This window comes from Eptesicus fuscus, chromosome 22 (genome assembly GCF_027574615.1).
Source record: "Eptesicus fuscus isolate TK198812 chromosome 22, DD_ASM_mEF_20220401, whole genome shotgun sequence".
NCBI lineage: Eukaryota > Metazoa > Chordata > Mammalia > Chiroptera > Vespertilionidae > Eptesicus > Eptesicus fuscus.
This window is the reverse complement of record NC_072494.1, coordinates 32257231-32401409: the sequence shown is the minus strand read 5'-3', so window position 1 is coordinate 32401409 and position 144179 is coordinate 32257231.

Below are 144179 nucleotides of genomic sequence, written 5' to 3'. Positions count from 1 at the left end.
GGAGCCTGCGCTGTGGGGGCAAGATGGTGACTGCTCCTTACCATCACCCTAAGAAGGCCATGTAGTGGTCACACCTTGATCACCTGGGCATGGGGGTCAGTAGTTTAAGCAGGCAGTTAGAAGGGAGATAACATCAGCTACCTCTGAGCTTCTGAGTAGGGAGTGGAGGGGTGGTGATATTTTTGCGCTCCAGTGGTCCTTCGGGCCACCTGGCTGGTTTTCTTGGGGGTCTGGGCCTGGATCCCTCAAAGAAATTACAGCGGAAGTTCAACAACAGCTCAGAATATATTTGGCCAGAATGACCAAGAGACTGTAGTTAATAGGAAACCAGGCCGCAAGTGAGGGAAACAGCATGTCTCTAGTAATGGTGTCTTTGCCTAAAACGGGTGAAGAACCTTTTTTCTGCCAAGGACCTTTTGGTTATTTATAACATTATTCACGGGCCATACAAAATTATCAACTTAAAAATTATGTTGCTATGAACAAAGCTCCTAGATTTATTTTGAGTCCCACCTGTGGTTTCCTTAGCCCAGCCAGACCAAATGATACAGCCTACGGCCAGACATTCCCCGCCTCTGGCCTGAGAGATGCTTCCTTCACCCATTTGCAAAGCTTGCTTCCTCCCTTCCTTCAGCTTCCTTCTTTAATCAGCATTTCAGCATATTAGTGAGGCCTGTCTGACATGTAATCGAAACAGTAACCCCACACCCACTCCAACACACCAATCACTATTACCCTTCTCCAGCACGCAACACCACCTACCATATTATACATCTACTTGGCTCTCCATTAACTATCACTCTGATAGGTAGAACAATGGCTCCCAGCATATAGTCGCATCCTGGCCCCTGGAATCTGCAAATGTACCTTATATGGAGAAAAAAATGTCTTTGCAGGTGTGATGAAGTTAAGGACTTTGATTTGGGGAGATTTTCCTGGATCCTCAGAATGAATCTGCATTGCAATGCCATGTATACAAGGGAGGTAGAGGGAGATTTGGCACATATAGAAGAAACCAGGAGAAGACAGTGCAGGAACAGACTTGAAGATGGTGGCCTGAAGGTTAGAATGACATGGCCACAAAGCAAGGAATGCCAGCAGCCACTGGAAATTCAAAGAGGCCAGAAAAAAGGGAGTGTGACCTTGCCAACACCTTGACTTTGGACTTCTGGTCTCCAGAACTATGAGAAAATACATTTCTGTTGTTTTAAACAGTCAGTTTGTGATAATTTACTATAGCAACCACAGGAGATTAATATACTATCCTTCATTGAAATGTAATCCCAAGAGGAAAAGGACTTTTTCCATTTATGTTCTCTATGCTATCCTCAGTGCCTGAAACTGTGGGCTGGTACATATTAAATGTTCAGTGTTTACATTTGATGAATGAATGAGAACCCTAAATTTCAGTCTATTTTTCCATCTAAAATAAAATAATTGTGAGCCTAGCATTTACCAACACGATTCACCAATTCACACATGGCATAACTGGGCCTACTAAAAGAATGATTTCAGTGAGTCTTTAACAGGCAGATCTTGCCCAATTAGTAAGTGGTACAGCTGGGTCTAGGAAGCAGGACTTTGGCCCTCAGGCCTACTATTTTGTTCAGTGTGACTCGGCTAGAATTGAGACACAGATTCTTTTGGAGGAATTCACAGTGCTGGGACAGAACCAAGACTAGTTTCCACAGGTAACACATACTAACCCGTCTCATTTCCTTTCAGCCATACTTCATCTGTCATATCTCCAACAGATTTCCATGGTAATTGTCAAGGCCAGCTGCTACCACCCAAGGCTGATTCTGCCAATAATAGATTATTATAATGTATGTAGCTAATAGGGCTTAGGCTGTCATAATGTGGCAGGATTAGATGGATCTTTGTAATAAAAACTAAGAATCTCTTAACATTTATGTATGGCTTTTACATTCTAAGTGCATTCACATCTGTTATGTCGTTTCCTCATTCCAATACCCCTGGGAGAGATGGATCCATTTGGGATAATGCTCCTTTTATCCAGATGGAAAAGCTGGCAGGAGGACTGAAGAGTGCCCCCAACGGTGCCCTCCTTGCAAGTGGACATAGTCATTGCCCGTCTAAGTCACAGGACCATGTAAGGATCCAATATATCCGTTGGTGTCTACAAAAGTAAAGAGGATTACCCCTATGATGGGTTACTCTTATGAACCAGTCCTTGCTTTGGAAGGAAACATGAACTTCTGGCACTGAATGTCTGATAAATTGTAATTGCCTTTCCCACCTCTCCCTAAGCTCTGTGCCCATCACTCTTCTCTCCTTTCCTTGGCATGTAAACTTAGTGCCCCCCCCCACCCCCCCAAACAAGTCAACCAGAATCAGAACGCTAATTTATTAAGCAAATGTGAAAGAATGCCAGGGTTCTGTAGCTGTTAATCCACCATTAAAACAAAAACAGCCACAAAATGTTGTTTTTATAAGCTGAAGCCATCATAAAGAGAAAAAAAAAAGAACACATCTGCAGCCATTAGCTCTTTCTCCAGTCCTTCCATGATCTGCACAGAAGAAGAAAAAAAGCTACTCTGCGGATGATAATAACCCAAAGTGGGCCAGGATAATCAAACCCAGACTTGAGGGAGATGGTTCATCCCATGCCTACATAGTTCCTAAAACATGCTGAATGTTGTTCGGGAAATATGCGAACCACGCCAATGGGAAATCTTAGTCACCAAACTTATTAAATGCAATTATTCCAGAATTATATTTCTTGCTTCTTTTTTAGTGCAAATTAGGCACTTTTAAAAAGGGATACAGAACACTTACACCTTTTTAGAACAAAATAAGATATCACTTTGGAAGCCATTTATTCCTAATTACACAATTACTTTATCCTGTAGCACTTGCTGAGGAGGGGGCGGGGGAAGGCTATAAGGCAAAAAACAGGCTAATTTAAGGTATCTTATTTCTTTTTATTGAAAAAAAAAGTTAACATCCAATTTCTTTTCCCTCTGGAATTCAAAAATGTTACAGCATAACAAGTGTTTCTCACTTCTGTATAATAAAATAATGATGTAATTAACAATTAAATAGCATAGCATCACAAGAAATTGCTAAATCTGCTTGTGAATAGAAGTAAAAGCCATGCTATTTTAAGGAAGTTTAGAAGTGGAGATAACTACTACCCGGCCTGAAAGTGGGAATCAAATTCTTCCAAATGCTGCTCTGAATGGGCTGGTTGGCACCTGGAGAAAGTTGCTCTGACTCTGCAACCACCCAGGTGTGGATGTCGCCGGTTACAGTTTCAGAAACACTCTCCTTCCAGAGAATCATGTCTGCTCTCGTTACCTGCTCCTCCTGGGACACTGTCCGCTGGCCAGGTACAGGCCAGGGAGTGCCAAGTGAGCTGGGAGGCATAGGCTCCATCTCTCCTGCAGAGTATGGCACCATCCCTCACCTGGTCTCCTGATGGGCCCCTGTCTTCAGTCTTGCCTCTGTTCACCTGGTCATCCACCCAGCACCTGACAAGACCCTTCTAAAAAGCTAATCCGATTGCCTCATAATTAAAACCCTTCAAGAATTCACTTTTCCTCTGCCCAGTCAGCAGCCATGGCTCAATGATTGAGCATTTACCTATGAACCAGGAGGTCACGGTTTGATTCCCGGTCAGGGCATATACCTGGGTTGTGGGCTCGGTCCCCAGTGGAGGGCATACAGGAGGCAGCTGATCAATGATTCTTTCTCATTATTGATGTTTCTATTCTCTCTCTCTCTCCCTCTCCCTTCATCCCTGAAGGCAATAAAAAAATATATTTTTTAAAAATTCACTTTTCCTCTAAGATCACATCCCAAAGCCACAGGATGGTATTCAGGGGTCCTCTCCATTTTGCCCAAACCTGTTTTTCTAGGTCCCATCTTGCCATTCCTCACTAAATATCTTGTGCCCAAGTCACAGGATGGCTAAGATTTGCGTGCCTCTCTACTCTGCCTGGGAACAGCTTTTTCCACGCTCTGTCATGGCAAACGACTCATCCTTCAATTCTAATGTCATCTTGGATTCCAAGTCCCCCAGAGGGCAGGCACTGCATGGTCTACCTTTGGGTATTTCACAGTATGTAAATTACTTGGCTCCAGATACTTTTTAACTAATCATGGGGAGAAAAGAACTAGCATATTTCACAAGACTATTCTTTCTCTGTTAATTTACTTGTCCTGTTTTTTGCTCATTTCTTTGGCCTTCCCCCCTCTTTCCTTTCTCTTTCCTTTCTATTTCTTTTTAGCAGGAGGCCAGAGGATGGGAAGAGAGTTGCAGTGGGGGAGCCTGTGGTGAAACCAGTTGCTGTCTCTGCCTCTACTGGAATTTGCCTTCACACCCTATTGAGTGCATCTGCCTCAGGGGCCTGGATTGTGACAGCTGTTTAATAAACCACATCAGCAGTGCCTGAGGCTTAAGACAGAATGAAAGTGAGAACCTCATATTTCATTTCAACTCTGGTGATAACCTCTGAATGCCGTTATTCACCATTTTAATACAGCCTTTATTATCTCCCTCCCCCCTGCCCATTCTCCCCCTCCTCGCCTTTCCTTCTTCCCTTTGGTGTAGTCAAATGGCCTTTTGCTCTGGGCTTGGTGGCTTCATACAGGCATTCTCTATTCACATGCATAAGCTTACAGCTGCTCAAACACTTCAGAAATCTGAAGGCCTCCCCTTCTCCTGCCCGCTTCTCAATGCTTTGTAAAAATCTTTGCTTGGCAGAGAAAAAGGTCACATCTTCTAGTTGCTTCTGCCCCGCCGGTCCCCGTTCAATTGCGGAGATACAATATAGTACATTATAGTCGAGTGTGGTGGTGGTTATCCATTCCAGGGCCTTACACATTCCCACTCATGGGAAAGGGAGCTGGGGGGGTGGACGGAAGAATGGGGTGGTGCCTGCCAGGGCTGAGCACTGTGGAAGCCGAGCGTCAGCAGCAGAGCTCACCCACAACTGCAGTGAGAAACTCCTGCTCACAGTTTACAATAGAAAAGACGGGAAGCTAGTTTCAAGGCAGAGTATTACCCCAAGAAGTGTTTCACTTTGAGTGCATGAAGGCAACTGTGCTGTCTCTCTTGGGGAGGGGCTGACAAAGCCGAATCTCCCCCAGCAAAGAATTTGTGTACTAGTAGGAGCAACGTGCAGCTTTAGCAAACACCTGTTTCCCGGTGCAGACCCTCCGTTATTTATTTATTTTATTTTTTTTGCAGATCACAGCTGAGCTGGCAGGACAGAATGCCAGATTGCTCGTGCAGGCCTGGCTCCAGTCAAGGGCTGGCATCTCATCCAAACAGTTTGAAATTAGGTTTCAAAACTACCTGTGAGAAAGAAAGATGTGGCGGAAAATCGCTGATGCAAGCAAAAATACTGCAGTGATAGCTGCTTGGGGAGGGGAGTGAGGGTAGACTGGGCTACTTAACATATTTAAAACCTGCTTCTCTTGAAGCGGTGGCTCCCTTGTCTTCCCTCCCTTCCTCTCCCTCCCTCCCCCCGCCCCAACTCTCTCCTTTATTAACGTAGCCTCCTTTATGTGTACTTTAATAAAACAATTTTCTACCCTGTGCAGGGAAGACCATAAACACTCCTGCTTTAGAAAAAGAATAACTTAAGATTCCTAGGGTCCCCAGAATAAAGAAGGGGGCAGGGGAGGACAGGCATGATATTGTACCCCCTAAGGGCTCCTGTTACCTGGAGTCATACGCAAACTGGGCATGAGGGTTTCTTCTGATAATACAACCAACAGCACATGAAAAAGTCATACTTTTTTAGGCCCAGGAAGGAGGATAATCCTTTATGACTTTTAATTTAATGTGTTTCTATCCAGTGACTTATCACCTAACCCCTGGGCTTTGCCTGGGGCCACAAGAGTCCTGTCTTACTCCGTGTGTAGGATGAGGCTTGGAGGGGAGAGGGCACCTCATCTGCAAGCTCATGATCTGTTCTAACCTGGCCAGAGACCCCAAGACTCCGAGGGAGGGTAAGCAACGAGGTTGTTCTGTCTTTCTGATACTCCTCATCCAGTCCAGCAGCAAATCCTGTTGGCTCACTTTTAAAATATATTTAAAATCAATCCACTTTTATCATCTCTTCTATTATCACCCCACGTGTGGTCCAAACCACCCTCATCTTTCACCCATATTACTCCAATAGTCCTGACCTAGTCTCTCTGTCCCTACTCTTGCCTCCAGCCTCCACTCCATCCTTCTGTTCATTCTTCACAGCAGATCCCAAGATAACTCATGTGGTCTCCCACTGCCACCACCGCCCTGCCCAGATCTCCCCTTGCACTTCCTGCACGTGCAACACGCACCTACGTGCACTGGGATTCAGGCACCCTGTCCTCCTGCAGCTGTTGCCGGGGAATGGAAGGGCTGTCTCCACCTCTGGCCTTTTGCTATCACTCATCCCTATGCCTAGAACACTCTCCAGATACCCTCATCACTCACCTCCTTCACGTCTACCCAACATCACCTCCTGAGCAATACTTTCTAGATTATCCTGCTTAACTCTTCAATGACCATGTCAGCATTCTCTGTCCACTTTACATACTTTATTTTTCTCCATAGCTCTGATCACAGTCTAGCATTCTATACACTTAACTCATTCTGTCTTCCCTGACCTGCATGTTTTCAGAAGGCAGAATTTTTGTCTGTTTTGTTCATTAATTTATTCTTAATTTCTAGAACAGTGTCTATCGCACAATACATGCTCAATATATATTTTTGGAAAGGATAAATATTATGTCTATTCCTAGGTCAAAATTTTGAAAGATTGGGAGTAAAGGCTGCTTCAGCATGGGTAGGGGGCAGGTTCCTGGTGGCCCACAGAAACTGGCTCCTCCTGGGACATGGGCGTGTGATGGCTGGGATTCCCCTGGCTTTAACAAGAGGGATCAGGAGTCAAGGACATTGTATTAAACACCCTGCCTTGGCCACTTTCCCTTAATGCTCATGTCTCACCTCCACATTCTATCATCTGGGTCCAGTGATGATCATCAGACCTTGAACAAAGTGGGTGAAGTAGAAATGTCTACATCCTGAACTCGCCCTTGACTTAGGGTACATAGTGGAGCTTCTCTACCTACTACTCTTGGACACTGGAACAGAAGAGTGGAATTGTGCCAAGTCTGTTTCCATGCCAATACACCACCTCAGCCTCTGATTCAGTCTGGGGTTCCAGGGTCTATAGTGGACACAGAAGTGATATGGTATAGACCCTTAAGAGCAGAGCTTAAAACTAAAGACAGTGTCCATGGGTGGGTATGGTAACCAAAGAGAAGGCCCAGATACCCATGATCTAGAGGTGGCAAAGAGCAATAAGAAGCAAGCAGGGTTTGAAGGGTGAGTGAAGAAGACAGAAACCTAGTCCCTAGGCCTCCTGCGTACCCTCTCTTGGGAAGGTTTGATCCCTATGAAAGGAACTAAGAATATTCAGACAGAAATAGACAACTCTTAAGTTTGGAACAGATTCAATGGGAACTATAAGGTCTGCATTATTTTAAAAAATGGGCTAAAGTGGGTGTCCATAAAAATAACTCATCTTGAACCTACCTCAAACCCTCTGTTTTTATTTTTTTAAGTAAATAGACAAATTGGTGTATGTTTGGAGCATAATCTACTTGATTCTCTCTGCCAGGCCAGACACACTGGTGGACACCAAAGCCATAGCCACCGGCCCTGTTTGTAGGGACAGAGTTGGAATGAATGCATTTGGAGATGAGTTAACTGGATTTTAAAACTACCCAAATCTTGGCATATCGTCCTTACTTTTAAAATTGATTATTCTGCCACCCTCAGCAGGTTTCAGCCTACTTTCTGAGAGCTTTAGAGTCTACAAAACATTTCCACATGCATCATTTCATTTCATCCCTGTCCCTCTGATAAGCAGTGGGTTAAAAGAAAGGGATTACTTCAGATAAATCCCCAAACATGACCTATTTCGTCCCCATTCCATTGTTATTTGATTGAACTAAGCACTTTTAGCTCAAATAAACAGATTCACTGATTTTCAAAACTAGGTATATCCTAAAATATTCATCCCTACCTCTGGCCATAGGATAGAAGTCTTCTATTAAACAGCAAAGTCGTGGGGGCAGGAGGTGGAAGAGAGTCTGACAAGAACCTACTGCCGTCCGTGTTCATTCCTGCAAATTCAATCTCTTTCTTCTCTCCTCCCTCCTGCCCTAAACAACCAGCTGATCCTCAAGAGGCACATTCTGGTAGGTTCTTATCTTTTCTCTTTATGCACCAGACAGAAGCTAATGGATGCTCCCCTGATTGAATTTTGTGCTTATAGTTCCCTGGTGATATTATAAGAAAAACATGAGTAGGTTGAAATACTACTACTTCAGGTGCACTTAAAGGTCTTTCAGGCTTAAGTCTGCAGTCATGTGATGCCTCCAATTCTTGCACCCCTCCTCCCTTTCTCACCCCACACCAAGACTTCCATGAAAACCACCCCAGGCACCACCATTCCCCACAGGAGGGTGTGACTCCCATCTCCCCAGGCCTCACGGTCATGTAGACACACATGTGGGCATCTGCTTTCCTGCAGTGCCCTCCAGGTTTGTCAGGCCATGCAGGCTCCCTGATAGCTCCAGCCACCACACAGTGGCCTCAATGCTCTTCCTCTCTTGCACCTGTGCCCCTGGTCAAGGTCCTCAGCTCTGCGGGCTGCTTCACTGCTGTTGCAGATGCAGGTGCACACTGTGGAATGCCAGCATCTGTGCCAGAGGCTGTCTCCCTAAGCAAGGCTGAGCCTTGCAGGTATTGGCACAATGCCTTTTTCCTCCATTTACTGTCATCCCTTCTTAGCTGAGGACGCTGAGAATGCTTCTTGTCCTCCTGCCCCTCTCCCCACTACTATTCTCAGAGCCCACATCAAATCGTCTCTCTGGACTTACACAAAATCCATGGTATTGAGTGGAGGGAAGACACTACCAACAACTACCACATGGCCAGTGCCTCTTAGCTCTGACGCCTAGACCGCTTTCTCCTTAATAGGCCTCCGCCTTTCTCATCAAATCACTCATCAGAACTGCTGCCTGCAGAGTGACTGGCCCCACACACCTCGTCGAGGTGCCAGCTTGCTGCATTGCCACCTCAGGGTTCCAGCAGTGACTCCCAGGCTGCAGTGTTCTTTTCTCCCTAAGATGATCAACAAGACTACTAAGCACCTGGCTTCAGGCAAGTGATGGACAAAAGGGGACTCCAGGTCATCAGAACGTCCCCACCTCTATGCCCCACAAATGATTCATATATTAGTGAACGTTCAGAAGTGGGCATCAGAGCTCCCCCCAATCCATGACTTCTCTTAGGCATTTTCAGAGCTTTGTTGATAACCTGAGTCACCCTGGCCTCAAGCTGGTCCCCTTCTGAAAGGATCAACGCAAGGCCTGAGTTTGGATTTACTTAAAGTAGAACGTTCCATCTTCTGGAACTAAAGACTCTGAACAAAAAGTTGAGTTCATGTACTTTCAGTCCTTATTTGTGGCCTGAAGTTTTGCTTAACTTTCTCTTGAAAATCTTCCATAAATCCTGCCCCTATCTCCAATTGTAGGACAGTTGTTCATCTTCAAATTTTGCAAGACTGCAAATTTATTATTTTTTATGTGCAAAGGTACACAGGAAACGCTAGGAACAAACTAGACAAGTAAAAGGTTCTGGTATTGCCAAAATGGAGATTTATGAAAATGATCTCATCAATGCACTTGCTTCTTCTGACAAAGCATACCCTCCCATTCACAAGGAGCCGTGGGGACAAGATAAGGTCCAACAGTGATATTGCTCATTAGAGGCCAAGAGGAAAGTAGATGGGCCAACAGTGAACTGAATAACTAAGAAAGGCTCCTTCCTGCAGGTCCTTCAGAGGGATGCATTCCTGCTTGGCTGCGGCCTATCTACATAGAGTCATTGTTACACAGAAAAAAGGTCAGTGAGTAGAATATTATCATTTCTATGAAGAAGAAGAAAAATCTTTGTTTTCCTATTGCATCTTTTCCCTCTGCTGCTCTACAAAATCAACAGAAAAATGGCGTTCTTTATTCTTCCAGGCGGGTCCTGTCCTTGAGTCCAATGTGAAAGTCACTTAAGAAAGCTGTGCCCTTGATTCTGATCATGTCTCCTGTCAATGTGATGGTGACACTAACAAGTGTGCACAGAGGGGGGCTTGGTGCCAATTAACAATTTCTCATTAGCTTAATGAGGGGACACGTGTTTTTAATCACAGCTAAGAAAGTGGAATGATTGAAGAATTGACTCTGAGCTTCTGAAAGCATCCCTGTCAGTGCATAAAATTTAATTCTGTGGCTGTGCTTCCAAAGAGACAGAGGAAGAAAGAAGCAGCCATAAATGGCATGGCCTCACTGAACAAAATAGGAGGATACCAGATAAACAGAAAAAATGTTTCCAGTTTGGACCCATCACAATCTTTTTCAAGCTATCCAAGGTCTTGCCCTTGCTGTTATGTTATATGAGTTATCCGAGTGGGACAATTTTCTTTTCCTTTCCACTAACCCTTCATCCCTAGGTTCTGAGTAAACAGATCTGATGGTTGTAGAGATGTTCAGATAATGTGGGTACTTTAGATGCAGCTTGGGGGTGCTGATGGCTGTTCTAGTTGAACGGGCTGTAAAATGTGGACTTTCTGGATGACTTGGGAAGTCTGAATTGGTGGAACCTGTTCACATCAGAAAATGGTTTGACTTCCGGTTTTGTGTGCTTGTAACTTGATGATGGGTAATTGCCACAGTCCAAAAATCACCCCAAAAGCCTCTCTCACTCAGATCATGCCAATCCATGGTGACTGTTGAAAGAATCTGTACTAAAAATGACAGTGATTTCAGTGTCTGTAAAGTTTTTAAAGTTTTGCAGTGAAGTCATGACCCCTAGCATTTAAAAAAATACCTATAGATATGTTACAAGAATAACATTTTTTCTCTCCCTCAGATAAATAAATAAATGCAAAAATGAAATAAAATCTTATTAGGCTAATGCTTCACTAGTTTTGATATTTTAATAAGGCATGCCCACACATTTCTTCTTTGTAAAATGCAATCTTTGCTAGTATAATCCTTTTGAAATTAAAATTTTCTTGACTGCAAAAAGCAATGCGTTTTAATTGCAGAAATATTGGAAAATACAGTAAACATTTGCACATAACTCTACCTATTCAGATAGAACCACTATTTACATTTGAGTGTATTCTTTACATATTTTCTAATAAATTGGGATTATGTTGCACTTCTGTCCTTAAAACATGCTTCTTCACTTCCTATATCATTATTATTTACCGACATCATTACATATTCTTGTACAGCATAATTTTTAATCACTGCATAATATTCCAGCTCATGAATTTGTCATATTTATTATAGTACATTAAGGGTATACCCATTTTTGTGATTATAAGCAATAATAAAGTGGCTATGCTTGAATATAAATCTTTTCAAGCATCTGTGATCATTTTTTTTTAGAATAAATTACTAAAGGTGGAATTGCTGAGTCAAAAATTATAAACATTTTAAAGAATTTTGAACATGTTGTCAAGTTGCTTCCTAGAAAAGTTACACTCAACAGTTTATATTTTCAGAACCAATAATATGGAAAAGATGAGTGAAGTTTTCTTTTTTAGTTTAAAAAAATTATCTAACTATTATTTTTGCTTGTAATTTTAACTATCAAAGAGATCAGATATTATCATTTTAATTTACTTTTTAAATTTTTTTCTTTTGTTCATTTCATTTGCTGTTTATTATTTTTATGTTCAGTTATTGTCTCTTACAGTTATTGATATTTCTTTCTGTGAACTGTCAAATCATATCCTTCTCTCATTTTACTCCTGAGATATTCATCTTTTAATTGTTTACTAGTGAGAGTTATTACATATTAAACCATTTTCACATATTCTAAAAAATATTTTTTACAGCTTGCTACTTGCTTCCCCCCCCCTCCCCCCCATTTATGGTAAGTGTTCTTTCTTTGCTATACTATTTGGAAAATGTTTCCTGTTCTGAGATCTCATATTCACAAACATTTTATTTTTTTATTTCTTACTTTGAAAAAATTATCTGTAATTTAGTTTCATATATGCTTCATAGGGAGTAATTACTTTCTATTTTGTTTTTTCTTTGCAAACTGCCAATTGACCCAACACTATCTATGGATTTATTCAGCATTCCCTATTCCATGAAACACTAAAACTTCAAGATTCTGGAAGGAAAAAAATTCAGAAATACATATTTGTGAAATGCTGAAAACTCTGTTTTCTCATTAAGATCCACAGAGCATAGTTCCATTTAAAGGCTTTGAAATTTCTGCAGTAAAGATACCTTTTTTTTATCTTGCCTTACCTAGAATTAAGCATTTAACCACATAATCCTTTTACAAACAGCATCTGTTAGCATCAAAGAAACTAATGCTGCACAGAACACACAGTGGGTTTCTAGCTTGGAAGATCAAGAAGCCTCCTTTATCAAATACTGCTGTTGGAGTGTCTGAAGCGGCCACTATGTGTGTAGTACCCTCTTGCCTACTTCTGTTCTAAATAAATTGAAACATGAGAATAACTAGGGGTCAAAATATTACCTTTTCTATTGTTGATAGGTGTGTTAGAGAATGTAACTTAGTTGGAGAGCCAAATGGGCCAAACAGGTCCTGCTAACTGAATCCCACAATCCAATGCAGCTGCTCAGTCCCAGGCAATTTCTCTCTCAAAAGGCTGCCTTCCCAGCTAATACTTGCAGACTGTGAGGCTCAGAGGAAAATCCTGGCTCCTATAGGTAGCAGTACCCAAGAGGGGGGGTGGGGGGGGGGGGAAGATAGTGCTGAGTCTAACAAATTTGTTTTGTTCTTTTAAAATCTGCTAAGCAGGTAAGTTATTCCCTCTTCTCTGGGTGTAATAAGTGAGAGGGCAGGAATGGGAAAATCCCAGGAGGGGGGACAAGGCATTCCTCTGTCCTATTGCTCAGGTTTACTCTTCTAAATCCATGGGCTTGTCCTTAGGAGCAACGGGTGTGGCTATCCTCTCAGGAAGGAGGTCTATCAAGAGAACTCTGCTTCCACCTTGTTAGAGCTGCTTTCCCCCACACTGGCCGCTGCTCTTTTGGGTATCCTCTCTGAATGGAATTTAGATTTTGATTCCAGAAAGCTCTGAAATGGATCAAAGTAGCACATTAATGAAAACCAATCCAAGGCTCCCCTACTGGGTTCGAAAACTATTCTATTTTGCATCCTAAATTATGTCTAGCTCCATTGTCCAACATATGTTATCAGAGCTTCTGTCAGGAGATTAAATATAATATTGAGACTCCAATAATAAAACAAATGAAAGGCTCCAATAATAAAATATCAACAACATTTAGATGGCCCAAATTTGATTGTAAACCTTCTCCCATTTTCAAATTTGCCAGTTAAATCTCATTGTAAATGAAAATCCAAAAGTAATAAAGTCTAAAATAAAGTCAGAAATAGAGTAATCTTCCATTGATCTTTTTATTCCATGCCATTATCACACTGTTTACTTATTACCTTTTAAAATATGTTTAGATATCAGCTAGTATAAACCTTGTTTTTCTTCCAAAGAATCTCAGCTGCAATTCTGTTGATTCTCCTAGAAGAAAGTTGGGGTAATTTTATCTAGTCAAATAATTCAATTTTGATTGTATTATTTTCATAAAGTATTTTGGGAAGTATTCATAACTATATTGGGCCATTCTATACAGGAACATGTATAAACTTTCAGTTGAAAAATGTTCAACTACCATTAGATGGATGGAAGGCATTAATTCAAATAAATGTATTAATCACAAAATTACATTCTCAAGACTAGTTTCTTGTTAAGGATAAGCAAGTGTAAAAGAAAGCCAGTAGGTAGATTGGCAGCAAGCAAAACTTAAATCTGAAGCAATGTAGAACCAAGGGTAGTGTTAACTTAGCAGCACAAGGCAAAAATCAAATCACGGAAGTGACTGAATAGTCCCCTTATAAGATGAAAAATATTATATAAGCTTGATTCCACTTATATGTGAGGAATGAGCTAACTGAATGAAATCAAAGCACTAACATAGATGGCATATAACCTAGTCTCTGGCTAAAGAGACATGTTATGGGTTCCTTGATTTGCTTATCTGCTTTGCTGCTTGGTGGCTAAACATTACAATAACCTACTTGACAGATCTGCCAGTCATGACCCCTCTTCGGCATCTAGATACAGTAGGAAGAGTTGGACCAGATGACGTCCAATGATTTTTCACTCTCTTCTGATGACACCAAACTGGATACATTTTGGGGGGTAATAAGGGGGATGGGGAGAGAGGCAGTAAGAGCATGATTTCTAAACTATGGCATCCTAAATTTTAATCCCAGCACTGCCACTTGTTAGTTCTAAGATCCTGTGAAATTCACTCAACCTGTTTCCACATCTGTATAACTGGAAGGAGAGAGGAAGTAGCATCTACTTCATAAGATTGTTGTGACAAATAAATGGATTAATCAATGTGATGTTCTTGCTTAGCATTCTATCAGACATGAAGTATATGCTCAATAAATGTTAGTTGTTATTTTAATTTTTATAATTATTCTAATCTCCCAAAGAGGGAAAAACTTTTTATGCATTGCAGCAGCTGCTGAATCTTATATTTTAAAAATCTTCCTATCTTATAAAAGAGTAATATGAAAATTAGCTATCACTCTGCTACACCCACAAGTCATGCCCACCAGCCACACCCACCAGCCAATCAGGAGCAAATATGCAAATAAACCCAACCAAGATGGCTACAGCCACAAAGAGCAGGAGGGAGGCTTGGGTTTCCCTGGCAATGGAGGAAGCCAAGCTTTCCGTCTGCCCTTGCCAGCCTAGGCCTCCACTCAAGGCTACAAAGTTTCAATGATAGAAGATACATAAATCCCAACAGAAATGGCTGCCGCCATGGAGCAAGCAGAAGGTTTGGCTCTGCTCCAGGTTACAAAGTTTCAATTGTAGAAGATAAATAAACCCTAGATACCAGGGCCTCTGCTTGGCTTGCCAGGGGGCATGGCCGGCCTGCAAACCACCAAAGGCCCCTCACCCAGGCCATCCCACGCCACAAGGGAACCCCCACTCTGATCTGGGACACCCTTCAGGGCAAACCAGCTGGCCCTCACCCATGCACTAGGCCTCTATCCTAATAAAAGAGTAATATGCAGATTGACCATCACTCCAAAACACAATATGGCTGCCCCCATGTGGTCAAAGATGGCTACCCCCATTTGGACACAAGATGGCTGCCACAAGATGGCCAGCAGGGGAAGGCTGTTAGGGGTGACCAGACCTGCAGGGGAGGGCAATTAGGGCAAACAGCTGGCAGGGGAGCAGTTAGGCATCAATCAGGCTGGCAAGGGAGTGGTTAGGGGGTGATCAGGCTGGCAGGCAAAAGCGGTTAGGGGCACTCAGGAAGGCAGGCAGGTGAGCAGTTGGGAGCCAGCAGTCCTGGATTGTGAGAGGGATGTCCGACTGCCTGTTTAGGCCCGATCCTGGTGGGATCGGGCCTAAATGGGCAATCGGATGTCCCTCAAGGAGTCCCAGATTGGAGAGGGTGCAGGCTGGGCTGAGGGACTGCCCCCCCCCCCCCTGCACGAATTTTGTACACTGGGCCTCTAGTATATAATAAAAGCCTAATATGCAAATTGACCAAACGGCGGAACAACCGGTGGAACAACCAGGCTCTATGATGCGCACTGACCACCAGGGGGCAGACACTCAAGGCAGGAGCTGCCCCCAGCCTGCAGGCCCCAGGCAGCCAAGGCAGGTGACAGAAGAGTCCCCCGATCACCCTGCCGGTCGCCCCACAGATTGGCCCTGATCCCCAGCCAGGCCTAGGGACCCTACTTGTGCATGAATTTCATGCACTGGGCCTCTAGTATTTAATAATTTCTGTAATATTTTTCTATACCACTCTCAAACAAAGGTAACTCCCCTTTTAGGTACCAGCTGTCTGTGCAATGTGATAGGTGTGCGGTAAATATTGGGCAGCATCTTAAACAGTTACCCAAAGGCTTGCAATTTATCATGCAATAGGGGAGTTGAAAAAAACTTTTATATTTAGGGCAAGATTCTCATACACATTGTTGCATTAACGTTGGGTGTGACAATTGTGGTCAAACAAGTGTAGACAGTGGAAAAGCCTGTGATTGTGCCATAACCCTTTGGTAGTTTGGTGCTAGTATTGTCCGGATGAAAGTCTGTCATCCCCTTTGTTAGGAAGTCTCAGGATTTTGAGAATTGCTGGAGATTATAAAGAGTTGGGAGAGAATATTGTACAGCATTGCTAAATACTTCAACTAGATCAGTGATTTCAACTCTCACTGCATACTAGAATTACCTGAGAAAATTTTAGAAATACCAGTGTCTGGGCCCTAGGCCACACCAATTAAACCAACTCCCTGTGGAGCAGGATAATTGTATGACTTTTGAATATTCTCTCACTTCATTTGTGCTAATATTTTTGGCAGTTCTTTTGAGGTATTTTCCTCCAAATTCTTGAGCTCTTTAATTCTCCCCTCTTGCTCTTAGAATTCTCTAAGACTCTTAGAGCTTGAAAACTCTAAAAGGTCAACATATTCCTCCTCCACCTAGTGAAGGGACCTGATAATCCTTGGCAACTGGCCATCGCTAGATGATTGAATACCTTGGGTGACTGAGAACTCACCACCTCTCAAGCTAGGCCACTCTATTACTGGATGGTGCCAATAGTTCAAAAATATGTTCCCTCAAAATAACTAGCTTGCTCTCTAAAAATTAATAAAATAAATTTAATCTCTTTCACTGGTAGCCCCTACAAACATTTAAAAGCATCTGTCATGTACTTCCTTTAAAAGAAAAAGGAAGGGGGAAGAGAGAAACATGGATCGGCTGCCTCCCACATGCCCTGCACCGAGGACGGAGCCTGCAACCCAGGCATGTGCCCTGACTAGGAATCAAACCAGCAAACCCTCAGTGCACAGGATGACACCCAACCGAGCCACAACGGCTAGGGTCCTTCCTGATTTTCTTCTTCAAATTTAGCAAACTCAAATCCCATCACTATTCCTAGAATGACAAGATTTATAGACTGCTGCTAATCCAGGTCAACTTCCTGTAAATATACTGTAGTTTGTCCAAGTCCTTCTTAAACACAGTACCCTGAACTGAAGAAAGCATTCTGAGAAACCTCATATATATTCACTCAAAACTGAGTGGAGCATCTTCTAGAAGGAAGATAGTCCTTAAAGGATATCAAAAGCATATGCCAAGCATCTTATATCTGGGAAGATAGTATGTTCACCCATAAATGCAGAAAAAAAGACGTTTAGAGAAAGCTGAAGAGACTGATTTAAATATAGATTAAAAATATACATGATTGTATTAATTTGCTAGGGATGCCACACAAAGTACCACAGATTGAATGGCTTTAACAACAGACACTTATTTCTTGTGTTCTGGAAGCTGAAAGTGCAAGATCAAAATGGGGCAGGTTTGGTTTCTCCCGAGGTCTCTCCTTGGCTTGCAGATGGCTACCTTCTGGTTGTGTCCTCACATGTCTTTCCTCTGTGTTTTCACATTCCTGGTATCACTTTGTATGTCCAAATTTTCTTTTCTTATAAAGAAACCAGTCAGATTGGATGAGCGCCCACACCAACAGCCTCAAGTTTAACTTAATCACCTCTTTAAAGGCTCTATCTCCACATACAGTCACATTCTGAGATATTAGGAGTTAGGACTTCAACATATGAGTTTTGGGGGGATATAATCCAGCCCATAATAACTAATATAGATATACATTATATGGCTATGTGTAGATAGATAGGTAGGTAGATAGGTAGGTAGGTAGGTAGGTAGGTAGATGGATTTAACATGTGTTATTGTTTTGGATCTTTGTGGTTTATATTTTAGTCAAGCTCAGGACCACTTCCCAGACTCTGAACAATTCTTGGGACTTTCCCTGTTCTTCTTGCTACTCACCCAAGAATCTTGATCTATTTTCCTATCCTCTCTAATGCTTTCATCCCAAGACTGACAGAAGATTTGATTCATTTTCTATACTTTCTTATAAAACAAACATAAAAGAGTTCTGAGATTTTGTTTAAAGCACGTTCATTTTGAAATAATTTCAGACTTACACAAAAGTTACAAAAATTGTACCCCAAATGCCCCTATATCCGTCACTCAACTTTCCCTAACGTTAACATCTTACATAATCATAGCACAATGGTTAAAAACCAGGGAATTAACATTGATACAATACTAGTGACTAAACTACTGTACAAGTTTTAGAATGTCACCATTTTTTCCACTAATGGCCTTTTTCTGTTGCAGGATCCAATATAGTGTCCAACATTGCTTTTTGTTATCTCCTTCAATTTGAGACAGTTTCCTTGTCTTTCAAAAATCTTGATACCTTTGAAGAGAACCAGTATTTTGCAGAATGGCCCTCAATTTGGGTTTGTTTGATATTTTCTTATGAAAACTCCAGTAGAAAGAAGCTATACATTTTTGACAAGAATACCTTGAAAGTGACATTTTATCCTCTTAAGTGTATCAGACCAGAGAGAGTATAATGTCAATATGTCTTGCTGATAGTGATGTTAACTTTGATCATTTGGCTAAAGAAGTGTTTACCAGGAATTTAAATTGTAATTGGTTTTTTGTTTTTGTGTATCTGTTTTGTTTTGTAATAATTCAAGTAGATAGGCAAAAATTCAAACAAACTTGGAGTGGTCAGAAAGATTAAGAAATCTGTTAAGCTATTGATGGCCCCTCCTTTTGGCCCAATGTTTAGCTTAGTGATGATAAGAGAAAAATCCCATAGTTTTTATTTTTGAGGATGGAACCTTCCAACCTGAAATCATATTTAATCTCTATAAGATAATAGCTGTTTAATAATAGAGCCCCATAAAGTAGGCAATTTTTCTTCCAGCTGATAATTTTGGAATGTGCTTTAACCTTCTCCATAATCTCTACCACCATCATCCCAAATAAATACATACTTTGATTAAAAACAGTTCACTGTTGTACTAATACAGCTTCAAGACAAGTTCCTTGGGACAATTATTACTCACTTCTCTCTAAGCAGATTGCCCTTAGCTCCCTCCTGCATCTACATATAAAATACAACCACTATCCCAGTTTGGTTATTTTACCATACTTCTCCCTGGATGGTACAGACCTTTGAGGACTTCTCTTCCTCTCCTCTCCTCTCCTCTCCTCTCCTCTCCTCTCCTCTCCTCTCCTCTCCTCTCCTCTCCTCTCCTCTCCTCTCCTCTCCTCTCCTCCCTCCCCTCCCCTCCCCTCCCTCCCCTCCCTCCCCTCTCCCTCTCCTCTCTCTCTCTCTCCCCCCTCCCTCTCTCTCTTTCTTTCTCCCTCCCTCCGCCTTTCTCCCCTTTTCTCTACCTCTTTTTCTCTCTCCCATGACCCAGAAATTCCTTTGAGAAGCCAGCTCACATGTATCCTTGTCTTCTTGTCTCTTATTTGCAAGTTAAGAACATTAGATAACCACAGAATTTAAGTTTCACATCTCTCAAAGGAAGGCTGAATCCTAAGTGAGCTCTGCCTGATGTGTGGCAGGGGACCTTATTTTTTTTTTTTTAAAGTATTGATTGGTTTGAGAGAGGAAGATGAGAGAGAGAGAGAGAGAGAGAGAGAGAGAGAGAGAGAGAGAGAGAGAGAGAGAGAGAGAGAGAATTTGCTGTTATACCGATTTGTGCAATTATTGGTAGATTCTTGTATGTGCCCTGACCAGGGATCGAACCTGCAACCTTGGTGTATCAGGATGAGGCTCTAACCAACTGAATACCTGGCCAGATACCTTATTTTAAGATGCAACCTTTCCTTTAGAGAAAGAGATAATAAAGTTACTTTCTTTGCACCCTGGCTGGTTTGGCTCAGTGGATAGAGCATCGGCCTGTGAACTGAAGGGTCCCAGGTTTGATTCCAGTCAAGGACACATGCTTGGGTTGTGGGCTTGATCTCCAGTAGTGGACATGCAGGAGGCAGCCAATCAATGATTCTCTCTCTTCATTGATGTTTCTATCTCTTTCTCTTCCTCTCCCTTCTTCTCTGAAATAAAAATATTTTTTTAAAAGTTACTTTCTTTGCTATAGATCAGTGCTTTGCCAGCTCTGTAACACATTAGAATCTCTTGGCATCTTGTTGAAATGTAGATTTGGATGCAGGAAATGTAGATGGGGATTGCAATTCTGCATTTCTAACATTCAGGGTGACTCTGATGCTCTATAGGCTATGGACCACATTCCAAATAGTATGACTGTAGTCTATGGGATATTTCTGGACAGGTGAGAGGACAGGCACAAGAACTACCTCTAAAAACGATAGTGCCCAGCTGTGGTGGTAACAGCTGTGATGTGAATGTAATGGTGGATTATCGGCCACAACTTTGGCCAAAACTTTCTATTACAAAGAAAGCTTTTTTTGATGCTTATTCTCAAGAAATTTAGAAAAATGGAACCACTTTCGACTAAGCCACTACATTTGAAATTGGATATTTAATGTGATATAAATGAAATTCCCATCCAGAGGTTGTGTGATAAATTGGGAGGGAAGGTTGAAGTTATAGCATATAACTTAAAATAAACTGTGTGTATATTGAGTATTGTTTAGCTCCATAGAATTAGGCTAGGAATAGGGGTGTAAGTGGAGATGGGAATGCTGAAAACAGAAAGAGTCAGGAATGACATAGACAGACTAGAAATGACTGTTTACTATAGGCTAGAGTGTATGGAGCACTTCATACATATTAACTCCATGACTCTAAAAACAGCCCTGTGAAGAAGGAAAGACTCTTATCATCATGTTACAGATAAATAGTGAAGGTGAGGGAGATTGGGAAGCCAAAGGGCAAAAACTAGCAAGTGATTGAGCCAATATTCATACGGAGATATTCTGACTCTGAAACTCACTGGCTTCACTCTTGGTCCTTTTCCTGCCTCTGAGCTGGACTTAAAAGGTCTGAAACACAAAGACATCTTAGCCATGCTGCAGCATCGCCCTGGTCTAACCGAAGTTTACATTTTGCTATCACCTGGGTCTAAGGACACATCAGTTCTAACACCTTACTCTCTGACCATCATTTCCATATTCCTATTTTCTCACTTCCTTATTTGTGCTTGTGCTCTTAGACCTCATCAAGACCACCAGTTCTTCAACTCCACTAGTTCCCCTCACCCTTCAGCACCCTCCTGATTCAATTCCTTTGGTATCTAATTACTCTCTCACTTTAATCCCTGCTCTCAAGAGTTCCTGTTCTTTTGCCTCACCCACTCTGCAAAACTCTAGCCTCTATTAACGTAAGAAAATATTCAAACCTGTAAATGATTTTTTGTGAGTTTATTTGAGGTAAACTGTCAACAAATGCCGGGAAACAGAATCTCAATGTATTGGGATAATGCTCCAGAGAATGATGGTTTTTCACCTATTTTTATAAATTACCATCAAAAGTGGAGGCTTACGTGGGTTACATGAAATCCATTGGTGGTAGATAAGGGGGCTGGGAGAAAGCAAAGGGAGAGGGGACCCCTGGGATTGGATAAAAAGTAAAGTGATAGACACAAGCTTCTTTTACATAGATGGGTACAGGACAGTTAACAGTCAATAATTGACAAGATAACAATAATAATGAGGGAATCTGTGGTTGTGCCCTGAGGGGTACAGAAAAAGGGAAGTTACAAGTTACCCTGACATTCCACAGGTATGTTATCTTAGATGCAAAAAGACAATAGGCTCAGTAAAGATCATGAAGCATCGATCTTATATAAACACTGCAGTTTGAAATTTTAACCCTGCTATTTGGCTTCTGTAAATGCTTGCTTGCTTAAATAATAAGGAAAATAAGACTACTCCTACTTCAGAGAGGCCATTAAACCTTCCCAGGACGGAATTATCAGTGCTGGCACCAGGCCAGGCCTTTGGTTGAGGTCTCAAAGCACCAGCACATAGGGGCTCTTTAAGAACTGGCAAAGGGTGCCGGAAACACCCCATATTTGGGAGACAAAGAAGATAAAAACATATAAATAGGAAAAGTTCCTCCATGTTGGGGCCCAGAATTTGAGAGACATTTTCCTCTGGACCCGTGCGTAATACATGTAACTCCATCTCTCTAAGTATTGCTTGGTTCTTCTCCCGTTTTTCTGTAATAATCCAAGTTGATCTTTGTCAGGGAAGATACTGGCCTAGGACACAACTACCCACCATAAACTGCTTTTTAATTAAAAGGTTTTAATTTAATCCCTGAGTTAGTCAGGTTAGCATGTAGGCCCTCTTCGTCCACACCTCAGACAAAATGTGATCAGAAATGAGACATGCCACTTTCAAACCTGGCTTCTAAAAATATCTACTAAAATTCTTATTCACTTTTCCCGTACTTGCCAGCTGGATGTCAATGACCAGGGCAATGTTTGGAAGCAAGATGTGGAGACCCTTTTAGCCTGATATCCTCAATGACTATGTCCTGGAAACCCCATGCCACCACCACTTGAGTTTCGAGAAAAAAGCAAAATAAACACCTACTAAATCATTAAGATTTCAGGTTTGCTTATTATGGAAGCTAGAGTTACTTAACAAATAGAGAAACTGCTTTCAGAATTGGGATATAATTGGATTAAAAACTTAAAAAATATGTACCCCCAATTTGGCAATTGAGGCAAGAAACTGATAGTTACTGCAGGCTGGACAAGTAGACCAAAACTTTAGCAAAACATGGAAATAAAATTTTATGTCTGCTAAGCCAGTGATTCCAAGGAAAATGGATGAAAGTTAGAAAGAAGTAGTTATGATTGTTCGCTACTAGGAAGTTATTATAAGAAAGATCATCTCAGGACACAACTGGCTGATTTTCAATTAGAATAAAAGGAAACAAAGGGAGACCAGAAATCTGGGGCCTCAAAAGGTTGGAAAAGCACCGTGCTTCCAGGCTCCAGCCGTAAGAAGATATACTTGACAAAGATGCTTAGTGACCAACGCTTTATAAAACGTACCAGCTGAACAAAGGGACTCTTCAAAGATGAGGTGAAGGATGTCATTTTTCCAGGTGTCTCAAGGTAAACGGATATTAAGAGAAGCATAAAGCAAAAAGGTAAAAAAAAAAATAAATAACAAGACAGATTAAGAAATTTTTCTAGAAAGTAAATTTGGGTTGGGTTTCTGACTTAAGTAGCTGATTGGAAGTGAGACGATGAGAAGCCTCCTAAGATTTTGAGGTAATTGTATTGGATCAAAGATACTGTGAGTCCAGACTAAAAATTCCTTGACTGTGTGAAACTAAAAGCAATTACTGGTCCCCTAAACATCAGGAACAAGAAAAACAGGCTGCTCAAGGAACCTTTAGCTTTAGAAAATAATAGACAAAGAACAACCATTCAGAGGGTGTCACTAGGGGCCACAGAGACAATGCACAAGATAACTCCTGCAAAGAACAATTACAAACTAATCAAGGAAATTTCCACAACCCCAGGGGCCTCCACAATACCTGCCTTACAAGACTTCATACCTGCAGGGAACCAGTGACTGCGTGATGTCCATTCTTATTTCCATCCCTGTATTTCCATTCCTTCCTTTCTAAATGGGAGAATATAGGCAGTTTTCTGCCCCTATGTTACTGTTGTGGCAGAATGCATGGGAGAATGATCAGCCAGCACTCTGAGGGAGGAAAGTTTAACCTTTGTTTCACAGATCTGCTAGTCCAGGGGAATTCCGGATCCAAACCCTGAACTGAACTCGTGGGGAGGCTCTGACCTGTATCTCCTCCTGTGGCGGGCCCCTGAGGGTCCCCACAGTTTAGCTCTAGGTCAGTCTTGGCAGGGTATTGGGGGCATGCTCTGCAGCTCCTCCCAAGTCAGTCAGAGTGGGGAAGTAAGACTACAGTTTTAACCAGATACTGAATTAGGTTGCAAGCCCGCCCCCCCCCTCCGCCCCCCTTTTCCTTTTCATTACCATTGTTTGGAAGGACATTTTACTGATCTTCTTTAGATTTCTGAAAACAAAGGGGCATCTGATGGAGAGGACTGAACATCACCTCAAGATCCTGGACTTTCAAGCTGGATGAAGGTATTGGGTTGCCTCCCTAGGATGGCTGAATGGTGAAGCTAGCTGGGCAGGTGAGTGTATTTTCTACACGGGAGGACGAATGGAATGGTTATTTGGTGACTAGAAGGATTGACTGCAGCACAGACTGCTGCGTTTTTGCCAATATTTTTTCTTTTTCTTACAGACACCCAGCTAGATTAAATGTCCCAGTTCTGTTTTACTTATAGGCTGGTAGAAAGAACCACATGACTATGTTCTAGGCAAAGAAATGAGAACGAAAGGATGTATGCCACTTCCAGTCTTGGTCCAAATGGACCAGCTCAGTTCCCCAGACTTGCTCTTCCTCTGGCTGCTGGATTTCAGCCAGTGCCCAGGGCAATCTTGGAAACCATGTACTGCAGATGGTAGTCCCTGAGCCTGACTGTGTGAGCCTGGCTCCCGAGATCTGCTGATTAGACTTTGTCAGTGAGATATAAACTTCTTTTGTGTTAAGCCACTGAGATGTGGGGCTGTCTTTCACAGAAACAAAAGTTATTTAATAACTAGTGGCCCGGTGCACGGATTCGTGCACCCACAGCTGAAGGTGGAATTGCGCGGCCCCATGGGGAATCGGGCTCCCTCCTCTCTGGTTCCAGGGTGTCACCCAAGAACTGCTGCTGCCAAGTCACTGCAGCTCAGCAGTTGAGCGCCTCTCTCTTTCTCCTAAGCTCCAAGGGCCCTTTCTTTTGCCTCTGTTTCCTGAGGCCATTTCTTCTACAGCTCACTTCTCCTACCTCTGTGACTTTCTAAATAAACTTCCTCTTGCATTTAAAATAATAATACCTATGGGAAGAGCACTCCAGGCAGAACAAAACACATATAAGTAACTATTTCCCCCCGTTTCTCAGATAATCTGTGTTTCAGAAGAGGTACATCTGTTCTTCACAAATGTTTGTTTGATCCCACTGCCAAAAATAGATCCCACCACCCACCTCTATAGCCAAAAAAAGACCAAATATGGTCCTCCCATCCTCTACAAGGGATGCACTGTTTCTCTTTATACTGATAGTTGTTCAGCAAGATCTAGGTTCGCGTACCAGTTTGCCCCTTACCTGCAATGTGATCTAGGGCCATCTATAATAATAAAAGGGTAATATGCTAATTAGATCGAATGTCCTTCTGGGAGTCATTCCGGATGTCCATCCAGACTAAGCTGGGGCCAGAGCGAAGCAGCCCGGGTCCCAGGTGCCAGAGGGAGCTGGTGCTGGCAGCTGGGGGAAGGAAGGCCTACTCTTGCATGAATTTTTGTGCATCAGGCCTCTAGTTTTAAATAATCCCCTGAGCTTCAGTTTTTTTCATGCCTTAAAGCTTGGTATATTAATAATATAAGTCTTATCATGCAGAGATCTAAGTTGCTTAACACAACAAAGGTTTATTCCTATGCACAAATATCTATTTTATTCCTATGAACAAATATCTATGTGGCCCTGAATGACTTTTTAGGGCAATTTTTCTCCATGTGATAACTTTCCAGTCCAGACTGATAAAGAGCCCATCCTGTAGCTTCATCATATGGAGCATGTAGCCTCTTTGGTCAAGAAATTTGGGAAGAGAGGCTAGAAAATTTGCCCATGGTTATCTCATTGTGGCCCCCCACACACACACCCGACACACACACACACACACACACACACACACACACACACTCGCCCCAGATGAACCCATCACTTTCTCTAGCCCGGAACTCATTACCTGGCCTGACCCAACAGTGAGAAGGTCTTCTATGGGCTACAAGAGCACTAGCAATCTATCTCATTTGAATAACAAAACCTTTCCCACAAGAATGTGATGAAAACTTACATGAGATAAATTTTAAAGTTTCTTTATAAATTCTGCAAGCTATATTTATTCTATAAAACTCTGGTTTCTTTATTCCCCAATGGGAATATTGGACATTTGTGAAATCTTAGAGTATATTTACAGAATTATTTTCAAATGATGTTCCTTCGTGTTTACCACTTTTTCTTTTGAAACATACTCAACGAAACCTTTCAATTCAGTGGACACATATTGAATACCCACTATGTTCAAAACTCTTCCCAATATGGTAGAGTTATACCTTGATAATTAATGCTAACAAAAGAATGAATTGAGTTAAATAAGCCCTTTGAAGGGTACCTGTTGAGGTCTGGCTTTTATTGAGCTCTGACAAAGCCCAGATGTCCTGTTTCTGAACAATACTTTACATGTCATTCTCTACTGTCCCTGACACACAGGAATTGTTGATTTTAATCTAGTATCTTTATGATTTATTCAACTAAGAATTTATATAGCCTAGGGGCAAAATAATACTTTACCATCTCTCTTCTATTTTTTTCCAATGCTCTACACTGTACCAAACATATTATAACTTTAATTTGTCTCATGCATTTCCCTTAAGGATCAGTGATTGTTTAATATCCCAGGGATTTCTAGTACTTAACTCACCATGGGTTGAAATTTTCTCTGCGAAGTTTGATGTTATCTTTGTGTGTATGTGTCTTTCTCTTTGTGTGGCTCAAACTTTTCTAAAAGGAAGTCAATCTGTCCTCTGTCTGCCTTATCCCCTTTACCCTAATCCATCTGTTATTATTCCCCTGGCTCCTCTGAGCACTAAATGGCCTTAACTTAATTTTGTTGAAGCTAATGACATGGCGATAAGAAAAAAAGACAGAGGGAGAAAATGGTAGGCTGTGGATTGCCATTAGCCTATACATACATAATTGAAGATTTCAAGTGGGGAAAAGTTTGATGCAGCGTTGTCAGAACTGCTCTTCAGGGTGCAATTGCCAACCAGGTTTCAAAATTGCAGCGTGGGAGAACAGTCTGACATCAGGGAGGTGGGTAACAGGCTGCTGAGCCTCTTGCCAAGATTTAATAATTATGATGAAAATGCAGTAATCTCACTGCAAGGAGCAGAGGCTATTTAGAGCACCCCACCCCCACCTCTGCTCTGTCTTTGCTGATCAGGACCCATTGTTCACTCACTTAATGGAACCATAGCTTTCAGTTCTCCAAGTGCTTCTTCACGGATCCCTCTGTCATTCTGCTTGAATCTTGCCTTTGAAAAATGGAACACAACCCACAGTCATAGCAGGTGCCCGTGGTGAAGGAGGATGACACTTAAGGCCCTTGAACACAGACTAATAAGTGCCTTCAAGGCTGGGTGTAGGCGGTGGGTTTTATGAAAGTTCTCTAACCCCCAAGAGTTTGGATCAACAAAGACACAGGGTAAAATCTACCACTGGATGTAATTTATTTTCCTGGAAAAGTGGATATACTTTTAAAATCTTTTGCTATAAGCTGTCTCTGTTTTCTCTGCCCCTGTAAACCACCCACATCCAAAATATATTCTTGTATTTCCAGAGCATTTGGTCATTTACAAAGGTCTGCCCCATACAGTGTCTCACTTTTTTATATCATTAGTGAAGGAAGGAAACTTCTCAGCACCCAATGCATTCTGGGGCCAGGGTATTTAACAATATTGGTTCCAAATATCTTTAAGGTATTTTATAAGAATCCTTAAAATGTAAGATTACTACAGGAAAACTGAGACAACACAAAAAGAAAAAAATAAAGGCAGAAATTTAAGAAATAGGATTAATGCGAGAAATATTATTATACACTCCTGCTGGGGAAGCCACAGTTTGGTTTCCAAGTTTAGTAGCAGCCAATACAAAAATGGGCAACAATTTAATAGCAAAAAAGGAGGCAGAAGATTATCCAATTCATAATATTCATCAGATAAAAGCAAACCAGTGGCTTAGGAAAAACATGTCTATTCTTTGGGCAAATGTAGACAGGAGTTTCTCATAAGCAGACCACATTGTATTGCATGAACAGCAATATCCTCAACAACATCCTTGAACAAGAATCAATTTTAGTAGAATCAGGTTTATTCTTATTGAAATGTAGGCTAATACCACATGGTCAGAAGTAGGGACAGGTGAGTGAAGCTCCTAGGGCACAAAATGTAAGAAGGTTTGAGGGTGGGAGAGAGGGTCTCCTGAAATTCTGTTCCCTGGACACCTTCTTGCTCACCCTCATCGTGTCCTTGTGATCGTATCACTAGAAGCCATATTCAGTAGGAGAAATTCTGAGGCAGTGGCTTATCAATAGGGGTAATTTTTCCTTCCAGGGGACTATTGGCCAAGTCTGGGGAGAGACTTTGTCATTAGTGGTATTTAGTGGGCAAAGGCCAGGGCTGCTGATGAACATCCTGCCAAGCCACTGTGATAGTTAATGTTTTGTGTCACCTTGACTGTCCACCGCTTGCCCAGACTGACCATTATTTCCGAGTGTGTCTGTGAGGGTGTTTCTGGATGAGATTAGCATTTGAATCGATGGAATTAGTCAAGTAGATTGCCCTCCCAGTGTGGTACCATTATCCAATCCACTGAGGGCCAGAATAGACAGAGGAAGGATGAATCTGCCCCTTTTTCTTCCTGCCTCCCTGGTTGAGCTGGAATATCTCACTTTATCTTCTCCTGTCCTTGGACTGGGGCTTACACCATTGGCTTGTCCAACTCTCAGGCCTTCGGACTCAGGCTGGAACTGCACATCAGCTATCCTGGATCTCCAGCTGACAGATGACAGATTACTCCACTCCTCAGCCTCCAATCACATGAGCCTATTCCTCACATATAGGTTGTTTCTCTGGAGAACCTAATGCAGCCACCCACAACAAATTACTGCCCCAAATGTCACCAGTGCCTAGGCCATGCTCCTTACATATACACTACCATCTGCTCACTTGTTCTACAGGAAGACCCCTCCTTCTTACACCCATGGTAAATTAATCAGTCAGGCCTTGCTGTTGTATCTCCCAATGCCTGATTCTTTCCATCTTCTGCTTGGACTATTGTTGCAGTCTCAATGGCAGCCACTTTTGCTTGTCTACCCAACAGCATCCCTAGAGCAACAACATATCTGCGCAGAAAACTCATATTTGACCTTGGAATAAAAGGAAGAGCTTTCTTGAATTAGATCAATCATGTTGACCGCATTTCCTTTTTGTTAGTGATTGACCTAAATATCAACATTTGCCCTTTACCTGGACAATGAAATATACGGGAAGTCTGCTGGAGGACTTCTGGGAAAGACTGATTTCTGATGAAATGGACAGATGAAGTTAATGTCCCCCCCTCCCCGACACAAACACATTTAAATGTGGATTCAATGTTGGGAGCTGTGGTAGCCACCTTGCCACCACGGGCTGATATGAAAGAGGAAGGAAAAACAGGAAGCAAAAAAAAAAAAAAAAAATCAGGGGGGAGGGACAATACACTCTTGCCACACAGCCTTTTTGAGCTTGCTTTGCCTTTACCTCCTTCCTTCACAGGGTTAATTCCAAATTATACTTGACATCTCAGCTTAAGAGTCTCTCCTCAGTAGAGCCTCCCTTGACCTCTCTGATTATGCTTGGTCTTTTTTATATATATATATATATTTATATTTATTATTGATTTCAGAGAGGAAGGGAGGAGAAAGAGATAGACACATCAACAATGAGAGAGAATCATTGATTGGTTGTCTCCTGCAGGACCCACACTGGGGACTGAGCCCACAACCCAGACATGTGCCCTGATGGGGAATGGAACCGTGACCTCCCAGTTCATAGGTTGACACTCAACCACTGAGCCACACCAGCCGGACTGATTATGTTCAGTCTTGTTTATAAGTTTGTAGTAGCATGCAAGCCTCCTTCACAGCTTTGCCAGTTTCATTTTAACATGTGTTTGTGGCATATTTTTACTCTTTTTTGTCTTCCTGACTCCAAGCTATAATCATCACAATATCTCTACTCCTTGACATTTAGATTCTTGATAAGCAATTTTTTTTTATTTGAGTGAAAGAAGCTTAAAATATCTAGAATTTAGATTATCTTTGGTTGTTCACTCAATATTCCTGAAAACTTATTTTGTTCAACAGAATGTTTGAGAAATAGTGAGTGGTATGAACTCAAGACTATACTTTCTGGAAAATGCCTAGAACCTAGATACTCTTTGTGGCCAATTGAATATAAACCTCATTATATCAGAGATCATTGAGCTGGGGCAGGAAGGAATAATTAACTCCCTCTCTGAAAGCTGAGTGGCATAGAAGGAATATACTTAAAAGGAGATCCTTCTACCTTCCACCAGAGATGAACTGAGGGGGACTACAGGCAGGATCACCATTTTCAGCAGAAAGTTATTTTGAATGCTTCAGTGAATAGGTTAATGGGTGAAACCATAGTCTATGATTAAACATCCAAATGCTTTACATACAGAATTTTATTTAAGCTTCACAGCAATAGTATAATCAGGTGAATATGATTATGGCCATTTTACAGAAGAGTAGACTCAGACAGAGAGGCAGCATTGGAACCCAGGCTTGTCTAACTTCTCAGTTATTATTTTTTTTTCTCTATACCACTGCTTTTCAAACCTGGTTGACATTGCGATCATCTGATAAACTTTGGTTCCATTCTCAAAAGTTCTAATTCAATTTTTCAGGGCTTAAGCCTTGCTGAAAACCACTACTCCTCTACCTCACCTTAAAGCAGATTACTACACTTGTAGTGGGTTGAATAATGGCCCAAGTCCTAGCCCCCAGAACTTGTGCATGAACTTGTGCAGGCCTTATTTAGAGAACGGGCCTTTGCAGGTATAAATTAAGAATGTTGAGATGAGATTATTCTGGATTTAGAATGGGCTCTTAATCCAATGACGATGTCTTTGTAAGAGAAAGTTAGAGGGATATTTGAGATAAAGAAATAGGGGAGAAGGCATGTGAAGATAGAAGCAGATATTGGACTTGAACTTTGACAAACCAAGGAATACCTGGAAGAGGCAAGCAAGTAATTGCCACTAGAGCCCTCAGAGGTAGTATGACTCTGCTGACACCTTGATTTCAGACTTCTGGCCTCCAGAACTATAAGACAATACATCTCTGTTGTTTTAAGCCACTAATTTTGTGATAATTTGTTACAGAAAACCCATGAGAGTAATACATGGCCCCATATCCAGAGTTCCACAGTCAGTACGTTTTGGATGGGACCTAAAAATATGCCTTTCTGATGCATCACCAGGTGACACTGATGCTGGTCCAGGGAAGATACTTTGAGAACCATCACTTTATATCACGCAGCCCTCGCCCATCTGCTCAGCTTTCACATCCTCTCTTTGGAAACTTTCCAGAGAGGAATGTGAGAAATAACTAAAGGAAAGAGGAAATTTGTAGGCCCTCTAGATTTCAATTATCGTTTTTACTAACTTCTGAAAGTAGACCAGGACTTAAATGTGAAATATTTTTCTTCTCTCTTCACAATTATCAAAAATAATTCTATAAGTAATGATGTGATGCTCAAAACAGCAGGAGAAGCCCCTCAGCTTCCTGCCCCCAAACCTATAGATGTGAGTTTACTCTCACTCTCTCTGCCTGTCTCTTGGCTGGTTGCAGAGAATGAGGTGATCCCTTTCCTGCCCGAAGTTCCTACCTCCTGCGCCTTCAGGGATCCTGTTGACTTTTGCCATCCTCAGAGATGTTTCCTAGTTTTTGTGGCCCTTGACCATTTCCAGAAACAGATACTCAAGACTTGAATCTCCTAAACAATGTCTTTCTTTAGGCCTATTTTCTCCTTCAGACACCAGCATAGTATTTCCTTTCCCTTTGCAGGCAAATTTAATAGTAGAGTATACTGCCTTTTATTTCTTCTACCCACTTTCTCTACTCCAATAAGTTGCACAGCATTCTTGGGGGCATGTGGGATATATTTGTGAGAGCCAAGAGGAGGCAAGGAGAGGTGCTCAGGGACAGTTGTGGGGGTTGAGGTATGAGGTTCAGAGATCCTGGTCTGGGACAGTATCAATGGAAACAGAGAGTTTTGAATCTGTGTTTTTCAAGAAGAAGCAAGAGACCCAGGAGACAGAAGGGCAATAGGGAAGGTGGGGGAAGAGAGAGATGGAGAAGAATCAGGGGAAGGAAATGGGAGATGCCCAGCCCCTGGCAATGGAGGGGGGTCTCTATTAAACCCTGATGACTCCTCTGTAGAAGACTAGCCATCTCAAGATCACCTGGAATATTTTTATCTGCACAGAGCTGGTAAAGTGTCCCTTCTTCTGGTGAAACTTTTGTCTTTCTCTTCATCCCATTACTGCCATCCCAGCTAAAACAAAAGACAGCTGTAGGGCATCCTGCTTTGTCTGCAGTGACCTTGCTATGGCTGATTTCTCTGAGTAGGTTTGGGACAGATTTTCCAATATGAAGCACAGTTTTGTGTATAATAATTGCATGCACAGATATTTTTATTACTCGGTGGATTGTTTTTTCTAATTCAATAAACATTACGCAAAGGTCAGGGTCAGAGGGAGCTGGAGTCTCCTTGCCAGTCGAGTATGAACAGCACACAGTGAAGCCCGGAAGGTGGAAGGAGCACCAGCGCTCTCCGTGCTTTATATCTGCATTTCTTCACTAATGCTAGCATTTTATAAAACTGAAGTTCGAGACAACTTTTTCAATTTATGAGCAACAAGGAGCCAAATGGAGAAGATTATTCATGAAAATGAGAAAGGTTTCCAATTATCAGTGATATTTATCTTTAAAGCCCCCGAAACACGGTGTTCCACCAATGTTGCAGTCATTGTGAAAAGGTAGGTATTAACTTTACTTTTAAACATTGTAGGACAGAACTTTAGAAACTTAGCAACAGGAAAAATTTTAGAGATTCGTGTGTTTTTTTCAATCTACTTATTTTTACAAGTGATTCCCACATAGTGTCAGTGACTTGCCCAAGGTCTCCCAGGTAAGGACATATATAAAAAGTAATAACAGTAATACCAACAGCCAAGAATTATTTAGTGCTTACTATATGCCAAGTATTGGTCTGATCATTTTATAAGCATTAATTTGCTTCATACTATCTAACACTTTAATATAGTCTCTATCATATCCCCATTTCAGAGATGACAAAACCAAGGCACAAGTAGGTGAAGTCACCTGCTCAAGGTTACTAGAAAGGGGTAGAGCCAGGACTCAACACGGGCACTCTGACCTCAGAGCACACATTAGAGGCTTAGATATTTTGTGTGAGGGGATAGAGAGAGAGAAAGTCTTTTCATTGCCCTTGTTCAGGGTCAAGATCATGCTGGACACATAGAAGAAATAAAGTACAATGAAGATGTACAGGTATTTCCAGTGGCATCCCAGAGAGACAATTATTTTCATTTATTCTCTTGAGATATGTATAGCGAGCAGTGCACATATATTTGACTGCACTTTTCACAATTGCCCCTTGTACCGGAAAGAAATCAAAGAAGTTGTTCACATTATCGTGATTATATCTGAAAGGTTCTCTTTCTCTCTCCAGCCATTTGAGAAAAAGAGAAAATCAAAATAGACACAGCCTAGCAAAGAACGGCTGCTGTCGTTTCCTATTGCTTTAAGAACATTCTTTAAACCAAGTAACACCTCTGGATCACAGATCCCTTCTCTGCCAAATGAAGCAGCAGGAATAAATGGTGTCTGAGGTCCCATCCATCTCAGACTCTCTAATGTCACCCTCTCTCTTGTTTCACTAATACGAGAGGGAAGTGCTTTGCATGAAGCGACTCATTTTCTGCCAACTCGGGTGGCCTGTGGAGACAGCACAACGGCGCCTGGCAATCGTCCTGGCCAGTGGTAGTGGTGATAGTCAGTTTTCTTTTTTTCTTCATGTGCATCATGCGGTTTAGCCTGCAGTTCAGAAATTCCCAGGTTATGCAAGAAACCTCGTGCTTCCTCCTTGCCCTGTAAGTTCTCTTTATAACCTTCCTCTTCCCACAGATAACCAAGGGGGCCTTGGGACTGACCCGCCCCCAGGCTTTGGGGTGAATCGAGCCTTAACATTCCATCTCTCCTACTTTGAATTTGGCCTTGACCTTTCCCCCACATTGGAATGACTGGGGAGCTGCTTTGTTTCCATAACCAGAACCCACCTTGTGCTCAAGTTTTTTGTTTTTAGTACCTGACTTTCCATCCTTTTTCTCCGTATTGAAATCTTCATCTGATCACCAGCAGAATATATATATCACTCTCAGGATCATGTCCAGCTGGTTCTTATGCATCTCTTACCTACCACTCTCCCCACCACCCCCTCCCCATCATCCCCATGGATGGGCGGGCGCCATTGCCCTGAATCTCAACCCTGTGTCTGGAGCTCTGCTACTGTGAAGACATTTTCTGATGTGTTAACTGTTTCCCTGGATCATCCAGCACTTCCTAGCATTCCCTCTGGCATGCTCTGTTCACCTGTTGCATACCCCACTTCAACTTTTCAACTTTCATCTCTCTGACAGCCCTCTTGCTGGCTGCTAGCCTGGAGTGCTTGACACCTGGGTCCTCATCATATGCTCTCCAGGTTCATATTCCTCCTGCCTCATGGTTTCTCCAATCCCAGAACAGAATGAACAAATCTCCCTCTTCTGTGTTGTTTCTTTTTTGTTCACACACGTTGGGAATTATTTGAGGATGGAGCCAAATTTTGTTAACGTTTTAATATCCGGTGTTTAATCCGGTGACTGCCATGTAGTGTCTGCTCAGTAAATACAGGTGGAGCGAATGGAGTCATGTCCCAGAACTTAGCTTCCTACCCTACCCAGTGCCACAGGGGCCATCTTATGTTGTTCAGATCGGCATCTCCTTGTCTCCTTCAGCCCTTCTCCTTCATATCACTCACTCAACAATAACGCAGGCAACCTAGGGTGCCTCCGAGACTACACCTTTATCATGCCTTCTGAAACGTTTGCTTATTTCTCCAGAAATGGTCAACTAGCCCAGGAGGAATCCATTTAAGTTCACTATCTTTCCACAGCAAAGCAAAAAGCAATACATATGCAAAGTGGAATGGGAACTATATGAAGACTCTCCAAATGAATCACTCCCTGGCGCATCAGACTTGGCATTGGGTGGTGCAGGTACAGGGAAGCTGTCTGTCACTGTAAACCACCGATCGCAATCAGCATACGTGCACATTCTTGGCAGCATATAGCACAGGAGCCACTGCATAATAACTAATATTTAAAACATCGCCTTCCCTACCGCTCCACTTGAGTTTATCAGAAGGGAAGTGGGCTGGAGGAGTAAAAATGATCATTGCCAATCAGGAGGCCCTTACAGACATAACTTTATGGCAGCTCCCCCTCTGTTCAAAGCTCTCTGATGGCTTTTCCTGACCTTCCCAGACCTGAGGGTGGCCTGGAAGACCACACAGGGTCTGCACCCCCTGTCTCTCCCACCTCATTCCCTACTCCTCGCTCCCCTGGCTCCTACCTCTCCAGACTCACTGGCGCTATTCCTCGAATGTTCTGGCACATACCTGGCTCAGGCCTTTTACCCAGCTGTTCCCTCAGCCCAGACATTCTTTGTATTAGTTTCCTGTGGCTGCTGTAACAAAGTAAACACACGGGTGGCTTAAAACAACAGAAATGTTTTGCCTCGCAGTTTTTGGAGGCTGGAAGTCTGAAATCAAGACGTCAGCAGGTGCATGCTCTCTTTCAAGGTGCTAGGGGAGAATCTTTTCTGGCCTCTTCCAGCTTCTGGCACTAGCCAGCAATCCTCAGGATTCTTTGACTTGTACATGAATCACTCCAGTCACTTGTTCATTTTCTCCCTGTGGCTTCACATCGTCTTCCCTCTGTGCAAGTCTGTCTCTGTGTCCAAATTTCCCTTCTTTATAAGGACACCAGTCATAGTGGATTAGGGCTCAACTAATGCCTGCATTTCAACTCGATTATTTTCATAAAGACCTTATATCCAAGGAAAGTTATAGTCTGAGTTACTAGGTTCTAGGACTTTAACACATTTTGGGGGAACACAATTCAACTCACAGGATTCTTCCTCCAAATATCCCCATGACCTACTCTCTGATCTCTTGGTCTATCACCATGTTAGTGAAGCCCCCCCCCCCCCCCCCCCCCACACACACACACACCTCATCATAAATTCTACCTCTCACCCTCACTGTTATTTCCTCTTCCATGTGGTATGTTAGGTTTCTTCCAGAGCTTTGACCATCATCTCACCTATCATTTATTTTCCTTGTTAATCTCATTTTTGTCTGTCTTCCCCCTCTTCCATAGGTTATCAGTTCCACAAACACAGTGATTTGTCTACTGTGGTCACTGCTATTTGCCCAGTGCCTGGAACAGTGCCTGGAACAATGCCTGCCAGGTGGTAGGCACTCAGCACATAGTTATGGAATAAATCATCTTTAGAATCCTCATAGCATTGTGAAATATCAAAATGATTGTCACTCCCTGTTTATAAACAGGGCAACTGATGATTAAAAATTAAGTTTCTTGCTCAAGATAAGACAGGTAATGAGTTTTTGGAATTGGGATTTGAACTAGGTCAAATTGACTCTCAAACTTATGCTCTATCCATTATGCTCTGCTGCCCAGGGCAGAAGGAGGGACTTCCTACACGTGTGCAAGGAATTCTGCAGCTGCTTAAATTATTGCTTTTTTTTTTTTCCTCTAGGTAAAACAGGTCTTGGAAAACATCATCAAAATGTAAATCTTCAAGTCTGGGTAAGTGGTCTGGCTCAGCTTGCAATGTCACTCAGACAACTGCGACATTAGAATACAGTTTGTGTATCGCTAACTTTTTAAAAAAAATCCAATTAAGCAAACTGTTTTTTGGCTCAGGTGATGGTTTTATTTCTCTGGGCAGATTAGAAAACCAAGAAGCATATGCAGTCTGTGTTCCCAGACAGCTGGGAGTTAGGTATGTATTGCTGCTTTAAAATTTTGGGCACAAGGGCTTCCAAACCCGAGTGAAACTTGAATGTCAAATGAACAGATGCTATGGTTATAACCCCCCAACCCTCACTTAACCAGCAAACACATGCACTGCATTTTTACAGGCAAAGAAGTTAAACAATGATCTCACTAAATCAAGCCCCAAACCGACCAGTGAGGCAAAGGAAGTTGTTTCTATTTGAATTATCCAGATTGGCTGTCAGCATGGATCACATCCACTGTATAATTGCTTATCCTTCTCTTTGCTCTGCTTGCATAGCCACGGTCTCAGAATCATCGTTCAGTGGAAATCACCCACTGCTGACATGTTCCTGTCACGTCAATGATACTGCAATAAGCCAGGGACATTAACCAGAGCTGATAGTCATGTGAGACTGTGTCTACTATCATCAAAGGCGGGGCTAATCAATGGTGCAGGGACAGAGAGAGATGGTCTAGCTAGACACAGAACAAATTCACTAGCTAGAGGCCTATATTTGGATAATAAAAAGAAAATTTAAAAAAAGAGGGATGGGGCAAGTGCTAGAACCCAATATAATTATCCAACCAAGTCAGAAAAAGAACAAAATTAGAAGAATAGATCCAGGCATTGGTGAAGGAGGTGTGGAGGACCTGTGAGTCTGAGTGCTTTAGATAGGCTAGATGTGTCTGTGAGATTCTTTGGATAGTTATGCAGGTTTGGTTAATGTATTTGTGTGTGTGTTTGCCTCTCTAGCCTGTTGTGTGGGGATGGCCTTTGTGATAGTAAATTGCACATTGCAAACATTGCATCCTGGGAAAGAGTTGATGCTCTTACATCCTAAACTAAACTCCATGGAAAGGAAGATCCTTGGTCTCTGCCAGGGAGACCTTGAACCTGCAGAGGTGCTAAGCTCCTGCAAATCTTGGTATGTATAGCAGATGGGATTCAAGAAAAAGGGAAGGGTAGCTGCTACTGTTGAAGGCTTTGGGACATTGGTATGCCAGTGCTGACCTCTCATTGGTTCAACTGACAATGGGCCATCACTTTTCTTCCTGACATGCTCTTTCTTAAGCTCCCCCAGGGAATCAGGACTTGATAGTAGTCATATTTCCCAATTCTGTGTGAAATTGGTCAGAGGCCGAAAATGACATTTAGTGTGGCAGGTGTTAAATTTTTCTTTATAACTCTCACTTTGCACCTCTCTAGCTTGGGTAGGCCTTAGAGATTACTGTGCATTTAAGTTCAGTTTCATCATTGCCATATATTGCAGTTCCAGGAACTATTGCTTTCTTAAGCTTACAAACTTTTATTACTCTATCCAAGGATGAGGATAAAGTTTCAAAATTTATTGCCCAACCCGATTCTGTGAAAAATACCCACAACCGCAAGCCCGCAGCGGAACACAGCACATTTCAAGGGCATGCACGAATCAGTCACCACCTGCGAATATGGGAGCAATTGACATGTTGTGAAGATGCAGGTGGTTATGCGTGGTTGCATATTACAGCCTCTTTTTAACAGAGAAACCACTTTCAAGACAACAAGCACCGTGTTACAGGCAAAACATTTGGACTAGCATCTCTATTTACAAAGGCGTTTCTTCCTGTCGCCCTTCATGGGCAGAAATGTTTCAAACCTCTTTTAGGCTACCCTTAAGATGTAGAAAGCTCTGGTAAGACAAAAGCAAATAAAAGGTTATTGTTTCAAAACTTGTAGTAATTTCTTCTATTTCCAAGTCATCCGCAAATGGTATAGAAATGTTATTCGCTAAAAGGTTTTGTTTGGAGAACACCTGTGTTGGATCTCTAACAGCCATCTTCCCATCAACAAACAGGGCATCTAGTGACTCACGTTGTGGTTGCAAGCACTATCCTCAAAAGTAGAAATCTTTTGAAGAGACATGTGAATTTCATTCAGAACATTAAGCAGAGGGCTTATTATATGAAAGCATCTTGAAATATGAGCTAACACAGGATCTAGTGTGCCAGAACACAGGCGTTATGAAACTTTGTAAAGAATTTAATTAATACTGTTTTAAATAATGATGGAGTGGGTAAAAGCAACAGTTCCTTATCAATACTCTGTTTAGAATAAATGTGACCCTTTAAAGAGTGCAAAATGTGGACCAAGAGGCTGGGAGTTAGCCAATGAAGCAGGTGGACATGCTTGAGGTTCCTGTGGCCTTTCCATTTTGTTTTTCACCCCTTGAGTAGTAAAGAATTTGGCCACACCTCAACAGAAGCCCAGCCTTTGTCCTTGGTTCCTGTCTGGAGTGTTTTTTAACTCATGGTGCCCCTCCCATCAGCACACCTGATAGTTTATCTCACAACATGACTCAGGGTGGAGCTGGCCACACCTCACAGTCTTAGAGTAGGGATTGGCTATGCCAGAAAGGCCAACAGTATCATTAAAGGGTGGAGGGTTTTGGTGTTGAGGTAGAGGCTGAGTTTAACCACATGGGCAATCAGTCAATCAATCCTGACTACACAACAAAGCCTCAATAAAAGCTTGAGTGAGCTTCACAGGCAATGTGTTCTGAGGATGACACAAGACTGGGTCTGAAACCTTCCAGACTCCAAGCTCTGAGTCTCTTCCTTTGAATAGTCTAAATCTATATCCTTGATCATGAGTATAATAGTTTTGGTGAGTTATGGAACCTCAGGATATGTGAAATAATAAAAAATACATATTGGTTTCTCCTCCTGGTTCTTGCTAACATTTGGTCTTTGACTCCAGTGCTTGACACAAAGCTCCTAAATCCACGGAATTTCCTGGGTTATAGGAGGGTCTTTTGTTCTGATAGAGTGACTCTTGGTGGGCTCCTGGATGAGGGCTGGTCATGAGAAAGTCAAGACATGGTTAGAAGCTTGGAACTTCCAGCCTTACTTCCCATCTTCTAGAAAGGAGAGAGGGGATCGAAAATGAGTAAATGGCTGTGCAATAAGCCTCCATAAAATCCCTGAACTATGGAGTTCAGAGAGTGTCTGGGTTGATGAACACATCTATGTGCCAGGAAGGTGGTGTACCCCAACTCCACAGGGACAGAAGCTCTTGCACTCAGGACCTGCCCACACCTTGCCCTATGTATCTCTTCATCTGGCAGTTTACTTGCATCCTTTAAAATATCCCTTGTAATAAATTGGCAAAGGTATATAAGCTGTTTTCATGAGTTCTGAGAACTATTCTAGCAAGTTATTAAACATGAGGAGAGGCCCATTTTGTAGCCAATTTGTAGCCAAGTCTGACTGAAGTTGTGGGTAACTTGGGAACCTACTACTTGTGATTGGCATCTAAAGTGAGGAGCAGTCTTGTGAGGCAGAGACCTTAACCGGTGGGGTCTGGAGTAATTATGGTTAGTATCAGAGTTGACTTGAATTGTAGAATACCCAGCTGGCATCTGATATTTGGTTGGCATGGAGGAAAAAAAACTATGCATCTGGTGTCAGAAGTGACATTAGAGGAAAACAGTGAGTGCTTTTCCTAGACAGGGTAGTCTTTTTAGAAACGCTCAAACTTACCAATGGTGTCAGAAATTTTGGGCAGACTTGGCAAATTGAGGACTGTGCTCTCAACCTCCGAGTCTGGCTAATTTCTAGGTATCCTCTACATATCTAGATGTCCAGAACTCAGACAGACTAACAAAACCTATTCAAGAGATGTTATTGAGGACTGTGAAGAAAGTCATGCTGGAGACTCATAGTGGAGGTGCCTGGTAGGTGAGGCTCCCATGTGAAGCTGGTGGAGTGGAGCCAGAGAAAAAAAGTACCCTTGTCATTTTAACATTTTTTGGGGGGGAGGTGGGGGGCGGGAGAGGGGTGGCTGTTGTTTTATTTGTTTGTTAGTTTTTCAAAGCCCAAGGAGCACAGGAGGACTAGCCAAACCCTGGTTATATGGAAGGACTAGGAAAGAGACTAAGACAATAGAGTAGATGACAGAATGGGAAAGAAAAGAAGATATGGGAAAAAAATGAATGACTCAACATATTGAATGATTCTTGAATTGCCAAATCCACCAAATAGCTAGAGAGATTTCAGCTTCAACCTCACAAGGCGTCCACGCCCATGTTGAAGGACACCCACACTACACATGTTTTATTTTAATAATATCTTCATGAAAATATTTTAAAATGCCATATTGATTCTAAATGTTGGAGGTAGAAAGAGAAATTGCACATTGCTTTTTGGGCAGATATGGATAGGAAGCCTAGCAAAATTAAATCGCTAGTAGTCATATTCTCCTTTTCAGACAGAAGTTTTTGGAGAATAAAATATCGGAAGAAATTCCTCATCCCTGGCAGCAGAAAATTCCAAGGAGAAGCTAAGCAAATAGGAAATGAAGTGATGTGAGGAACACTCTGTGGAACAACAATGTGTGTTTTTTTTAAATTAAAAATTGAAATATATACCTGCTGAAAGGGGGAAATTAAACAAACACTATGATGGAAGGTAATACATAAAAACATTTTTCCATGAAACAGTTTCAGGATCATATCGCAGTGTTCCTCTTAAATTGCTAAGATCCCTTTTCCTCATTTCTTCGCTTTCCCTCAAAAACGTTATCCTTTCATTAGAAGGCAGCCATGTGCAGACCTCACTGACAGCTGCAATGTTTCATCTTGTATTTTTAATCAGTCTCTGCAGTGCATGTGCAGCTCCCGAATTGTGCTTTGGTTTCTAAGAAATGTTCTCAGTTGCTTGGTGCAGCTGTTCCATGGCTAGGCCCCAGCTGCATTAGCGATTTTAGGAAACCGGGCGAATTGCTAAGCGTTAGCTAGGTTTGCTCATCACTGATGGTGAAGGGGAAGCTGAGGAAATTTCATGAGCCAAAATGTTAGCCTTTTGCAGTTTCCAAAGCACACGCATACCTATTTTCTTATTTGTCTGCATGACAACCCTTGGGCAAGATAGTATTCTTGGCCAGATACACAAATGAGGACTTCAGAGATTTACTAGAAGCAAGTGCAGAGTTGTTACTCAAACTCGCTGCCTCTACCCATTGTTTTCCAGAACCATTGGGTCCTTCTGTCTGCAGATAGGGAAAAAGAAATGTTATCTAATCTTGCACTGCCCACTACCAGCTCTGAGCAGAGTGGAAACTAATACCTTTTACTTTAGGATAGAAGTCTCTTGGTCAAATGCCAAGGATCTCAGTGTAAAAGCTAGAAACATGAGCAACACAAAACAAAATACAAACAAACAATAACAAAAACCCCTCCCTGAATAAGGGTAAGCACATAAGGTTTACTGATCTCACCACCTCGGAAGCCACCCTCTAAACCAGTGGTTCTCAACCTTCCTAATGCCGCGACCCTTTAATACAGTTCCTCATGTTGTGGGGACCCCCAACCATAAAATTATTTTCGTTGCTACTTCATAACTGTAATTTTGCTAGTTATGAATCATAATGTAAATATCTGATATGCAGGATGTCTTAGGCGACCCCGGTGAAAGGGTCATTCGACCCCCAAAGGGGTCGCGACCCACAGTTTGAGAACCGCTGCTCTAAACCCACCCGCATTCCTCTGCTGGAGCCCCTATGCTTGTTTTCTCTGGACCCAGATGGCTCTTCTTCTGGCTTCATTTCCAAATCTTTCCCTTAGAGCCCAACAGAAATTTCACCTTTTCCATGAAAACTTTTCTGAATCATCTAATACCCTCCTTTCTTTTTTTCTTCTCTGGATCCTTGTCATATAAAATGTAATGATTTATACAGTGGGAATAGCATCAGGTTGGGAATCAGAGTCTCTGGTATTGGTTCTTTCATACTAACAGACTCTTTAAGCAAATTATGTAAATTCTCCAGATCTCGGTTTCTGCATCTATAAAACGGGGCATTAAGATAGATGCTCTCTAAAAGCCATAATTAAAATTGATAATACACAATTTTACACATGGTTAGATACTGTCTTAACATTGATCAAGATTGCTTCATTTCTACATGTTGTTTCCTCAGTGAAATTTGTAAGCTATATCGTATATTTCTTTCATAGCTTCATAAGGCCTCATCCACTAATACGTTAGATTATTTTTCTTTCTGATCAACAGATCGATTGAAAAGTCACATTGTTAATCATTACATTCAGTCCTTTCAGGGAGTATCTAAATAGAATTCAAGATTATCATGGACTTGTAAGTGTATTTTCTCCTAGACATAGGCAGTATGTGCATTAATAATAATAATAACAATAATAATAATAGCTAACATTTGCTTAGGACATATTAACTACCAGGCTCTGTTCCGGGTGCTTTTTTATGAATTTACTCATTTAATTTTCACAACAGTCATATGAGATAGGCATTTTTGTTATCTCAGTCTTACGAAGAGAAAATGGTAATGTATAGAATTTCAGTATGTTGCTCAACAGTACAAAGCTAGTAAATGTCAGAGTCAGGATTTGGACAGGTGGTCTGTCTGTGGATCCTGTGCTGTCCTCCTGCCCTATTGTGCATAAAGGGGTACCATGTACACATCAGAGGGACATGTGATGTTAGATCCTTTTCCTAATATGGAGTGAGGAAGAGAATTGAATAAATGATTTCTAAGCTCCTTCAATCCATGACATTTTACAAATATTTCATTCTACATTGGCAAGGGCAGCATTTCTGTCACTGGATAAATTTGCTTCAACCTCATCCCAGTCTTTATCATAACCCAGCTGAAAAAGTAGGGTACAAAATTATATAAGAGGTATGACCTTACTTTTTTATAAAATATACTAGAGGCCCGGTGCATGAAATTCATGCATGGCGGGGGGGGGGGTGGGGAGGGTTCCCCCTCAGCTCGGCCTGCAATGACGCCAGCATCCCAGGCCCCGGCCGGCCTCTGGCCAGAGGCACGCCCTCCCTCCCTCCACGGGCCGGGGTGTGCGGGATGCTGGGGCTCGTGGCCGGGGCAATGCTGCCCCAGCATCCCACGCACCCCTGCCAGATTCTGGCCAGAGGCCCACCCGCCTTCCCTCCCTTCCTCCACTGGCCAGAGTGCACGGGGAGCTGGGGCTCATGGCCGGGGTGGCACCGCCAGGATCCAGTGCCCCAGCCACTATGGACACCACCATCTTTGTGATGAAGTGATGGTTAATTTGCATATTACCCATTTATTAGATAGGATTACTATAAATATTTTCCATAAATATATCCTATAAACATACTGCTACAAACAGTCCATAAACATATTTTTATAAATATGTTTTTATAAATATATTTGCATATCTGTAATGAAAATAAATACAAAATATAAACCATGGCTACATTTGGAGGTGGGATTATACTAGTACTGTAGCATCATTTTCTCTCTTGATAATTTTCTGATTTTCAGATTTCCTAAAATGTGAAGATATTTTTAAATGAACTTTATTTTGAGTCATTGAAATAACACAGCCACATTAAACCCAAATTTAGCAGCTCACATGTGGCAGCTCGCTGCTTTGGCTCCTTCAGAGCCATTTCCAACCCCTCACTGAACTGAATGTGCTCAGCAGAGTAAAACACCTTCGATGCCTAAGGCATGTCTCACCTTTCTCAGAACTGGGGTTGCATGGGCTGTGGAGAGGGACCTGTGGAAGACAGGGAGAAGGACAGTAGCCTGGTGGTGTGTGAAATTAAACGGGTGCTTTAAAAGACAAGACTTTACCCAGGGTTTTCCCTTCTTTGTGACAATTTTGCTTAAATAAATACTAAGAATTTTTAGGAGAAACGCTATTGACATATGAAGACCAATTAGCTACATGGATCTCCACCCCTGAGTTGTACAACATGAAGGTCATTTCACTCACTAATTTTCTCTCCCCGAAAAAGAGAAAATCCAGGGTCACAGCCTGATTTCCTGGCTCTCTTCTCAGCAAGGATGTCCTTCGCTAATAAGCCCAAATGTCTGAAACTGCACCTCTCCAGTTAATAATTGTTGCTTTAAAATGTCCAATTTTTTAAGGCCAACACAACTGGGAAAGCTATTCTTCAAAGTAAAAACCCTGTGTCTACCCAACTTACTCAAGTTTGGGATTTCAGGATAGGTAATGGACCTGGGTTATGCTTCATTCATTCATTGTTTCATTTATCTACTCAACAAACATTTATTGATTGTCTCCTATGTGGCCTGCCCTGCACAATGGAAAACAACACATCCATCCTGATTCATGGAGCTGAGAGTCTAATGAGGGTCTACAGTTAAGTACATAGGCAATTGCAGTGTGACAGGCAATTGCAGTCCTGGATTTGTGAACCAATTTCTCAGAGAGATACCAAAATATTTCAAGGTGTACAAGACTTTGCACCAAAGTACTGGTGCAGAAGCACTACAAATGAGTTTGCCTAAATGAGTGCCAACTATTTCTGAGATCAATTTATTTATTTTCCCAAAGGAAGGGCTAGTCTGTTGAAAAGAGGTCAGATGTGCCACCTCTCCAGACTCGGTACACCAGGGTAGCAGATGCCCATTCTAAATAATAGGAACTTTATTTGCAAAGCATCCTTCATCCTGTTAGTGCATAACGTGCTTTACCAACTCAATAAATGGCTGTAATATATTTTTGTAAACATTGGTTAAAACACTGACATTTTAATATATTTTCATGTCATAAAGGATATTAGTTTTCTAAAAAAGCCCTCCAGCAGTAATTTGGTTAGTAGTTACATTAAAGGCTGTCACTTGCACTTCGTAAAACATGTCAATCTGCTGACAGGCATAGGATGGTGATTTTTTTCTCTTGATAGGAATGTAGTTTCCTGTGATGTTTTAGGCATAGGTCTTCTTGAGGTCTCTACTCTCCTTTTCCCTCACCTAATTTTATGAAAGTGAAAACTGAAGAGATGATGAGAACAGAACACAAGCACACAATCACCTTTCCGGGTGATAATCCTACTGTGATCTTAGTGTAATGTTAATGGGCCAAAAATGTATGTGGTGTTAATTTAGTGACTTGTGAGAAAGCATCTGGAGTTTAATGTAGCAATGCCGACTATGCAAAAAAAAAAAAAAAAAGTAATCATAATGCCGGCAAGGCTCAGCGCTCTGGATGAGGCCCAGACTGTTAGTCAGCGCCACGGTGGCATTTAAAGCCGAGCTGGAGAAAGGGGAAGGCACAGGAAACGCCAGGCATGCTCCCCAATGCCTCTTAGCATATACCACTCAGTTATAATACAAAAACAATTTCAGAAGAGGTTTGCAAAAACAGAAAAGGAGCCCATTCTGGGAAAAGGAGAGGAAATAAGGAAGTATTAACTATTTTGTTTTTGCTTTTTACTCTTTTATATCATTTTACATGTGCCTCATCTGATAGGCCATAAAGACGTATAAATAAGTATTTTTCATAGAACATGTACGGTACTTATTTTGCATGATGACATCACACTTGGGGATATCTCTAGAAATTTGATCATGTAGAGCACTATCGATAGGAACAATGGTTGGAACTTGAAATCCAAAATTGTAGTAAGGGGGCTGGCAATCATGGTTATAAGGTATTTTTGAAAAAAAAAAAAAAAAAAAAAAGAACATGGTACTGAGGTGCTAGGTCACTGTAGCCATTATAAGCTTCTGCATTAAATCTGAGTTGGGCTGATGGGATATTTGTTTCCTGGAATGTAAGTTGGATGAGAAGACAGACACATGAGTGCTTAGAGCTATATTTTTCTCTCTTCAGAATACAGAGGGGTTAGTAACAAGCGTTTGGTCATTTGTTTGCTTAAGCTATGCTGCTGATAATTTGACATACTCACTTTTGTTGTAGATAAATAATTTGATATCTAAATTGTGTGTGAATTAGAATTCCCTGGAGTTGATGGCTGAACATATTGAAAGTTAGTATCATTAAAAGTATTTATTTGGACCTGGCCAGTTTTCTCAATGGTTAGAGCATTGTGCTGCATACCAAAGGGTCGTGGGTTCAATTTGGTTGTGGGTTTGCTCCCCACCCCTGGTTGGGTCACGTGCAGGAGGCAAGCAGTCAATGTGTCTCTCTCTCACATTGATGTCTCTCTCTCTCCCCTCCCTTTCACGCTTTCTGAAAAGCAATGGAAAAATCCTTGGGTGAGGAGTAAAAAAAAGAAAGTATTTATTTGGCCTAAGTTTTACTGTAGTTATAAAGGGAATAACTTTTAAATCTTCTCAAACCACGCATACTGGGCTGGTTGTGAGAAGGAAGGGGTGAGGCATCCCTAACTTTAAGGGCAGGGGCTGTTGTACTCACATGTGTCTAAGCCCAGACACCTGGGCATCATATCTATAATAATAAAAATGTAATATGCTAATTAGACCAGATGTCCTTCTGGACCACCTTCTGGATGAAGCCGGGAATGCGAGGGAAGCCTGGGTCCCGGGTGCCTGCCAGTGGCTGGAGGGAAGCCCGGGTCCTGGGTGCCAGAGGGAAGTCAGTGTCGGCAGCCGGGGGAAGGAAGGCCTACTCTTGCACTAATTTTGTGCATCAGGCCTCTGGTATGCTATATAATCTCAGTTTATTTCTAGACCTAGTTCCATCTCCAAGTTTATTTGGTGACCTCAGGAAAGTCACTCTGACACTTGGCTTGTCACTTTTCCCATCTGTAAATTGGGGCCACATGGTACTCACCCTGTATATTTTTCGCAAGATTAAAAATAGCACCAAAGGAGAAAATGTATTCAAGGTTATTGTGAAAAGTATAAGGAGTTATACACCTTCAATAGTTTGTTGTCACTCTGCAATGATTTTAGTACAGCAGCTCCTTGTCCTAAGGACCTCTAAGGGAAGTGAAAGCTCTATAGAGGAGTTGCTTTCAGTGACTTTCTATATAGAAAATAGACTCCCTGGAAGGGACAAGGAGAAGTGTATAAATAAACATGTGGGCAGAGCTGCCAGCAGCCAGAATAGACTTCACAGCAATTTGTTCTCTCCCTGTAAACACCAGGAGGGTGGGAGAGAAGCTGATTTCAATGTGTCTTTCTTTTAACCTTTCTCCACACACAATGACATTATTTCATCATATGTAATGATATGCCTGCATGCAAGTGATGATTTCCAGGCTATTTTAAGGATCTCTGCATACATACATAGTTACACATCATTCAATTTGTCAGAATCCTGATTGCAACACAAATTGATGTCTGGTCAGATGTTCATTCTTATGTTCTCACACAGACCATATGTAATTGAAATACAGGAGTCAGATGGGTAAAAAAGAACAGGAAAAGTGTTACTCCTTTCTTCCTTCTACTCCCTATCCACCCTTGCTCTCCTCCCATTAACAAAAGAGTATGGGGAATAGGGGGCCCCTACAGTGAGAAGGGAGTTTGCCAAATTGCTTCTTATTGTCTCAGAAGTTCTCACAGAAGAACTCTAAGTCTCTAGAGAAGAATCAGTACCTTCCCCTGCCTGGTTACATGCCTCCTCAAAACCCAACTACATGGAGAGGAAATACCATCTCTCCAGGAAGAAGTGATGGATTATGTCAAGTTGACAAATAACGGGGGAAGGAACTCGGGGCATAACTACCAGCATTTGATACACTTGCTGTAAAGTAGAAAATTGAGACCATTGGTGGAATGATTTACACAAAATAAAATGGAACTCCCAAATATTCTTGAGGAGTGTAGCAGAGAGGGCTATAAATTCACCAAGACATTTTTCTTTTCCCTCTTAGGCACATTGCTAGTCTACATACCTTCTCTATCCATTCAGTGACATGTGCCACTCCTGGGCCAAAGTGGGTAAGAAGTATGTTTCCCCTGACTCTCTCTCCTACTCACCAACGGAATGGAAAAGACTCCAAGGACATAGAGAAGGACAGGGACAACACAAGACAGAGCGCCAGAAAGGAATCTATGTTAGTAAGAACATAGCCTGCCCTGACTGACAAAGGGAGAGACATTTTCTCTCTACGCTGAATGTATAGGATAAATTTCACCAACCAGTGAAAATACTGACTTGAAGCTGTGACCTAATTCGCATCTAGAACCCACACCAGTGATCACCAAAGCCTGATCTCCAAACACCAGCCTTCCCTGGGAAAGTGTTAGAAATGCAAAGTCTTGGACCCTACCCCAGACCTAGGGAATCAGAAACTCTGGAGAGTGGAGCTGGAATTTTAAAGCGCTCTCCTGCTGGTTTTGGCCCATGCTGACCTTTAAGGACCATTGTTCTGGAGATGTCAGCATCATAATAGATCTAGAAACATGTTCACCGTGGTAAATAGCTGCATGCTTCAAATTCTGACATTTTGATACATTCTTCAGGCATATTTACAAATATTGGGGGGCGGAAAAAACACATTGGGACAAAGGCATTACTGACACTTTGTTTCAAAGCAGAATCAAGTTGGGGGGAAAACAGACTTTCATCAGGTTAAAGTGCATCAAATTTGCTTAGTGATTTGTGTGACCCCCAAGCCTGTGCAATGCCTGGCTTTGAGCATTAGGGCAGGGTCCGCCTGTGGGTTTGTGAGGGGTTGGAAAAGATAGAATAGTGCGGACTTGTAATAGAGAGCAGATTTGACTAGGGAATCTATAAAGGAGCTGAGACTCTTTTCAGAACATCAAGGCTTAGAAAAGTTTTGCTTAATTTTCCACCAGCATCGGACTGTTCAGGGGAAGTGGGCTCAGCATTGTGGTAGGTGGTCCTGTTAGCACGGGAGCCTAGAAGCTGGCACAGTCAGCCTCTGGTTTGACCTTTCATTCTTAAATCAAAGGAACTGTAAGGGATACATGCTGTGCGGCCTCTACTTTATCACGGGGCACGGCAAAAGCCCCTCATAAAAGTGCTTAATCCCAGGGACAGATTTCTACCCACTTGGATGAAAATAAGAAAGGAAAGGTTATGCATTTGAATTCTGCTGTCTGCCCCTTCCATGGGCACCATCTTGCACCTGAGTGTCAGGTTCATAAATAACCCCACCTCCAGGCTGGCCCCTATTCCCATCTCATCAAGGGAGGCCGGGAGAGATTTCATGGATCAGCTGGGAAAAATCTGAAGGCCTAACCTCTAGGTCATGTAGATTTCAAATGTGTTTTCCTGCTTGCCTTTTGTTTCATGCTCATTTCAAAGACCTTCCCTTCTGGGTAAAATTAGCTCTTGCTTTCTGATCTCTGAAATGGCCAAGCCCAGGTGGGTGACCATTATAGAGATGCGGGTGCAAGGGTCCATACAGCCTGAGAGGAAAAGATGGGGGGACCAGAAGAAAATTTATTTCTGTGACTGAAAGGGCAGGGGCGAAGGCAAGGCAAGTGAGGCCCATGATTCTCGTGCACAGATTAAAGTGTTGCCAAAAGCTCGATAATCAAGATAGATGCTATTTTAATGCACTCTTAAAAAATCTAAATTAAAGCCAGAACAATCCACAGCGAACAGAGTATCAAAAATGCAAATAAAGACAGGATCAGTATTGCTGAGTTTTCCTTTGCTCCAATGCATCTCCAATAGCACAGTCTGTGACTATCAGCCAGAAAGTAGAAATAGGTCCAGTTCTGTATAGAGCAGATGGGTGGGAGATTCCTAAAAGCCAAGGTCAGAATTCCCCGTGGGAAAAAAGAAAGGGGGAGATTAAAAAAAGAGACAGAAGAAGAAGAAAAGTGGAAGAAAAAAGGTCTTGAATCTTTATAAAGTGTGAGGCATCGTACTAAGCACAGTGCATGTGCTAATTCATTTCGTTCTCAAAGCATCATGCAGTAGGTATGACTACCATCGCCATGCCACAGACAAGGACACAGACACGGAAAGCTTAAATTAGTTGCCCAAGATCACAGAGTCAGTGGCAGAGCCGGGATAAACGGAGGCTTAGTTTTAACCAGTACGAACACCAGGAAGCCAGGAGGGACTTGAGGAGGAAGTGAGAGGGACGGAAAGCAGTCCTGGGTTTTCAGTCATCTGTGGTCCCCAGGACCAGAGGGAAAAAGTGAAGAAATGGTGGCTGTTTGATGAAGGCCAGTGTAGCATCTTTGGACAGGAGACAAAAAGCATATCTGAGACACTTGCTGTCGGACTGGCACAAAATATCTACTTAATGCTGGTTGTTTTCATCCTGACATCTTCCAGTTGACAGGGAAATGCTCAGCACGCCATGAAATGAGCAGGAGCAGAGCTGAGCAGAAGGCGGATGACGGGGATTGCGGCTTGTCTGATTATGGGGCCCCCTCCCTCCAGAACGGGTCTCCCTCTGCCGCCTGGTCGCTAAATCTTTCTCCCGGAAGCTCCAGAAATAACATACAGAGACGAGTATATATTATTTATTTACTTACTTATTTATAGGTTATATCTATGTGTATCGTGTAAGTATTTAAAACCCGACTCGACCCAGTGCGACAAGAATGATGTCTCAATCGCAGGAGGGAACACGTGGCGCAGGTTTAAGCATGATAGATGGGGCGGCCTCCCTTGCTTAGGGAACTGCAGGGAGAGAAACCGAATAACCCTGAAATTAGAATGGGGCTGGGAGGGGGCGGGTCACGCCGCTGTAATATCACTGGAACAAGATGCAGAGGAAAGTAATTTACTCTGAAGTGACAGTCTGAAGGCGAAAAATAAACTAACAGGAGGGAGTTGAGGCTCATTAGCAGCCTGGTCTCAATATTTCATTATTAATGATAATAATAAGAAAGGAGAAGAAAAGGCATATTACCCACTCCCCTTCCCAAACAGGCAAACACACACACACACACACACACCACAACCAGCTCAGGGCTCACAATAGCACAGACCCCAGGACACAACAAAAGGCCCCTCCAGGAGAAAGGAACCGCCAACCGCCAGGCAGGATGAAGAATGGGGTAGCTCTGGTCCCGGTCTGCCTGCCTGTAAATGTTTGAATCGGTGGAGCCCCTCTGTGGGATTCCGCCTGATTTATTAGAACCTCCACCACAGGCAACCAAGCCCCCAACGGACGCCTCGCAGGCAGCCTGGCTGAGCATCAGTGAAAGGGGAGACCAGCTGAGCTGCCCCTGGGATTTCTCGGGCAACACTCCTCTGGGCAGGAGGCAGTCGCTCCTCCCTGAGATTGTATATTGTCTGCACCCAGACGGGGAAGGAACAAAGATATGGGGAATCAATAGCTCTGGTCTGGATATAAATGGAAACAGGATACATCACCGAGATTGTAACTAAAGCCTAAAAATAAAATTCTACAGTAAGCAACCATGCTGGATTCAATTTAATTTAAAATGGCCAAGGAGCTATCAGATTCTACCTGTTGCCCAAATAGAGAAATGGATAATTGTCTTCCATGTCACCAGGCTGCCTCTTCTGACAAATATTTTGCTGTGAATAACAGAGACATTTTCTTTTTTGACATTAGCCTTCATAACCCAGCGATCCTGGCCTGGTCCAATGTTCTTGGACCATTTCTGAACACGTTAATATGGTTATACTAATGTTAATTCTGTTGGGAAAAATAATAGCTGCCTTCCTCTGCTTCCATCACCCAGTGGCCTTGAGCAAGTGAAAACATGCATGTTCGACTTTTCTATTGTTTATGTCCTTGTCATTGATTAACATGATAGAATTTTCTATTTGATCAACAGTTATATGAGGGTCTATCACTGTGCTGGGTTAGAATGAATGAACCAATACGTGGTCCCGCTACTCTTGTTGCTAATAGACAATTGAAGGAGACCACTATGAAGCAGTAAGCACACAAATGACCATGTAATAACAAATCGTGTTACGTAGCACGAAGAGAATTATTCTGGAGCGTTAACAAAGCTGGCGGTGGGGGTGGGAAAGCTGATACCTGAAGGAAGCAGCGGCCAGACTGAAAATCGGGGAGAAGGAGAATTTCAAGCAGAGGGACCACCGTCCATGTGAAGAAGGTCCAGACTCAGAAAAGAGCTTTCTGTTTCTTGTTTAAAAAGGAGGAAGGCCAGCCCTGGTGGGTATGCTCAGTGCTTAGAGCATTGACCTAGGCACCGAAGGTCTCCGATTTGATTACTGGGTTTTAAGTTCAATGCCCAGTCCCGAGTTGGGGCACTTGGGGAAGGCAACCAATCAACTGATGTGTCTCTCTCACATTGATGGTTTTTTTTCTCTCTCTCCCCCACTTCCCTCTCTCCCTGCCACTTTCTCTAAAAAGAGAGAGAGAGAGAGAGAGAGAGAGAGGAGAGAGAGAGAGAGAGAGAGAGAGAAAATATCCTCAGGTGAGGATTAACCAAAAGGTTAAATAAGTAAAAGGAGGAAGGCCAGTGTCTCTGGAGTGCGGTGTGGAAGGGAGCATGATGCCACATGTCACTGGACAGCAGGCAAACTGTCAGTGAGGTTGGACTTTATTCTAAGGTTCAGGGGAAGCTTTTGGATCCTTTAAACCAGAGGAGAGACATGAACAGGTTTATATACCTCTTAAAAGGGTCTTTCTGGCTGCCATGTGCAGAATGAATTGGAGGTGAGACAAGCCTGGAAGCTAGAACACCTGCCAAGGGGCTTTTCAGTGGGACAGGGGGAGGTGAAATGTACCCAAAAGGACATGAGGAGGTCCAAGGTGGTTTGCAAGGAAGAAGAGACAGGCTGTGGTAAGAGATGTGTGTTGGGTCCAGGGAGAGAGGGAGGTATCAAGAAGGCCCACCGATGTCAGGCTAAGCCCTCTGAAGCTGGTCTTTAGTATAAGAGTGAACATGGCAGTCTGTGAGTCTAGAGAGAAACACACATTTTTGTAAGTAAGTGTCAAGTCTGCATACTATTTTGTCTTCCTGTGGACAAGTAGGTGCGAGCCCCAGAGACCATCCTACCCAACTACACCTAGAGGGTCAAGAAGACTAGGTTCTTGCTTCTAGGTGTGATGTTCTTCTTCCTACATTCTTAATCCTCTTTGCTTTTCTTTAAGTCCAGAACCTGATGACCTCTGAGGCGGGGCAGAAGAACCTGTGGAGCAGTGGATCTCAAAGTATGGTCCTGGGACCAGTATCATCACCATCACCTGGGAATGTGTGAGACATATAAACACTCGGGGTCCACCCCAGATCTACTCAGCCATCTGTGCTGGAGCCAGCCCTGCAAGTGATTCTGATCCACACTAAAGTTTCAGAGTCACCGCTCCATATCTGTGCCACCCAATGCAGTGTCACTCTTGAGTCCATGAGGTGTCTGGTCTGAACTGGATATGTACTGCAGAGTACACATCAGATTTCAGACTCAGTACCAAATAAGTAATACAAATTTTTAAAAAATATGTTTCATATTTACCTATGTTGAAATAATCTATATATATAAAAGCCTAAGTGACCATTAGGACCAGACGACCAGAACGACCGGAATGACTAGTCGACCAGTCTCTATGATGCGCACTGACCACCAGGGGGAAGATGCTCAATGCAGGAGCTGCCCCTGGTGGTCAGTGCTCTCCTACAACCAACCTCCCACGGCCCCTCCCCCCTGCCGGCCCAGCCCCAATGGGTCCTGATCGCTGGCCAGGCCGAGGGACCCCACCCATACACGAATTCATGCACCGGGCCTCTAGTATGTTTAATATTTGGAGTTAGGATGTATTATTATTAACACTGAAGTTAATTTCACTTTTTTCTTTTCACTTTTTTAATGGCTATAAGACAAATTAATATTATCTGCGTAATGCATACTGTGTTTTATTGGACAGCATAGCTCTAAAGCATTGCTTCTCCAACTTCAGTGAACACAAGTAACGCCTGGGGACCCTGTTAAAATGCAGCTTCCCATTCAGAGGTCTGGGGTGAGGGCTGGAATTATGCATTTCCAGCAGCTCCCAGGAGATGCCAAGGCATCATGGACCACACACTGAGTAGCAGGACACCACCACATGGTGGGAAAGTTTCTGAAATGTAAAAGCAATACACCTGCTTTTAAACTCCATCTCTGTTTCTTATTGGTTATATGACTTTGGACAAGTCATTTTAGATAATAGAAATAACCACACAGGGTTATTGTAAGGTTTAAATAAAATTATGTTGATGTAATTATTTTTATACTATCAAAGCCAAATAAATCTAAATAATTATTCTATACCAACACACACACACACACACACACACACACACACACACACACACACAGTCAAGGACTGGAGTGAGTGATGCACACAGCCAACTTCCTCAGTTTCTAAGAGAAGTCAGGGCTATATGTAGACATTATAATTACTTGGCTACTCCAGATTCTTTCCAAATTATTCCTGCCTGCATTATCTGAATCACTGTGAACAATGAGAAGCTATCTGAGAGGGATAGCAGCATTTGGCCAACATCTCTCTTACAAGCGTTTGGGCCTGGGGTCAGTGGACTTTCCAAAAGGGCAAGGCCCCAGAGGGGTCATTATCCTAAATATCCTGGTAAATACTCAGCTCCAGGTATCAGAGAATCAGAGCATCCACAAGGCCAGGGGGGCTTCATCAGATCAGACTTCACTAGCAATTAGCAAGTAACCAGACTCCTAGAAGGAGCCACTTTGCGACCTGAGGGAAAAGAGAACATACCTGCCCTTGCACCTGTGTCATCATTCGAAGGATGGGGAAGGCGCAGAAAGAGGCATAAAGCAACAGTCCCTTAAAGCGTAATTGTCATGCTGTGAGTGGCAGCATCCATATGGCGGAGATTAGCACAGCTCTCCCTCTAGGCTTATGGTGCTGGGAAACAACACGCAGGAGAGGACAGGGAGATGCTCAGAAACTGAGCCTGTGTTGTGCCAAGCACTGTGCTAGGTCCTCCAAATAGGAAATGCTGCCACTAGCTTTAGCAGGAAGAGATTCTGATTTATCACCTGCTAGCAACGAATCCTCTCTCACCTACCCATGCGCACACACGCACGCGGACACACACTTCACTTATTCCACCCCTGCCCAGCAAGGAGGCTTGTAGAATCGTTTCTTCATTCATAAAAATTACTGATACTTTAATCTGGAATTTGGGGACAGGGTAGGCAGGTCATCCTCAACCTTTCTAAAAGCAGTTTCCTCTTGAAGGGGAAAAGCTAAGCTGTTTAGAGCGAGATTCCTGCCCTGAATGTCCACTGCTAGCTTTGTTGGTATCACGTCCCATGCACAATGGAGAAAGCTACATAAACCAGATCAGTAGCAGTGGATTCAATTCAGACCCAGCTTTGCCCGGCCTTTGTGGCTCAGTGGTTGAGTGTTGACCTATGAACTAGGAGGTAATGGTTCAATTCCCTGTCAGGCACATGCCTGGGTTGCAGGCTCAATCCCCAGCAGTGGGCATGCAGGAGGCAACCGGTCAATGATTATCTCTCATCACTGATGTTTCTATCCCTCTATCTCCTTTCCTCTCTGAAATCAATAAAATATATTTTTAAAACTGGAAAAAAAAAAGGACCCAGCTTTATTGACAAGCCCATGTTAACCCATAGACGGTGAGTTAGTTCTCCTCCCTGGATCTTAGCAGCAGCATCTTTAAAATTAGATGCAACATTTCACCATTGTCCCCTCAAGCCATATTCTGCTATCCCGAAGGGTAATTTTGCTTCCATAGAGTGACAGCCCCTCACCCCAGTGGCAGGAGCCTCTTTGCTGACAGGGTACATGCAGTGCCGTGTGGAAAGCAGGCATCACTGCAGAAGGGCTGGGAGAATACAAACACCATGAACATGACCCAGAGATCCATGTCTGAGCAACCCAGGAAATAGGAGCCTGTCTGGGGCAGCCGCTGCCTTTGTTCCCCACTCCTTTGAAGTGAGACGTTCGGCACACAAGGAGGAAAAAGCACAGGTGGGCTCCAGCGGAACAAAGCGGGGTCTAAGCAAATGTGACGTTTGTCATCAGGGCCCTCCCAGTTCTCTTACATGTCCCTCAGATCCCAATCCAAAGACCACGGGTGTTTCTGATCTCTTTCCTCTCTTGTAACCAACTGTGCTCTCCAGGAAAAAAAAAAAAAATCTCTTACTATTAATCTCAAGAAAAAGAAGAAAATTTGTATTTAAGAACCTTTTCTATACCAGGAACTTAAGTAACAACTCTCATTTAAACTTTGCGATTGGGCGAAGACTAGGGTAAGGCGATTGAGGCACCTGCTTGCTTGGGCTGCATGAGGAAGGCAGCACTGGCTCCCAGATCCAAAGTGCAGGGCTGGCTCCTGCACCTCCCTCAGCACCTCCTTCAGTGTGACACCTAAGCACCTCCCTTGCCTCCACCTAGCCTGGCCCTCTTGGCTCATTTGTACTTGTATTCCCCTGTCATCGTTATGGAATCAGCCAAACTCAGAGCCCCGGGATTGACAGGCCGACCGATCTGTTTGCTCTATTCCAGCAGCATGGTGGTTAACGGCAAAGACCCTGGTGATTTAGAATTCCAGAGCTTCCCTTTGGTAGCTGGTAGCCTGGCCCCGCTACTTACTCTTTCCAGTTTCCTCATCTACAGAAAGGGGATAACAGTAACACCTACCTCACAGTGTGGTAATGAAGATTAAAGTAGTAATGCATTGGAAGTATTTAAAACAGTGCTTGGAACCAAAGAGGTCTCAATGCATGTTAACTACTTGATGATGCTGATGGTGGTAATAATAATAATGATGACCACAATGACAAAATCTTGATGAACGTTGGTTGTTAGTATTATTATTCTGATCACATTTTTAACTGACAATGCTCAGCATGTTCTCCTGCCCATGAGGTTTTTGTATATTAGTAGGAACAAATATCACTGAATCCAGGCAAATTATTTTTTGTAGGAATTACGGAAGCGGCCTCAATCACACAACAAATGCCATTTCCAGCTCTAATGGCTGAAACCTGTGGCTTTGCACATTAAGGAAATGACTCTCCCTTCAGAATTTGGAACTTAATTCAGCAGGGGGCCATTGTAAATTGGGGCCATGTGCACTCCAGCACCAGGCCAGCATTTCCTGAACTTTTGTCCCATGGAACCCAAGACGTGTCTCCTCTGCAGCTCACTGACTACTTGGTCAGGATGTATTCAAATCCCTGGGGAAGCCCTGGCCCCACGAATTTAGGATTGGATTTCCCAGCCACCCTCACTGGCCTCCTTTCACAGTCAGTTACTCCCCCATTAATTGCTGTTGTTAATAACCCACAAAGCACCTCTCTCTGGCAGTGCCAGTGCCTTGGGGAAGAAAAGCAGTGGCTGGCATTATTTCATTGACCTCCCCATTAGCAGTGCTCGCAAGTGTGGTCATGGAGCCAGGATCGCACACAGACTAACTGCCGGTCCCTGAGCACAGCTCTCATCCATCAGAATCAGCTTCTCCAAGGGTGTCTAGCAGAGCTGCACAGGGTGTAAAAAAGCTGGTGAGACCCAAACACGTTCCTGATGTGACATGTGAACTTGGCTCTCAGCCTGCAGAGGAGTGGCCGTCTCCTTGTTCCTCTGCACCTCACCATCTTGAGGAGGGGCAGGCATAAAGCAGGTGACACATGAAAAGTGAAGGATGAATCACTTGCCCTGGGGGCCAGGAGCCTGGCACCCAGTGAGACCTCCCAAGAGAGAATGCACACTGGGGCTCTACTTCCTCGGGCTGGTGTCCCTGGTCCCTGCCACCGTGGAGCTGCTTGTCTCCCCACTGACAACTCTAATTTCATCAGCCCAAAGAGGAGCTGGAAGGAGCGCTTGACGGATGTCACACTGGAGGATGCCCAACACCCACTGAGCCGTGAGCTGACGGGACCTGAAAAGGATGTGACAGGAGAACACTACCTCAGGGGAGGACATCGAAACCGAGGGGCCACTGGCACCGTTACTATGACCTCTTGGCCCAAGTTCCTACTCTCTTTTACTCTTCTACTCTTTTGGTCTTCCTCTGCTTTTCCCCACTCTTTTGGTCTCATTTTTCTCCTGTGATGAACTGTACCTTCCCCCCCACTACATACACACTCACTCAATCTATGCCCATAAACATGTGAGATCTCCTATGCAGTTAGAATTATGCTGCAGGCCTCAAAGAGGACAGAAGCACAAATAACATATCTGATTGTGACATGGAAAACAAGAGCCTCCTCCTTGCCTTCCTGAATAGAGCCTTCAATACTGACAGCTCCCTATGTGAGAAGAACAAAGATAGTCCAGGTGGTAGGCCCGTGGAAGCAAAAACAAACAAACAAAAAAATAGTTACAGAGAAAACCTGAAGAAAGTGATGAAACTTTGCTGTGATTAAAAAGAGGCAAGCTCAAAACCAAGACAAAGGTGTGATGTGGAACCCGGATGGTGGGCAGGCTACCAGCTGGGCAGGGACCTACAGAGAGGGCTTTGGATGAGGAAAAACTATAAGGCACCACCTCCCGGTTTGTGTGTGTCTCAGCTGTGATTCTTACCAATGATATACACCTTTGTTCCTAACAAGAATCAGGTGTTGGGATTGCAGGCCGCATGGTGGGCTGAGAATTTATAATGACCTGATGCCTTTTGATAAAAGGGGAGGACATGAAGTAAGGGAGGGCATGAAGTAAGAGGACGGTGGCTGGATTGTGAGCTTCAGGGCTGAGATCACAGAGGAAGGTCCTTTGCACAACTATAAATACAGGGAGGCAGCAGTGGGCCATCTTATTATACTTGCACTTTGCCCACTATAATGGTCTCTCCCCTGCTGCTAACTACAATTTCCACCACCACCCCATCCACACACAGCCCTGTCTTCCTGGGTACCTTTTTGCCCAGTGAAAACTGTCACCTCTGTGTCTATACTTGATTGTGTCAAATGACTAAGCATTCAGCTGAGTGAGAGGAGAATAGTTTGCAAAGGAAACTATTGCCTTGCCTACACCCCCTCTGAGGAAAACAGACCCACAAATGGGCACCGGGTATCTCATCTGGCCATTGGCTGTCAGGTGGCCTGGCCCACGTGCTCTGCTCACCAGAAATAAGAAGGACCAACTGGAAAGTGAGCGCCTCTCTTAAGGAGTCTGTATGTGAGCCAGAGGAAGATCGAGAAGTATAAAAAGAGGAAGAAAAGAAATAAAGAAAAGGGCTTCTGAATAACGCTAACAGTGAAACTTAATCATAGGGTTACAACCTCTCTCTTCATTGTTAGAGCTGCTCAGAGCCTTTGCTGTGCTGAGTCCTCTCCCTGGAATACCTTTCCCTCATTTGCCTGGGCACTTTGCATCATTCCCAAAGTATATATTACCTGAGAAATGAGGGGTGTAGGCGAGAACACCTAGAGAACACTCATTGAAGAAATGGTGCCTGGGACAGTTCCGAAGGATAAAGAGAAGGTGGTGCCTAACCTGGAGATAAGACCTTAAGAAACATTCCCAGTTCCTGCACAGTGGCTGTCCTGATGCTTCATCCCAAGTACGCCAGAGGACACTTTGCTTTGACACATCCTCTCCCAAAGTCATGGTTTGGTTGGTGGTCTGAGTTGCAGAAATAGCTGAGCTTCAATCTAAACAAACTCCAATCTTGCTTTTAATCTTTTAACAAGATTACGTTTAACCTGAGTCCAAGGTGAACAAACCAGTTTCAGATAAGAAAGGAATAATAATAAAGTAGGGGGAAAACTGACTTAGATAAAACAGTTTACTTATTTTTAATTTTTGCTGGGCTTTTCCTAGGGAGACACAGTGCTGATACGGAAATACTTAGGTTTTATTATAAGAGAAACCTGGCACTGAATCCAGCCTCAGCAACTTATTAATGTGAAGCCTTGGATAAGTATTTTAATCTATTTGAGCCCAGTTTCTTCAAGTAAATGTACATATTAATAGCTGCCTCATAGACATGTAAGGAATAAGTGTGATAATACATATAGAAAACGTTGAGTATATTTGGTTGTAAATAAATGTTCATTTTATGTGCTAATATATTGAGATACCAAAATATGTTTCTGCCATCCTCTCTTTCCCCTTTACTATACCCTATTTCGTCAAGTAATTGTTTTGGGGTTCCTTCACTCAATAACTATTCATTGAGAGCTACTACATGAAAGGTGCCATTCTAGGTGTTGAAAATATTGTATATAAATTATACAAAGAGTTATTTCCTTAGAGCAGTGGTCGGCAAACTCTTTAGTCAACAGAGCCAAATATCAACAGTACAACGATTGAAATGTCTTTTGAGAGCCAAATTTTTTAAACTTAAACTTCTTCTAATGCCACTTCTTCAAAATAGATTCGCCCAAGCCGTGGTATTTTGTGGAAGAGCCACACTCAAGGGGCCAAAGAGCCGCATGTGGCTCGCGAGCCGCAGTTTGCCGACCAAGGCCTTAGAGGAGAAAGACTAAAGAGTGGGAAATGTAACCAGCCTTCAAAAGAAAAGCAAAACAAACAAACAAACAAACAAACAAATATCAGAATGGCTTTTGCTTTCAAAAGCCTAAGCCACAGTAGGAGAAATGATTTAGGCCTAGACACAATGCTCTGGCAGTGGGGTAAAGCATGGCTTCCAGACTACAGAGAGGTGATGGGCAAGAAATCAGGAGGCAGAGATGGACAGTGTGGCAGTGCAGGTTTCCTTGTTCCTGGGACTTGGCTACAGAGTCCATCTGGGACAGTTTGCAAACTGGCCATCTCTATGTATGTTTTGTTTGGCCTGAAGTATGCCCCACGCTTTGTTTTCAAAAAAAGAATCATGGCCTGAAACACTTAAGAGGTAATTGGGCCCACCTCTTATTTTATAGATGAGCAACTTGTGGCTGAAAAAAGTGAAGGGACGTAATCAACTCACATAGTAAAAGAGTGGGTAATTGTGTGCATAACCTAGATGTAGATAGTACCGACTATGGGAGGCCAGGCTCTGAAATATGGGCTAATTCAGGGCAATGAAACTACCTGGGGAAGACAAAAACATGTTTATTAAAATGCAGATCCTCGGGCCCCACTCTAAGGGCTTCTGATTCCAGGGGTCCATAAAGAGCCAGAGCAAACTGCATGTAACAGGCACCCTATGATGCAGGTGGTCTGAGGACTAATTGCCACCTGAGGCCTCTCCTCTGCTAATTTGTATGGAAACCCACCACCTCTGAGATATAATAAGGTGATCTCAGTTCCATAAAATCCCTGGCTAGTGCGGCTTTCTCATATAGGTGTAAGCTGAACCTCTTCAGCTGAGTTATGGCGTGTATTTGCATAAATTACCATGCAAAACTTGTTAATATTTCCTAGATATCCTTTTTCATTGCTCCATTAGACAAGGCTTTGTGCTTTTGTTTGGGGCTGAATGTCAGCCAATCTGAATCCACAATTGTGATGGCTTAGAGATTGAGGTGGTAATGTATTCCCCTCATGGAGCCCTGTGTCACCTCTCTGTCCTAAGGAATGCTATTTGAAATCAGTTGAATTTTATCATGCAAATGACAGGAAGTGTTATGATTATAAGCAGCAGGAGGTTCCTGATTTCCTATCATTTACACGTTAAGTGATTTGGGCCTGCTAGGTGGAAGGGAAGAGTTTGGAGAAAGGAATGGAAGGAGCAATGAAAGGAGGGAAGCCACTGGGGTTGAAGCCCTCAAGGCTTTATGCCTTCAATAAATGAGGCTTTCAAAAAAAATTCTTGAGCCCTGGCTGGTTGCTCGATGGTTAGAGCATCAGCCCATAGACCAAAGGGTCACAGGTTCTTTTCCTGGCCAAGGGAATGTACCTCAGTTGCAGGTTGGTGAATGACGGGAGTCAACCAATCAATGTCTCTCTCTATCTATCTATCGATCTATCTATCTATCTATCTATCTATCTATCTCTCTCTCCCTCCTTTCCACTCTCTCTAAAAAAAAATCAATGGAAAAATATCTTTGGGTGAGGATTAAAAAAGAAGAAGAAAAAAATGCTTGAATTTGCTTGATATAAAAGACTCAAAAAGAGTTGGCTTTTCAAAGAAGAAGCATGTGAGGGAAGGCAGGACAGAAGGTAGCTACTTTGTGGTTATGCCAAGAGAAAGTTACACTTCGGTGGATTGATCAAAGTGTGATTGCAATGTTAGAGAATTTTGGCTTCAATACAGTTAGATGAAGTTGGGACTTTGAGATAATCAAGTGCACCTGCCTATTTTACAAGTAAAGATCCTGAGACCTAGAGAGGAGAAATCATATGTTCAAAATCAAATAAGTAGTTTGACAGTAAAAATCACACCTCCTGATGCCCAACCCTGCAGAGTTCCGTCTCTCTCTGACTCTCCATGCCATCATTAGAGCTCTTGGATCACAGTGGCTCCTAGGGAACCTAATCACAACCAAATTCCTCTAATCCACTTCTATTCCTTTTCTTGAATCAAACTTTACTTGCCTGTATTCTCTTTGCATCTGTACTAGAATACTGAACCAAAGCTGGAAAATCATCCCTTAAAATGCTGTCATCCTTGTGTGCAAGCATATGAGCCTAACCAGCGGTTAAGGACAACAGGAGGGTGGGAGCATCTGTGGGGAGGGGTGTGGGATGGGAATGGGGGGATGAGGACAAATATGTGATACCTTAATCAATAAAGAGATTTAAAAAAATAATAAGGACATAAAAAGAAAAAAAAATGTTGTCGTCCACCCACCCCGCCCACAGCCCACAGACTGTTCTTCCTCCGGGCTCTTCCCTGCCCACGTGTTCTTCCTTCCCACATGCCCATCTCCGCCTTTTGTTGTACTCCTGCAGCCCACTCTGCAGTGTAAACTGGGTGGGGAAGTACTGCTTGGAGCATTCCTGCTTGGATATGTTCTCTCTCAGATGGTAATTGCAAATGAAAGAAAATGTAAAGGAAACCATGATGCTTTAACCTTTGATATTGAAATTTCAGCCACAATTATAGCAGGCGCCTTAGAAACATGTCAAGAAAGAGCTGCTTCTTAATGACTTTCCTCGGGCCACTGTGGCAAGGAATGCAGAATTTATTTTCTATGCACCCAATTCTGTGTGTCTCTGTAAAGGTGACTGAATAACAGTGGGGCGGGGTTAGTCATGGTAGGAGAAGGCATAGAGATTGTAGAGAGAAAGATGGATAAAAAAAAGAGTTGTAAATCCTCAAGCAAACACAGGAAAACAGACATTTAATCATGGAGTAGAATCACTGAAAGAGCTGGTAGAAGCTAAATAGCCAGAATGACCAGTGACCCAGGAGATAGAACACCTATATTATCATACCTGTTCAGCCACGGTTATCCATCTGAACTTGGATAATCCATAGAACTCTCTGACCTCTGTGTCCCATTTCATAAACTAAAGTGTAGAAGCAACTGATCTCTATCATTGTATAATTCTAAATGACCTTATGTCTACAGGAGTCATTGGCAACAGGCCTGTACTAACACTGGGATTTCTGGAAGAGACACGGCCCCTGTGGTGGCTAAAGATTTCAGGAAACTGGCCAAAATAAGGAGAGGATCATTAATAACTAACATCAAGCAGGGTGAGACTGTGTAGTCAGATGACAAGGACAAGAAGAGAACAGGTGGAAAAGGGTGTGCAGGTTGCATAATTCAGCCTCTTTTAGAAGTGATCCATATCATTGCTCAAAAAAGTGAGGAAGTCACCTTCTGCCTGTCCAGCAGGGTGGTAGAGCCAAAGACCTAACTTACAGTGATCAGAATCCATCTGAACTAGGCCAATTAAACCTCAGTCCCCAAGGTCTGTCATTTCCTATTATAAGTTTTAATAGCAGTGATCATAATTTTCCTTTAGATGCACCACTTCTTTTCCTCCTGAAGAATTTTAAGCCCAGTGGCAAATGGAAAAGGAATATTTATTTGGGGAGTGCCTCAAGGCCACAAGGCCATGGGGAATAGCGGAAGGTGGTAGAACTGGAGAGGTGAAATACTGACAACAGGAATTAAGACTTCTTATGCCAAACCTGGAGACCACTTCTAACCTGAGCTTGCTGAGTTGGTTGAAAAGTGTTGATGGAATCCACAAAGATCCGGGAGGTTCTTTGTGACAGTATTATAGTAAAGGAGTGGGAGAATCTCCTTTCTTCATGACAGAGAAAATCAAGTCAAGACCTGTATTTTTCATCGAAGCCTCAATATTCATGGAGAACCAAGCTTTATGACAGAAGACCAAGAGTTCCTGGGAATAAAACATTCTTCTGAATCTAACTTGTTGAGTGGTAACAAACCATGTACTAATCCCATTTGTGAATTCAATGGGCTGGTTCTTCCCTGTCAGTGGCCAAACCCAGTGTGTTCTGATGGCTCCAAAAGCTGTAATCGTTCAGTTATCTTCCTATTTGCTTGTTCCTCATATTTCCTGTTGGACATTTGATTCAGGAACTTTAATCCTTGGATTTAGAGGAGAGTGTGTTGTATGTCTACAAAGCATCCAGCTGGTGTTTGAAGTTATAACATTTTGAGTTACCAGGAAAACACACTCAAAATAAAGGAGGGGAGACAGATGGAGTCTTTTGCCTCCCACCAGCATCCTCTTGGCCAGAGAGACAAAGCTGAGGAGCCCAGGGAAGTTAGCCTGTGAATGGATCTTGGTGCTTTGTTTCTGTGATGTTCTTCATGTGCGGGAGGCAGCAGTGCCTGGTAGCCATCCCCTGGCTGCCATGTTTGACAGTATCTCAGACACACATTCTGAACATGGGCTGTCCCTGGAGAAGCTTCAGTGCTTAGTCCTGTCACTGTGAAGCATCCATGCACAGCCAGGCAACAGGCAGACCCAACGTTCTCAGGGAATGGCTGTCAGTCATCAGTAATCCTACAGCCAGCAAGAGTACACAGTGAACCAGCTGCAGATGGGCTTGAACAGAAGTAGGAGAGGACTCAGACTCTACGGGGTGCAGCCAGCACAGCCACATGAGATTCTAATGTGCGTTGAGGAGTTCCAGGTGGAAATGACTTACAGGATGTTATCCTTTCAGGTATTTTGCTACAGACATGCTTGGAAGGCGTCATCTCCATGGTCTCTGAAACATAATCTACTAGGTTTGATCTGGTCATCACTTTCAGAAAAATATCTAGTGGCTCCTTAAGGAAGTCAATCATTCATCCATCCATTTATCTCCCACCTAACCTTTAATGAACAACTACCACTTCCATAGCACAGACTAGATTAAGTTAAATTTGGGACAATGTGTCATGAGAGATCAAATTTAATGTCATTGGGTGCCAAAAAAACAAACAAATCCAAAAACAACCCACCTATTTTTAACATCTATGGCCTCCTAAAAATAACTATTGTTCAGGGTCAGGGTAACTGTCCTGAAGCCATCATTTTGAATTCTATTTTCCTGTTCCACCCCCTCCCTACAAAGTCCTTTCTCTTTAAACAATGGGAGAACTAGATTAAACACTATTTATTAAAATATGCTATTTTGCTGAATACTCTAACACAAACTCTTTTAAATATCCCAATGCATCCATGGGTTCATGTCATAGTATTATTAGCACCATCCTCTATAATAAAAAGCTAATATGCAAATAGACCGAACAGCGGAACAACCTGAACAACTGAACAACTGGTCGCTATGACGTGTGCTGACCATCAGGGGACATGCACAAAAAATGGAGGGTGCTGGCCATGGGGGGATGATGGAGCAGGTGAGCAGGGACACCAGACCAAGGCGGGGTGCTGGTCGCTGTCATCAGGGTGAGCCTCTGGTGGTTATTGAAAATTCTTTGCTCCCATGCACCGCGGTCCCACCCGGCGCTCACACCTGCTGCTGGCTCTGGCCTCACTCGCACCCACTGCCAGCGCTGACCCCACTCACACCCGCTGCTGGCATCTGGTGTCAGTCCCAATCACTTGGTGCTGTCAGCAGGTGTGATTGGCGGCTGCTGGCCCCGATCACCCCTGAGGGTTTCTCCACTTCCTCCTGCCCTTGGGGGGTGATTGGGGCAACAGCCACTGCTCACACTCACTGACAGCACCAGCCCCACTCACACCCGCTGCTGGCGCTGGCCCCAATCACTCTACGCCATCAATGGGTGTGAGCGGGGCTGGCACCATCAGTGCGTGAGAGCGGCAGCAGCAGGAGTGGGGCTGCCAGCAGAGAGGGGACCGGGGTCCATGGCAGGAGGGGCCAGGTGGGGGTGCGGAGGATGAGCTGAGACCCACCCCTGTGTCCACTGCAGCCTCGTGGCCCACAGTTCCTTTCAAGGTGCACAAATTCATGCAGTAGGCCCCTAGTCTATACATATAAAAGGCTAATATGCAAAGTGTCCCCTCAGGAGTTCAACCAGGAGTTTGATTGCTCACTATGAAATGTGCTGACCACCAGGGGGAGGCGCATAAAGAAGGGAGATCCAGGCCAGCAGCCGGAAGGCCCTGATCGACCCTGAATGCTGGCCAGGCCTAAGGACCCTAACCGTGCATGAATTCTGTGCACCAGGCCTCTAGTTTAAAGATAATATATCTGAAAGTGAATGAGCTTAGGTGACAATAGCAAATCCCCAGCTAAATCTCAGAGTCCTCTGCCTCAGAGTTCAGCACTGGAGTTCTCTTCCCACACCTTGGTGTGACTGTAGATCTTGCCAGCTGCCTATTTGTGCCCAGCGAGTGAGTGAGTCATGTGCTTAGTTGGCCAAGGGTCTCTAAGAAGTAGCCTGAGCCGATTCTGTGTTCCCCATCTCAGACTGCATATAACCATGGTCGAAAACTGTGGCTCTCGAGCCACATGCGGCTCTTTGGCCCTTTGAGTGTAGCTCTTCCACAAAAATACCATGGCCTGGGCAAGTCTATTTTGAAGAAGTGGCGTTAGAAGAAGTTTAAGTTTAAAAAATCGGGCTCTCAAAAGAAATTTCAATTGTTGTACTGTTGATAATTGGCTCTGTTGACTAATGAGTTTGCCAACCACTGGCATATACCATCAGAGGGAAATGAATGTCTCTTAAGAAAGTTTCTAATATCTTCTAACAGAGAACATGAATCAAAGGTTGTTGGCAGTTTCTGTGCAGAAATTGTCTTCTGCTAAACTCAGGGTCTTGAACTTATCAGGTGACAGCAGGAAGGGACACAAAAGTGACTGGAACAACTCCTTATGAAACGTGTATGCTGAAAGCTGTCCAGTAGATAAACTCTTTCAAGGTCATCATGCCTATTTTCCTTGTCTCAGTCAGCGTTGATTAGAGATCGAGGGCATTTATGACGGCCTAACCTTTTGGTCTCCTAGGATTTGTGTTTGACATTTGACTGAAGGAAAAAAAAGAGTTCATATATTCCTACAGCTGTGAACTTTTCACCAGGTTTTAGTAGTCCCCGGCAGGACGGCCAAGTAGGTAAGATTTACTTCCTGGCTCTCCCTCTGCATTTTGCTTATTTTGCCCTTCAAGTCTTCTGCATTTCTCTTCCAGCTCCTTTCCTCAGCCCAACCGCAGCAAGCTCACATTCCAACACCCTCTCTCCTTCCTCCAGCCCCATAAATGCATTTTGGGGCCTTTATAGATATTGTGTAACATAAGAGTCAAAAGTATTTGTATTTTTAAAAATACTACCTTACCTAAGAATGTATCCATAAAGGTGAGTACCACCTAGATGGGAAGAATAAATCTTGGTGCTAAGAAAGTTATTTAAAAAAAAGAGAGAGAGAGAGAGAGAGAGAGAGAGAGTAATTTTCTCATGCCTTCTCCTCCATCTCCCACCTCATCCTTAAATCTACCACAGGCTTAAGTGTGTGGCTGGTCATGCCCTCCAATCCCAAGAGCTATAAGAAAATAGCTATAGATATATATTTCATTATTGCCTTTTGATTGTCCCATGTCCAAGGGAAAGGCTCAGCTCACACAAGACCTGAAAAGAAAGACTTCTTAAACTCATATTGTTGAATTATTTTTCTGATGCCAACATTTCTAAGAAATGTGGGAAAGTTGGATAAGAAGCAAGAAAATGTTGAAAGGAATGGGACATAATATTCCCAAGAAAAGATAAAAAAGATTTATCCTAAACAAAGGATACTTAAAGGGCTCAATAATGGGCTTTAAATATATGAAGATGTATATAGCAGTGACCATCTACTTCCCATTCTCCCTAATCTCAAATCCTAAAGCACATATTGTCTGTAATATTTTTTCAGCCATTCATCATATCCTCCTTCATGACATCTCTCTCCTTGAGGGCAGGAAGCAGTTTCTTTTTGTCTTTCTATGTCTTTCAGTTTTAGCACTAGACTTCACACACAGTAGATATTTAAAAATAAAACTCACACACAATAAATATGATTTTTGATTAGTGGAGAAAAAAAGATAAACTCTACCACCACAGAAAGAAGTGAGATATAATAACATATGATCTTGACTAGGATGAGTTTGGGAGGAAGAACGATGAGAGAGAAAGTGAGTACTCTTAAGGAGTGGAATACTTTGGTACTCTATAAGCCCCCAAAATGTAAAATTACCACTTCCAAGCTATATTATCTTAGTCAAATATTTAACTTCTAAATCTCAGTTTTCTTACCCATAAAATGGAGGTAATAATGCCTACTCTGAAAAAATTGCTCAGCAATAAAATGAGGTTAATGTGTGTAAAGAACCAGCCCACTGTAGCCATCTACACCTGGAATTGTGAGTCAACAATTTGAATTTTAATCCCTTACAAATGGTGGCACCTCAAGCATGTTACTTTACTAATGCCTCAGGTTCCTGTTAATAACACCTGCTTCACAGGACTGTTGTACATGTCCAATGAGTTGTTGTATGTAAACTACTTACCACAGTCTTTGGCAAACATTAGGTGCTTAATAGATATGAAATACTATTATTTCTTTTCTTTTCTTTTTTTTTTTGGAAATACTATTATTTCTTTTTATAGAAATTCCTCTGGGGCAAAGCCTTACAAAGAAGAGAATCTCATATCCCTCTTTATCTCTTTACATATCTTTCTTACTAAGAACAATAGGAGGAATGATACTACCTCTCAAAGTCCTTTGCAGATTGAAGTAAATTCTCTGCTCCTCTGAAAGTGGCTTGAAGTAGAAAATCAGAAACATCAGGGAATTCTAAAGCACAGCCAGAAGTAGCTAAGAGTAAAATCTAGGTCTGGCTAGTCTGGTGTAGACTGTTACAGAATACAACCTGGTTAGAGAACATCTATTATTGGATGACTGCTAGTCTTATTTTTTAAATTGTTTGTTAATCCTCATTGAGGATATTTTTCCATTGATTTTTAGAGAGAGTGGAAGAGAGGGGGAAAGACAGAAAAAGAGAAACATCGATGTGAGAGAGACACATTGGTTGGTTGCCTCCTGCATGCTTCCCTACCAGGGACGGGGATTGAGGTACATGTCCTTGACTGGAATTGAACCCTGGACCCTTTGGCTAGAATTTTTCTTTTTTTACACAAATGTTTCACTTTATTTTCCCCCTTTTCTTTTTTTTTTTTAAGTATATTTTTATTTATTTCAGAGAGGAAGAAAGGGGGAGATAGAAACATCATTGATGAGAATCACTGATTGGCTGCCTCCTGTATGCCCCACACTGGGGATGGAGCCTGCAACCTGGGCATGTTCCCCGACCAGAAAGCAAACCATGACCTCCTAGTTTATGCTTAACCACTGAGCCACACCGGCTGGGCTGGATGATTGATAGTTTTTTAGGACACTTCCTGCTTACATTCGAGACAATGGAATTAAGGGCTTCATTTTGGGTTTCTTTTTCTTTGGACTGGCATAGTATCTAGTATCTTGAGAAAAATAGACAATAAATTATTATTTCATTAAAGTGTAAAGGATTATATAGTTTGTGAGACAAGTTGATCTTCCATCAGAACAGAGGCACAAGGCCAGATAGGAGAGATAAGGCAGGTCCACAGAGAGTCACATAAATAGAAAAATAAAAAAATAATACAGAGAATAAAATCAGACTTAAAGGTAGAGGTAAGAATCGGTAGAGATAGAGAGAGGAAAAGTAGCTACTGCTTATGTTTGAATTTATGCAGTCCCCTTCTGGAAATTTTGACTTCTTTTTTAGTTGCTGAAATGTTTTTAAGCAATACCTTACCTGTGAACTAGTCCCAATATCACCTGCACATACCCTTCTGAGAAAGAAAATAGGAACTCTCTGGTTACTTTCAGAGTCTTTGCCTGGAGCCCATTAGAGTTATAATTACACTATAATCTTCTCAAAAGATGCAGTGTGCCATTGTGATAGCCTCCAAGGTCACAGTCCTCATCATAAACAAACCTGTTTGTGACAATTGCTGAAATGCAATCTCTCTCTTTCTCAAAGGCCCTTCGCTTCGTTAATGAACCTGTAATCCCATGCACACCTGTTCACCTGATTTATAGATGTTTCTATCTCTTCAACCAACCCATACATTTCCAGCCAGTCTCAGGAATCTACTAGCTTGTCTTATGGTAATAAGGTTGAAATGGCCCATCATTGTTCTCCACTTGCACGCCCTGAAACCTACAACACCTTCTCTGGGCATTGGCCACAGTGCTCTGCTGCTTTCAGGATTAAGCAAATGTTTTTGAAACATACAGCTATTCAAGGCAGCCCCCAAGTCCCCAAGAATCAGAATAGTACTCCCTGAGTAAGGTCACACTAATCAAGATTCTGTTTTAACCCTCCAACCTGCTTTAATCTGAGGCCAGTAAGATAAAGGGTATGCTTGTTGATCTTGGAGGCCAGGTACTGGAGATGGTATTCCTAGAAGAGTATGTGCATCATTGCTTTGGGGGTAGATAGACCAGGAAGAGACCCTCAAGTTACATATCAAACTGTGACACAGGCAAACATTTATTTTGCTAAGCCCATATTATTTGGGGTTTATTTGTTGTCGAAGTTCACATTAATTATTCCAAACCTGTTTGTGACGATTGCTGAAATGCAATCTCTCTCTTTCTGTATACCTATCCATCCTCCAGGGTTAAGATCCAGTATTACCTGTCTCAAGAGACCTTTTTCTAAATCTGTGACCATCTAAACATTCATTTCTGCATAGCCACTTTGCTTCATATCTGTCTGCTTGAACAATGACATTTTAGCTCCATACTTAACTTTTAAGCTCTTGGAAACTTTTCTTTAAAGTCTATTAGGTATTTTACATTACCTACAAATGGTCTATTTGGTGGAAAACAAAGACAGGAAAGAAGGAAGAAAGGAAAACAGCTGTGGTTGGAGTGAAGTGGGAAAGGAGGAAAGAAAGGAGGAGATAATGAGGACATAGAGATAATGTGGGGTCTGACCTTGGCAAGCCCCATAGGATTTTACTAAGTTCTGAAGTCATTAGTGGGTCTTAAACAAAGAAAAACATGTCTGACTCAAATACTGGAGGAATCACTTATGCTCTGGTGTTGAGATTAAATTTCACAGAGAAGATGCTAGAAGCAGAAAACCCATTAGGAGGCTATGACAGTAATTCAGGCAAGAAACAATAGCAGCTTAGACAAGCCTGGTTGGTGACTTCTATATATAGTTTGAGGGTTGGAACTTATAATATTGTTGATGGATTTGTTATAATATGTGAGAAAATGATAGGTATACAAATGGCTCCAAGATTTCTGCATTGAACAGCTGGAAGAATGGAATTTCTACGTATTTGAGATGGAAAGTATGAGGCAAGAGCAGGTTTGGATAAGAAAATTAAGTGTTTGGGTTTGGCTATCAGAGATTTTTAAAAATGTACTTATATTGATCTTAGAGAAGAAGGGAGAGGGAGAGAGATAGAAACATCAATAATGAGAGGAATCACTGATCGGCTGCCTTCTGCATGCCCCACACTGGAGACTGAGCACACAACCCAGGCATGTGCCCTCACTTGGAATCCAACTGTAACCTCCTGGTTCATAGGTCTTTGCCCAACAACTGAGCCATGCCAGCCAGGCTGGATATCAGAGATTTGATAAGCCTTTTGGATATCTAAATAGAGCCATTCAGTAGGAGATTCTAGAGATCAGGGCAAAGTTTAGACTCAAGATAGAAATTTGGGTTTTCCAGGAGATATATGGTACTTAAAGTCACAAGCCTGATTAAAGATAAGAGTGTAAATAAAGAGTAGATGTTGGGTTTGAGTGTGAATAGAGAATAGTGATGGCGACAAATTGAGCCCCAGGTATTTCCAACCTTAAAGTTTGTGAGATAAGGAGGAAAACTGAGAAGAGATCAATGAGGTAAGACAATAACCAGAAAATCATACTCTTCCTGAATCCAAATGAGGAACAAAAACAAGGAAAAGAAAGGGATCAACTGACACAACTGCAGCTAAGAGTCAAGTAAGAAAAGAGACTTAGCCATGGGATTTAGTAACATGGATGTCATGTTGGAATTTACAAGAGAAGTGTTGATGGAGTAGAGGCGATGGAAGCTTGATTGGCATTGACGGAGAAGATAACATAATGAGAAAAATCACAGAGTATGTATAAGTGAGTATTTTGAGAAGTTTTACTATGAAGGGGAGACAAAAGTTAGAGGGACATGTGATCTTTTTTAAAATATATTTTTATTTATTTCAGAGAGGAATGGAGAGGGAGAGAGAGATAAAAACATCAACGATGAGAGAATCATTGATCGGCTGCCTCCTGCACGCCCCCTACTGGGTATTGAACCCACAACCTGGGCATGTGCCCTTGACCAGAATTGAACCCAGGACCTTTCAGTCCTCAGGCCAGCGCTCTATCCACTGAGCAAAACCAGCTAGGGCAGGGCATGTGATCTTAAGATGGTATTTTTAAGATGGGAGAAATCACATGTTTGTATTCTGATGAACATGGTCTAGAAGAGAGAGAAAAAAAATGATGATGTAGAGGAAGAGCAAACAATTGATTATGTTCTCAAGTAAGCAAGAAGGGATAGGATCTCGAACACAACTCAGCCCTTGCCCACCCAGACAACAGTAACAGGAGGGCATAGAAGCAGGAGGGAAATGGTTATTGTGGTAGGAGCTTGGAAAGTTCTTTACCAAGTGATTCAGTTTTTTAAAGAAGTAAGAAGCAAAACAATGGCTGAGTGTGAGCATGGGGTAGATTTTGGAGGTCTAAGGAGAGAGAAGGTGGTATGAAGCAAGTATGTGAACATGCACAGATTAGGTAGAAATTTGGACATAACTAAGGAATGGAATTTTGCCAGGCTGATTTTTCTTTAACAAGTGTGCATTATTTGTGTCATATAAGTTTAAAAGATAACAATAACAGATTCTCTTACCCCCAGCCCAAGGTACCATATCAGCTTGGAACTCGGAAATTGTGCATGTAACATTGGGAGAAATCCATGGTGACCAAGGTCTCAGTTTGCCCTTGAGTGAGGGCTTCCTGGGATGAAGGAGACTTTTAGTGCGAAAACCAGTCAAACTGAGATAGTTGATCAGACTAGCAAATATTTATACGCTTCTCTCCCTCCTTCCTAATAAATGGACAAATAACAAAATAGAATGTCTTGGAGTCTTGGGAAGAAAGGCATGCTAGAAGTGGAAGGAATCATTATCATTCAGGAAACATACATTTTTGCTGCAAAGATCCAGGGATGAAATCAACACATTTGGTTGATAATCCCCTTCACGTGTGCATGCTACTTTGGCTTTCATTTTCATCTGCAGGGAGTCTTTAACAGCTGTTACTGTCAGGTCTCTGCACTCTGTTTCCAAATGTATAAGAACCACACAAGAGCAGTAATATACTAGGAATGAAGTTTGAGGGGCTTAAGGAAAAATAGCTCACCCGCATTGTTGCCTAGAAATCGACACCCTCCCTTTCCCTCTGTCTCAGTCTCTTGCTCCCCTGGTTTCTCTCCCTTGTGTAGCGGGCAGAACTACTGGAATGAACACCAACATGCCTGTTTGGTATGCGTACCAGGCAGCGGTCCAGACAGGAGCCTCTCACTTCATTGTTCATTAGTGCTCTCTGCTAAATCATATTTAATGTTATCTAAGGAGTTTAATGGCACAGTTACTGGAAATATTACAAAGACAAGAAGGAAAAAAAGTCATCCCTCTTACATTTTCCAGACCTGTCACAAGTCCACTCATTGCAACACCTGAGTCCTTTAGCTGAAAAGCCTTGTTCATTTTTGTTCTATTTACTGAAATTATATGTGCTCTGTCCTAAAAGAACTGAGTTGCCCATATCTTCATCTTTTTAAAAAATGTTTTTTCATGTATTTTATAGAGAGAAAGGGAGAGGGAGAGAAAGAATCATGGATGTGAGAGAGAAACATCCAGCAGCTGCCTCCTGCATGCTCCCCACTGGGGATCTAGCCCGCAACCCAGGCACGTGCCCTGACGGGGAATCTAACTGGAGACCTTTTGGTGCACCTGACTGATGCTCAACCAACTGAACCACACCGGCTAGAGCCATGTCTTCATTTAAAGGGTCCATTTAAGACTCCCAGCCTCTTCTCGAACACACATGTGTGGTGTTACAGCCTTGGCTGAGGAAATCCTAAAGAAAGCTTGGATGCTACACTTTGCCACGTATAGAAGAAACCAACAGCAAATAAGAAATACAGATGCCTGAGCCCTATCCCCGAACAATTACATAAAAACTGCTGGTGTGGATCCTAGGCATTACTATGTTTAAATATTCCAGCAGATGGTTCTAACATGCAGTTGGCTCCAGTCTTTTCCATATCTCAGCTTATTACTTCATTCATTCATTCATTCATTCATTCATTCATTCATAATCAGTGTATGAGTCCAGCACTGTGCTCTGCCCTAAAGAAGACAGAAGAGGAGTGGAAGATGTAATTACAACCGTTCAGCAGAGTTCTAACCCAGTGAAGGAAACAAGATGAACAAACAGGGAAAGTGTCCTACAAAGGATGAAATTGGTGTTAGTGAGACCAACCAGGAGATACTTTATATAAGAGGTAATGTTTGACTTTGTAAGCTTCAATTGTGTAATGGCTAAACAAGGCTTATTTCTTCTACCTCTACTTTTCTTCTCCCTTATTTTGAGAATGTATGCCACAATCTCCTCACCAGGCAAATGGTCCCTGTGACCAGGATATGTGCTTTTCTGGATCCCACGTCCCCCTCCAGATCACATTCTGAAGCCCTGTCATTTTCTACCTAAATGGCCCGAAGCCTAAATCCAGGGTCTTGTGTGCCTCGCCTCTTCCTGGGTCTATCTTTCTAAGAGTGAACGATACTCTCAGTGTGCACCCCCACAGCAATGCCCAAAAGGCAGTGGTTGGTGGGTGGTGGTGGACAGAACATGGACATAAAAGTTGGGATGTCTACATGCATTGTGTGAAGCATAGGTAAGCAGAAAAAGAATTGGGATGGGCCAAGGGCTGGGAGTCTATACAACAATGCCCCTGGCTTTGGAGGCCCAAGAATACAAAATTCAAATCTGGCTTCCAGGTATTTGAGTGAAGGTAGGGGGTTAAGAATATATTTTATGTAAGACTTTATTATCAAGATACAATACTTCCTAAATCTTTAGAAATGCAGAAATGTCTGTTTATACTTTTGCCACAGCCCCCCCCCCCCCTGCTTTGAATTAAGGACAAACCTAAACTTGAGAATAGTCTTTTCCAAGCCCCTCCTACCCTCACTTATTCTTAATTTTGAAATCAACTTTAGTGAGATATCATTTAGCAACAATGAAATGCATCACTTGAAAGTGTACAATTCAGCAAATTTTGATTAGCCCCCAAATTTCACTTGTGTCCCTTTGTTGTCAATTCTTCCTTACTCACGATCCAGAAATCCACTGATTTGCTTTCTGTCACTATAGATGCATGTTGTCTGTTCAAGAATTTTATCTAAATTGAATCTCACAGTATTTATTCTGTATATTGCTTCTCTCATTCAGCATAATGCTTTTGAGATTCACCCATGCTGTTCCATGTATAGTAGTTCACCCCTTTTTATTATTGATTGGCATTCCATTGAATAAGTATTCCAAAATTTGTTTATCTATTCACTTGTTAATTTTCAGTGTTTGACTATTGCAAATAAAACTGCTATGGACATTGTTTTGCATGACCTTGTTGTGAACAAATGTTTCTATTTCTTTTGAATGAAAGCCTACTTGTACAATTACTGAGTTATATAATAAGTATATATTTAGCTTTATAAAAATTGCTAAGTATTTTCCAATGTGATTCTACCATCTTATTCTCCCACAGATAATATATGGAAGTTCATTTGCTCTACATTCTTGTCAAAATGTGGTATTGTCCGCCTCTTTAACTTTTTAGTATGGATATAGTGATTTAGATTTGTATTTGCCTGATGTCAAATGATTATCTTTTCATGTGCTTAATGGCCAATATTCAAATATTTTGCCTATTTTCAAACTATGCTTTTCTGCTACTAAGTTGTAAGGGTTTTCTATTTATTCTGGATACAAGTCCTCTGCCCAATGTATGGGCTATAAATATGTTTTCTCATTGTGAGGCTTATCTTTTAATTTTATCAATGGAGTCCTTCCAAGAGAAGAAGTTTAAAATTTTGATGAAATCCAAATTATTGTTTTTAATGTATGTTTTAAGATTTCTGTGACTTGTCTAAAAATTATTTTTCTATCCCAAAGTTACAAATATTTTTCTCGCATTTTTCCCAGAAGTTTATAGGTTTAGTATTTATATTTAAGTCTATAATACATTTTGAACTAGTTGGTGTGTATTGTGTGAAGAAAGGGTTGAGGTCTGTTGCTTTTTTGTTTTTTCTCTGGAGATATCTAATTGCTCCAGCACCACTTGTTCCCCTATTTATGAGCCTTGGAAACTTACTCAAAATTAAATTGATCATTTATCTTTAGAGACTAATAGATCTCTATTCTATATAATTGGTCTGTGTCTCTATATTTATCACCCCATCTCAATTACTGCAGATTTACCGTGAGTCTTAAAATCATGCATCGTCAGTCCTGAAACATTCCTTTTTAAAAATGGTTTGAATATTCTAAGGTTTTTAAATAACCATATAAATATTCAAATTAGCTTATAAATTGCTATTTTAAAAATCTGATGGAAAGTTTGAATACAATTGAATTAAATTTATGATCAATTTGGGGAGAATTGACATAAGAACAATATTGAGTCTTTTAGTCTATAAATATAATAGTCTCTCCATTTATTAGGTCCTTTTAAATTTTCTCAGCAATGTCTTAAATTTTCCAGGGGAGCCCTAGTTGATTTGGCTCAGTGGATAGAGCGTGGGCCTGCAGACTGAAGGGTCCCGGGTTCAATTCAGTCAAGGGCACATGCCCAGGTTGTCAGCTCCATTCCCAGTAGGGGGCGTGCAAGAGGCAGCCAATCAATGATTCTCTGTCATTATTGATGTTTCTATCTCTCCCTCTCCCTTCCTCTCTGAAATCAATAAAAATATGTTTTTTAAATTTCCAGGGGAGGATTTTTGCATATGTTTTATTAAATATACCTTTTATTTTATGTTTTTATTGCTGTTCTAAATAGTATAGCTTTTTCTATTTTATTTTTTCATTGTTTATTGTTAGTATATAGAATTAACATTCATTTTTGTATATTGACCTGGAATTCTGAAACTTTGGTAAACTTGCTTATTAATTCTAGTAGTGTTTTTATAAATTCCCAAGAAACTTCTGTCCATGATCATGTCATCTATGAATAGAGGTAGCTTTAATTCTTTTTGCCCAATATGCATCCTGTTCATTCAGTCATCTTGCTTTATTGTATTAATACTTCCACTACAATGTTGAATAAAAATGGTGAGAGAATTCTTATCTTGTTCCTGATCTTAGGGAGAAAGTGTTCAGTCTTATACCATTAAGTATGCTGCTAGCTGGAGATTCTTTATATAGATATTTTTATTAGGTTAAGAAAGTTTTCTTCTATGTTTGTTGAGAGGCTTTTTAAAAATGTGTTATGAATAGGTGTTGATTTTTTTCTGAATCTATTGTGGTATTCATATGGGTTTTCTCCTTTATTCTGTTAATATGGTGAGTCACATTGATTTCCAAATGTTAAGCCAATCTTACATCCCTGGCATAAATCTCATTTTGTAGGTTATTTTCATTTTTATATGTTGTGAACTTGGATTGCTGTTATTTTGTTAAGAAAAGTATATCTATGTTTAGGAGGAATATTATTGGTCTGTAGTTTTCTCCTGTGATGCCTTTGTCTGGCTTTGGTATAAGAATAATATTGGCCATGTATTTGAGTTGGGAAGTTTTTCAAATTAGTTTGTGTTGTATTGGTTTATTTCCACCTCATATATTTTATTATTTTTTAATTTTTATTGACTCTATTGAGGTGAGTATATATCTGCAGAAACCTGAAACACTGATTCGAATGTAAAGCCCTATGTTCATTGCAATGCAATTTATAGTAGCCAAGATTTGGAATCAGTCCAAGTGCCCATCAGTAGATGAGTAGATAAAAAAAGCTGTGGTACATTTACACAATGGAATAATACTCAGCTGTAAAAAAGTTAGAAATCTACCTTATATATTTTATATAATTCACTCATTTGGGCCTGGAGTGCTCCCTGTAGAAGGGTTAATACCTATCTATTCAATTATTTAATAGATGCAGGGCTTTCAGGAGCTCACTTCTTCTTATAGCTTCTCATTTTAGTTATTTTTAAATATTTGTCCTTTGTTGAGCCTTACAAAGTCTTACTTAGCAAGTATATAGCAAGTGCTCAGCAAATGGCTCAAAGGAACTCCACACTGATTTCTAGAGTCCTCTCCCCATGTAGTTCCCTCCATTTAGGTACTCTGCCCATAAATTTAAGTCTCCTCATCCTCACCAAACTCTGACTGCTGTACCTTCAACATAGCAAGACCACTGTGTTCTGCGTGTTTTCCTGTCTCTGCATTGTGGCCACAAATTGCCTCCACGTGGAAAGCCATGTCAATTATAGGTCTCACCTACTATGTTTCCTTTCCTTCAGGGATCACAGTCCTCTGCTACTGTTAATCTAATGTCTAAAAGCAGTTGTTTCTTTTTTTCTTTTCTTTTTAAATTTTTCATTTTCGAGTTTTCCAGCTGTTTTTATGCCAGGAGGACAAGCCCAGGCCAGGACTAGTGACTATATCATGGCTGGACACACAGTTACTTCACTTGATTTTTAATTTCGTCACACTTCTGGGGTCTGGCAGTGCCTATCACTTGTCTTTTGGAAATCTTCTTTGTAACTTCCTTCCCAATTGTGCCAGGAAATGAGAGTGGAAAGGGTGCATGGGTATGCCAAAAGGAAGAGGGGAATGGCGATGGAAGAAGACATGAAGAGGGATAAGTGGGATACATTTGAAGAGAGTACTTAACGAATATTTAATCTCAGGGAATAGGAAATAGGAATCCGAGTCTCTTAGGAATTAAATACAATAGTTGAGTGTGGGGGATAGAGACAGGCTAGTTCTAGGATAAATATCATGAAGTTTGGTGGAAGCTTTCTTAGTGATGCTATCAACTTCTGGGCTTTTCTGACACACCATTTCTCACTAACTCGGGGACCAGTAATCTTTGACTCTTCTCAGTGTTCTGGCTCAAATTCTGTTATCTAGTAAATATGAAACTTCTTATGAGATGCTAATGACTTATAAAACTCAATATACTATTTGAAAAAAAATTAGGAAATCTAAAACCTTAAATGGAAAGAATGAATCACAGTTGTGGGAGTGTAGGCCTCTTCCAAAGGCATGGAAAATAAGATGAGGAAGGACCTCATCTTCCTCAGTCTTCCTGATATGGACTATAATGTGGGCTACTCTTCTTACATTGGGCTAGCGCTGAGAAAGGAGGGGAAAAAAGAAGCATTCTAAAAAAGATCTAAGAAGAAAGGAAGAATACCCACTATTTCATCTCTTCAGTAATCCTGCAGTCATTGCAAAGCATGGCCTAGCCTTGCAATATCCTCCACTCCTCCCTCCCCTGCCCATTAGCTGGTGCCAGTGAATTATGGTGAAAGGCAGAAGCCCTCCAGCCTCAAGGGAGGAAATGACTTTAATCTCATCAGAGCCCTGGAGAAGGGACTATTAAAAGAGTTAATGGAACAAACTTCTGAATAGATGGGCCAGACCGTGACAAACCAATGTCATTTTTTTATTTAAAAAGGAAAAAAGAAAAAGAAAGCTGGTGATACAGACCCTGTGGCTATGATGGCCTCCACGTCTCCCGTCAAATCAATCCTAAATGCAATAGGGTCCTGATAATTTAATGTAGGACTCCCAGAGTTGCTGTGGTGAATTTGGTCACAAAGGTGAAATGGAGAAGATGTATAGTTCACTATAAGGAGTATTCCCCCATGCTGTTATCTGAATTATAATTGGGGAGAAATGAGGGATTAATCTATTTTAAAATGTTGCAACCAGAGTACAGGTTGTTGGAGTTTGAAAAGACCCCAGTTAGAAAGTTCTCCTTAATGTGCAAACATATAAAAGAATAAAATTAAACTGTGGTTTAGCAAATGAAATAAGCAGGCTGAGTAAGAAGTGAGAGAGATATAAAAGGAAGCTATTTGAGTTCAGTTAGCAATGAAAATATGTCCCCGAAGTGAATTTCTCTAGTCACTCCAGAAGAAACAGTAACATTATCATATTGTGAGAGTTCATACTTGCCAAATTCTCTGGGGATATTTGTAGATTTCGCTTGTATCAGCAGACCCAAAAGAGGATACAAGGATGTTTTGGGTTTTTGTTGTTTTTGGCCATGCATATTCTGAAAAGGATGCACAATTTGCGGAACAAAAATGTGATCATGGAACTAATTTTCTTTTATAGTGATCCCAATGTGGATCTTCAAGTGTATCTTGGAAACGGATGGATGTAGCCACAGGTGCCCAGATGTCCTCACTAAGGTAGTTAATTGGGCAGAGCCACTCTATCTTACCACCTGTATGATCCCCAGCTGTGGAAAGCTGCATTTTTATAAATCCTCAGACTCCTCTGCAAGGACTGGTATCCAAAGCCCTTCTGTGAGTGATCCATGTGCTCTCAGTCTGGGAACATGGGAAACTACTGAGACCTGGGCTTCTGACAATCTTCTGAAATGACTGGGCTAACATCAAAATACTACAAAATATTACCTAGAATCCCAAGTCAGCATTACCTAAATGAGGTGGGAAAGTGAGGTAAAATGCTATATACTGAGTACCTAGTCAGTATTAGGCTCTTTACATACTTCATCCATCAAAGACATGTTTGTTTTATGGTGACTGTAGTTGATGATACTAAATTGTATAATTGCGATTTGTGAAGGGAACCTAGCTTAAGTGTCCTCACACACATACACAAAGGTAAATATGTAAGGTGATGGGTGTGTTAATTGTGGGAACCCTTTGGTAATGTATATGTTCAGCAAATCTTCGTATTAAACACTTTAAGTACATGAGAATTTTACTTGTCATTTACACCTCAATAAAGCAGAAAGAAAAGGATGACATTTTGTTTTGGAATACCTGGCACACATTTCCCCTTTCCAATGGTAGCCGTTTTTGTAATTGGAATACCTCTTTCTCATTGAATATTGTCCTTGGGAGAAACTGTAACCAGAGATGCTTCCCACTCCTGAACAAGAAGTGGCTTCATGACCCAATCTAGGCCAGTTAGGCATTTCCTCTCTGATACTCCAAACAAGATCCAAGAGTCAAAGAGTCTGGGAGTGGGGAATTACCATCCATTTGACGGAGCATGAGTTTTTAGAGTTTTTGTTACAAAATCATTGCTATCTCTTCTGCATCTGAACCAAGTTTGCTTTGGTTCAACCCTGATTCATCAGGCTGTCATGGATATTGTAAAACCCCAACATTCTTCCAATAAATTACTTTTGCTTAATTTACCCCAAATTTATTTATTTATTTTTTTGCTTAAAATCAAAGAGTTCTTAACAATATACCACTACACTTAACACACAATTTTTCTTTTCTTTTTTTTTTAAACAAATGCTTGCCTATGTCCACTGTGTGCCAAGTACCATAAGCCAGAGTGACCACCCACCGCCACTGATGGCACTGAGTGACTGAGAGGCAAAGTACAAGGCTGAATTATAGACATTCCTTCCTCTATGTGACTCTCTAACAGTACCAGGGAGAAGATGTTATATAAAAGGAACTAAGTTTTAGAACGGTTAAGAGACTTGTTCAATGTGTTCCTGATTAAACCACAAATATTCTCAGCCATCTGTGGCTATTTCAGGTGTATATTAGACTCAGTTAACACACAATTCTATGATGTTAGCATTATAACCATTTCACAGAGGAGAAAAGTATGGCAATAAAGGTTCAGTGACATGCTCACAGTCACACAGCTGGTAACTGATAGAGTGATGACTCACAATCTGGGTGTATCTGATCCTGAGTTTCAAATTTTTCATCTATATCATCCTTATTCCTATGTATAATTTTCAAATTACTTTCCAAAGATCACCAATGTTCCAAATGCTGATCCAATGTTTTTCATGGTGGAAATTGAAGAATGGCAGGCTTGCTAATTTAGAGAAAACAATCACTTAATGGAGATAATGTTTTCAATTTAAAATTTTCCTTTCATAAATTTTCCTTAAATCATTGGTGGTTTCTATTGCTTGTCTGTGTGGAAGACAACAAAACAAATGAACAAGCAGCACATGAATATTAATGTGAAAACTCAGAAACGACAGATTGTACTCCTAGGAGCTTGGTGTTTGCATGCTCATGTGTTGTGATTTTATGTTGCATACCTATAATAGAGTCGTTTTCTGCTAGTAAAATTGTTCCTAGTTCAAATGATGGAATTAAACACATCCATATTTCATACTATTATGCAAAGTACACTATGATTTTCTAGTTGTCTGCCAACTCACAAAGTTTGAGAAAAATCGCCCCAAGTAAGCCTGAGACTATGGTAGCAAAACAATTGAGGTGGCATTGGTAATATCAGCTTTAGGAAACTCAGCCCTTTATCTACATCCAAAGCCATCAGATTTTGAGGATAAGGACTTTGGCACTTACTGAATTCTATAAGAATAATGTCATTTGTCAGCCTAACTGCAAGAACCAGAATCCGTTTAAGGGGTTTGAAATCTCATTTTAACTCTTGGCCTGACCACCAAGTAAAATGCCTTAGGGCTTGGGAAAGGCCAGTGTATGGTGTATTTATTGGCTGTGACTACAAATATGGTTAACTTGATGGGAATTTATAGGAAAGGGATAAAGCCAAGCCAGAGTTTGCTTTTGGTCAGAGATGCATCAGGTTAATAAGACACAGGATAGTAGCCTGGCCTTAAGTCAGAATAGTGGCTCAGACAGTCCTTCTGGGGTTTGTAGGTTAACATAATGAGAGTGGAAATTGGGCCCCTGGAGCTTCTTCCCAGCTTCTCCTGCAGCAGGATCAGCTACCACTTCCCTTGTTGCCATTTGCCCTCAAGTTACCTCTCTTCCAACATTTATGCAGTTGCAATGTCCTGTTGTCCACAGAGACAGATCACAATAAAATTACTTCAAGTTATTTACCTAGGACCACCAGTGGCAGAAGAAATAATGGGTACTCTAGTGATCAAAACATAGGTGATCCTGAACATATAGAAGAAAAAAAAAACAAACACAGAATTTTTCCCTGAAAGATGAACTATTTACTATCCTTCCCACCCTGAATATAAAACCTTTACTGTTTTTAGTTGTGCTGGTGGTTTTTGTTTTGTTTTGTTTTTTAGTAAATAGGTTATATAGTAATGTAAATATTGCATCAGTCTGTTGACTCTGTGTGCTGATTTAATTCAACTTTGCCTTGGTATCACCTTTGCAATGTCTGTACAAGTAGAGTCTCTAACTGCAATCTCCCAGATTGTGACAGACTGGATCTCATCAATTTAGGTGAAGAACATTTTCTAAATCTATAGATACTGAGGCTTCAGGGAGGAGCCCAGTTTCATGTGCCTTCTGCGAGTCATTCCTTTAAAGAGGCAAAGCTGCTTCTCACCTTTGCTGGCATCGACTTCCATATGGACTGAATGTTCCTCTATTTTCAAGGCTCATACCACCCATAGAGATAAAAACAAACAAACAAAAATCCTACTTCTGTGACATCTAGAGATGGCAGGGGAGCCCTTGCAGCCCTCCTTGCCGATCTTTCTTACCTTTTGTCACCAGGTAGTGCACTGGGCTCGTTTTGTTTCCTCCCATCCATCATTTATATTGAGGTCTAATCCTGGATCCTAAAAAAGAAGAACACTTTATGTCCAAGTGAGTGATTCACACTCAACACTATGTTGACACGTTCCATGGGTTGTAAAAGTCTCTGTTGCTGTGATTTTGGTTCCATCAGCATAATTTTCCTCCACATGGTACAGGTAAATCATGGTTAAATATTGAATCATTTATCAACCAGTGCTTTGTGAGCCAGATCTCAGAAAATCTCAGGAATAGGTTGTGCTAACAAAGCAACTAGCAACCAAATATGATTATCAAAATTTTCCTTCCACAAGATGTTCCTCATTTGGAAAGAAAATGCCAAAAACAAAACAAAACAAACAAAAACACTAAAAATTGGTAAGCCTTACCTCGCTTATTGGTAACAATATAAAAACTATAATGATTTCATTTAGAATAAAAATCTTATTTGGGGGTTTTATAATAAAAGGGAAAGTTTGGAATAGCTGGCTCTTCTGCGAAAGCAATGTACTTCAGAAAGTATACACCTATCTTCTGTTCCCCATGCTTGAACTTAAATCCATAGGAACAGAACACTGAATGAGAAAAGTTTATGATTAGATGAAGGGGTTCAGTGACACCCAGGGAAGTCAACCTTTAAACATTCTAGAAGAGAAAAATAGTGCCTGAGTAAAGATCTTTCAAAGATAAATCTCTCTGTAATCAAACCTCATTTACTTCTCAAGTGATACCACCAACTGCTTTGCTGAGAAATGAGACCAAATCAAGAAAGTATTTTTCTAAAGGCCTTCAATTTTACTTGCTCATTGCTTGGTTCTATATATTTACAAACAGAGGCACACAGAGAGAGCAGTTCAAGAGCAAAGGAGATAATGGATTCCTATCCCTAGGATCCTCTGATCATACTGAGTACCGCATACCTGATTATGGAAAGAAAGCCCATAAACTTGAATATGCAGAGGGCATAGAAAATGGTGAGGAGGGATGACCTTATGTGGAAATGGAACAGAGCCAGAATATGTAAATTGTTTGATATTATTTTAAAAGACGAGACTAAGGAACTTAATACCAGTCACTCTGAACATTTCTTTCCTCTTAAAAGTGGCAAATTAAATGTCACCATTTCTACAAGGAAATAGTGACTCTATTCAAGATATTGAGTCTGTTATTTTTATTTTATTTTATTGGAGTGACATTGTTTAATAAGATTAGTTAGGTTTCAAGTGTACATTTTTATGAGACATAATCTATATATTAAATTTTGTGCAAGGTCAAATCATCTCCCACCCAAAGTCAAATCATCTCCCGTCACCATATGTTTGGCCTTCTTTACCCATAACTACCTCCCCCTACAACCTTCCCACTGGTAACCACCACACTGTTGTCTGCGTCTATGAGTTTCTGTTTTACATTCCACATATGAGTGAAATCATATGGTTCTTAGCCTTTTCTGGCTGACTTATTTTGCTTAGGATAATATTATCAATGTCCATCAATGTTGTCACAAATGGCATTATTTCATCTTTTCTTATGGCTGAGTAGTAGTCCATAGCCTATGTGTACCACATTTTATTTATCCAATCCTCTATTGAAGGACACTTTGCTTGTCTCTATGTCTTGGCCACAGTAAATAATGCTGCAATGAACATAGAGGTGCATATGCCTTTGTGAATAAATGTTTTTGAGTTTTTCAGGTAGATACCCAGAAGAGGGATTGCTGAGTCATATGGTAACTCTATTCTTAATTTTGTGAGGAGCCGCCAGACTTTTTTTCCATAGTGGCTGTAGCTGTTTATAGTCCCACCAGCAGTGAATGAAAGTTCCTTTTTCTTCACAACCTTTCAACATCTGTTATAATGTGTCTGGTTAATAACGGCCATTCTAACTGGTGTGAGGTAGCACTTCATTATGGTTTTGATTTGCATTTCTCTAATAGCTAGTGAAGTTGAACATCTTTTCATATATCTGCTATCTTCTAGGAAGAGGAGTTTGTTCAGGTCCTCTGCCCATTTTTAAATTGGATTGTTTGTTTGTTTGGTGATGGATTGTATGAGTTCTTTATATATTTTGCATATTAACCCTTCGTTGGAGCTGTTGTTTGAAAAGATCATCTCCCATTCACTTGGTTGCCTTTTTGTTCCGTTGGAGGTTTCCTTTGCTGTGCAGAAGCTTTTTAGTTTGAAATAGTCCCATTCATTTACTTTTGCCTTTACTTCCCTTGCCTTTGGGGTCAACTTCATAAAATGTTCTCTCAGACCAAGGACCATCAGTGTGGTACATATGTTTTCTTATATGTAATTTATTGTTTCAAATATTTGATCCATTGTGAATTAATTTTTATACATGGGGACAAAATGTAATCTAGCTTCATTCTTTTGCATGTGGCTTTCCAATTTTCCTAGCACCATTTGTCAAAGAGGCTTTCTTTTCTCCATTATATGTTTTTGCCTCCATTGTCAAAAATTATTTGTCAATATACATGTGGTTTTATTTCTACGTTCTCCATCTATTCCATTGTTCTTTGCGTCTGTTTTTCTGCCTATACCATGCTGTTTTGATTATCACAGCTATGTAGTATAATTTGAAATCAGGTAGTGTGATGCCTTTGGCTTCATGCTTTTTTCTCAGGATTGCTTTGGCTATTTGGGGTCTTTTGTAGTTCCATACAAATCTGATGTTTTTTGTTCTATTTCTTTAAAAGATGATATTGGGATTTTGTTGAGGATTGCTTTGGGTAATATGGCTATTTTAGCTATGTTGATTCTTCCAAACCATGAACATGAAATATCTTTCCATTTCTTTGTGTCTTTTTCAATCTGTTTAAATAATGCTTTATAGTTTTCAGCATATGGGTCCTTCAGAGGCCACTCTTATTTTAATGATTGGTGACTCAAGAAAGTAGGTTGAACAAACAACTCTCTCATTTAGTTTGTGGAATGCCAACTCATACCTCCTTGCCTTTGGGGATTGCTTTAGGGGGAAAAAAAAAACCACATATCAATAATCCCCTAAAATAAAATGTGTTTATGCTTGTGCTATCAGAGGGCATTAAGGAAACCCTAAGCTCTCTCCATGATTAGGACACTCTCCAGGCAAAACTGGGAAGTGCCCACCTATAATGATAGGAATTTGACTGCCTATAATGATAGGCAATTTGGATAGGCCACGAGAAGTTATCTGGGACCAGGAATCCAAGAAGATTCAAAAGGTCAGGGTGGGCTGGAGGCCACTGTAGGAGCATAGTCAAGAATCTGTTATCTTTAGCAAGTCAGAGATGGGAATCTAGAAAGTAGTTTCCCCAGAGGTGTAATTAATTTGAAGTATGGAAAGAGAAAATAAGTAGGGAGGGGGAAATGGGGTATTTCAGGAAAGGTGGAGAAGGTAAACCATGAAGTTCCAAGCAGGCTGAAATTCTACACTAGGGTGGCATAAGAGAATATAGGAAAGGGGCAGACACTTCCTCTGGAGGACCAGGCTCACCAAGCCATGGGGTAGTACAGAGCATAAGCCCACTGTGTTGGGAACAAGGCAAACCCAATGACTGGTTTCTTGGAACACCTGAAATCACTGATGCCAACTCCAAATGTAGCTGAGGGAGGTTGCCTTATGCTACCATCCTAAAACAAGCACCTGTGCCAGATTGAATCTTTTTTTACAAGGTTGAACCTGCAGGGGAGGTTAAGTAAGGTGCCAATATTAGGGTTAGAGAGAGAGGTTTTGGAAATCTAGCAGGCCAGTCCAGGACTTCTTAGGCAGACACAATGGAAAGAGCACTGGCTTTAGTATCACAAGGCTTAGTGTGAATGTGAACTCTATTGTAGGCTGGCCAATAGGCACACTAGTTAGGAGTACAGGATCTGAAACCCCATTGTGTGGACCCGAAGCTGGTTCTGTTGAACTGGGTAAGTTCCTTCATCTCTTTTTACTTCAGTTTTCTCATCTATAAAATGGGCAATAATTATAGTATTTCTCTCAACAGTTTCTGGGAAGATTAAATGAGTCCACTCATGTAGGCACTTAGACCTGTGTCTGAATCTACTAAGTACAGTCAATATTAACCATTGTTATTATTAGGCCTTGAGCAAGGTACTTAGGCTCTTTTAATTTCTTTTTTTTTCTAAAAATAGGCATCACATCTCACAAAGTGATATAAACATTTAAATGAGGTAAAGTACAGAGAAATTACATCATGTTTGGCTAAGAATAGGTGTGTCAATTAGGAGTGCTTTTGTGTTTTAGCAACAGAAAACCCTGTTAACAGTGACAAACATATAGAGAGTTTATTTTTGTCACGGAGAAAATAGTCCAAAGTTTGCCCATTCTTCACGTTTAGTCAGAGGGTTCATGATGGCTGAGCTCTAAATCAGCATCTTTGTGATTACTTTGACTGTCAAGGTCCTTATTTAAGACAGGAAGAAAGGGGAGGGGACAATTCAAACTCTATATAAAGCAATAATATATGCATGGATAAGACTTCGAAATAAAATACAGGAAGCCCAATTAAATTTGAATTTCTGATGAACATGACTAAATTGTTAGTGTAAGTATTTACTAAGCAATATTTGAGACATACTTACACTAAATATTTGCATTTTTTTCTGAAATTCAAATTTATGCTAGGAACTCCTAGCCAGTTGCCGTTGTAACCTCACTAGCTAGACTCTGTTAGCTGCAAAGAAGGCTGAGAAAGTATACGTTGTTTTTCATCCTTTACAGTTGGCAAAGCACAAGGGATTAGAGAATAATCCTAGGTTGGTCAATTAACATTACCTAGATTAGTAGGTGTTTCATGACATCTTTCATGAATACACCAGCTTAAGCCCTAATAGAGTCCAGCATGAATTTAATTTTTGGATGAAGTATAAGGTGATAGCCCAAAAAGGGGCAGGTTCTGCTTTCTGGTCATGATACCTACCCTTCTGAAACAATGACAGGCAGATGATTTCTCATTGTGATAACTATGCACTGTTTTCCCTAGCTTCACCCTAGCTTACACCTTCCCCAAAGAAGAAGAAGAACAAGAGTCATTCTTGTGAAAGGAAGAAGGAAGGAGCCTGGCTACAAGCATTACTCTGCTCACTGAGACACGGAAGGAAGGAGAGAGACTTTACAGTGGTAGTCTTATGGAGAAAACACCCTGAAGGCCATCATATCCAAAACAGAAAACAGAATCTAATACTAGATAGAAGGTTGACTTTGATTAACAGGCAACAAACCAAGAACTGAGAAAAAGCAAACCTATACCTTGTCATTTGAGATCAAATATTTTTGCCTTCTCTATTTCAATGTCTTCTCTTTCTGTGTCCTCAGCAAATAAAATAATGTTTGGATAAGAAATAGATTTACAAACAAAGCATCTTTCTATTTGGATACATGGTCACACGAAGGAAAGGTTTTGTTCTTTTACAAAAAAGTCTTGCACAGAAAATGCATACAAATGATTGCAGCTGTCAGGATCACAACTTTAGAGAAAATGCAGATGGTATAAAATAATATTCACAAATAGCTAATAGAATTTTAATAGCTGCAAGAAAGAAGAGAAAATGAAAGCACTGAATCTTCTTCAGATGCGAAGAGAATGAAATGGTCCCAGGAAGAGTCTAAAGGCAGAGCAACCCTTGATTTTTTCCATGTTTAGAAGTGGCTCTCCCCGCTGCATTGATTTATGTGAGGATTAGGCAGCAATCATAGTCTTTAGACTAGCCTGGAAGGCATGTGCATAAAGTATGATATTTGCAATATGCAAATGTCACATATGATGAATGAAACGCTCTGTATGTCTCGAGGACACACAGATGCTAACCAGCCACTGCTTCCACGATGCAAATTGTAAAGGAACTTGGAGCAAAGGTATCTTTCTATAGCTAATTGATTTTTTAAAAAAATAACATGGTCTTTGAGTCTAAATACCAGTCACTAAAGCATAAGTCATTCTACCCACGTTGGCTTTGGGGGACTTGAGATATTTCTTGATAATAACGGTCAGAAATGGGGATGAAGCAAAAGAAAGCTAGATCAACCTATGTACATATAGCACATATAGGACAAAGTCACAAGGTCAAATGAAGATTAGATTAAAGAACTGATTCCAAGAGTTAAGTCCAACCATAGAAATAAAAAAGCTATTCTGCAAGGCAGAGAATGAACAGGTCACGAATGTCCTCAGCCAAAGTCCACAATGACTCATGATGGTTCTTAAAGAGGAACAAAGACAGTAAACGATAGAGGTCCCATAAAGACCAAAGATCAACATCTAGGTGGTTAGATGTTAACAAGTACTGAAAGAAGACAGCTTTAGTGAGCAACAATCCGTTCTCCAGGCAGATATTACATCACCGCCAAAAGAAAATGGAATCGAGTCAATGCGGACCTGGGCATTCAAAGCAAGACCAGGAGCAACACTGACTCAGGGTTGAACTGAAGGCAGCCTATTGATCTAGAAAATTATTTCTCTTCCTGTGCCAGAAGGAGTCTTAGGGTCTTTAGAGTCTAAGAGTGGGCTGGTCCCAACTGCACAAAATAAAGAGACTCTGTCTACCGATTGTGGCTGATCATCAACATAGCCCCTGTGCCTAACACCGTGAAGAGGCTCAGAATGCTTTGCTGCTCAACAATCTGAGCCTCCAGTGTGAGAGTATCTTTCTTATTATCAGTTGTGGCGTTTATCTTTTCTGTTTCTTCTTGGACTAGAACTACATGTTCAGCTGTGGGAGGCTGTCTGGAACTGAATGCAGGAGTCATGGTGAGTGGGGAAGTTTCTGAAGCTTGAAGGTAACTAAAGGACTGTCTGTAGAGCAACAGTAAAATCCCGAAGGGGCTCCTGGGCCTGGAGAACCAGTGTATGTGGCAGCAGTGAGGGCTCTGGAGCTGCAATATCCAACCCAGTGTTGCACTGTAGCAACATTAAGCTCGAGATGTGGCTAATCCAAATCGAGATGCACTTGAAGTACGCAATACACACCAGATTTCAAAGGCTTAGCATAAATAACAACAATAATAATAATAAAATATCTTATTATGTTTATATCAATTGCATATTGGAATGATAATATTTTGGAGCTAATGGGTTACATATAGTATTAAAATTAATTTCATATTTTACTCTTATGAATGCAGCTGCTAGAAAAATTAGAACTACACATGTGATTTCTATTCTCTTTCTTTGGGACACGGCTGCTCTAAAGGGAAGATCAGAATTGGTGATCTATGCTAATCCAAGTGCAGTCTGTGGACTCACAGCAACCCACACACCACTACTGGTTGGTGAGGAGGTAAGGGAAGAACTTGAGAGAAAGAATTTAGGAACTTTTATATCAATTTGAAAAGGTTATGACCTTGAAGTGTGTGAGATTTTTTGTTTTCCAGATTCTGAGAAATTGGGAGGAAAAACTGTTTTTTTCACATAGGTAGTTTGAGGAGCACTGAGGATTTATCACAAGATGGGATGGACTTTGGTGGGTCAGACTTTAGAACTCAGGGATCTTGGAGGCGGTTGTCAGAGGTTTGCTGAGTGCTCCAGGGGAAGCTTGCTGCTGAGACCATACAAAGGAGGTAATAGTTTCCAATTATTTCCAGAGATTGCCAGTTCTGAGTCCCTGTATGGAGTGCTGAGGACTAGGGGGCTTAGAAGGCATAATTGGGGGCGTTGAGGGGTGCTGAAAGTAGACAACATAGGATTCAGGTGGCCCTAAATAAGTGAACACCTGCTTTTCAAGGCAGAATCTCAAGATTTCCTTCTTCACAGGCCTGGTGTGGATATATTCACTTACTTGCTCATCTATTCATTAAACATTTATTGAGTAGTTACTATGTGCCAGGAACTCTTCTAGATGCTAGAACTATAAGAATAAGAAAGAATTTGTGACTACCCACCAAGATCACACAAGATTTAGAGGAAGGGAGCATATACATTGTATGACAAGACATGGTGTATGGGCCCAGGGAGATAACAAGCAGGATATGGCCACCATTGGCCAAAGGAGTAAGCAACTCTGCTAGACCTTGAGAGGGAAACAGGTAACGCTACCCTGATAGGCAGCTTTCCTGGAAAGAAGCAGCAAGAAATTTGAGAAAAGACCAGTGATTGTAGCCCGGCCAGCGTGGCTCAGTGGCTGAGCATAGACCATGAACCAGGAGGTCATGGTTCGATTCCTAGTCAGGGCACAAACCTGGTTTGTGGGTTGTGGGCTCGATCCCCAGTATGGGGCATGCAGGAAGTAGCCAATCAATGGTTCTCTCTCATCAGTGATGCTTCTATCTCTCTCTATCCCTCTCCCTTCCTCTCTGAAATCAAGAAAAAAAATATTTTTTCAAAGACCAATGATTGTAGATTCAGATAGAACTAGGTTTGAGTCCTTGTTTTCTGCTCATAGGCAAGTGGCCTTGGATCTCAGTTCTCATCCCTCTAAAATGGAGCTGGAGATAACTACTAAGGAGATATTACACATATGAAATAATAAAAGTTAAGCATCGGGCACATTGCGAGTGCTCAGTAATGGTAAGAAAGCACATGAACTTCACATTCAACATTCCCTGGGGTCACACTTTTTCTCAGAGTTTCTTATAAGGCTGATAATTTAGGTGGGGTTAAGTGGGCCCTGCTCTGAAGATTGGAGAATCACCAGGTCAGGGTGCTGGACAGACTGTTGAAGAAAGAGTGGGCTGACACCATTTTCAGGCTGGGTATCATCCTATTTCCGCTGGGTATCAGGTAGATAAAAGGATGCAGTTTCAGCTGGTGAGGATGTTGAGCTGGGATCTGTGAGAAATAAGAGAACCCAAGGCCAGGACACTAGTGAGTTGAAAAACTAGTGTGCATTACAAACCACAATAGTGGTAATAGACGAAATGGATAGGCAAGTGCTCTGAGAAGAGGGCTAGTCAATATAAGGTGTTATTATTGTTAATACATTCTATCTATCTAGAAAGGCTTGGGCTGTGAAAAATGGACACCATTCAAGTTCAAAGAGCTTGTCCTATCTAGAGCCAAACAAATGGGTAGGCCCTCCTTGAAGAAGCTGCTGTCTGATTAGTTGTGGAAACCTGAGCTTCAGCTCTGGGAGCCAGCCCAGGTCCCAGAGAGTGGGCAGCTGCCAGCCCTGGCAGAAGAGCCAGCTGACTCAATGGGCCATCAGTCACTGAGCGGCACAGGCAGAAGGCAGGGGCAATGAGTTTCCTTTGCATCAATAGCTCCTGCTTAAACAAAACCAAAATGAAGTGTCTTGGCATTTTTCTTCCAGCACTGTGAGGTTAGCTGGAGACATTCAATCTCATTGACAGTGTCTTTAAAAAACACACTATCAGGGATCACCACATTCATATGCAAATGTGGTGGCAAGCTTCAGAGCCCTAATTGATGTATATTCTGTGTGTGTGTGTGTGTGTGTGTGTGTGTGTGTGCGCGCGCGCGCGCACGCTTGTAATCAGTTGTGCTTGAGGTAGCACTGAAACCAAGATTTAAAAAATACAATGACCGTTATTAACTGGACTCATGGAAACTAACATGAAAAACTATATTACATGACTATGCTTAGGCACCAGAGAGCCGAAATAAGAGAGATGCCTCTGCAGCCTCACGCTAGCATCCTCAGTATTAGCTGATTCAACTCTCTTGACTAACAGTGATGCATACTGAATAAAGGGTTTTCTTAAATCCTCCCAAATGGTTCATTTAATCAACCACAAATTTGATTAACTTTGGGGTTTTTCTAAGTTAACTGGATTTACATAACAGTAAGAGAATCGTGGGTGTGTGCGCGCGTCTAGACTCCTCTTCGATGTTGTGCGTGTAGAAGTGGTGTACATACGCATGAAATACGGACAGAAACAAGTTGAGTTTCTGCAGACATTGGGCTTTGTTATTTGGATACTGAAAATCAGAGTCAGGAGAGAAAAGTGCAGAGTTTAACGTTGTTTATGAAAGAGTTAGGTCCATGCATGATTGTTAAGGTTTTCTGGAAAAATTATATAGAAAGCAGTGCTCTTTTGTAATATGATTGCAGTGTCCTACATGAATATAGTGATGCAGGCCATATGAGACAGACAGCTTGCTGGACAACTTCACTCCGTGTACTGGTAAACAGGTCTGGGGAAGAAGGGTTATGTTAATCAAGGACTGGGTTTTTACATTTTATTTCATTTATTTCTTTACTTATTTGTTTGTCTGTTTGTTTGTTTGTTTGATTGTTTGTTTAAAGAGGCCTAAGGTGGGACCCAGGCATCCACATTTCTAATAAGCTCCCATGGTGATTCTGATGCGCACCAAGGTAGAGAATCTCTCTCTCACTCTCTCTCCCTCTTTCTCAAATACATGCACACACACACACACACACACATCCATCATTATAAAAAATATGTAATTGCATTAGGAAAAAATTAGAAAATAGCTATGAGACAATGATTACCCACAAGTCTACTTTCCTAACCCAGTAGCAGTTTGGAATGTTTATTTCCACGTTCCCCCCGCCCCCCTCTATGTGCAAGGAGTGCTGTTATTTTGTGAGCAGAGTTATCAACCATGTGATTACTATCCACTGGATTTTAGGTGGAGGTTCTGGCGGCTTCCTTTGTGAGGTCCCGCCCTACTAAATGCATCTGCCAATCAGGAGCAGTTATTTCCTCCCTTGACACTGTAGCCAAATTACCCTCCTCTGTCATTAAGCTCAGGGCTCCTGACACTTTTGCATTAATTCAGGTGTTCTTTTGGTGAGCCATACCTTTGTCAGAAAGGCTTAAACTTAAAGTAGCAACATGGGGGAGCAGGTGAAGATCTTAGCCCAGGATTATCCCTGTTTTCCACTGTGATTTCTAAGCTTATGTATGCTAGGGGATATCAAAGCCCTGGTTGGGATCCCTCGCCTCTCATGAGCTCATGAATCTCTCCTATTCACGTGCACTGCCAGCACATTAAGCATATTATTCTGTTTTGACTGAACGCCGGTACGATTAAATTCCATCTTTCCATCTGCGGCACCACGCAGGGCCCCCTGGCTTGTGGGAAAGATAGAGCGTGGCAATGGAGCAGGGACCCCTTCAGGACATGTGTGAGCAGGCTGCTTTCTGCTAGACAAGATAAATTTCTCCCTTTCGTGGCACAAAATCTCAACATCTGCTCTGTCTTTACCTCCCAGACACCATGACAGGTGTAGCCGTCTTTAAAACATGGCTTGGAAGCAACATATGGCCTGTCAGCAGTGAATAGAGGCTAAAGCCATGCAGTGTGTGTGAGGGGCTCTGCATCAGCTCTTGGATCTTATTGTTATATTTCAACTAGAGGCCCAGTGCACCAATTTTTGCACAGGTGGGGTCCAGCCAGCCCACCGTGATTGAGGCCAATGGGGCCAGGCTGGCTGGGGGTAGGGGAGGTAGGAGGGCCGATCAGGGACAGGGCTGGTGGGGGCAGGAGGGGTCCAGGGTGGTTGGCTGGCCAGCCATCCCCTGGTCGAACTCCAGTCGAACTCTCAGTAGAGGGAACAATTTGCATATTATCCTTTTATTATATAGGATTGGCTTTTAATTTCTCCAGGCTTGTCCATCTCTCACTGTCCCATCAACATGCTTGGCACAGAATTCTGATTTTCATTCTTGCCTTTTCCAGCTGTTTCTCACCAGTTTACCCCCTCCCCGCCCCCTATTCCCCGTAGGGAAAGGAAAGTTAAATGATGCTAATCTGCCAAATACTTCTGATCATTAGGAAGCCATAAGAATGAACATAACCATCAAAGGAAATTAACTGCCAAAGAAGACAAGGTTAGAGCAGGATGCCCAGGATAGGGGAGAAGGGTGCAGCAGCGGGAGCTTTGTCCCCTCTTTGTGGTTTTGAGAGTGGGGGTTCCAGCTAGTGGCACCCAGGAGGCTAAACAAGGGTCTCTTCCCCACACTAAATTGTGAGACCAGCCCCAGCATAGCAAGCGGTGCAAGGCTGAAGACAAGGGAGGGATCCCCTTGATTTCTTCCTTTTTCTCCTCCCCCTCCTTTGGGGGAGATTCTTGGTTATTTTTTTAATTTCAGTTCAAAATAGAGGTTGGGGAGAAAGAAGCCTGTGCAGGCCTCCTGCAGGAAATACCATTAATAATTAATACTCAATAATAATCAAATCCATGGGAGACTCGTTACAAGAAACATCTTGACAGACCCGCGGATGGATGCCTGTAGCTTTACTTCTTCATCAGCTCGCGGGATTGGGTCAGCAGGGATTTGAGTGCACATTAAGCGGTGACAAAAAGAGGATAAATAGCAGGTTTGTTCACGGAAGAGGCTTATGCATCCCTATAGGGTTTTTTCATTTTAGGTTTATGGCTTGGTGGGGAATTTCCCTTTAATTGGGATTGTAATATAAGGATGGAACCTGTCAACATTTACAAGAGAGATGGGAGAGTAATTCTTCCTAACTTATTTGTTGTTATTATTGCAACGCTACTTCCTTTTGGAGGCTCTGTATCATAGAGGCGAACAATCAAGCTGATGAGAGAGAGAGCGAGAGAGAGAGAGAGAGAGAGAGAGAGAGCGAGAGAGCGAGAGAGCGAGAGAGAGAGAGAGAGAGAGAGAGAGAGAGAGAGGAACTATACAGAGTTCATGACTCCTTGGAAGTCAGACTTCAGAGTGTCCAGTGAAGTACTTACACTTGGTTATTCAGAGCACTTGGCACATGCCTTGTTTTGTTTAATCTTCACATAACCCTGTGAGATAAGTGTTCGTGAGCCCACTGTCTAGATGAGGAACAGAGAGGGTAGGTAATTTTCCCAAGATTTCACAGTTAGTAAGCAGCAGGGTTGGGATTCCAGCCCCAGGAGGCTCACTGGAAGGTCAGCTCTGTCTGCTCCTCTCTCCTGTCTTTGTACAGAGTGAGAGGACTATCTCCACAGCCAGGTAAACATGTGCAAGATGCCTGGCCTTCTCAGGCAGGAATTGCCCGTCAGTCTACCCTGCGTTCTATGAAATACACAAAAATATGCGGGCTCACTGTCCAACATCCTCACAGAGAAAGCAGGTGTGGTCAAAGCAGGAAAATGTAATTTTACTCAGATGGTTCGCCCAAGGAGAAATTAATGCAGGGACTGAGAGGACAAAACTAAAGGAACCAAGAAATAAGCAAAAGCAGCCGTGACTACTAACACCCAATTCTAGGGCAAAATCCAGCCCTCCACTCACTAAAAGCTTCCTTAGCATCTAAGCAAAATTCCACAAGGCAGACTGTGTAAATATTCGAAGGCCCTCTTCAGTATGGAATTTTGTTATCTAAATTTGGAAAAATTTTTGGAATAAACAAAGAATACTAAAAATAATATAAGAAGCCCAATAAATCCAACATCCAAATTTATCAAATGTGAACCCATTAACATATTTGCTCCACATCCTTTTAATTTTCAAAAAAAGTTAAAGTCATAATGTAAAGACTAACTCCATCAATCTCATTCACCTTCCCTCTGGCCATGGGCAGTCACTATTCTGGGGTTGGTAGCATATCAGTAGCACACTTTGCTTACTTTTAATACCTATTGATGTATCCATAAGCATATGGGTTATTACTCTGTGTATTTTTAAATGTATGCAAACTGTATTTGTATGTGCAGTCTGTATATAAACTGTATTTGTAAGCAATTTGCTTTTTAAATTTACTGTATTTTAATTCATATCATTATAGATACATTAAGTTTATTTTATTATCTGAATGGTATTTCAGTGTGTGACTACACTACAGTTTATCCCTCCTTTGTTGATAATTTTTAAGTTGTTTATAATTTTTCTCTGTTAAAAACACTGCTGCAATAAGCATTCTTGTATATATCTGCATGAGCACATTATACAAGAAATTCTCTAGGAGTATATAGTCCCTGGATTATAAATTATCCTATCTTTGATTTTATTAGATTGGGCCAAACTGCCTTCCAAAGTGCCAATTTTTATACTTATTAGCACTGAATGATAGCTCACATTTCCCCACATTGTTCATATATATATATATATATATATATATATATAAAATTTCATAAATATATATAGATATATTTCCTATGGATAATCTTAATCTCACTCTTCAAAGGAGGGCTTATTATTCTGGTAACTAATCTTCATATGTGTTACAAATACTTATCTTTTCATTTCCTTTATGATATTTTTAGTTGTGAAGATTTTAATTTTAATGTGGTCAAAGTTATCCATCTTTCCCTTTATGGTGTGTGTGTGTGTGTGTGTGTGTGTGTGTGTGTGTGTGTGTGTCTTGTGTCTTGTTTAGGAGGTCCCTTCTCTACTGCAAGTTTGTAAAAATATTTACAAATTTTTCTATATTGTTGTCTGAAAATAAAGTTTGCTTTTTACATTTAGGTTTTAAATATATCTGGAATTGAGTTTTTAAATGGTGATAGAAATATCATTTTGTTATACACTGAGAGGCCAGATTATTATGATCTCTGAACGCATAATAATCTGGCCACTCAGTGTATATGTGCATATATACATATTTTTCAATGATCATAACATTATCTGTTGATTACATTATGCTTGTTCCACTAATTTAAAACACCGCTCTTTAATGGGCTTTATTTATATAGGCAAGAGTTAGTTTCTAAGTCTACTCTGCTGTTTCATGGGTCTTCTTTCCACTTCCAGTGCCAGTACCTCGCTGTCTTAATGAATATATTTGTCAGTAAGCACTGATAACTATTGCAGTGATTCCTCATATCATAGCTTCTTAGGTAATCTTAGACTTGGCTCTGCCATTTCAGTTTTGGGATTAGTTTATCAACTTTCATGAAAACCTCTATTACAGTGGTTCTCAACCTTTCTAATGCCGTGACCCTTTAATACAGTTCCTTATGTTGTGGTGACCCCCAACCATAAAATTATTTTCGTTGCTACTTCATAAGTGTAATTTTGCTACTGTTATGAATCATAATGTAAATATCTGTGTTTTCTGATGATCTTAGGCTCTACAGCATCAGCTCTCCCGCAGTGGTTCTCAACCTGTGGGTCATGACCCACAGGTTGAGAACCGCTAGCAGGGTCGCCTAAGACCATCGGAAAACACAGATATTTACATTACGATTCATAACAGTAGCAAAATTACAGTTATGAAGTAGCAACGAAAATAATTTTATGGTTGGGGGTCACCACAACATGAGGAACTGTATTAAAGGGTCGCGGCCTTAGAAAGGTTGAGAACCACTGCTCTATTATAATATTTTATATAATTGCATAGAAATTTTATTTTCACTTGGAGAAAAATTTTATCTTAATATAATTGAGTATTTCCACTCACAAACATAGCATATCTCCTCATTTATTTGTATTTATTATTAATTTTCTCAATGATAAATCTTTATTGTATGTATTTTTTTATTGTTTAAAGTATTACATATGTCTCCTTTTCCCCAATCAACGCCTCCCAGGCCACTCCCACCCCCTAGGACAAGCCCCAACTGCCCCAGTGTCCGTGTCCATTGTTTATATTACATGTATTTTGAAATATTTATCTTTAGATTACTTATTGTTTGGCTGTTATAAAGAGTTTCTTATATAATTTTCACTTTCTACTTGTTTCTTTTGTAAATGTATTTTTAAATTATTGTTTACAATATGATATTAGCTTCAGGTATACAACATAGTGATTAGATATTTATCTCATGAAGTGATCACCCTGATAAATCTAATACCCATCTGTCACCAATCACAGTTATTACAATATTATTGACTATATTCTCTATGCTGTACTTTATATCCCCTTGACTATTTTCATCACTGGAATTTGTACTTTTTATTTGCTTCTTGATGGTATTTAAAAACACTGTGGGTCTTTTTTTCTAATTAATGGAGATATAATTGACATCAATAAAGGTATTCATTTTAAGTGTGTAGTTCAGTGAGTTTGACAAATGCATATACTTACATAACATGATGGCACTGAGCAGCACATAAAACATCTTCATCCCAAAAGATTCCCTTATGCCTTTTCCTGGTCAGTCTCCTAACCTAGCCCCAGAAACCTGTCACTCTGTTAACCATAAGAGTTTGTCTTCTCTAGAATTTCATATGAATGGAATCATATATGTATACTGCCGGCCACCTGTAAATCAGTTTTATACATTTCATTTCCAATCAGTATTCCATTCATTAATATTTTCTACTCTTATTGCTTCTCTACAAAGATAAAAGGAAGTGGCAAGAGCAGACATTTTTACATTGTTCCTAATCTTAGGGAGGAAAGCATGCAGTATTTCACCATTAAGTGTGAAGCTAACTGTAAGTTTTTAGTAAATGACCTTTATTAGTTTACAGAACTTCCCATGTATTCTTAATTTGGTGTAAGTTTTTATAATGAATGCATACTGGATTGTGACAAATGCCTTGTCTGCAACTAGTGAGATGATTGCACGTTTTTTCTCCTTTATTGTGCTAATAAAACTAATTATATTTATTCCTTTTTGAATGTTAAAAATCCTAGCATTCTTGGAATTAAATTAATTGACATGAGGCATTATCCTTTGTAGGTATTGTTGGATTCAATTTGATACATTTTATTAAGAATTTTTTATATCTAGACTCATCAGAGATGTCTGTCTGTAATTTCTTTCATGCAATGTTTTTGTCTGATTTTGTAAGAGAGTAATATGAGACTCATAAATAAATTGAGAAGCAATCTTTTACTTTATAAAACCAAAGGCTCAATAATGGTATTATTTTTTCTTAAATGTTTGATAGAATTCACCAGTAAATCCATTTAGAATATTAAGGATTTTTTTTGTAGAAATTGAAATATCAATTAAAAAGTATATGTAATGGCTAATCTGATGTTTTATTTTTGTACTTTTGATCTAGTTTGATTCCTTTATTGGCATAAAGTTGTTCATAATATTTACTTAATATTTGTAGCATCTGTAATAATGGCCTTTCTTTTCATTCTCAATATTGGTAATTTGTGTTATCTTCTTTTGTTTTTATCAATCTACTAGAAGTTTATTAATTTTTATTATTTTCAATGACCCTGATTTTGGTTCCATAATTTTTAAATATATATTTTAATTTATTTCAGAGAGGAAAAGAGAGGGAGAGATAGAAACATCAATGATGAGAATCATTGATTAGCTGCCTCCTGCATGCCCCCAACTGGGAATCGAGCCTGCAACCCAGACATGTGCCCTGATCTGGAATTGAACCATGATCTCCTCATTCATAGGTTGAAACTCAACCACTGAGCCATGCTGGTCAGACTGGTTTCGTAATTTTTAAAATTTTATTTTATCACTTACTTCTGTTTTTATCTGTATTGTTTCCTTTATTATATTTACTTTGAGTTTAATTCACTCTTCCTTTTCTTATGAGAAGTTTAAGTCATAAATTTTAAAGTGTTATACTTTTTAATATCAGCATATAAAGCTATAAATTTAACGCAAGCACTACTTTAGCTGTGTTATACAAATTTTTAAACGTGTTTTCATTTTCACTTAGTTCAAAATTTTTCTAATAATGCTTATGATTTATCCTTTGACCCACTGGTTATTTAGAATTGTGTTGTTTAATTTGCAAACACTTGGAGATTGTCTTGATTGCTTTCTTTAATTCATAGTTAATTTAATTCTGCTATGATCTGAAAACATACTTGATATATCAACACTTTAAAATTTATTGACACTTCTTGTGTGGCTTAGTATATGGTATACTCTGGAGAATGATCTCTACACTAGGAAAAACTGTGTACTCTGAAAATGCTAAATGGAGTACTTTATAAATGACAATTAAGTCAATTTGGTAGATAGTATTATTTACATCTTTTATATTACTATTGATCTTCTGGTTACTAATTCTATCAACTAACTCTTCAACTATGATTATGGGTTTGTCTATATTTTCTCTCATTTCTGTCCATTTGGCTTCATGTGTTTTGGAATTCTGTCCTTAATTCATGCATATTTAGAATTTCTATATCTTCTGATGAACTGATCCTGTAATCATTATTTAATGACCCTCTTTATTTTTTATAACATGACTTATTTTGAAGGTGACCTTGTCTGATAATCTTAGTCATTTTCTTTTTTTTTTATTATCTTCAAGGTATGTCTTTTTCTGTTCTTTAACTTTAAGCTTATCTATATTTTTGTATTTAAAGTCAGTAGAAAAACTTGATTGTGCAGAAGAAAGGAGGAGCAATACCTTTGCTTAGATATGAAGAAATAGGATCCAGTGTCATCTAAGCCTCTGTATTATGAACAGGCTGTATAATTATTTATATTCCAGGCTATATGACTATTAAATATCCCAGGCTAGGAATTCCCTTATGGCTGGGATCTTGCTTCATCTACCTTGTCATACCAGTTTCAACAGAATAGCATGATGTTCATTAGCAAATAGCAACGTGTGCACTTTGAATGCAGACTGCTTGGATTTGAACCCTAAGTCAGGCATGTGCAAACTGTGTTCTTGAGTAAGCTATATAAAAAATTAGCCATAAAATAAGGATAATGTTATTTACCTGTTATGACAAAGTATGAATGCATGTAAAGTGCTTGAATTAGTCTCTAACATATTACAAATGCACAATAAAAGTTAGCTACTCCTACCCAGTACAGAACCTAGCACACTGCACGCAGCCGAGGAATAAGTAAATGTTATTTTAAAATATCTTTATAGTTTAATCATTTCCTAGTATAGCCCTTTCTTGGTCCCAGCTTTGAACTGTTTTCCCTGTAGCTAACATTATCTAACCCTCAGCCACAGACTCAGTGCCCGCTGGTCTCCTGAGACCAAATCTGACCTTAGAGAAAAAGGATTGTAGGGGCCTTTGGGTGGATGTTTCGATGTTTATCTCTGACCTTGTGCCCCATTTATGCAAACTCAGTGGGCATCAGCCATTTTTCTTTTTCCTTGTGCTCAAGACTCTCTCTTTATTAGTCCTCCTTGCCTGTCTGATTGTTTCTATGTCTGTTTCTTTCTCCTTCTTGACTCTGTAAAACCTGAGCTTGCCTTACTGTGCTTCTGAGTTTGTAAACTGTGCTTAGCTCCACACATGACTTTGAAATGGGCATTCAGCTCCCAGGGCTCTCCTATAATTAATGTTCATAATTAGCGTAAATGCGCTGCAGAGATTTGCAGCACAATATGCCACACGTGGACCTAATTGGGACCAAAGGACTACTAGCCCCAATTCTGAGGCCTTTCGGATAAGGGAATTAGGTATCTAAAGGGTTCTAAGAGGGCTAATAAGGCACAGAGGATTAGGTAATTAATGGATACAATGCTGCTCTGGAAAATGTTGTCAAAGGGATTCTCACCAGTCCTGCTCCTCTGGAGGCAATTTTTTTTGATGCAAGATGATTCTTCATTTCTCTCCAGTTTCTGGGGGTTTCCCTCTTGGGAAGCATCCAGGGAGAATATAGCTTTGGTTTGCATTTTCTTATATCTGTGGCCTTGGAAAATAATTAAAGCTTTATCAGCAAGGTGCCATGAAGAGGCGTATTGGAGCAATTATATGGGTAATCCACATTGAGGAATAAGGAAATCTTTATTTTTGGTTTAGATTATTCAGCCTGCTTCTATTTTTGTGTTTAGTCAGTAAGGCAACCATGCAGAGGGAATAAGGCATGTAATAAGAATGAATTAAATATTTGCCAGATGAATAAGCCTTTTGTGCAAAATATCAAGTGATATTAATAGTTTTTAGTAATTCTGGTTTGTACATGATTGTGGTTTGCACCTAAACTTCATAGGCTTTCTCATCTATTGGCTTGGTGAATTAATGGACAGGGATAAGAGGGCCACCTTCCATTCCCCAAATAGGCCTCAGTTTACCCAGCTGTGAACAAGAACATGGCTTTTACTGCATTATTTCTTATAAAACATTTTAAAATGATTTAACAGACAATGCAGCACTTTTATACTTTTCTAAACCTGATACTACAATGGCCTGTGAGTTTGGTGTTGGGGGTGAGGGGGGGGGGCGGGATCAGTTAAGCCTCTCGTTTACCTCTTTGTGGATGAATTAGTGAGTTGATTAATGGGTTGGTTTCATTTATCCAATAGTATTGTAAAGGATTGTGTCCAAATTCTCCATGCTTTGGGGCAAGACACTGGTTTCCATGTCCTATACCTTCTGTAGTGCCTGACATTGGTGATTCTGAATTGTACTTATCATCACAAGACTCTCAATTCTTGACCAAACACTTTCACAACTTGAAAGCTAGAGATTTCTAAACCAAGAATAAGAAATAGAAAAGAATGACACACACAAAAAAGGACAAAGTTGATGGACAGAGTGTCAGAATTTTGAGGTTTTGTGTTTGTTTTTTTTTATAATTTCTACTGTTCTCAGAAAAAATGATAAAGCATTGAAAAATTGAAGCCTGGGTTGATTTGCTTTGTGATTTTTCCATTGTTTCCTTCATATTGTTTTGTTCACCTGCAAAAGGGAATCATGATATCAACTCACAGGATATTAGTGAGAATTATGTAAAATAAATGTATAAGATTTTGAAAATTACTAAACTACCTACAAATAGAAGTGTAATGTCAGAAATGTCTTTGACATGAAGAAATCTTGATTTTCACATTGTGGGGATATCTCACAATCAGAAACTTAGAAAACTAATTCCATTAAAGAATGTGCCCCAACTTATAAATGACCTAACAAGGAAGACGGTGGTACCCTGTGTTAAAATGAATTTTTATCTAATACTAGGCAGGCTCCTGGGACCTTGTACTGGATTAGCATCCAGTGTAGCTAAGCAAAAAGGCACTTTACAAAATTAACCAATTTTATGTCACACAGGTAAAGGACCATCTCCTCTCTTTTTAACCCTGTACCTCCTGCCAGATGACTCCACTGGAGGGCAGACCTTAGGGCTGTGAACTCCCTTCCAGCTGTGCCAGTGCTCAGAGCTTCTTCCTTATAAAGCACAGAAATGGAGTGACCGATTCAGGAAAACTCTCCATTGAGGACATTTTCTCTCTATGCAGCTTAAATCTCCAGTCCATCCAAGTTTTGCAAGGTCCCTTGCAGTAATAGAAATAAAATGCACTTGAGATAAAAAGGGAGGGAAGGAGGGAGGGAGGGAAGGAGGGAGGAAAAAAGGAAAAAAAAAAAAGAGAAGAGAGGGAGAAAGGGAGGAAGGAAGGCTTGGTTCATTGGCTTTCTAAACTCTGCACTTGGAGGTGTACTTTTAGTTTATTGGGAACAGGGAGAAACTGGGAAGGCAACAGGAATTATAGAGAGCCTAGGAGTGTTGGGAGAGGCAGGCAGAAAAAACAATTGAGCTCAGAGTCTATTCTAGCTGAGCAGGCTATATGAGGCAGTCAACAAACTCTCACTGGGTGCTGGTGCTGGAATAAGAAAGATGAATGATACTCCATCTAATTCAAGTCTGTCTAATTGCAAGGTCTAAGTTAATGGAAATGTGCTATTCTGCTTCTGTCCAGTTTGGTAATGATAGATGCTTATTGAGCACTTGAAAGGTGGCTAGTGTGGTGGAAGAACTAAATTCTTAATTAATTTGAATTAATTTAAATATAAACAGCCACATATAGCTAGTGGTTGCAGTATTGGACATCATGGGTCTCATCTGTTATCATTAGAATCATGGATTTCTGAGAGCTAAAATAGGTAACTGTGCCGAGCTGGCATGACCATGGGTGAACCTGAGAGGGGGCTGTGAAGGATTTAGAAAAGACAGACAAGAGAATAAAGCTGGGTCTAGGTGGGACACTGCTCTCTGATGGAGAGACAGCACCACAGCCTACAAGCTGTGTCTTTATTTTATAGCCAGATTCCACAAGGCAAAGTAAGGGTGTGGTCAAGATGTTTACAACATTCTCCCGGGTTTCCAATCTACTCAATTACATGCACCTGAACCCTGTCAAGCCCACATCACTCAGCCACGTGGGACCACAGGTTCGGACCATAAGATCAAGCTTACAACTACAGCCTTTGGCTATAATTGTGCTGGGACTTGCACATGACTTTGCCACGAGAGGATCAGGTCCTCTCATTAGTCCTAGGCTTGATCCTGTCCAAACACTGTAGTCGCTCTCCACAGGTAACAAATATTATTTTAACCTATATATGTTCTCTTCTGGCACTCTCAGAGTTACCAAAATTGTTGCAGTTACATAACTGGATTGCAGAGAATGTGGGAAGTATGGGGACATATTCGATATATCCAAATTTAGCCACATGGAGAATACACCAAACATACCTCCATTTCTTTTTTTTTTTTTTTTTACTTGCACCATTTTCTTTTTTTTTTTTAATTTAATTTAATTTTTTTTTATGTACACATATAAAACATACCTCCATTTCTAACTGCCTATCGAGGGCACTAAGGAGGTCTCTCACTCAGACACAGGGAATCAGTCTCTGTCTTAAGGATGGCTGTTCAGATTGTGTCTGCCAGTTGTCATATGAGAAGTAGGAAGAGGAAATCCCTGCTGAAGTGGTGGCAAAAGTGCCCCTAAACCTGCTGCTGATTTTTTAAAAATATATTTTTTATTGATTTCAAAGAGGAAGGGAGAGGGAGAGAGAAATAGAAACATCAAGGTCAAGGATGAAAGAAAATCATTGATCAGCTGCCTCCTGCATGCCCCCAACTGGAGGTCAAGCCCGCAACCCAGGCATGTGCCCTGATCGGAACTGAAGCATTTCTTCCTGGTTCATAGGTCGATGCTCTACTATACTGAGCCACACAGGCCAGGCTTGCTGCTAATTCTTATCCTTCTACAACCTTCCTAAGAGGATTCCTTACACAGAGCCAATTCTTCAAGATCTTTTTTTTCTTTTCTTTTATGGTCTGTTGAGACACATCAACAACCATTTAACACCGAGCCTATCATTTTAACTGAAGAAAAAATAGCTCAGAATTAAATAAGATTGTAAAGACAACTGAGATTTGAGTACCCACTTTATTGTCACAGCGATGTTAATTATTGTGTGCTAAATACTAAAATAAGTTAAACTTAAATGTCCATTAAAGGACTAGAAACCTACATTTAGAAAAATAAACACGCCGAGTATGCAAGGCAGCTTTTACAAATGCCGTCCAATACTGCCTTTTTTAAATCCTGTGTTGAGACTCTTCACCTTTGTTTCTGTCTTCACATTCCTGGTCATTGACCATGGCAGAAGCCTCTTGGGAACGTCTACTCCACCCCCAGGTTGGGTCCATCATGAGTGTTCTTGCCATAGATCCTGCATCCAGGATGCTTGGTGTCTGCTCTGAAACATCTCTCTATGCTGGTGTTCTCCCAACTCTAGTTGCATTGGCTTCTTCTGTATAAATAAGTGTCAGTATTCCAGTTTCTTATAAGAATCCCAAGTTCTTTGGCTGGCTGTCTTACATCTGTTTAGTTCTTGCTCATCTCCTTGCCTGGTAGACTGAACTTTGTTTCTTTTTCTCCCAGCTGAGAGCTGTGATTTTTTCCCCAATGTCATCATGCTTTTGACTTCAAGTTTCCCCACATCCTGACCACCCTTACTGTGACAGTGACAACAGCAAAAGTAAAGCTGGACTTTGCCAGCCCCCTTCCTCACTTCCACTCACCCCATTACAGCCCACCCTCACACACCATCCTCTAGCTTAGAACTGGCTCCTTCTCTGAATAGGGCTTCCTCCCATCAGCACCCACCACCCCAATCCTAGCCTTCCCTGCAGCAAAGCTGCTTGACCCATGACTAAGCCCCAACACGAAGTATTTCAGATATCTGGGAGCCCATTTCTTCTCGGTGGTTTGGTACACTTTGCAGCTGGCTACAAAAAACCCCAAGACCTTATCCTGGGGATTGCCCAATGCTGAATATTTCAGCACTTAAGAGTGTCTGACATTGAATCGGTAAAGGTCACCCAAAGACTAAATGAAATCATTCCTGTGCCTTTAAGATACACTGTCCAGCTCATTATGATAAGATGCCTGTTAAATTTTTGTCTCCCTCCATAGAGATTAAGCCTCACGTGTGTTATCTGCACTAATGAACCCCTTGCTCTTGTATCTCTTTTCTGGATGGTTTGTCACCGGCGCTGTCCTGTCCTATAAAGCCCCAATGACAGTGAACTGTTGACAGAGTATTAGAGAGAGCTCAGATCTTTAAAGCCAGGGATGTGACAGAGAATTTTTTCAGTCTCCCAATCTTCGTACTCTCTGTGCTCTAACACGATTCCATTAAATCAGAAAGATTAGAGCGTGTCAGACCCTTAGCATCTTTCCTCTGATTTGCAAATACAAGTGTGGGATTTGTTATTAATTCTTGTTGTTGCAGCTACAGAGCAGGCACCATTAACTATAGCTAAGCCATTTACCTGATTAGTATTAATCAGAAGTGTCCCATGAGTCATATCGGTTGGAGAGGCCTGGATGTTTTTCAGTAGAGGGGCTTTGTGGAATCAAATGAGAATTGATTGATGATCCCAGAGTTCATGTATCCAACTAAAAAACGAGCCACATTCTGGTATCTCACTGCAGTGAAAGCACTGTCCTCTCTGCATGCAAAGAAGGCAAGTTGTTTAACTGACCTTTCAGAAAGACAGTCTGTGCCTTGAGTTACTTCTTCTCAGTGGGACTGGGGAAATAGTGTGTGTGTGTGTGTGTGTGTGTGTGTGTGAGAGAGAGAGAGAGAGAGAGAGAGAGAGAGAGAGAGAGAGAGAGAGAGAGATTTTAATAGATGATAACTTGGCATTGTGTGCACTCAAGGGCTGACACTTTGGCCCAGAGATGCAGTGGCCCTTACCAGAGTATCTCAATGGCTCCTGTGGACAACACAGACCACATGCTTGAGGCAGGTGACTAGAAGCAGAGTCTTCGGCTAAGGCACAGAAACAAAGTCAAGGAGTCCACTAGGGGATTAAGCCCATGACCTTGGTGTCATTGGCACTGTGCTCTAATTAACTGAACTAACCAGACACAGATGCTATGGACAGCTGAGCGAACTTTCTAGAGAAAATGCCAAAACAAACAAACAAAAACAGCGTTCCTCACATTTTCAAATTCTATTATTTCTTAGGCAACCTTCTGAAACATTTTTGATGAATGGTTGCTCTCAAAATAATACTGTCATGTCTATGCCATCAAAAGAACCTAGCTATTTGGGCAACTACCCAGGTTATTAAGTAACATTTACATTGAATAGCTTAAGGGATGTTTTACAATGGAAAACATAAAATTATGTTAGCAAAGCATTTCCCAGTAACTTAATCCCAGTTAATTTGTCATTCCCAACACTGCTCAGACATAAATGTTAAAGAGCCAGAGGGGACCAAGGCAAAATATGGTGAGAAGGTCTCCTCTGACCCTTCTTTCCTACAGTGAAATCACCCTCTTATGAATGCCGCAAGACAGAGGTTAGTTTTTTGTTTTTTTTTTTTCTAGTTGGTTATATCTTATTTTACAAAAAGACTTGAGAAAACCTAGGAAAATACTTAATATAATATATGGAAATCTATACACTAATATTACCATGTAAGAATGTGAATAACTGGAAATTCAGTGAAGTAACAAACAAGAATAGAAAAATAAAATAAAATCGGGAACAGTTAGTGTGTATAATACAAACCAGGAGGTCCTACAGAGTTGCCAAAAGTGTTGCAAAAATTTAGTTGTTCAGTTGAATTGAGTATCACAATATTCATAAAATACAAACACACTTTCCCTGGAAGCTTCATAGAGTTCCTGATACCAACATCTGAAATGAAGGTATCCCAAGGTTTCTACTAAGGGGAATCGGCACCCCCACCTCATTGTAGAACAGGTAAGGTCTTCACCCATGACCTCCCTAGGGGTATGTAATAATGAATGCCTTGTGATTACTGCTTTTAGTGTTGATTATATAACACCAATTGTTCATTCTGCTCACTGATACTTGACATGCACTACTTGAATTGTAGTTTGTGCTTTTGGGGCCTAGGTCTTGACCTTTTTTCTAAACTGTGTCTCACCTTAGAGTTAAAGTTAAATCATCTCTTTGCATTACCTAAAACATGGCACAGAGCTTTGAGCAGAGGAGGTTTCTCAAACATGTTTGATTAAGCAAGTTATTGATTGATGAACAAAGATATGAGACAGCTATTATTCTATTTAATACCTTCCAATTTTTTATTCAACACCTTCTAAGTCAATGCCATAGTCCCTTATTCACATGGTTACAAAGGGTGGAGTCAGCCATATTCAAACACTGAAACACAAAATCCTTGACCAAATCCAAAAATGACTCGGGAAAGGTGCTAACCTAAACTGTGTGAACAAAAGTGTCTTACCTTTGGGAATTTGGAATTGAGACTAAGCTAGTCTTGTTAATTCACATTAATTCTTCCATGAGCTATAATATCAGGCACTCTTGATATTATTGGGAACATTGTTATCCTCTGAAGATATGTAAACTGGTCAACTCTGTGGAAAATAGAGAAGAAAAACTCACAAATGCAGGGAAAAGGAAGAAATGAGAGGCAGAGAGAAATTTTGTAGTTTCTCCTCAGTGCTTCATTCTCTGAATTAAATCCCTTGGTTTCTTAGACATCTGTGTATTCATATGATAAATGTCATGTTTTTGTTTAAGCTAGTTTAGTGAGTTTCTGCTATTCTCTACCAGAAGTGTTAACTAATATGGTAAACATAGTAATCTAACTTGCCAATAATATTTATTAGCTCATTCAATAAATATCCATTGTGCACATGCCTTGTGCCAGGCACTATTCTTTGAACATGAGACGATGCATCATGGAACAAAACAAAGGTTTCATTTCTGTTCAATGCCATACTACCCTTTCCTATGCTTTTTCCAAAGAAATGAGTAATGTTTATAAAAAAAAAGACAGTATTCAGGTGTGTTAGTGTAGTTGTTTTCAAACACTTGAAAGCTAAATAGATGAAAAAGGGACTTGACCTAAAAGAATCTGGGAGGCAGAAGCTATCAAAACTACTAAACTTTGGTAGAAATAACATTCAAAATTGTCTAAAGTAGTGCCTCTCAAACATTAGTATGCATTACAGTCACCTATAGAGCTTGTTAAAACCCAGCCTGACCCACTCCCTGGGATTCTCATTCAATACATCTGGGGTAGGGCTTAAGGATTTGCATTTTTAACAATCTCCTAGGATAGATGATGGCAGATGCTGCTGATCTACTCTTAAACCATTAGTGGTTTAAAGAATACATGAAAAAAAAAAAAGAATACATGAGTCTGGCTTTACTGGTAAATTCTAGCAATTGTTTCACAAATGCTTCCAACAAATAGAAGAGGAATAAACATCAAAATATCCATCAGTTGATAAATGGGTAAACAAAGGTGCTATATCCATACAACAAAATATTATTCAATCTTAAAAAGAAATGAAATACTGATATGTGCTACAACATGGAAGAACCTTGGAAACATGCTAAATAAAAGGAGTCAGTCACAAAAAAACTGTATATTGTATGATTTCACTTATGTGAAATATCCAGAGTAGGCAAATCCATAGAGACAGAAAAGCAGATTAGTGGTTGTTAGGGTCTGAGGAGAGTGAGGAATAGGGAGATACAGATAATGGGTTTCTTTTGAAGTGATGAAAATGTCCTGAAATTAGATAGTCGTTATGGTTGCATAACCCTGTGAACAAACTACAAACCTTGATATTGTATACTTTAAAAGACTATGTGAATCATATCTCAATAAAACTTTTATTAAAATTTTAAAAAGGAAATGCATGGGCCACCTCAGGATTGCTGATGGACTGGCATTTCCAGTAAACTTTCAGTTCCTGGAGGGGCCTAAATCTATTTGGAGAATTCTTGAAATGCCTGCTGAAGAAAGAAAATATAATCTAGAATCTTATTCTCTAGTTTTTAAATTCCTGAGTAAATATAACAATGAAAATATTATGATTTTTAAGATTATACTGATGCTACAGTATCATAGACAACTAGCAAACACCATGTATTTACCTTATTAATTCTTTGAATGACAGTAACTAGCATTGTCTTACTCTTACACTTTTAAGCAATTCCTGACCCCCTAATATGTACAGTATAAAAATATAAATAATGCTTTTCTGTGGATCCTTGGTGAATTGAACTTCTAATATAACATGTTAACCTCAGTGGCTCATATATAAATCAATACCTAGAAAGGAAACATAGAAACATAACACATTTAGATTCTTGTAGACTAAGAAGAAAATCTTGTATCACAGACAAGTATTGATATGAAGAAAATAGCACAGCCCACTGGTTAAAATTATGGGCTATGGAGCCAGACTCAAGCATATTAAACTTGGCTCTGCCACTTACTTGCTGTATGATCTTTTCAATTTACTTAACCTATTAGCTCCTCAGTTCTCTCATCTGCAAAATGAGAAAAATAATAACCACCTACCTACAATGTAGGCTTGTTATGATGATTAAGTGAGTTAATATTTATGAAACACTGTGAGAAAGTGCCTGATACATAGTAAGCACCATATAAGGCTTTGTAATTAAATCCTTTGAGTACAATTTGGATAATTTTCCCATAAGGATATCTATTTGGAAAGTAGATGCTTGTGAAAATGGGGTAACCCTTCTAAATTGGCCCTGTTCTTGAATGATTTTTGTTTTTGTTAACCACCAAGACAAATTCTTAGTCTAGTCTCTATTTAAGACTTAATAGAAAGGTGAAACTCAAAAATTGATTTTGATATAATCATTTGTTCATTGGTTGCAATGTAAAATATATGAATTATTGTGTTCTGTTTCTTAGAGCTAATAAGGGATATGAAGCATTTATCTTTTCTCACAAATTTTTCTTACCATAAAAATGCCTTAAAATTGAGTTATAGTAAACCCTAACTCATTTAATCCTCAAATAGACACTATAATCTCCATTTTACAGACGAGGAAGCCTAGTCTCAAAGGGTTTAAGAGACAGGATTAAAACCCAGGGTGGTATAACTTTTTGCACTCTCTGACATTTCCTGCTACACCTACAGTGATCAATCTACAAACATTTTTTTCCCCTTTACATGTATTTATATTTTCATGCTGTACAATTCTTGGTTGTGAGTTCCCTAAAATGTAAACTAGTTCATTGGTTTGCCTCCTTCAAGCTACAGGATGGAAAAAAACAAACAAACATAGGTGAAAAGTCGTGCCCTAGAATTAGACACCCCGTGTGCAGGGTGAGAAGACAATCAGAGATTCTTGGGGTTGCCTTCTGAAGTTCTGCCAGCCAACCAGCTAAAGCCCCTGCCTAAATCTTCACTTCTCTTTACTGCTTTTGGGGGACCAGATGGATCCTTGTCAAGCCTGAGTGACTGACCCCAGGTCACTCACTCCACTCGCTTCAAGAATGCAAGGCCCCTCTTGCTTTATCCAGAGACATTAAAGAAGGCTACTTGACATCGGACATCAAATTGATTTCATGCCAAGATCTCACTCAACCACGGGTGACAACCATTGACGTGTCAAAGCCATACAAGAAAAATAAACATGTCTGATGCAAAGAGTCCTTTGTTTTTGATGTCAGGTTGAATTATGCACCTTGTCTCAGATCTGACACTGGCTGTGACTGTTTGCTAGGAGGCAGCGTGGAGGCATGTAGGGTCTCAAATTGGAATGTCAGAGAAGGGCAAAGGATAGCTTATTTAAACATGGCTATAAATTTAGAGCTGGAGAAGACTCCTCTTTCTTTCTGTATCCCTAGCTCCCTTTTCTCATTCAACCCTATGGAACCCAACTCATCATTCTGCGTCTCCTGCTTCTGAATGCTTGAAGTCACTTATTTGTCTGTCTTCCCCAGAGAGCAAGCCTGCTGCTTAACAAGGGCTTAAAACCACAATGATATTCTTCTCTTCAGTCATGTCTGCTCAAGGTGACATGTGTCTTAGGACTAGCATTTCTAGCAGGCGTCTCAGCTGTTTTGGCTAAAAGTGGGGGCTGCACACAGAACCTTTGTCTGTGGCTATTTCCTCTCCTCCTGTCTAGCCTCAAGGATGCATAATCAGTTCTCTGATGAGTTTCCTAGCTTTGTGGTTTCCCTGAAATCTTTTTATCCAGCTGTGTTTACTCTTTTTATTTTTTTGTATTCAGCCTGAAGAAGACAGAATTTGCATAATTAAGAATGACCTGAGCCATCTCCACTAATGCCTCCACTAAAACCTCTGACTATCGCTGTTAACTAATTACATCTATCATTGTGGCAGACAGGTAAAAGACTCCTTCAGTCTGTTGAGACAACATTATTCACCTGGGATTATCAAAGGTTTCAATTCTGGCCATTAGCTGAAATTGCTTGGGTTATTCATTATGGCAAATTCTGCATCCTTTCCAGACAGAGCAAAGTAAATGCCGAATCAGTAATAGATTAAATAGCCATGCATCAGAAGCCTAACTCAGAACCTCAGCCCCTTCTTTCCTTAGAGCTAGAGGATGAAAAATGAACAGAAAAACTTTGTATTTTCTTCTCCTTAAAGCAGTTTTGCTTCATGGAGCTGGAGGTGATTATCATTTCCCAATTTTTTTCAGCCTATTAAATATATGGTTTAACCGAGCAATAAAAAAATGTTCTAGAGATGAAGTTAAATGTCAGAGTGAGCTAACATCCAAAATCCCTATTCTCAGGCTCCCAGCTTCCCCCATTAACCATGAATTGGAGACAGGGACTTGAATCAATTCTGAGAGAGAAATGGGTTGGGCATAGTTAGTCTTACAACGAAAATTTCTCCATCTGAACTGAAAACAGAACAAGAGATTACAAATAAAGCCTAGATGTAAACAAGGAGTGGGAGATGATAAAAACATATCTGAAGGACTGGAAATATAGGCATAATTGTTATTGAGGTGAGTAGTTGTGGCAAAACCAGGTAGTATACTTAATCCCTTCATACAGAAATGCATTTCAGTTACTGTGCACATGGTTTCACTTGTCCTCACACAGAATTCAGCATCCTTTTCAATGAATGTATTTTTATATTGATTAAAAAAGCCTTATGTACAAAAACTATTTTGGGCTTGATACAAGTTTATCAAGTAAAACATTAAAATATAAGCAGTTTATGTTCACATTGGAAAGACAGGTCATAACAATAAAGATAAGTAGCAGTTAAAGCTAGTTAAGAATATTGTTCATTAATAGTATGATAGTCTAATTTCTTGAAAAGACTGACCATCAAATTATAATGTCCAATTTATCTTTTTTAGACACATGTTCATGTAATGCTCATGTGTACCATATTCACTAAATGTGTGATTATCGTGTAGAGAGAGTGAGCTGAGAAGTCATGGAATAATTAGCAAACCCAAAACTTTGGTCAGTGGAAACATCTATATAAGTGACTAAAACTTTTTCTTCAATTTTTTGGAAATCTGAGATAAGTTTTATCTTCCTTTTCTATTGCTCAAAGAGGTTTCCTGTCATAAGGAGCAGAAAATATATAAATTTCATGTGAGAAGGATACTTCCTTATAGTCATTCATTAACAAATAAATATGTATCTGTTATGAATTTCTATGTATAATAGGAATTTGATTTCCCGTTATATATCAGTGAACAAAATAGACAACAATCCCTGCCCTTGTGGAACTTATTTTTTTATTGTGGAGAGACAGACATCAAAGCTAACCATAATAAAACTAGAGGCCCAGTGCACAAAATTTGGGCCTGGCCTGGCCTGTGCCCTCTCACAGTGCGGGAGCCCCGCGATCAATCACCCCAAAGAGGTAGGCCCCACCCACATATCTGGGGCTCCTCGATAAATTGCCCCAAAGAGGTAGACTGGAGCTGGGGGCCCCACCTCTGTGACGTGCGCGTGGGGCCATGGGAAGCCCAGCAGAAGCCACGCAGAACGGCCGCCGGGGCCCCGCCCCCCTGGCACACACGTGGGGCCATGGGAACCCCACCTCCACTGTGCGTGCAGCCATCTGGTGACAGCATGAGGGCATCACGTCTGAAGGTATGATGACTACTTAGCCTTTATTAGTAAGGATAAAATAAAAATAATACAGTATGTTGGAAAATGATGAATCCGATGGAAGTAATTGAGGTTTAGGGTACTTGGGAAGACTGGGAGTTGTGGGGAAAGACTTCATTGAGATGATGACTTTTGGTCAAAGACTTGAATGAAAATGAGGAAGTAGACCATGTGGATATCTGGAGGAAGAATATTTCTGGCAGAGGGAACAAACAGGAACCAAAGTTCTGAGGTAGGTGTATGTCTGGCCTATTCAAGAACTGGCAAGTAGGTATATACAGTCAAAGAGAAAGGAGGGAGGGGAAGAGTTGTAGTAGGACATAAAGTCAAAATCATGTGGATCCTTTTAAGCCATTGTCAGAACTTTGGCTTTTACTCTGAGCAAAATGAGAAGACAATGATAAGTTTTGAGAAAAGGAGTAGCCATTTTTACTCTCTGAAGGTCATTGAGGGCGCCGGACACTGTGGCAGCTCTTGCATGTTGTTGCTGATTAGTTAGCTCACCTTCTTGACTTGGGCAACTCCTGAACCTGCAGCTCCCCCAGAAGCAGCCAGATCCCCTTCTTCGGTTCCTCTTTCTTGAGCCAAGTGTGTACCCATCACTATGACAAAGGGCACAGACGTGTCCTCTCAATCAGCCATGGTACCACGGCTGGAAGTAGTGAGAAACAGAGATGGATTCTAGTGTGTCCTTCTAGGTCCCAGCTTGTCCTTGTGGGTTCCGGTGTGTTCCTGCCCTCATTCATGTCCAGTGTTCCTTCCTGACTCCCAGTCTGGCTGACCTATAGTATCTTCAGGCCCAACAGGTGAGGGCAGGAGACCTCTTTGCCAGCTCCTCTGATTGCATAAAATTGAATCCCTCTACCAGCCCCTTATTCTACTGGTATATCACTCAGCAGTTTTGCTTTTCCTGAGCAAACCCCAACTGGTACACTGGCTGTTGCCTATGCTTTTGAGTCAGCTCTCTTTGCAGTGTACCTGTTCTGCGGGCCTCCAATAAAGTTATCCTGGTCCAAATGTTGAGAGTTCCAACCTGCTGCCAGCGAAATGTGAGAGACAGCTGGTCTCCCCAGTCATGCCATTCTGTAACAGCAAGAGGCCAGGGCCTTTGTCCCTGTGGAATTTTTTTCCTCAGGTGAATCAAACTTGCAATTCTTAATATCAGAACAATGCGGTAGCCATGCTGAAGCCTAAGATGAAATGATTTTTATAAGAGCTAATCAGATTCTACATTAATGAGAGAAATATGAAGCTAATCAACACCACAGAAGGTCTCTAGGCTCAGGCCTATTAAACTTCATAAAAAATTAATGACTGAAAGAGCCGACTCTTTTGTAAGGGGTCTCTTGTGGTTGGATAAGGGCCTGAAGTCCCATTCACCTCTCATTACATAGAATTAGCCTCACTTTCCAACCCAAAATATAATCCATCAAGTGGCATTTTCCACTGGGGGTTAGACAGCCAGTGTTTGAAAACACTTATAAAATATTTATTACTTTTCCCCCTTCCCTTTCTTTCCTTCATTTCCCTCCTCCTTCCCATCTCAGGCAACCCCCTCGCCTCACTCGCTGTGGCTTTTCCCATTTTAATTAAAGAGATTTGTACTCCTAAAGCCTTTTGGGAAAGTCTTCAGTGATTGTGGATTGAAGATGCCTCTGGAGCTGCTTGGCAGGAAACCCCTAGCCCTTTGTTCAAAGCATGTTCAGCATCTGCTTGCAGAAGCCAAGAAGGGGAAGATGAGGATTTAGACCAACTGGGTTGAAAAATAATCCTAGTACTTCCCTTCCTGAATGCAGGAGCACTTTTTTTCTTTGCATGTGAATATTGGCTGTAATCATTGAACAGATTCAGAATAAAATATATTTGTCTGCAAAGCTGGTGGCTTCAACTCCAATTCAATCCAAATGCCCACTTCCCTTTCCTGCTACTTTTGCCCTAAACTGTGATTCACCTTATATGTGGTGGTTGTTTGAGGTTAGAGAATCAACTCCATTATTCACTCTGCAGATACAACAGGCAGGTGGTTCTAAGAGTGAGCAAGTAGGAACTTATATATAACTAGTAGCCCTGCGCACAAATCCGTGCACCAGTAGGTCGCTGCCACCCTCCTGTATCTCTCCGCCCGCTGCCTTGCCCTCCTGTAGCTCCCCCCGTGCCCCCTCATAGCTTGCTACCCTGCCCCCTCTTGTAGTTCTCCACCGCCCACTTGTAGTTCGCTGCCCTACCCTCCTGCAGATCCATGATCAGGTCGTTATGCAGTTGGTCGTTACGCCTCAGGGCATAACGGATAATTAGCATATTCCTCTCTTATTTTATAGGATGGGATGAGGAGGGGGGCTTTAATAAAATATTGACCATTAACATAATTCCTTTAAATACTGAAATATTTTCCACCTTAAAGGTGCTCCTATAAAAATCGTGCTGCCACTTGGGGTTATTAGGTAATTTCCACAGTCTGATAACCCGGGGGAGAAGTGTATTGGCCAGAGACAATGAAATGAGTAGAAGGTAAAGAAAGTGAAAAATGGAAGTGAACCAAAGAAAATCTCATACACTTGCCTGGAAAGCCAACCCTGGCTTCACAGCTTCTTCAAGGCCTCCTCCATCTATCCACCTCCTTCCTAACTCAACAACCTCCAGGCCATATTAACGGAGCAGGGCTGCCCAGCACCCCCTATATGTTCTTTCATTCTGTTTCTTCTTTTGAAGATTCTAAATGTGGACACAGCTCTGGGGATTCTTGTAATACAAGGTATTAACAGGTTCCTGCAGCATGTACTTAAAGAGGTGTGAAAAGGGGGTCAGTCTATACTTACTAAAGTTTTGTCAGGAAGTGTTTCCCTGCTTGTGGTGTCAGCTCATATTTCTGCTTCTCCGCTGACATATGCAGGGGGTCAGAAGTAAGGGTAGTTCAACACATGGGTCATGTTCATAATTCAGGAAATACTGGCTTATGCTAAAGTGCAGTATTCCTTTCAAAGGGCATCTGGGAATCAACTGACTATATCAATATTTGGAATAGACAGCCCCTAACACTATGTTTAACTGTTCTATTTGCCATATAAACTGCTTTGTAATCAAGTCTTATTCATGAAGTATAAAAACACCCTATTAACCCAATGGTCAGCCTTCAAGCAATCAAAATCAGCCAGAATATATCTAATTAACTGAGACATAACAAAAACACACAGGAAAGTGTCGTAAAGACCAATTGCAGGGGGGAGAGGGGGAGGTGGAAGAGGGCACAGAGGGGGTAAATGGTGATGGGAAAAAATAAAACAAAATAAAATAAATATATTAAAAAATAATTTGTGTGTGTTTTGTTTTTAAAAAGACCATACACTTGACTTCATAGAAGAAACATTGGGCTACCTTCAGAGCATTGGTTTAACGATCATATAACAAGCTTTTACAATCTGATTTCCTCTAATACTTCATTTTTTTCACGCTATAGATGTAAAGTAATTAAGTATAGAGTTAGGTATGGCGAGTAGGAGGCTCCTGGAAGCCAATACATTATGAAATGACATCTGAAACGAGCAATGGAGGGTCTGGAGGACTCACTGAGCTTTGAATGTACATGAGTGTGGGGTAACTAAAGGAGAAAAGAAGCTCTGCCCTCTATAATTAAAAAAATTCTTCTGAGAGATCCCTATACATGAATGAGTGCCTGTATTCATAACTCTATCTGATCAAAAAAAGTTTAAATTGCTTTCTGCCTACTCTGTTCAGTAAAGCAAGAGATTTTGTTAGAGTTGTCCATAATCACACACACACACACACACACACACACACACACACACACTCACACGAATACTTTGATATCACAGTTGTGTGCATTAATACTGGGAAACCTCTGTTTCACTCTTAAGTGTTTCGCGGCTTTTAACCCTGTTTATTGAAGTCTCAGTGCCCAGAGATCCATGCTATTCTTACAGGTTGATCAAGTTCCTGAATGTCTGCAACTGGCAGAGGTCTTTTTTCTTCTACTAATTGGATTGCCTAAGATAATGGCCTGCCTTCTCTTTAGAATTCCAATCATCAACCTTAGAAGTAGAACCCTATCTCCTTGCTCAAAAACACGATGGTTCAATAACAGCATCATTTATTTGCCCATGGCCAAATTCAGCATAATACCCCCAAATAAAGAGTAGATGCAGCCTGGCCAGCTGTTCAGTGGTTGAGCATCAACCTATGAACCAGGAGGTCATGGTTCGAGTCCCAGTCAGGCAATTCCCAGTTGGGGCACATGCCAGGTTCCAGGCTTGATCCCCAGTGTGGGGTGTGCAGGAGGCAGCTGATCGATGATTCTCTCTCATCATTGATGTTTTCTATCTCTCTCTTTCCCACTCCCTTCCTCTTGGAAATCAATAAAAAATATATTTAAAAAAATACTTGTCTTTTAATTTTGTTAGCTGCTGAACATTCAGATAGAAAGAGAACCTGACACATGGCAAGTTCTCAATAAAGAGCTAGTGAATGAATGACTGTTGACGGAAAAAGACACAGAGCCTCTTGAATCAAGAGCTCTGCTTTTCCATTAGTTTGGAGTCTACCTGTGGCCTAAAATGAAGTTCTGCACCTAAAGAGATAAAGAATAAATTTTCAATAATTTGTACTTGAAGGTGTTTATATCCAACAAGAACAAATTTTTCTTCACTGGGCACCCAGCTTCTCCAACAATTTGTCTTAAAGTGAAATAACATTGTTTTGTATCTTATTTTGTAGGTTTTTCCTTGTGTTGTGCATGATCTCATTGCCATTAAAGAAAAAACATTATCAACAAAGCAGCCTTATCTGCATCCAGCTCTGCCTAGTTCTAGTTCAATTCTACTTCATCCAAAAAGGTGGAAAGTCTGATGATTATGTTTTGTTGTGTGTTTTTATTTTATTTTAAAATAAAGCATATATATTTAAGGTATACAACATGATTATATATATATATAAATATTATATATATTTATATATATATATACATGTACACACACACACACACATATATATGTAATAAAGTGATTATCACAATCAAGCTAATATCTTCTCCTTATATAGTTACTTTCCTGTGATGTAAATACCTACTAATAAAACCTACTATTTTAGAAAATTCCCAGTTTTTAATAGTTTTATTAACTATCATCATCATGTTGTACATTAGATCTCTAGACTTATTCATCCCATATAACTGCAGAAAAGTCTAATGATTTTTGGAACTCTACTATCTACCTAACTTATCATTTCTATGTTACCTTTGCTCACAGAATCCATCATGAGTAATACCCCCAACTGATCATCAATAATATTATAAAGAGAAACCAGAATCACCAGTATGATGGATGAAACAATCTCTGCAAACTGAAGTCACTATTAGTCAGCCTTCTGTCATTTTTCTGGTGACCAAGGACTAGAGGATGATTTGAAAGACTTACAGAGTCCCGATGGCCATGACTTTCCTCTTACACGTAAAAATCAATAATTGACTTGCAATGAATTCTGTCTTTCGATCTCAATCTCAGATGGTATTCATGTTCAAAAATTATCATTTGCTATGTTAAATATAAGAGGGCTTGTTGCAGACTGCTGGCCACATGTTTCCTGGCTCTGATACAAAGACAATAAAACAACTCACAACGTGATATTGCAGCATTTCTGCTGAGAAGTGCTTAATCTTTGCATCATCTACTCTGACTTCTCTAAGAACAATCCCTTGGGGGCAATTCCATACACCTAAGTCTGGCTCATTTAATATCCCAGTGAGCCAGGACACTGCAGAGTGTCTACAGTATTTCACTTGCAGCTCTTCTTTAAAAGAATTAATTTTATTAGTTGCTGAACAGTGGAGGCCAATAAACAGCCTCTGCCTCCAACCAGGCCCATATCATTTGAATTGAGAAACAGTTTCTTCTTTCTGTGAATCTCTATTATCATCAATAGGGCCCATCCCCAGGGCCCAATATGTCAAGACAAGAAACGAGGAATAGTTGAGGAGATAACAGTTGGAGATGTAAACTGATGACCTCACTCCAGTCCCTGAGACAGGCTCTGCTTTAAAATACATCTTTAACTTTCTCTCCCTCACAATTCTGGCCTGAGAGTAGAAGCCCTTAGGAATCAATGTCACTGTACTGCAAAGAAGCTTACCTTAACACAGGTGCCAGGATGAGTTTTGGCTTTAGGAATATGGGCAACACAGATTCCTGTGGTTAGGTCATTTCTAATGGGAGAAGTGTTGGGCTCTGCTGACCAAGTGTAAGGTTGTTTGTTTTTTCAATCACTATATATTTCACTGGTATGTGTCTCATATTTTAGGAAAGTTGGAATCTTACCAATGAGACTGAAAGAGCCTGTTGATTATCTGCCACCTTTCTCTTAACAGAGCACCAATGCCTCGAGTAGAATTATGATCTGTCTTCAGCATGGGTAGCAGTGGCCTACAATAGGAGCCACATCCAAAGGCAGAAGTATTTACATTTAACTCCTGATGTTCTTGTAGTAGGTCATTGTGACTCCAATCAAGCAAAGAGGACTGAAAATAAATATATGCATTATTGATATTAATATATGTGTTATATATGTAGCATGTACTATTATATATTTATATATTCAAATCTTAGTAAGCTGTGGATATGGCATTTGTTATAGAAGGTTGATGTGGCATTTCACAAAAGTTTGTAATTCTAGAGATGAATCACACGCTAAAGCTTTTAGAAGGGAGTTTTTCAATTTATTCTTTTTCTGTGTTAAAAAAGCCTTAAAGTTAAAGGATTTATCCAATGACTTTCAGCTATTTGGTAGCACAGCTGGAACTCGGGTTTTCCTATATTACATTTATTTGTAAAATTGTATTTGGAATTCAGTTCAGTTCAGTATTTATTAAGCAGCTATGATGTGCCTGAGAAGATATGAGAAGTCTGTGCACTGATCATTATGTGTAAGATGTTTTTCAATCTCATTTTTTAAGAGAAGACTGGCTTCCAGGAACAGTGAGGCTTGCAGAGTTTAAGCAACTTGACTATATATAGCTTCCAAGTCAGAGTCAGGGTCAAAGTCAGAATTCTAGTCCAGTCCACTTTGGCCCCAAAGCCCACACTCATTTTACTACTCTTCACTGAGGCGAAGTGGTCTGGATTCTGCCTTATTTATCCATATATTTAGAACAACTAGAACAACAAGCCCCTCACTGGAGCTCAGTTTATATTTGAGCAAATAAATGCAATGAATCTCAGACAGGGCATTGATGAGGGGTGAAATGTGACTAGAGGAAAAGGTGGGCTGACTAGTTCACATTTGGGATCTTGATGGCTACGTGGATTAGGGATCAGTGGGGCAGAACAAAGGGAGAGGAGTGCAAAGATTAGCTCCAGATGAACTCCCACTTCCATGGTTTCTCTGGGCACGTGAGCCTCTGCATTCTGCAAGTCTGCCCTCCTAGACCAGCTGCAGGGCCTCTGAGCTCCTCCAGCTTCTCCTGAATAAAGAAAGAGGCTACAGCAGTGACACTTCCAAATCCTCCCTTGAAGTAGGCAGTTTGAGTGAGTTGGGCAGGGATGCCCTGAGGAAGAGTTGGTGAGAACAGACAGAAAGGGTGGTGATGAGCACAGAGGGGCTAAGGCACTTTAACAAGACAGTCTAGCACCTTTACTTATCCCTAATTTATCATTCACCCTGTCTTTTCTCAGAGCATGAACCTATGGCAAAGGGCACCATGCTTTTTTCAAGAAATTAAAGGAAAGAGATGCTGCAAAGAGATGGAGCACATTGCCTTATCTAGAATGGCCTAATTGCTGAGGATAAGGGGTAGGTTTATGTGGGCAGCACACGCTCACACACACACACACACACACACACACACACACACACACTCAGACAGACAAGCAATTCAGTTGAGCCATGAAAATAACACTGACCCTGAATCTGGAAGAAACTGGGTATCAAGCTTAAAAGAAATTAAATGTTTCCTGCATTCCCTTCCTATTCAATCTGTGTTTGGTTTCTATGGGAAGCAACAACTGAATGGTGGAGGAAATGGATGTTCTGTTTTTACCTGATCCAGTTCAGCTGAATGGCTTAAAAAGTTTGTATTCAGTATTATACAAAAGAAAGTCACTGATTTTTATAGTAGCAGCAATATCTAAGGGATTTTTTTTTTTCAGTAAAATTGGATATTTAGAGATCTATCTGCAACAGAGGTCAATATCATCTGAAAATCTTGTTAAAATGCAGGTTCTGAAATTCAGTAGGTCTAGGGTGGGACCTGAGGTTCTGCATTTCTAACAGGCTCCCAGGTGATGCCAAGACTGCTGGTTTGTAGACCACAGTTTGAATAAAAGGAGTCCACAAGAGGCTCCTTGTAGGCAAACATGTGTTATAAGATCTGAGGAGACAGAGAAAGTAGAATCATAGCTGTCAAATGGTTTCTGCCATCTCCTAAAAAGATGGTTAAGTAGGAACCCATAGACTGGCTCAGGAGGGGCCCTCTCTCACTATTTAGGGATCTTATTCCCTCTCAAGGGCTGAGAACACCATCCTAACAAAGGCAGAGCTGTGAGGACCCCTCCACCCCTTTCCTCGTCCTCCGGTGACATGGCTGTGTCTAATGGCAGCTTGTGCTTCATTGCCCATTCCTGACAGGCTGGGAGCTTGTCACTGCCTAGAGTGACAACTGATTGGTCCTCCATTCAACCCTGCTATGAGCCACCAGATTAAATTTATACACTCCTTCACCCTGTGGAGGGGTGTCCTGACACTCTGGGAAAATTGAGGGTAAGGAGGTCACTCCTGCTTTATTTGAGGCCCAAAATCTTTTCTCGATGCTGTTTGACATTATCCCAGATACATTTTTAAATCAGTAACAGGAGTGAAGAGCTGTAATTGGTTTGAGGTACCCAGGGATTTCTGGGCAGACAGGATCTATGTTGTTGCCCCTGTAAATTACCAACAGCTGAAGCATGGAGACTAGAAAATGAAGCTCTCTATACTGTCCAACTTGCGCTGTTTGAGGGAGACTCGCTCCCAAGTCCAGGGACTCCCTTGCACCAAATAATCCTTGCCTTACTTGTAGACCAAGTCTGCCAACACCCAAGGGAGCCTATCTCCTCTTCTAATCCTTGTCAGTATCCCCTGACCCTGCTGAAGGGAACAATCTGCAAAACCACCCTCTCAGTCCTGCTTTGTGGTAACAGGAATTTCTCCTCCACAGCAGGAATATTCTGGAGCCCAAGCTGTGTTAAGTTCAGCAGCTTCCAAGTCTGTGCTGCATGTGTTAGGGGCAGAAGTGGAATACTGAGGACCAGCTATCCTATCTAATAAAAGAGTAATATGCAAATTGACCATCACTCCAACACACAAGATGGCTGCCCCCATGTGGACACAAGATGGCCCCCAGGGGAGGGCAGATGGGAGGGACCAGGCCTGCAAGGGAGGGCAGTTGTGGGCGATCAGGCCTGCAAGGGAGGGCAGTTAGGGGTGACCAGGCCAGCAGAGGAGGGAAGTTGGGGGTGACCGGGCCTGCAGGGAAGGGCAGTTGGGGGGGGGGGACCCAGGCCTGCAGGGGAGAGCAGGGGAGGGAAGCTGGGGGGGACCAGGCCTGCAGGGGAGGGCAGTTAGGGGTCAATCAGGCTGGCAGGGGAGCAGTTAGGTATCCATCAGGCTGGCAGGGGAGTAGTTAGGGGGTGATCAGGCTGGCAGGCAGAAGTGGTTAGGGGCAATCAGGAAGGCAGGCAGGCAAGCAGTTGGGAGCCAGCAGTCCTGGATTGTGAGAGGGATGTCACTGATTGGAGAGGGTGCAGCCTGGGCTGAGGGACACACACCCCCATGCATGAAGGTTGTGCACTGGGCCTCTAGTAATTATAAGAAATATTAATCAGGCTCTGTTATCTGTGATTGTTTTGTTCTGATTAAAGAAAGCACAAGTCTAACCTGGCTGGGCGTTGCATGTGGGACCTGGGAGCTCCCCTGGAAATGTGACCCATCTCCCACATCTGAGAGCTGCCTATTATCATGGAAAGATTAGCAATCTTGTTGCAGAAACCAGAGGCACCTGCCTTTTGAAAACTCCCAGCCCTTTGCATACCTGCAGGCCTTTGCATACCCCTACCCTGCATTACCTGTAAACTGCCCATTTTGCATACCCATTCTTATCCCTTTTGCCTACTTCCCCATGTAATCTTTGTCCTTCTACCCAATATAAGCAGCTGGCTTATGGTTGGGGGAGAGCAGATTTTGTGGATGACCTGCTGCTCTCCCATACTGCCGGCATTATTGCAATAAATGCTCATATATGATTCAATCCTGTCTCTGCTTAATTGGCTCAAGTAGTAACAGGCAGCACAGACCCATTAATTGTCTGGATACATATGTAAAGCATTTAGTTTCTTTCCCAGCTTGGCTTTCCTTCAACCTGAAAAGTCCATTTTCTCTTCTTAGTGTTACCAGTAACCTATAAGCTAGATACACCTCTTCCTCAGAGGCTTTCTCACAATCTTTTCATTTATGGAAAATAATAACACTTGTGACCTGTTTCTTTGATACCAGGCAACAAGATACCCCAAACCTTGCAAATGATTATTCTTTCTTACTCTAGACCCTGACATCTCTAGAACTATTCATAAAGACTGCATTGCATTGGCATCTGTCCTTCTCCAGACCCCACATTTGCTTTAAAATATGAATTTCATTCAGTTCTTAAGTATTTTTCCTCTAGGTTTCTTCCTTCCTTCTTCCATCCTCCCTTACTTCCTTCTTTCTTCTCTCTCTCTCTCTCTCTCTCTCTCTCTCTCTCTCTTCTCCTCCCTCCCTCCCTCTTTTCCTCTCTCCTTCTTCCATCCCCTCCCCTTACACACACAAGGATGATTTGAACTTGCCATTAGGAAAATGAACATGAGCTATCTTGACTCCAGGAAGCATGTGAGCCATATAATCAATAACATGCATTAAATGAATTGCTTTTGGGTTTTTTTCTCCTGTGAGAAAGTCTTAGTTCCTCATCAGTGTGGGCCCAGCTGTTGGTCTTGCAGCAGAGCTGGGAGTAGGCAGATAAAGAAAATTAGTTTCTAAGGACTTGTAATCACGCAGGACCTCTGTTGCCACTCCCTTTCCCCTTTTGCTCTAATTCCTCCTTGTCTATCTCTGACCCATGACAAATTAATTCTTAAAAGTATCCATAGTCACCATTAATACACACATGAGAACTCCTGTCAGGAGTAAGAGCGAGTAGAGCCCAAGTCAGGGCTACTCCCAGGCCACATATGTGGATCATTTGAAAGCTGACCTCTGTCATCCTATTGTGATATATTGTAATATAGGACATTAGGCCTGAGCCACTTGCTCCAATCCTCTTCTAAAAATCTCATTTTATCCCATTTCCCATATTCCTGACTCCTGGTATCATATTTGGCATTCTCAAAACTGACATCCAGTTCTAAATTTCTAGATACTACCTTGGTTCCTCACCTTGATTATAATTTGCATTTTTCCTCTAGATACCTGGGCCATGTAGCCATTCATATATAACTACCATCATTGTTTAGGCTGGTCCTCACACAAGTCACCACCACAATACCCATCCTGTAGACATTAGTGAAAACCAGGCATACAGTGTTTACCTAATGTTGAGTGTTTTTGAACATGTTTTGATTTTTACAAATACAGCCAACTTCTATATACAGTCTAGTTTGATTTTATAAATAACTAGAGGCCCGGTGCACGAAATTTATGCACTCGGGGGAGGGTGACTCAGCCTGGCCTGCGCCCTCTCAGTTTCAGGAGCCCTTGGGGGAGGCCCGACTGATGGGGAGCGGGCCTAAGCCAGCAGTAGGACATCCTTAGTACTGCCACGGAGGCGGGAGAGGCACTGACCACCAGGGAGCAGCTCCTTTGTTGAGCGGGATCAGACTGAAACAGGATCTCTGACATGCCCTGAGGGGTCCTGAATTGCAAGAGGGCACAGGCCAGGCCGAGGGACCCCACCAGTGCATGGGAGGTTGGCCAGCTAGGGAGGGAACACAGGAGGGCTCCCTCAGTCCCAACTGGCCGAACCCCAGCAGCAAATTAACCAACCAGCTGGAGCATCTGCCCCCTGGTGGTCAGTGCATATCATAGCAACTGGTTGACTGGTCAACTGTCTGCCCCTGGTGGTCAGTGCATTTCATAGCAACTGGTTGACTGGTCAACTGTCTGCCCCCAGGTGGTCAGTGCACGTCATAGCAAGCAGTTGAGCGACCTTAGCTTATCATTAGCATATTACACTTTGATTGGTTGAAAGGATGACCGGACTACCAGACACTTAGCATATTAGGCTTTTATTATACAGGATTGTTTGCTTACTGATTGTCATACTTTTCCCAAAGCAGGTATCCTGTTCAATTTTGTTCTAAGACCTGTACATTTTTCTTGATTTTTACCAAAGGTGGCCTTCCAAGAGCTGCAGGAAAGGCCCGAGAAAGCTTTCTTTAAGGACATCACTATGAAATATGATACAAATGAGAGAGAGAGAGAGAGAGAGAGAGAGAGAGAGAGAGAGAGAGAGAGAGGAGAATCCCTCATGAGGAGCCAATGCTTTTTAGCTGATGGCTTCATAGTCATATTTCCATTTAATTTTGAATTTCTGTATAGTTTCTGTAAGTGATTTGGACTTGCCTTCAAGAGAACAGACATGTGGTGTCTTGAACCCATGGAGTAAATGTGCCATACAATCGATAAAACACATTAAATGAATTGCTTCTACTTTCTCCCCCTCGTGAGAAATTCTTAATTCTTATGCGGCACACTACACAGTCCCAGCTGTTTATATTAAAGGGAGAGAAATAGGGAGAAAAGAAAATGGAATTGGTTACTGAACAATAAGTGCAAACTAGACCTCCATTCAGCAAGTTCCATAAATGAGGGACATTTCTCCTTCTTTGAGCAGAATAAGATGCTTTAAATGTGTGTGGATTGTATCCCTCATGCTTACTGAGTGCACATCAGAAGCAATAATTCAACCCCCCTCTGTGGTTAAGCATCTTCTTTCATACAAAGGGTAGCTCTAAGCTGCACAGTTGCTCAGGTCAGGAGTTAGAGTATCTCGGGTCTGGAGGGAAGGGTTGGGAGCAGGGTCCCCCCAAGAGAAAAGTGCTTTACTAAACAATCATCGCAAAACAGAGAGACCTCATAGGCATCAAGGTAAAGGAGCCCAGGGAAACAAGGACTCAAGGGGGTGGGCAGAGAGGAGCTGCTGCCAACCACTGAAAGATAACTGGTTTCACAGTGGGAGGGGCACACTGAAAATGCTGGTAAGACAAAAATAAAGTTCAACATCAGAATTTTAACATTAAAAGCTATCCTGTGGTAAACCTTCCACAAATTAACCTGCATTATTTTATTAATCTTGTTGGGCTTGCATCTGAATTCACCAGCCCCATTTTACAAATAAGTAAACAAAGACATACAAACTAGATTTCCCTCTGCCATGTGCCTGACTCAGTGGCAAATGAAGATTCAAATCAAGGCAATTGTCCCTGGGAGTCCATGCTGTTAAACCCCACATGATACCGGAACTAGCAGGAAAGGGTACCTTCCTCATTCTCCTTTTTGAACTTCAGTCTCTTTAGCTGTGGTTTTAATCTGGCCTGGTAAATGCCATGAACATCAAATGATGTAGACAGCTATAGTGTTTGGTGAAATCTATCAAATGAGCACACATCCTGAAGAAACAGGAACCAAGGTGAATGCAGTCAGAATCGGCTTTCCGAGGAGAAACCAAGATGGCGGCATAGGTGAAACACCTAACCTGCAGCCGGGCACAACAATTTCAAAGGCACAACTAGAGGTCAGAACGGACATCGTCCAGAACCACAGGAGAGCTGGCGGACTGAAATGCCCACAGCTGGGGGGAAGGAGAAGGCCACGGGGACAATCGGGGGAGCCGTAAAAGCCTGAGGTATGGAGAAACTGGCGGAGACACGAGCACGCGCGCCTGCGGGGAGGATGGAGCCGGAGAGGAAGGGGCGGCTGACGGCCTGGCCGGCGTTCACTGGCAGGAAGGAGATAAAGGCTCCGGAGTGCGCTAAGCGCCGGCTCCGACTGCACTGAGCGCCAGTTCCGGGCGAAACCCTGGGAAGCCAGGCGCACGCTGGGGGAATGAATCTGGGCTGTGGGGCGCAGGCACAGAGGAGCGGGGGAAGGCAGAGCTCCAGAGGCGCGCACGGGAAGGGGCGCAAAGGACGGACTGTTGCCTGCGCCACTGAACTGCCCTAGCCGGAAGGAGACATAAGCTCAGGACCGTGCTGAACCCCAGTTCCGACTGCACTGAACCCCAGTTCCGGGCGAAACCCTGGGAAGCCAGGCGCACGCTGGGGGAATGAATTTGGGCTGTGGTGGCGGAGGCACAGAGAAGCGGCGGCTCCAGACGCGCGCACTGGAAGGTGCGCAGAGGACGGACTTTTGCCTGCGCCACTGGGTGGCCCTGCTGGGAAGGAGACAGGGACGCCAGACTGCGCTGAGACCCAGTTCCAACTGCACTGAAACCCAGTTCCAGGCGAGAATCTGGGAGTCCAGATTCATTAGGGGAGGGACTGGACTGTTTGGCAGTGGGCGAAACTCCAGGGCGCGTTTCTCTCAGAGGTGTTTGCAAGGAATACAGAGGGACACAGACACAGGAGCCTCATAGGGCGGGGCTGACAGGAAGCCAAGGTTGTAGGCTCCACCCTGTAGCTCCGCCCCAGCCAAGCTGAGCAGAAGCTTTTTCCTGCTGAGTGCCTCAGGTAGTGGCTGACCCACACTGCATTGGAGACCCAGAAACGAGGGCATCTAGTGGTTGGTGGGAGATGACACCAGATTTCAATCACTTGCATAAGGGAGGCATTCTAGAGGCAGACTCAGTGAGCGCCAAGGCATTGCTGCATCAAGACCCGGCCCACAAACATGTCTCCTGCACAGCAACTCTTCCTATATGGACAAAGAGGGTCCTCACGGCCAATTGGCCTGGAGGACAATTCCTCCCAGTGACACCAACAACAATCAAGACTTAACTGTACAAAGGAGGACCAAGATGGAGACATAGGGCGGCAGCCTGATCGTTGCCTACCACAACAATATTGAGACTACGACGGGAGAGCAGAGCAGACACCAGCCAGAAAGACCGGGGGGCTGGCTGAGCAGATGCTCTACAACTAGAATAAAAGAGAGGGGTACGCAGGATGATGCTGATGCCGGTGACCCAAAGTCCACACTTTAAGAACTATGGCTCAGGCGACACAATGGTGGCCAGGAACGTGCTCGGCGCAGTTCCCCCGGCGGTCTCCGGCTGAGGGGACGGCTCCACTCGCTGCCGAGCACGGACAGACGAGCCCCTGGGAGACATGGGGTGGGAGACTCCGTGCTTGCTGACCTCCGAGTCCTTCAAGAATCTCAATGCCCCGAAGTGGCCAGGTGCGCACGCTCAGCGACTGGCCACCGTTGCAGACCCAAGGGCCAACGCAGCGACACCGGACCAGCCCACCGCCGGGCACCGGGCACACCGGAGCCTTGCCGAGCCCGCCGCCCAACGAGTTCTGCAGCAGCCGCCCTGGAGCTCTGAGAAAATGACCGAAGGAATTGCTGAGAGGGAATTGACCAACAGGAATTGGGATCAAGAAGACGAAACCCCGCTGAGACCCGAGTCCAGGCGAGCCTGCGAGCCTCTGGGCTCAGATGTGGTCACACGCCTCTGGGTCTAGGTGAGGCCTCACGCCCCTGGGTTTGGGTGAGGCCACGCGCCCCTGGGTCCAGGTGAAGCTGGATTCCGGGTTCGGGTGAGGCCATGTGCCCCTGGGTCCGGGCGAATCTGAACCCTGGGTCCGGGTGAGGCCGTGGGCCCCTGGATCCGGGTAAGGCTGGGTCCCGTGTACGGGTGAGGCCGTGAGCCCCTGGATCCGGGTGAGACCACGCGACCAGGGGTCTGAGAGAGGTAACGCGCCCCTGGGTCCGGGTGGCTTCGTGCACCTAGGTCCAGGTGAGGCCACGTGCCCCTGGGTCTGAGAGAGGCCACGCACCCCTAGGTCCGGGCGAGACCATGTGTCCCTGGATCCGGGTGGGGCCTCGTGCACCTAGGCCCAGGTGGGGCCGCGTGCCCCTGGGTCTGGGGGAGGCCAGGCGTCCCTGGGTCCGGGTGAGACCGTGTGTCCCTGGATCCGGGTGAGGCCTCGTGCGCCTAGGCCCGGGTGAGGCCACGTGCCCCTGGGTCTGGGGGAGGCCAGGCGTCCCTGGGTCCGGGTGAGACCGTGTGTCCCTGGATCCGGGTGAGGCCTCGTGCGCCTAGGCCCGGGTGAGGCCACGTGCCCCTAGGTCTGGGGGAGGCCAGGCGTCCCTGGGTCCGGGTGAGACCTCGTGCACCTAGGCATGGGTGAGGTCACGTGCCCCGGGGTCTGAGAGGCCAAGCGTCCCTGGGTCCGGGTGAGACCATGTGTCCCTGGATCCGGGTGAGGCCGCGTGCACCTAGACCCGGGTGAGCCCAAGTGGCCCTGGGTCTGGGAGAGGCCAAGCGTCCCTGGGTCCGGGTGCGACCATGTGTCCCTGGAGCCGGATGAGGCCTCGTGCACCTAGGCCCGGGTGAGGCCACGTGCCCCTGGGTCTGGGAGAGGCCAAGCGTCCCTGGGTCCGGGTGAGACCATGTGTCCCTGGATCCGGGTGAGGCCTCGTGCACCTAGGCCCGGGTGAGCCCAAGTGGCCCTGGCTCTGGAAGAGGTCAAGCGTCCCTGGGTCCGGGTGAGACCATGTGTCCCTGGATTCGGGTGAGGCCTCGTGCACCTAGGCCCGGGTGAGGCCACGTGCCCCTGGGTCTGGGAGAGGCCAAGCGTCCCTGGGTCCGGGTGAGACCATGCATCCCTGGATCCGGATGAGGCCTCGTGCACCTAGGCCCGGGTGAGCCCAAGTGGCCCTGGGTCTGGGAGAGGCCAAGCGTCCCTGGATCCGGGTGAGACCATGTGTCCCTGGATCCGGGTGAGGCCTCGTGCACCTAGGCCCGGGTGAGCCCAAGTGGCCCTGGGTCTGGGAGAGGCCAAGCGTCCCTGGGTCCGGGTGAGACCATGTGTCCCAGGATCCGGGTGAGGCCTCGTGCACCTAGGCCCGGGTGAGCCCAAGTGGCCCTGGGTCTGGGAGAGGCCAAGCGTCCCTCGGTCCGGGTGAGACCATGTGTCCCTGGATCCGGGTGAGGCCTCGTGCACCTAGGCCCGGGTGAGCCCAAGTGGCCCTGGGTCTGGGAGAGGCCAAGCATCCCTGGGTCCGGGTGCGACCATGTGTCCCTGGATCCGGGTGAGGCCGCGTGCACCTAGGCCCGGGTGAGCCCAAGTGGCCCTGGGTCTGGGAGAGGCCAAGCGTCCCTGGGTCCGGGTGCGACCATGTGTCCCTGGATCCGGGTGAGGCCGCGTGCACCTAGGCCCGGGTGAGCCCAAGTGGCCCTGGGTCTGGGAGAGGCCAAGCGTCCCTGGGTCCGGGTGCGACCATGTGTCCCTGGATCCGGATGAGGCCTAGTGCACCTAGGCCCGGGTGAGCCCAAGTGGCCCTGGGTCTGGGAGAGGCCAAGCGTCCCTGGGTCCGGGTGAGACCATGTGTCCCTGGATCCGGGTGAGGCCTCGTACACCTAGGCCCGGGTGAGCCCAAGTGGCCCTGGGTCTGGGAGAGGCCAAGCGTCCCTGGGTCCGGGTGCGACCATGTGTCCCTGGATCCGGATGAGGCCTCGTGCACCTAGGCCCGGGTGAGGCCACGTGCCCCTGGGTCTGGGAGAGGCCAAGCGTCCCTGGGTACGGGTGAAGCCAGATCCTGGGTCCGGGTGAGGCTGTGTGCCCCTGGATCCATCCGGGTGAGGCTGGGTCCCAGGCCCGGGTGAGACCACGCGCCCCTTGGGTAGGGGTGAGGCCACGTGCCCCTTAGTCTGGGTGACGCCGTGCCCCTGGGTTCGGCCGAGACCAAACCAGAGGGAGTCGGACCTCCATTACCACCATTTGTCCACCATCCAGAGCTGAGGGGTCAGTGCTGACATGTACACATAAGGAACTACTGGACATTGAAATTGGGTCTCAAAAGAACTGTTGGTCCAGGGGGAAGCTCGCTACAGATTGACTCATTTGCCTGTCAGCATAACTATTATTGCTCGTCTCACATTCAGTTCTTATTAGTATATATCTAGTGACATATGATCTCGCTCATCTAGGGGAAATGATGAACAACATAGACTGAGGAACAAGAACAGAACCAGAAGCAAAAAAAAAAAAAAAAAAAAAAAAAAAAGAATCGGCTTTCCGATATCAAGGGAGTTGTCAAAGGCTGCGGGCTCTCCCCACCCCCACTTTAAAGAGGAGAATTAGAAGAATTCTGAGCAGAGACCCCTTTGGCTCCCTTGACATTGATGGAAAGATGCCAATTAGTCTGGGACTGACATGTTGTTCTAAACAGAAGGCTCTGAAAATGCCATTAAGGCAGACAGGCAGGGGGTAGGGACAGAGAGAGGGAGTTGACTGTTGGAATTCCATAATTAATTGTTTGGCTTTTGGAGTAGTGTGACATGAAATTTCCATGCAGCCCCCACTCTCTTAGGAGATGTCATTGCTTAGGATTCGTAGAATGCAAGAGTTGAAGAACTATAAAGATCATGTAGCTCAGATCCTTCAATGAACAGGTGAGAAACAGAGACCCCACGAGGAGACGTGACCAGCCCAAGGCCATAGTGCCAGTTAGTGGCAGAGCCTGGCTGGACCTCGGAATGCCTGGCTTCTATTCCAGCGCCCTTTCCACTCTACTCCTATGTTGTACATCAGAGAAGTCCCCAGAACACTAGTCACCAAATAGCAGTGCAGAGTTTTATTAAAAAGAGTTTTATTTACTTTATTATAGTGGTAGAGAGAGGTCAAAAGAAAAAAAAAATCCCACTCAATTATTTTAATGATGAAAAAATTCTTAACAACAGGGGTGCAGGGAACCCACCTGTTAGACTAAGGTTAGAAAACAGCCATTAACTGGATTGCCAACTTTGGTATTTCACAGACCATGACAGAGTGAGAAGTTGTATTTGGATGTCATTGGTCCCAACTCTCTCTCGTATAGATGAACCAGAGTCCCTGGGAAAGAGTAATTATCCCAATAATTCAGCTAGTAGATGGTGGTGCTGGCCGAGGAACGGGGACCTCAGGCTCCCAATCAAGTATCCCCTTACCTACATCACAGTTTCCCTGCATGAGCTGAGGATGCTGACAGTGGGGAGGGAGCTGGAGAGGTCACTGAGAGGTCATCCAGCCCAGCCCCATGTATTTTCTTTAAACAATAACTTGAAATTATCCATTCTCCAAGTAGTTTTTTTTTTTAAATAGGTGTTTTATTGGTTTTTAGAGAGAGAGAAAGGGAGAGGGATAAAAAGATAGAAACATTGAGGAGAGAGAAACATCATCAATCAGATGCCTCCTGCATGCCCCACACTGGGGATTGAGCCTGCAACCCAGCCATGTTCCCTGACCAGGATTTGAACCGGTGACCTCAACCACAAAGCCATACAGGCTGGGCTCCAAGTAGTTTTTGAAGGGTAAAGTACCAAGTGAAAATTCCAAATGTGGACTTTCCTGAAGGAAAGATGGTCTCATTTGTAGCAGGGCAAATGGATTTTATGTGAAATCTTTTTGGCAGGGTCACTCTTTCAGATGGCAACCTGAAATATTCCCCCAAGAGTAATAGAGATGCAGTCAATTCTGTTGAGTGCCTGTGAACTAGGTACTGTGTTAGGCAGGTGGGTATACGAAGCCTCACATCTCTGAAGCAGCTCACAGGCCATTTAGCCATAGAAAGACAAACCTTTGAGGCGGCAATAATCAGGGAGGACTCAACCTGGGAGAGCAGAGAAGCTGTGGCATAGGAGGTGACCTTTGAGCAGTTTAACAAATATGGGGACAAATACACTCCAGAAAGAGCAACATGTAGAAGTAATGAAAGTGCCCTAAATTCATATCGTGTTCAAACTTGTCTTTCAAAAATCTACTAGGTTAAAAAGACACTAATTGCCTCTTGTTTGAATGGACAACAACAACAGCCAGTATTTCACCCGGGCCAGGAAGCTGGTATCTGTGATTGGCTTGGTGAGCCAAATCGTAATGTGTTTGCCCAGCGGTTTGACCTTTCTCCAGAGGCCCTCCTCAATTGCTCTGCAGCCCAAGTGGCTGTTAGCATCAGAAGAGGCTGTTGGCTTAGTTTTGTAAATACCATCAAAAAAGTCAGGAGGGAACTCTTCATCCCAGAAAGCCAATTCTTCAATGCCAGCGTCACGTGTTAGCATCCACCTGCTCCACGTACACAAGACACTGCTCCCTCTTTCATGTCAAGTGGTATGTGGCTCTGGGGAGCAGCTGTTAAAGCAACTAAACAACAGTTTTAAGTCCAAAATTATTTTCCAAATCACCCACCCTACACTAACCAATCCTGTGTCCCTAAACCAGGACACAGGTGGCAGCTATGTGGCGGCACTTAGATGGCTCTGGGGTCCTTGGCCTACTCTAAGTACTCTCAACATCAAGAATACAGATTGATAGAGGAGTGTTTACTTTCATTTTCCCTTATTGTATCATCTTATGCTGAAACACCTATTAACATGAAAAGGATCTGAAACAAGGGAGTTTATTTTTTCCCAGGAAGAAGTTTGGGGGAAAAAAAGAAAGAGAAAGAGAGAAACCTAATGAAGAACACATGTCATTCCCACTCGCAATTTGCCATCTTTCCAAAGTGAATGAATGTGTTGCAAGGAGCATCACAGAGGAAAAGTTGGGTGAAGTCCTGAAACAGACCCTAAAGGCCAATGAACACAACTATGTTTTGACTTTCTTCCTCCAATTCCTACATTTTCTTCCAGTTTCCTCTTGTGGCAGACTCCCTGGAATGTGCAAAAAGTGTTACTGCTTGCAGGTCATTGGTGATTTCTTAGTATGCTATAATTCTCAGTGATTGTATTGAAGGAAAAAAAAACAAAAAAACAAGGGTCGGAGTGTGACATCTACATTGTGGGGTCCTGAGGAGAAAATAGGCATCAGACAGTGTGTGTTCTAGACTCAAATTCTGTCTCCAGTGTGAGCCTTCAGGCAAGTTCTTTGTTCACTTCTATTTACACACATCAGAATGGGCTTCCATACAACCCTTTATGGCCCTGGGGTGTTTCTCAGGATAAAGGAAGATCTAACAGAAAGCTGTAGAAATGTCCATTGTATCCTCACTTCTTTTTTTTTTTTTTTCATCAAATGAACAGCCTGGAGGAATATGGAATAGCTGAGACCCTGACACATCTCATGCCAACTCTGGAGAAGACATGCAAAAATATATGCAAGGTCAGTTTCAAAGGTCATGCTGTCTGACCCAATGGGTAAAATATTTGATAGGAGAATGAAATGCTGCTGCTGATCAAAGATACAGTGATTTATTCATGAAAAGCATGGAAGCAAGAATAAACCCAGACCAGGAAGTCTTAGGACCACTTGGATAAAAAGTCCCCATTGGGCATCTGCAAGATGGCTGTATTATGTATTTTTAATATCAATGGGAAGCAAAGAAAATGCCCAAGTACTACATGGCTGCTTATGTGGTTGAGCAGAAATGGAGACATTTGTTTAACATCTGACTTCTAAAAAAGACAAAGGACTGAGAAGAAAGCCCTACCTTAACCCCTGTAAAAAACAAAATCTGGTGTTATCGCTTTGTTCCTGATGGAAAAACAATCCTAGCTAATAAGGGAGTAATATGCAAATTGACCATACCTCCGATACACCCACAAGCCATGAAGCGAGCAGAAGGCTTGGCTCCACTCAAGGCTACAAAGTTTCAATTATAGAAGATAAATAAATCCCAGATACCAGGGCTGCCGCTTGGGTCGCCAGGGGGCGTGACCGGACTGCAACCCACCACAGGCCCCTGGCCCAGGCCACCCCACACTCCAAGGGAAACAGGCTGGCAGGGGAGCAGTTAGGCATCAATCAGGCTGGCAGGAGAGTGGTTAGGGGGTGATCAGGCTGGCAGGCAGAAGAAGTTAGGGGCAATCAGGAAGGCAGGCAGGTGAGCAGTTGGGAGCCAGCAGTCCTGGATTGTGAGAGGGATGTCCGACTACCAGGATCAGGCCTAAACGGGCAGTTGGACATCCCTCAAGGGGTCCCAGATTGGAGAGGGTGCAGGCTGGGCTGAGGGACACCCCCTGCCCCCCATGCACGAATTTCGTGCACCGGGTCTCTAGTTTGTTAAAAAAGATCAATGGAAGGACATTAACATGAACAAAGAAAAGCGTATGTACACTTACAAGCATTATCTCTTGGTGTACATACTGGATGCTCTAATGCCTGTTTCCTCTCCACTTCTTTCTACACTTTCCAATTCCCTATCTCTTCCCTGAAATATGTTTCCCCAAAGGAATTGAAACAGAAGTCATAATTTACAGAACTATACCATGGCTCACAAAACAGATCAACTACACTAAACCATAATATGGAAGAAAACTGTGTAAGCTCTAACTCTTGTTGTTTTTAAACACCGGCTCATTCTGACACATATGCTCTACATAACAACAGAGAAACTGATCTTATGGTATCCTGAACAGGTTCAGGTTCTAAAGATTAGACCACTGAGCAAGCAACTCTATAATATATGAGTTCTAACCAATCTCTGCCAAGACCATCAGATGGATACCTTTAGCCCCCTTAAATCTATGAAAATCTTTCCCTATCTGCTCCCTTTTGAGATGTCACACAGATCCCCAATAGTATTTGTTCTCCCCAAGCCAGTCAGGGTGTGTCCTGGCTGGTAGTTTTAAGACCAATGGCTCTGTTAACTGGTATAAGGACTACTTTTTACAGGAGAGGAAAGGTCCCAAGCCATGCCCTTTCCCTTTCCTCTCATGCTCTCAGGCTGTTTTCATGGCTTGGCTATCTACACTAATAAAAGAGAAACATGTAAATTGACTGTACCTCCCCTACGCCCACAAGCCATGCCCACCAGCCAATTAGGAGAGAGTATGCAAATTAACCCAATCAACATGGCTGCGGCCACAGAGCGAGCAGGAGGTTTGGGTTTCCCCTGGCAATGGAGGAAGCCAAGCTTCCCGCCCGCTCTGGCAGGCCCTGGCCTCCGCTCAAGGCTACAAAGTTTCAATTATAGAAGATAAATAAATCCCAGATACCAGAGCCCCCGCTTGGGTCACCAGGGAGCATGGCCAACCTGCAAACCACCACAGGCCCCTGGCCCAGGCCACCCCATGCCCCAAGAGAACCCCCACCCTGACCCAGGACACCCTTTAGGGCAAACCAGCCAGCCCGCACCCATGCACCAGGCCTCTATCCTATCTAATAAAAGAGTAATATGCAAATTGACCATCACTCAACACACAAGATGGCTGCCCCCATGTGGTCAAGATGGCTGCCCCCATGTGGACACAAGATTGCCACCACAAGATGGCCAGCAGAGGAGGGCAGTTGGGAGGGACCAGGCCTGCAAGGGAGGGCAGTTGGGGGCAATCAAGCCTGCAGGGGAGGGCAGTTAGTGGTAACCAGGCCGGCAGAGGAGGGAAGTTGGGGACGACTGGGCCTGCAGGGAAGAACAGTTTGGGGGGACCCAGGCCTGCAGGGGAGGGCAGTTAGTGGTGACCAGGCCGGCAGAGGAGGGCAGTTAGGGGTGACCAGGCTAGCAGGGGAGTGGTTAGTGGTGATCAGGCTGGCAGGCAGAAGCAGTTAGGGGCAATCAGGAAGGCAGGCAGGCGAGCAGTTGGGAGCCAGCAGTTCTGGATTGTGAGAGTTTAGGCCCGATCCAGGTAGGATCGGGCCTAAATGGGCAGTCGGACATTCCTCAAGGGGTCCCAGATTGGAGAGGGTGCAGGCTGGACTGAGGGACACACCCTCCCCCATGCATGAATTTCGTGCACCGAGTCTCTAGTATCCTAATAAGAGCAGTTCCTAGAAGAGAAGTGACTATTTAAGAAATATCCTATCTAATAAAAGAGTAGTATGCAAATTGACCATCACTCCAACACACAAGATGGTCGTCCCCATGTGGACACAAGATGGCCGCCATAAGATGGCCGGCAGGGGAGAGCAGTTGTGGGCAATCAGGCCAGCAGGGGAGGGCAGTTGGGAAGGACCAGGCCTGCAAGGGATGGCAGTTGGGGGCGATCAGGCCTGCAGGGGAGGACAGTTAGGGGTGATCCAGGCCTGCAGGGGAGGGACCAGGCCTTCAGGGGAGGGCAGTTGGGGACACCAGGCCTGCAGGGGAGGGCAGTTGGGGGAGACCCAGGCCTGCAGGGGACGGCAGTTGGATGGAACCAAGGCCTGCAGAGGAGGGCAGTTAGGGGTGACCAGTACTGCAGGGGAGTGCAGTTGGGGGCAACTAGGCCTGCAGGGGAGGGCAGTTAGGGGCAACCCGCTGGCAAGGGAGCACAGTTAGGGGTGACTGGGCCAGCAGGGGAGGGCAGTTAGGGGCAACAAGGCCTGCAGGGGAGGACAGTTAGGGGCAACCAGGCTGGCAGGGGAGGGCAGTTATGGGTGACCAGGCCGGCAGGAGAGGGCAGTTAGGGGTAATCGGGCCGGCAGGGGAGCAGTTAGGCGTCAATCAGGCTGGCAGGCGAGTGGTTAGAGGTGATCAGGCTGGCAGGCAGAAGCGGTTAGGGGCAATCAGGAAGGCAGGCAGGTAAGCAGTTGGGAGCCAGCAGTCCTGGATTGTGAGAGGGATGTCCAACTGCCCATTTTTTGGGCCTAAATGGGCAGTTGGACATCCCTCGAGGGGTCCCAGATTGGAGAGGGTGCAGGCTGGGCTGAGGGACACACTCCCCCCCCCCTTGTGTACGAATTTCATGCACCGGGCCTCTAGTATGTAAATATTTTTATTGATTGCAGAGAGGAAGGGACAGGGAGAGAGAGAAGCATCAATGATGAGGGAGAAGAATCATTGGTTGGCTGCCTCTTGCACACCCCACACTGGAGATCGAGCCCACAACCCTGGGCATGTGCCCTGACCAGAAATCAAATGGTGACCTCCTGGTTCATAGGTCGATGCTCAACTAGTGAGCCACAGCGGCCAGGTGAGAAGTAACTATTTTTATTTGATGCAGTCAAGTTCTTCTACCCGTTATTCCTTAGCTGAAGTCAAGAAGTCTTTTCTACCTGCCTCATTTACTGATCTGAGAGCACAGTCACATATCTCAGTTTTAATTCAATATTTTATTTTCTGAAGAAACTGTTTATATTTTCAAAAGAAAAAAGTATGCAAAATGTGTATGTGAAACCTCTGACTTCTGAAGAAATATAGCCTCTGGAACAGCCCACAGTCTTCTCAGATCGGGAGTGTGTTCAAAAGGCAGGTCCTGACTGTTCAGAACTCGGGGGTACTGCTCCTCTTGACTGACATCTGAAAACTCTGATTCATGCCCCAGATCACCCAGCTCATTACCAGTGATGTCAACTCGAACACTCCATTCATTCAGCTACTACATAAAAAGCTAGGTGAGGTTCTTTTAAAAGTAACTTTCATTGTTTCATCTTCATAATATGTGCTACTGATAGTTTAGAATATATAGATGTTAATACCGATATTTTCTATGAATAAACATAAACAGCATTCATGTAAAAAATAATAATTTAAAATTATATTATCATGATATAGCAACAATTGTTATTTTGGTGTAGTAACCACCTGCATTGTTTTTGTATTGTTAACCTAAAATTAAAAAGCCAAAATGAGAGGCAACAAGTGTTCACTTGGGATCAAAGAATTGCAATCCTGGAAGCACCTATTCAGGCAGAAACCCAAATAATGTCTTGATTACAGGGTGAAGGAAAGGGTTGTTTTTTGTTTGGTTGGTTGGTTTTGTTTTTGTTTTGAGAAGAGGAAAGGAATAGTTATGTGAAAAGAAGAAAGAATTTGTATTATTGTTAACAAGCTGAATCACTCTTGGCTGTACATGGTTGGTGACTGGTTCTATCTTCAGGTAGAGAGCCCGTAATCATCAGATCTGTGGTCAAGATGTCCACTTTCCTGCTGTTTTTACAAACAACTGTGGTTTTAGCCAAGTGCAAAAGTCTGCCCCAGTCCAGAGATTCATGGAGCAAATTGTGCAAGGGCGGCTCTGACTGCATATTGAAATGACTGTCATTTCTCATAGTATGTACCTATACTCATGGAGTTCCTTTTTAAATAAAAATATATATTTACCTACAAAATACATTAAATCCAATCTATAGATATGGTAAATACAACATTTAACAAATCTCTGATTTTCCTTTTACCTAGACTTACCCTTATCATTGTTATGAGTATATAGTTATGACAGCAATGAATAAATGGCTTTCAATCCTGGTTGACATTAGTTTCATCCAGAGAACTTTAGAGATATCTTGACCCCATCTCCCAGAGATATTAATTTAACTGGTTTGATGGGGCTCAGGCATTAGCCTATTAAAAAACTCACTAGATGAGTTTAAAGTGTAACAGAGTTGAAAACCATTCATTTAAACTCTCAGAATACAAATTTACCGTCTTTTTTTTTTTTTTCCAGGAAGCACACACCATTACCCCCATGTGTCAATAACACTGAACCACCCCATATCTTCTGGCTGCTCTTCATGCCTGACCTAATAAAGAACATAGAACAAAATTGGGGAAAGTATACATTTTATTGCAAGAGTAACCCACTCCTATGATATGAGTAAAGTGAAATCACTGAAAAGATAGAAATTTTCCAGATCTTTGATCCTGATGAGAATGACCAACCTTTACACATAGGGAATTTCAAAGAGAGGAAGTAAAATTCCCCAGGCCTAGAAATGTTTCATAACATTGAGGCTCTACATGGAGATATTCAAGTTCATAAAAAATAATAAAAACTGCATTTGTAGGCTGAGTAAACAAATGGAATTTTATAACCTCTTGCTTCTAAAATGAAGGCCTCCTACTGGTCCCCCCAGAGTAGATTCCTAGCAGTCAGTCCTAACTGATGCAAAACTCATTTAGCTATAATTGCCGTGTAGCCTGGTGCTCAAGAAGATGCTTGAATATGAACCAAGAAGTAATTCTGATCCTCACCAGTGCTCCCCTCTGGATGGAAAATCATTCGCTGGCCACCCCATGCTGAGCAGAACCCATGTGCTAAAATCAGGGTTACAGAAGCCAACATGTGGCAACATCCTCCGTTCATCAGTTATTTGCGCTCAGAGATCTGACAATGTCATCTGAGCAATTTTATTCTTGGCACATTTAAGAGACAAAAGTGGGCATGGGGATTCTACCAAGGTACTAATTTTCTAGGTAATCATCCTAATGTCTTCATCCTGAGTGTATTTGAACCAGCGAGTTAATTAGGGAAGTTAATTTTCACAAATGGCACCAAAATGCCCATTTGCTGGCAACACTGCCTTGTGCCAATGCCTGGCTTAAGGTAACCAGCAAGAATACGTTGATGCTCTGCATCCATCAGTGAGGCCCAGCTTGGACCAGGAAGAACCACATCTGCCAGCTTGGCAGATGTGACCGCGTTTGGAGTCTCTAAAGGCTGTGGGAGAGACATTTTAGCTCTGCCACCAGTGGCTGAACATAAGGGGATCTTGTTTCCTCTATCTGACTGGCCAGCAGCCTCTGAGTCTTGGTCTGGGACGATCAGGAAAAGCTGCTCCATATGAGTGTGACCTCAGACAGAGGAGATCTGCACGTTGCAAAGCCTAGTCCTGTGGTCGGCAAACTGCGGCTCGCGAGCCACATGTGGCTCTTTGGCCCCTTGAGTGTGGCTCTTCCACAAAATA